A 123632-nucleotide genomic window follows, 5' to 3' on the forward strand; every position below is an offset into this window, starting at 1 on the left:
AGATGCTACATCTGGTCAGTCTTGCTATATGGATGCGAAACGTGGACAATATCAAACAATATGCAGAAAAGACTCCAGGCAACACAAGTGTGGTTCCTATGAAGAATGCTAAAGATATCATGGGTAGAAAGAGTAACCAATGAAGAGGTGATTACGAGAGCAAATGTGAAAAGAACAACGCTGGCGACCATCAAATCAAGAAAAATTTAATTCCGAGGACATGTGATGAGGAGGAATAGTATAGATAATCTTGCAATAACAGGCAAAATAGAAGGGAACAAAGCAAAAGTATGCCAGAGAATGACATATATTGATAACATCAAGAACTGGACAAATAGATCCAAGGCCAACACCGTACAGCATGCAACGTATGACAGAGAAAAGTGGAAAAGCATGGACATCAAGGCGATTACACAAGACACCTAAGAAGAAGAAGGTCTTTGCCTGAATGTGAGGTCCTCAAAAATCCTCTAAGGTGACTTGTGTTGTGGCTTCTTCCTACATAAATACAATTAAACTGATTTCTCAAAGAACGGCCAAGTCAACCTTTACCCTGATCCTCCGTATCCATTAAATGAATAAAATCCGTCTCATAAAGCAGACAGAACATTTTCAGCACTGACAGTGGAAAACCTTGTAAAAAACCTTTTGGCTTCACTGCAGCCAACAAACTTCCTTCTTTTACTCAGGAGCCTTTTAACTTCATCAGGTAATTTAATTGGCGCTCTATAAATGCACTTTGTGAAATTCAAAAAGTCCAACGAGCTGCAGGCGGAGGTCGATCGGCTGCTGATTAATCTCATTATACATGTAAGCCGTCTATTCCCTGTCAGCATGCGGCATGCGAACGTGGAGATGAAGGTCGCCGAGGTCGCAGCCACATCTGGCTCAGGGCTGCGGATATTTGTCTTCATTCGTAAGGACAGATCTTCGCCTCTTGCCACCCTGCTGTCACTGTTATCTGTGGGAGAGACAGTGACGCCCCAGAGCAGCGAGGAGGAAGTCTTTATGCATTCAGACAAGCAGAGGATGGAAGTGTCGGTGCTGGCAGCTAAAACTGGGAAACGCTGCACACATCTCCAGTCCGATTGCACTTTTTTTCCCTTTCATCTCTGGATACGACAAGCCGGACCTCAACTGGCTCCATAATGTCAAGATTAGAGGATGAAGAGAGGAAACGATGGCGGCATGAAGAGTTTCCATGTCAACAATCTCTACTGAGACATATGGAAAGACAAAGATGCACAGTCCCACAACAGCTGTGGAAAAAAGAGGGGAAAAACAGACTTTGTTAAATTTAAAGTACTGGGTGGGAGCTAAAATTGAAAAGTTGGCCTGCTATGTGCCATAAATGAGATTAGATAAAGGTCATTTTATCTCAAGTCATTACATCTTTAGACAATCACTGCTCGACCATCTCTGATATCCCAGAAAACATGGGTATTACGAAGACATCAGTGAAATTTTGGCTTGAAATGCTAAACGTGTTTTTAAAAATTACCCACTGATTCACTTTCAGCAGTTTCTTTTACATACTAAAATCTGAGGCTGTTTCATTGACAATATTTCAGCAACTAATAAAGATAAAAGATTGAAATTTTCAGTGTCGGTTGTCATTATTCCATTAATCCTTAATATTGAACAAGTAGATCAAATAGTCTCTGATTATGGGTGAGCTGAAAGTTGAAATAAAAGGGAAAAACATTGAATTTGTCATGAAAAGCTCCACCTTTGAGCTCAACGTTAACAAAACTCCAAAAGCACTCAGAGAGCACAGAACTCTGCCAAGGCTGCTCAGTCGTTGCATAACTTCCAGCTTTTTGAAAAAAAGTCGTGGCAGAAATCACGGCAACAAAGAACATAGATGTACCCAAAAACAAAATGACCGTACATCAGAAGTTTCACTGTGAAAATAGATTTTTTTTTTCATCCACATTTTCAAACTTTAAAACGGGTCAAACTTATTTTGAGTTTTCTTGTAAAATACAACTCATAACAAGATAATTTCAAGATTGTTAGACTTAACAAGTCCCTCCATCTTGCTGAAATGTCACTTGTTAAGTGAATTTATCTTAAATTGAGTGGGATGAGACATTTTGACTAAAAATGGGACAAATAGACTTGGTAAGATTTTGAGTTTTTGCAGTGTATGCTCTGATTTAACTGGTCCGGCCCACTTGAGATCAAATCGGGCTGAATGTGGGCCCTGAACTAAAATAAGTTGGACACCCCTGCCTTAAGGTGAGGTCAGGTCTCCAGGATCTGAATCTAAATCCGTCAGTTTACTGCAGACGCTCCCACAGACCTTCACCAGCCTTTTAGTTCCAGCGAGGATCACGGATGGTATTTCAGACAACTATGCCAAAATGGTGAATCCAGAAAAGTGAACAAAGACACACACACAGACACCCTGAAACACACACTCTCACACACTCACACACACACACACACACACACACACACACACACACACACACACACACACACACACACACACACACACACACACACACACACACACACACACACACACACACACACACACAGTCAATCCAGCATAAGCCTCTATGGAATTCCACTGTGATAATAGTGGAAACTCCACCAGCGTCCTTCCGGCTCAGAGCGCTGATCACCGGACTCCAAGATGCACAAGTTCGGTCTTGTGTGTGTTCGTTGGTTATGCAAACAGCGAGCGTCGGAGAGCAGGAATGCATCGCGGCCGACGTGGAGGGAACAGATCAGAGGTCGGCTCACACAGGTTTCCCATGAGGCTTCGCTGCAGACCAAACAATAAGCAGCTTTACTGAGTCAACTCAAGGCTTTCTGCATCAGGCCGTGTGGAGGATTTACAGCCAAACTCCGTCCAAAATCGGTCCTTTGAATAAGAAAAACTCTCGGCGGACTTGAGAGGGAGCCGTGAAAACCAAACAGAGACTGCAGACTTAACAGCTGATTCAGTGATGACAAGTTTTCACAGTGGGGGGAAAAAAAAACATCCAGAGGAACTTGTGAGACTGCCTGCAGTGAAGTCTTTTCTCTTCTGTCTGTCTGAAGTCAGTGTGCTGCTACAGAAGAAAACTGCAAATTAACAATTTATGTCTTTAATATGGCTGAACGGTGACCATTAAAATATCTGCTTTACTGGTGATTTTTTTTTTTTTACAAAGCTCAGACCTGAGGAGGTATTTCTGTGTGCATAATTGAATATTCTTGCAGCACGGTGTTGTTTTATCTTTTCATTAATGCTCCAGGACTTACAAGCTCAAAGCACAAGACCTTCTGCTTAAAAGTCCAGTTCTTAAAGGCACTTTCTGGGAAAAACACTCATTTGCCTTCTTGCCAGGAGCTAAAGAAGATCAATAATCTTCTCTTTTCTGTTCGTTAAATACAGTATGAAATTATAGCTTGTAGTTTGTTAGTTTAGCATAAAGACTGGAAACAGGAGGAAGCGACTGTCCAAAGATAAAGCTAAAGTTCAGCAATTAGCACTTTTCAGATCATGTTTTTTAACATTCTGAACCCCTAAAACCCACCAGAAGGTTAGAGAAGGCATGTTTTTTTTTTTAAAAAGGCAAAAATATAATCTTTATCTAAACTAGAAAGAGTAAAAATACAAAAAAAATTCTCAGATTTTCATCTGACATGAAGTTTGAATGGGAAAATTAACAAAATCTCATCTTAAAATATCAAAATGGTTTTATTCTACATATCTACAACATAAAAGTTATTAAAAATCTACAAATTTAATGAACAGATTCCGTTAACTCGCACTAGATTTTCTAAAAGGCTAAAAATTCTGTGCTCCTCGGTACAGCTGTGAAGCCATGAGTGACTCATCTGCAACCAGCAGTCACATGACAAAAATTCAAGCAACCAATTAAAAACTGACATAGTAAAATGTTTGAGAATTTGGTTTATGTTATCAAAGCCATTCCCAAAACATTACTTTGCAGGGGCGCCATCACTACATCCTGGGCTTAACACCACCCCGGACGACTGTTTGGTTTAAAGCAATACAAACAGTCCAGAGTGTTTTTTCTCCTCGATAGCAGAATGATTATGAGGTGCAGTCAGACCATTCTACAGCTGACACAGTGCTGTGAAGATAAGTCTGGATATGCAAGATTAGTTCATTTCTAATTGTTTTCCAAAATGTCAAACTATGTAAACTCAGTATGTTTTAAGTCACATAAGGTCATTTAGGATCCACCTACCAGCACCTCTAAAGGCCTCTACACACTGTGCGAGTTTCGGCCGTCGCAGATGAAAGAAAAAGAGAGAATCGTGGGGATATCTTTGGTCTTGGCTCTTAATCAGTGGTCTTAGGTCACACTGTGAGACAGGTTCAAGGATGAACGTTGTCATGGTCTTGCGACCAAAGACAAGCTGCGATCAAATTCTGACAATGTCAGAAATTTGGGGTGATCGTCTCATAGTGTGGCTGCTGCTGCAACCTATGACAACTAACCAATAGAAATGCAGTATGAATTGACATGCTGATCAGCGCGACACTAGCGCTAAACCCAAATAGGCGGTTTGCAGCGACAAAACGCATCAACGCAAGTATGTGGGATTTAAACAAAGAAGACAACCTATTAGAGTTGTGGTGGCAGCAGAAGCCTTTTTGACGTGTCCTCCACGTCGTACCACAACCGGACAAAAAAGGACGAAGCATGGAAGGACATAGCGGCGGAATTGCAGCTCCCTGGTTGGTAAGCCAACATTAGCGGCTAGCAAACACACACACACACCACTGTAAATAGTGGCCACAGCACTAAGTTTATGTTATTAAATAATTAGAAATTAAATCTGTTCATGTTTCACTATTTTCTCAGTTGTTGAAGGTACTCCATTTATGCTTCGGTTGTTTATTTTTGATGGATGGACGGCACATGCTTATTGCGCATTCACGTGGACTCACGTACACCGTAGGCTGAGACTCAGCATGCATTTTCATCGTACAGTCTGAACACAGCAAACTTCACGTCGTGCCCAGGATTATAAGACTCATGTCGTACAGTGTAGCAAGCTGTGAACTTAAAAGACCGGTAAAATCGCCATGTGTAGAGGCCTTAAAGCTCATTAATGATTAACAGGCTTCTTGCTTGGTTAACCTGTACTAAGGCCAAGTCTTTTCCAATCTTTGTGCTAAGCTAAGGTAACCTTATAATAGAAGAACATAGGACCTCTTGAGGTGGGAATTTGGAGGCCGGGTCAACATCTTAAGCTCTTGGTTCTGTTCCTCGAGCTGCTACTGAGGAGATTTTTTGGTGAAAGAATGTTTAAATTGGTGCTACATGTCAAAATAACATCCACATAAATGCCAGGACCAAAGGATTCATCAGAACTTTGGATTGTAACAAAGTGGTTGATTGGTGTAAGAATGGTATTGATGCTTTTGCCTCAACGTTTTCTCCAAAATATCAAACTTTGACCCTAACAATTCAGATTGAAAGTTTCTTCCTGACTTTGTAACCAATAATTTCACCACAAATTCCTTTTGAACCTTGGAAAATCAATGTAAAATCACAGCTTTGGATGAAGTGTTCTTGAATTGCACAAAAAAAGTCCATCTGCTGAGAAAAACTGAAGTGCAAGTGGATCTGAAGTCTTTCCTTTTGAGTCTCAAGGCGAGAATAGACTCAAGTAAATCAAGTGTTAATGCGGTTGAGTATTAGTCAAGTCTTCATCCCTTAACAACCTCATGACAACTTGGCAAACTCCACCCATTTGTCTGTGTAATACGTGGTTGTATTAAAACCTCTGGAAAAAGCCGGTGAGTCAGTATTATTTTGTCATCCTACACTATCATTCGCTCCACTCCACTAATAGTCCATGTTCAAATTAGTCTTCTTTCATAAACTACAGACATTTTAAAAAGCTTTTCTCATGTTGGATGGTCAGAGAAAAGAATAAGAAAGTCCAACATTTCCTCCCGACTCCTCCGTCCTTGAAGCCTTCCAGCTCCAACAGAAGCTGGTCATTTTTAAGCCATATTTAGGTCAAACTATGACTGCTTGACCCGAGAGACTTAAGAGCTTATGCGATGTTTATTTAGCGTAAAGCAGAAATGCTTTGCCCAATAAAACCCTTCAACACTCACCCGTACGAAAACCAGCCGAGTGAAAGTTCTGCTGCTGTGTTTTGAACTGAATCGATTCAAACAGTGTGAACATTTTAAGACAACAAAACTTGCATTTTCTGCTGTCTGTAGGAGTTAATACTTGGTGAATCACTGCACCGATGAGCCACAAGATTAAACCCACTGAGAGGAGAAGTGAATAATATTGATTATCTCATTAGAATCCAATGTTCTGACTTTCATGTAGATGTTATTTTGACATGTAGCAACCAAACAGTAACCTCCAGAACTGAAACATTAAATCACAAGTAGGCTAACATATCTAGACTTATCTCCACAGCAGTGTGTCAGCTGTAGAATGGTCTGACTGCACCTCATTATTATTCTGCTATAAGGGGAAAACACTCTGGTTTGATTGTATTTCTTTAAACCCGTTGCAATAGTCTTGGGTGGTGCTACGTCCAGGATGCTGCGTCATCGTCTCTGCAATAAAATGATGTAGAAATCTATTACTCCAGCTGTTGTTTGGTAGAAAATTTGCACAAAGGGAGGTAAGCATCATCAATAAAATGGTTCATTTACCAGAAAAAAACAAGCAGATTGTCATGGTCTTGGGTTTTGGTTGCTGGTTTTGTTTTGTTTATTCATGTAGGTTTCATGCCCCTTTTCAGTTTTATCCCGTTTTATTTTGAAATTGCCTTTCTTCTTGTATCACTTGTGTTTTTATTTCTGTTCTCCGTCCCACTTTTCCCTTCCTCATTAGTTTGACCTGTGTCTTGTCTCTCCTTTTAGTTCTCAGTATATAAATAGTCTCGTCTTTCACTCTGTCTTTGCCGGTTCGGCCCGTTTTTCTACTGTTAACCTTCCTGTTCGCTGCCCTCTTGTTTGTCAAGTTTGTGTTTACTTTTGGATTTTTTGGGGATTAGTATTTTGATACATACCTGAACCTTAGTTTGGACTCTCGTCTCCATGTGTTTGCTACCCACTATTTGTTTAGTATTAGTTTGATTTAGTACATAGAGATTTTTTTCTCTCTCTTGCAAACCTGCCTACTGTTTTGTAAAGCGTCTGCACTTGGGTCCTTTCTAGAACACAGATCTGCCTTATAACATCCAAATTTTCAGCAAATCTTGAATTTTTCAGCATGTAAGTTGCAGCTTGATTGTTGTAAAAGGGATTGTCAAAACGGTAACACACAAATAGCAGAAAATGAGGAGAAAGCTGCATCTGAAATGTCCATCATCTACATTCGGTCAATCAGACTGAGGTCAGTGTTTTACTTTTCGTATCCATAAATACAGAAATGTCCCCATGACCAGAACTTTAACGTCTTCCCAAGTCCTTAACAATCAGCACATGAGTCCATGGAGGCTTCATCCATCTTTATATCCTCCTGAGACCTGAGTCTCATTCATTAATGTCTTCTGTATTGGACATTTGTTTTTGATCAATGTATTTTGACCCATTTGACCTACCCTACTAAATCCTGACGTGCTTAATAGAGGAGATCCTGGCCTTTCCAATGATATCTCGAATGATTGGGTGGGATGAGGGGAACTTTATTTTCATGCTGAGATAAAATGGAGACAGCAGCAAAATGCACCTGTCAGGAAAAGAGAAAAGTTAGCTAATAGCTAACTAGCTGGCTAGTTCTTTTTTTACATTCAAATTTCTGCCCAAAAACACATTTCTTTGTCGGGTAATAAACATGCTGAATGTAAAGTAATTAATGTAATAAATAAACAGTTGTTTATTACTATGTTTCATTAACCTCTTCATTTTTTATACTATTATTATTTAATTTAGTTTCTTAAAATTTCATTAGAAAATGAATTGACATTTTTGTTTTCTTGTCGGCCTATCTTGATTTCGAAGTGTTGCTGTTTTGCTTTTTTTTTATCATAAAATTGCTGTTGTCTCTAAAATAAAAATATTTTTTTAAATAGAATTTTAAATTGTGAATTGCCTCCAAAAAGGCAAGAAACCACAAAAAAGTTAGATTGAAAGCTACTTTTTTCCTCAGGTTTCAGGAGTTTAAATATTCTTACAGACTAAGCACACCCCTCTAGCACAATAAGCACTGCCACACCATCAAAACTGCTCAGGAAAAGTTTGAGGAACACGACAAAGAGCCAAAGTGTTAAACGAACCTTCAAACTGCTCCAATCCCAATCTGATCATGCATCAGTGGGATGCACCAGAACAGACTTGCTCCACAGAGGACCCCATCCAGCAACCTACAAGACCTTAAGGCACCACAAGATGCATCCAAAAGCCCCATGTCCAAGACCTGGTGGATCTGAGCTGTTTTGGTAGAATAAGGGGACCTATACAGTGTTAAACAAGTGTTGAGGCTTAGGCTGTATATGGGCTGTGCACTGTTTTCACTGCAAGAGTACAAAAAACTAAATGCCTCCAAGCTTTTTAGAAAAAAGGGGGGGGTGAATATTAGTATGGCAACAATTTCACAATAAGTTGCATGAAATTATTTAGTGCTGGAGCTGCTTTTTGAGGCTACAGGTGATGAAAATTGGCAAAAAATGTCTTTAAAGTATGACTAAATGTTGTGTCTGATTGTTAATTTTAGATTTTTGCTTCTTTAGATTTTGGCACCAACACCCCTGGTGGGTCTCAGCTGATTTTGCTGCTGATGCTGATTAGTGACTGTTGAAGCTGTTTTCTGAGGCTACAAAAGATGAGAACTGGGAAAAGTTGTGGTACAAAACCTTTTGATTTTTGCTTCTTGGGAACGTGGCATTAAAATCCTGTACTTTCTGATATTAAACTGTGACTTTTGGCCAGTTGTCAGCAAGAAAAACAAACATGTATCACCACACCACGCCCAAAAACTGCAGCCGCCTCACTCTGAGCTGGATTCTGTCTGTAAGTCACCAAACCATCCCTAAATAAGTCCACGTGTTTTAATAATCAGTCATTCGGCGGGAGCTGATGCAGCTATTTTCCAAACGGTGACGTGTGGTGGAACAAAGCATCATCTGTGGTTTCACAGCAGACGGGTGGAGCTCCAGGATACGGAGCAGGAAAAGAACACCGACCAGCTGATCAGATGCCCTTTTACTGGGTTACTGGTGCCTTTGTGGTGGATTATTATTTACTAAAGGGGACAATAAGTCCTGCTAGAGGCCGTCCAGCTGGGCAGACTAGGAGCCGCCGAGGTCTGTGGGATTAGGAGCACGCACACCGACTAAACACTCAAATATCATCAAACATCTGGAAAGATAAGATGGAGGGAAAAATAACACAATAATCTCATGACATTTAGAGGAATCGACTCCTCGGGGTGTGATTCAGAGCTCTTACTCTTCAAAGAAAGCGATATTAATATCAACTCTGCCCTGCTGTGGCTTAGCAGGAAGTGTGTGTGTGTGTTTTCGTAGGTGTGTGATTGTGTAAGTCAGCAAAAGGAAAATAAAAACGCTTGAATACAATCCTAAAACTGTGTCCGTCAGTATTGTGTCCTTACCTGAACCACATGCAGTCCTTTAGTGCACACACCATTCTGGCTTTCTGTTTATTTACTTTTACAACTAGAATTAAACTAGAATAATTATTATATTAAAGTAGAATTATATTTTTAAAAGTTAAGTGTCTGATTGAAGTGAGCAGCCAGTTATGAAGACATTAAAGAAACATCACCTTTCAGAGGTACTTCCTTGTGACGGCCATTTTTGTCTTGCAGGTGAAAGGTTGACACGCCTCCAGAGCTGCTCTTTTATTGGTTCACTGAGTAGGTGTGGTCTCCAGTGTCTCCTGATTGGCCAGTTTAAAAAAGACAAGCCCTTCCTTATACATGTGAGTGTATATGAGGGGACAGATGAATCAGAAGGCAGCAATTTCTCTAGTTTTCTTTTAGCTTTTTCATTCTCTTGCTATTTTTGGTCCTTTCTCTTCCTTCTTATAGATTTGCCGTTTGTTTAGAAACTAGAAAATTGTCCTCCACATGCTTCAGATAGTCACCTACCTCCCTCCTTGCCACTCTGGAAGTGTCCACAGCGATGCTACCTGCTCTGTGAGGTTGGACACGGTGGTGGTTTATGCTAAATGCTAACATCAGAGTCCCGGAGAACCTTAAAGTCCACCTTTAGTCATTGATTTAACCCCTAAAAACTCACATCTGTGCATTTAAATCAAAATCAGACAGCTTTGTTTTCACTGTACAAACTGCAAAATGAGATTTGTTGAGGAACATCTTTAAAAAAACATTATTTATACACACACACCAATAGAAGAGCATCAACACTGTATGAAATATTGCACATAATGTCCAGTTATTGCACCAGAATGCACTGTGATTACATTTATGAATATCATAGATAGTGGTTAGACAGAGAAAACCTTTTCACATGGAACTACTTTTATTTCACACAAACATATACATACATACAATGCAGCAAGTTAATGTTTAAAATGTTGGAAGGCTGAAGAACTTCTGGTAGTAATTGTGGTGATAAAATCCTTTCAAATAACGTGGAAAAACGTAATATTTTATGAGTAATCAACTTGCGTTTATGCTACCAATCATTAAATTAAAACCAGTAATCAAAAATACTTGATTAATTTTAGAGGGAAAGCTAATCCAGCTAACTCAGTGTAGTTTGTTGGTTGAATATATTTTCATTTAAAGCAGTTTTTAATGTAAATTGTGTGTTAACTTTTTAACATTGTTGAACGCAAGCATCATGCTTTTTTTTTTTTTTTTTTTTTAGAGTTTTAAGGTCAGCATCAGTAGGATTCATCCTAAAGGGAAACAATAGAATAGAATAGAACAGAATAGAAAATACTTTATTAATCCCAGAGAGGAAATTTGGTCATTACAGCAGAAAGACTACACTTCCCACCACCATAAATACAGATAAACAAGCAAAAATGTGCTATAAACAAAAATAATAAGAAAATTTTAAAAAATGCAAAACGTCCTGTGAAAAGAATGTACAAATGTTTATTTTTCTTATTGTTTATTTTATATGTAGTGCAAATAGTGTGCAAGCGTAAGCAAAACAAGTGTGCAACTTCAAATTACAGAACCAGAACCAGATGCTGGAGGCTTTCCTCTCCTTTATTCTTTGATTGCTTCAAACATTTAAGATGCTCTGTACGGTTATACAAGGTTTTATAGCATACAGTTTTCGTCCAAATAGGAGTTTCAAACCAAGAACTTTTTAAAGTACCATTGTAGGTGTTGTTTTTCTGCCCCCAACAAGGTTCTACAAGGAAGGTTCTTGAGGTCAGAACAGGTCCAAAGAGCCACAAGTTCTTGCAGTGGAAAACAATCTGATGTCTGCATAAAATTTTAATGTCAAACAAAGTGTATGTAGAAATATTTTAGCATGAACCCAACTTTTAGAGTCTTAAAAGAAAGAGTAGTAGTTCCCCAAATAGGAATTAGGCCCCTTGGTTCCAGGTGAGGCCAAGAACTTTTAAAGTACCCTTGTAGGTAGTAGTTCTTCTTCCTCAAAAGAGGTTCTATAGCGAGGGTTCTTGAGGCCAGAACAGGTCCAAAGATCCACAATTTCTTGCAGTAGAAAATAGCCTGATGTCTGCGTGAAATTTTAGTGTTAAACAAAGTGTGTGTAGAAATATTTTAGCGGAAACCAAACTTTTAGAGTCTTAAAAAGAAAGAGTAGTAGTTCCCTAAATAGGAGTTGGGCCCCTTGATTCCAGGTGAGGCCAAGAACTTTTTAAAGGTTCCTTGTAGGTGCTGTTTTTCTCCCCCTAAAGAGGTTCTACAGGGAAGGTTCTTGAGGCCAGAACAACATTCAGTTCATCTTAAAATGGTCCACAAGTTCCTGCAGTGGAAAACAGTCTGATGTCTGCGTAAAATTTTAGTGTCAAACATAAAGTGGTTGTAGAAATATTTTAGTTTTAGAGTCTTAAATCACTCCTCGCATCTCCATCGTTGTCACAGTTGGCTCCATATTTATCCAACATTAAACCCATGAGCTTTTCTTTTTTTTTTCCTTCTCGCTGCCAGCTGTTCAGAACATAAAGCAGAGGTGGGCTGGTCCAAACTGGGCAACTGCTGTTGGAACATCTTTTCCATTTGCACACCAGCGACTATTCCAAGACATGACAGCATCCCGGTACAGTAAGAACAGTTAAAACGAGGACTGCAACAGTTTGGAGCCTGATGAATAATTCAGGGTTTTTCTCTCAGCCTCGTGGACGCTGGTGGCATCATGTCAGAGCTCCATATGCTCCATCGGCCCGACACATTCTGCTGGTTGTGGGTTCTCAGGCTCGGTTCTGTCCCGGTGCCCGGACGTCGGATCCGTTCGGAGCAGAGAGCAGTTGGCAGCCGTGTTGCTGAGCAGTCGGTTGTTGTGATTCTGTTACTCCAGCTGGCTGGGCTCAGTGTAGGAAGTCCATTAGCGGGACGGGGAACAGTGCGGGTATTCTCCACTGCCCCGGGGATAATGGGGCCGATCTGGGAAAGGGCTTCCAGATGAGATGGGGATGTTGGACCGTCGGACAATAGATAAGGAGTGGAGTCACTCTAGTTTACTCGTGGGAACAAGAAGAGGAAAAGCTTTAATGTTTGAAATAGCACCTTAAAAAACACTTAAGATGAAAAGGTAACAGTCCAATGCCATGAATAATAAATCAAACAGGATGAAGAGGCAAATAGTCAGAACTGTTCATAAGTCAAATAAACTATTAGACAAAGTCAAATTCATCAGAAATTACAAGACTTATGTAATGGATGCCTTGTCACATTTTTATTCACTGTAAGTTCATTTTTCACTGCAATATAAAGTCCTGCACCTCTATGAAAACAGAACAACCATGACGAGAAGTAGAGAGAACTTAAAAATCTCTTTTGTGAAGTAAAATAAAGTTATAATGCCACAAATCATACAAAAAACCCAAAAGCAGAATATCTTCGATTACTTATTCTACAATATCATGTATAGCTCAAAAGTGATACCAATACTGGAAAGAAGTGATTTTAAATGCAATAGGTATTTGCTTTTTAATTTGTTTCTGTATTTCTGCACACAGCCAAAACTTTGTCATTAGTGACTCACAACTAAGTCCCCAAAATCTCTGCAAATGGTTTATTTTTAGCTTATTTTTAGATAAGAAATGTAGAATAAAGTGAGGTGGTTAGAAGCAGGGTGGTCTAATCCACAAAAATACAAACTTTTATCTAATTTCAGTCATATTTTATGATCTAGATTTTAGTGGCAAAGTGGCTCTTTGAATGTCAGGCCATTCTTTAAGACATAAAACTTTGAAGCCATTTTTCTTAAAAACTACAGAAAGTGGGTTGGACCACTCTGCTTCCAAACCCTTCAACTGATCTTGATTAAATATCTTAATTTAAAGCTGATAAAATTGCATTTTACAGCTAATAAGTGACTTTCAGGGAGTGATGGGAAGCTAAAACTCTGACAATTCTTTCTGTTTTTCTGGCTGATAATTTTGTCTAATTTTGGTGATAAAAAAAAAAAAAAAAACAAAAAAAAAAAAACATGCCAGTGAGGTTTGAGGTTAAGAAGTTGAGTGAAATGTCTTTGTTTTGGATCCCTGCATGGATTAAATCTAAATACAGGCAAAAATAAGCCCTAACGTCTCCACAGTGGACTCCAGCTGCCAGACAGACACAAATGTGAGTGGAAATGCTTGTTTATTACCGATTACAGCCAGACACACAGATGCTGAGTCGCCCTTCACAGTCACACAAACCTCAGTGATAAATTCATCGCTAACACTCTCAATCTCTGTACAGTAAACACACAAGTGGTACAAATCTGAAACAGTCTTAGCAGAGGACGTGTGCAAAACCTCTAAATGTGGAGGAAGAGGCGATATTTAGAGGAGCAGGAGACGCAGAGGATGCTACAGATGGCAGGAAAAAGGTGAATTTAACGTGTTCTCCAGATGCGTTTAGACAGATTTCACTCAGCAGAACTAAAATCCTTCTCAATTTTTGATAAACTTCAGAGTCCTGCTGCTTTAATTACCTCCCAGATGAACAGTAAACAGACACGTTTCATAACAATATTGCCGTTAAAATGCAGAAATTGATCAAACCTCTCTTAGTCGTTCATATTACTTCCAGTTCTCTCACGCAGATGTGTGATTCGACAATAAATAAACAGGACGATGATCCACTCGTAAAGTGCTGTACTTCTGTGATCTGTCTCAGAGCGAGACTGGGTAACTTTTAAAGATGAAATAACAAAATAATACCTTCTTTTAAATAATAAAAAGTGACATTGTAAGCAACTAAATGCACTTTCGCCTCAATTAGTCAACAGCCAAGTCTGAGTCATCTCCATTTCCACAGAGAGCAAGGGCATCTGATGTTTATTTGTACCTATTAAGTCGACAAAATGTTAAAAAAATAATGTGAAAAAAGCCACTTGCACTTCCTCTGAGCCCACATTTACCTCTTAAATTAGCTTTTTATGGCTAATCAATAGTCCAAATGCCAAAGATATGCAGTTTAGTGGCACAAAAGAAGCTGGATCTGGTGAATTTTGTCAGTTTTAATTGGAAAAAAAAAGTAAAATAGCTGCTAATTATTCAGACTAATTAATCAATCATTAAAAAGCAACACAAGCCACCACGCTGACCTGTTAAATTTGCATTTTTTGACCAATCAATAGTCCAAAAGCCAAAGATATTCAGTCTAGTGGCAAAAAAGAAGCTGGATCTGGTGAAATTTGTCAATTTTAATTGGGGAAAAAAAAGTAAAACAGCTGCTAATTATTCAGACCAATTCATTAATTAATAATTGAAAAGTAACTTTCTATTACTCTGAGACCACACTGACCTTTTAAATTAGCTTTTTATGGCCAATCACTAGTCCAAACACCAAAGATATGCAGTTTAGTGACACAAAAGGAGCTCAATCTGGTGAACTATGTCAGTTTTAATTGAAAAAACAAAGTAAAATAGCTGCTAATTATTCAGACTCATTCATTAATCATTAAAAAGTCACCTGTGATTTCTCTGAGACCACACTGACCTTTAAAATTTGCGTTTTTTTGACCAATCAATAGTCCAAAAGCTGAAGATATTCCATTTAGTGCCATATCTAAGGAGCTGGATCTGGTTTAAATTGATTGTTTTGCTTCAAAAATGACAGATAAAGTTAATTAAATATCAAAACAGCTGTTGATTATCTCCTTAAATGCATTTATCAACAAATCAGGATGATCCGAAATAGAGGAATTTGCAGATTAATCTTCACACGGTGTTGCATTAATTCTGCTTCATAGAGAAAAAAAAAACAGAAAAAAAAACACACAAAAAAAATAGCATTAAAAGAGTGGATGTAGTCTGGTGATGATGTACAAACAATAAATGAGGAAAAAGAACACAGCTGTGACTAATGTTAACTGGAGGAGCTGCATCAAAAACATGCTGTAAGACCCAAAAAAAAGCTTGTTTTCATCAGTACCAGCAACAACAAAAACAAAAAGAGAAACTTCACTGTAAGTACAATCTTCAGAGTCACAGAAGGCATTTAACAGAACTCCTGCAGAGTCTATATGGCGTATCGAGCTTTGTTTGAGGCCTACACAGTGTCACAGGAGGGGAAAAACAGAAAGACGACCGTTGACCGAGACTCGTAATCACCTCCCGCCGGGCGCTAACTCCTGTGGACAGCGCTCGTTTTGTTTTCGGGGCAACGAATCCTCCTCTAGCGTTACAGCGACACATGCTTTCCAAATGTCAGAGCCCCTCTTTTTTTTTTGTCTTCATCCCCTCCCCACCTGTCGAGCGGACATTCCCCCTGTTGCTTCATGCAGAGAAGAGTTTTTTTGCTTTCGGGAGGAGGTTGTAGTTCTTAAAAAAAACATCCTTTTCGAGCTGCTCTGGTTTCTGAGCAAACCTCATGTTTTTCTCCTTCAAAGTCCCAGTCAGGAGGACGTTACTGCTCGGTGGGACACACGTTCCGGTCTTTGCAGCAGAAGTAATGCACCACCACGCCGTTGGGATACCTGGCGAACGCACTGAAAGAAGAAAGAAAAAGATAAAGGGAGCTTCAGGATTACGGCACATAAACAAGCGTTTCATTAAAATTTATGAGTGAGCTAAAAATGAGCAGGGTATGAAATTAACAGCGGTTCGGGGCGTGAAGTCTGGTTGGAATCGATAAAAACGGCAATGAGAAGATAAAAAAGATTAAAAAAAACGGGAGATGCACCTACTCTACCCTAACGGTGTTATAATCGTACATCAGCGAGGATTAATGCGGGTAAAAAAGGTGCATAAAAATCAGCCTGCTGGCGGTAATATGTGCAGTAAAATGCAGCGTCACAAGCCGAGGTGTAGCGGAGCCTCAGGGCTGCAGACGAAGAACAAGATTAATGTGTTCATGAGGTTTGTTGGGCCTAAATTCAGAGTTCTCAGTCATGAACGTGGCTCTGTTTCCACCTGCTTAACACCTGGTGACGGGTGCTGATCTGGAGGAGGCTGTATTTAGAGTTTGGGATTTAACCCTTGTGTCGTCCTGCGGGTCAAAACTGACCCGTTTTAAAGTTTGAAAATGTGGGGAAAAAACATATTTTCACAGTGAAACTTCTGATGTCCACATTTTCAACATTTTTTGGTGGAAAAAAAAGAAATGTGAAAAATATTTCTTAACAACATTCACAAAAAAATCAACCAAAATCCAGCGAATTTCGCTGGATTTTGGTTGATTTTTTTGTGAATGTTGTTAAGAGAATATTATAAGTTTTACTGATATATATGTAATCACTTTAGATATTTTTAGGATTTTTTTGGAAGATTTTTACTAATTTTTTGAAAATATTTACAAGAATTTTCTTGCCACATTTGTTTTTTTTTTTTGTTTGTTTTTTAATAAAGCCTTTAAGGAAAACTTGGAAGGAATTATTGGAATTTTCTTCCTTCCTGAAGGGTTTGCAAATTTTCTGAAATTTGGGGAATTTTTTTGCTGAAATTTTGAATTTTTTTCAGACAAGGAAACAATATTTTTTGGTGGTTGTAAATGAGGACAACAGGAGGGTTAAATGAGCCGTAAAAAGCATGAAAATTTCACCAATTCTCCTGATCGTCTTCTCTATGGGTGACACAGATTCTCAGTTTTTATGTCACATCTGCAAACCTGTGGAGCTGTATGTTCGTAATCCAAATGAACAAAGTGAAGCAGCTACAACAGGAAACTAGAAAACAGATCAAAATGTTTCTATTCTTGGTTCTGAATTGCTGCCAGTTGTTTGTACTCCATCTACCAGAACATATATAAGAAGACTGAGTAGTTTATTGGTATTTATCACCGAGAATATTCAGTCAATGACATTAATTTCACTTTGATTTGGCCAAAAAGTAGTCATTTGCATCATTATGGGACACTGTCAGACCTACATGCATCTATTTAATATACTTAAATGTATGAAGTTTAAAGTTGGAGATCTCCAATGTGCAACTGAGTGGTTAAATAATACATCCAGTCACATGATTAACAGTTTTCTACCAGCATTTCTCTTTTGTAGCGCTTTTTACAGTAAGAACTGTTTATATTTCTCGTACGTCTCCATTTTAACAACCTGTTAATCTTGACTGAAGTAGATGATTGGTCCACTTTGTGCAGAAGAAAAGTTACAGGACACGTTAAATGCCCTTTTTTAAAATTTATTCTCATCATTATTATTTTTATGGTGTAATTGTTTTTAACTTTATTTATTTCATTGCTCATTTTATTCTCTTTTACCTTTTATTTACTTATTTATGTAGTTATCTACTATTACTACTCTTATTGTTTTCAGCCTTAGGTTTGTGGTTTTACTCGCTATTTTTCTTTTTTACCACTTGTTTTTTTCCTTACTTGGATATGGAATTTTATTATTTAGTTTAGTTGTAGAATCTTTCACTGTGTTTGGATGAAGCAGCCTTCTGTTGTTCAATGGTCTGACTTTTTTTTTCTTTTTTCCCTTGTTTAGGGTTACTCTGTTTTAAAAGGAACTATATAAAGCTAATATTATTATATTATTATTATTATTTTTGTTATTATTTATGCGACCAGAAAGTCTAAAGAAGAAAACCTGGTTAACAAAGAAAGTTGATAACCACTGTTGCAAAACTAATTATTTTCTCTATTTACTGTCCTGTTTTAAATTTTGCTGAACTGACTTAAACAAAAAAAAAAGTCAAACTTGCTTCATAGCACAGCTCTCTGGAGATACTCTTACTTTACAGCTCATTTTATTAAAACAGTCCCACACATCCTGGGTTACAAACAGTGATGCGTCCAGCAGTATTTGCAGATCGTCACTTAACTTTAGCTGCTTCTCTTTCAGGACTAAGAAAGATTCTCAGCTGCAGAAGAGCTGCAGTTTTTACCATCAGTACTGGCCAACAGATTATAAAACTATACCATCATTATGCATTTTGAGTGAACTCTTCTTTTCTCCTCAGTGAAATCACTCATGAAAATTTAACAGCCACTCTCCCATCTTGGAGCTCTCTGTTCCACTAGTTTCTTCTGTAAATTGTCTCTTGGAGAAGCTGATCTGCAGCAGAAAACGTCACCAGTTTGTGTCCCTGTTATAAAAGTTATTTGTTTAGGGTCACGTTGTAGTTCATTACTGCTCCTACACAGGGCTAATGCATGAGTAGAAGTTATATTCAAGTTGAAGCAAGCCTGTTTTTGCTTGTTTTTAAGATAAAACTAAAAAATATACGTTTATAAAGCAGCTTTAGGGACGCAAAGACGGTCCAGGTGCTGCTAACAGATTGTTGAGTGAACTTTTAAAAACCCACTCCAGTGAAAATCATGTTTTTTACCTCGTCAACACGTCCATATGGTGTTTTTGAAATGTTTCTAGACAAACCATGACTGAGATAAGCAGTTAAGGCTGAGCTTTATCACCTTGAAATTGCCGTGTACCGAGAACAACATGGACTCAGATTTCTGGGGTTTTCATATTGAACAAATCTAAAGAACTAATCCTGTTAACTTGGGGGGGACTTTCTGCATCGTTATTCTTCTTCAGATTCTGGTTCAAACACGTTTGGCGTAATTATTTCAATGATACAAGCTGTCATTGTGGAACGTAGAGGAGTTTTACAGCTGCGCATTCGAGAGGAAGCAACAAGTTACATCTACGAGATTTTAGGACAAGAAGGGATTATTATCATAGAAAAAATGTCTAGATATGTAACTTTGGTAAGCAGAGATGAGTTTTTAGGGGTTAAATCAAGGACCGGAGAGGAACTTTAAGCCCAGACATGGTTCTTACTCATGTCCAAATGTCAGCAAACCCACCCAATAATGCAAATAAAGCCTTTGTCATCCACAAAAAATAGTTTTGGCTTGCAGGAAACTACTAAATGATCCTCAGAGGGAGCTTAGAAGTGAGTATACGCAATGCAGACTGAAAAATAAGTCGTCTTGGCGCCCAGATAGCTCAACTGGTTGAGCGGGCGACCCATAAACTGGGGCTACAGTCCCCAATGCAGCAGCCTAGGTTCGACTCCAGCTTACGGCTCTTTGCTGCAGGTCATCCCTCTATTCTTCACCCTTACTTTCCTCTCTGCCTCTCAATTTAACCTGTCAAATAAACGGCCAAAAAAAATAACTTAAAAAAGTAGTCTTGCACTATACGCCTGCACTACATCACTGCATATGAGGATGTGAAGAAGAATAAGAGTAAAAACAACATAGAAAACAGCACAAATGAGAAAATGTTGAATACAGAATGTGAAATTGCCTGTTTTTTGAGACAGTGTTACCTGTTTCCTATCTTCTTCTTGCAGACTCTGCAGGTCTTTTCTTCTGTGATGACACATTTCACCTGCTGGTGGAAGATTCGTTCCTCCTGCACCTGAAAACACGACGACACAAACAGATCAGCTTTAACATGTGGATCAGAACAATGCAGAAAAAACTCAGGAAATATGCTGCTATGCTGTCTCAGATTTTGCTCAGTTGCATTTATTTGTTATTTGGGACCAAAAACGAAGTTCTGTAAAACACTTTGTCTGATTGTTCAAGAATTTTAATGATTTCAGACTTAAGAATGTCTGTTTTTCATCCTCAAAAAAGCATCTTCTATCTCATTTTAAGGGTTCAATATCTCCAGAAATGAGCCATGAACAGCCGTGAAATTTGTCAAAGACAGACAGAATTATTTCCATCAGATTCAGACTATTAAATGGCTCCAGCAGAGGCCAAATTTGTAATCGTCAGCCCTTGAAAATGGAGAAAAGTGCAAAACTTTGGAAAGTTCCTGTACATGTATGCTCCTAAATGTATCCGTATTTCCTACTGAATAAATGCAGTCTACTAAATGTAGTCTTTGGTTGACATTTCGCCAACTTTTGAGGCCTCTAACATCAGTAGAATTTAGATTTCTGCAGATACTGAACCGTTAAAATGGCCTCTAAGGCAAGACGTTTTCTTGAAGGTGAAAATTACATAAATTTCACAGATTTAAAAAAGTATGAAATGCTTAAAAATCATCCAAAAATATTTTACAGAGTTTAGCTTTGGCTCTTAATAACAGGTAAGTAAGCTCAGAACACAATTTAATCTGAAATGACATAGATGGGCTAGGACCATTCAATCATCTGGATCTACTGGGGACCATCTTATCTGTGTCTTTCCCAAATTTCATGACTATTTGTGGATAATTTCTGGAGATATTGAACCTTTAAAAGTAGCTTCTCAGCTTTTTGGAGGGTGGAAATGCAAAAATTCCACCAAAATATTTTGCAGAACTTAATTTTGGGTCTCTGAACACAATTTAACCTGAAATGACATCGAGTGATGGAGCCATTCAATCATCTGTATGTGCTGGAAGCTATTTTGTCTGCATCTTCACCAAATTTCATGACTATTTTTGGTTAATTTCTAGAGATACTGAACCTTTAAAAGTGGCTTCTCGGCTTTTTGGAGGGCAGAAAATTCCACCAAAAATGTTTAGCATTTTCTTGAAGGTGAAATTTACACAAATTTCCCAGATCTGAAAAAGTATGAAATGCTCCAAATTCTGACAAAAAATATTTTACAGAACTTAAGTTTTGGGTTTTAAATTGCAAATAAGTAAACACTGAAACTCCATCGACTGAACCCTGTTGTTTCTGAGGCAGACTTATCTTTGCGCTACATCACAAAGTACAAAACCTTCATCCACAAAACTCCGGTCATCCCTCATTGCAACTCGCAGACAGATGAAGGACAAAATATTGTGTAAAGGACTCCGGCTTCATCCTCTGTTCTTTGGAAGAGCATCATGAGTTGTAACAGTATTTCATCACCGGAACCACAACAGTCTCTAAGGAGTCGACAGATGATTGTATGAAACGAAAGCAAGCTATCTTGTTTCTTTTTTCTTTTCTTCTTTCAAAATATGGTCACAAGTTCTCCCAAGTTTCATCATAATACGTTCTTTACACCTAAAAGGAGAGAAAAATGTCCGACCAGAAATAAGAAAGCTGCTGTCGCTGCGTTGAAGCGTGAAGAACTGAACCAGCACTTAACCGCACCAGAGTGACATCTGCAGGTTTGTTTACACGGTGTTTAATGCCATGCAGCAGAGCAGCTAATGAGCTATTTGGGTTGAAAAACGGCTCCAGCGGGACGTCTTTCCCCGGCGAACGTCTGTCTGGAGGTTCGTCCAACAAGTGAAGGCTCAGGACGAGACATGTTCGTGTTTGTCGGTTAGATAAGAAGCGAGAGTTTAGCAGGAAAAGCTTGTGTTGTGTAGCAGCTGCTGTCTGGCTGTTAATCAGACTGACCATCTGCTCGGCCTGCTACACAAACTGCACAAATATGGTTTGAAATTACTTTGATTAGCTCAATGGAAACCAGTTATCCGTCTCTGTAGATGGAGGATTCGCCAGATTGTGTTGAATTAATGCACAAATAAGGGGTGGCATCATGAGAAGATTTAAATTTCTCTGTTTGGGGTTCAGATTTTTCTCTCCAAGGAGAACAGAGGACATTACTGGATGTGAGAGCTCCACTGTCAAACAGCAAAATTATATCATGCTGGGAATTGCAAATTAAATAACAAGGTTAAAATAATTGAACATGCTGCAATTGCTTTCTTTTTAATGTTTATTTCTAATTCATTTTGGTTAATAAGGTCGACTGGGAGAGAAAAATCAGTGCAGTTGGGCCACTTTATCTAGAAATCACATTCAGACAGTTCAGTTTTTTTCAGGTTTTCATTGGTTTATATTGACTGTACCCAGCCTTCAGTCACTTCACTGGCCAAACGTAGAGATGTCACACCCTAATTTTTTTTAATCTAATTTAGGATTTATCACGTGAACGGATTCTCCAGGACTCACCCTGAGGAACTCGGCCTGCAGCAGACTCTTCAGCACCTGGTTGCAGCGTTTCCTCTGAGCCTTCTCCTCCAGGACGCTCTCCAGGAAAACCCGGATCTCTCGGATCTGAGTGTTTGCTGGCAGCAGGTTGATGGCCTGGGAAAAAAACACAGGCTAATTAAACACTTTCTTTAAAAAAACAAAACATTACATATAGCAAACATTATGGCACTTTGATAAGGAGAAGAAACTTTGCAGACTGAATGGAGACAAAAACTTTCTTTCAGAAGCAAATTAGACAAATTTTAGAAGCATAATCATTTAAAATTAGCATCTTCTCCAGCAGCTTGGTCTTCACACAGTTGTTAAGCTGAATTCAGCAGTGATAAAAACATGCAATAGACTCATTTCCACTTCTATTAGACTAATTATTGCAGCTTTATCATAACTTTATCAATTCAAAGTCAGAAAATTATTAAAATTTCTGTTATACGACATCCCCTAAACTTTCAATTCCATCTTCTCTCACCTTATTAGTCCCGCTGTCCTTTTGCTTGATTTAATTTAATTAATTTAGCGCAAATGGCGTTACACTCGAGCTCGGAGTGTTTTGTGCAGATTTCGTTTTCAGAGTAATAACAGCTTATACTGTCAAACAGGGAGGAAAGACACCATTAAAAAATGCTAATGAGTTATTTAAAGGACAAGCAGCAGGCAGTAGAGTGTAAAATGCTAAATAATATACATTGGAATTAGATTTTTGAATACGACACAGCCTTTCTTGTAATTAGCCGTCCCCCTCCTGCCAGCAGCAGTTAAACCCGTCTTGTGTAAGAGGAATAATAATGTCTTTGTAGGGAATTAAAAGTTTGTTCTTCCAAGTTTTCCAGTGTCTCTACAGTTACGGGTTTAAAGGAAAAGGTGCAGAATGGGACAGACAGCAGTAATGAAGTGCAAAAAAACCTAATTTGTAAATCAAAGGCTGCAAATTTATTTATGTGCTGAATATTTCAAATAGAATTTTTAAAGAAGCAGACTAGAGCTGGGTTTTGCATTAATTGTCAACCTTGAAAAAAGCAGCTAACAGAACAATCTCAACACAAAGTCGACTCAGTAGCTGCATTTTATCGACCTCTTGTGTTGTCTTGTTCTTGCCTAATATGGTTTCTAGTATCAAGGAGTTTCAATCTTTACCTTTAAACAACTTTGAAGGACAGTATTCGTGCACAGTATGACACACATTGGCGATGCCTTTCACAGCCACATCCACAGATACAGCACCGTCTGTTACACCTCACAACAGATAAACCTGCTCACTTTGTGTGTTAAACTGTTTACAGTGGAGGCGTTTGTCTGCTGGACTGTTTAGAGATTTTGGCAGTTAGTAGCTAGATTGTACAGAAAAACAGAAAGAATATTCTCTTTACTCGACAGCATTTGGTTAATTATGACATGAAAGCTTGACGAGCAAAATAGGTCAGGAGCCAGTCGTGACTGTAGCAGCTTTTGTTCAATTAACTCTTTGCTATTTTGGCTCTAGGTGCAAGCATTTGAAACAGATATGTGAAAGCAAATTCATGAAAGGTGTTGTGACGAAGACGACTCGAGGGAGATCAGCACCCTGGTGGAAACCTTTTCTTGGTTTCTTTTCTGCAACAAAGGAAGCAGCTTGATTACCCCTGACAGTACCAACCTGTCTAATCTCTGCTCTAAAATCTAAAAACGTCTAAATGAGCTGCGTTCTCTCCAGTCGCTGCTTTATTCTCACGGATGCCAAAGACTTATTTTGTGCGTGTCAGCGTTAATCACGTTATTTAATCTCATTCTAATCCAGCCTAAACAAGCTGAATCTGCCCCGGGTCGAATTAGAAAATAATTCCTCCTTTGACTGAGTGAGCAGTTTGGAGATTTGTGAGTTTACTGCAGAGGAAAGTCGAATTCAAGTGCAAGAATTTTATGTAAATCCCCGACATTCACATTTCTGTTGCTGATTATTTACTTTCACATCGACAGCAAACATTACGCCATACAAGGATATAAAAACAGAATTATTTAGAGAGTTTGCTCTCCAGTCACCCTGGTGAGGAATGGCCTGCAGCTCAATCACTGTTTACCTTGGTGGTGTTGAGTTTGCTGTGGTGCAGCTCCAGGACCTGCAGGGCTGCCTGGAGGTTGGCCTGAGGCTCTGACAGCTCCATCTTGATGGGCCCCAGGCAGTGGACGTCAGGAGGTGACAGGTACATTCGCAGCAGAGACAGATACACCTGCAGAGCAGAAACACAGCTGGTAATAATAATAATATACTGCACTTTGTCCAATTTTTCCTTTCATCTCACAGCAGGAATTAGTCACAGAAGAGTTTCACAGTGAATGCCAACACAGAGAGAAAAGCACAGACACAAAATGACAATAAACAGTAAATACCCATAAAATCCCTCACATCAGGGGTGTCAAAGTCATTTAGTTCAGGGGCCACATTCAGCCCAAGTGGAACGGGCCGCTTTTGGCCCGCGGCCCGCATGTTTGACACCCTTGAGCTAAAATAATAAAAACAAAATGAACAATCTGAACCACAAAACCTTCAAAAAGCATGTTGAAAGATCCAATCAAATAACCAAATCAAAGTCTAAAATGGTGATATTTTATCAAAATCACTCAATTCCACAACACATTCAAAAATTTGCCAGAAATAAATCATTTGCTCTAATTAGAGTCTGTAATAAAACAAAAATTCTGTGCTTCTCATCTTGACTAAGAAGCCATCCAAGACTCTGCAACAACCAACACTCGTGACAAAAATTCAGGGATTTTTTGGCTGAATTGCAGGCTGTAAATACAGAGCAGATAGGAGATAAATATATGAAACTAATTAAAAATGTATGAAGTGAAACATTTATGGTATTTAGAGCTAACATTTTTAATACACCTGTGGGCACTTTCTGTATATTATAATATTGGTTCCAGTTTTTAAATGTTTGCCAAATAAACAATCACAGAAATTCAACTTTTGTTTTTTTTCTTTTTTTACGATTTATGGTATTATAACATTGTTACATTTTTGAGTTCTTTCTCCTTTAATCGATCGTTGCTCTGTTTTCAGGATTTTATACTGCAGTGAACAATGAACCCACAGTGAGTAAAAATCCAACAGGAGTGAATAAAACACCCAAAAACTGCTTGGCGTTCAGAAGGTTCATGAATGAAAACAAGAAAAACACAGTACGTGAGATAAAACAACATGTGATAACTAAAAATTTACAAGACAAAAAATATTAAAAATAAGAAATTAGAGAATAGATTAAAATTCAAAAGGCATTAATAAGCAGAATTAATATAAAATAAGCAAAGGGAACAAGTTTACACAGAAAAATTGATTAACGTTTCAAAAAATATGTAAAAGAAATCGCAGAAAGATTGGACAAAGCCAGCTTGGCTTGAACAAATCCAACTATCAGCATCTTTAAAGCTCACAAATTAACATTATTATATCTCATTTCTTTCATCCAGACAAAACCTGAAGTGCACAAATAACTATTTCTCACACATTTATGAGTGTGTAATGTCGAAAAGTGACATTTTTCTATTTAGTTTTTTGCAGGAATGAAAAAAGAAGGAGCCGCATGTTAATTACTGATCCTCTCTATGCTGGTAGGTGGATCCTGTTTCACTGGAACAGAGCCAGGACAGATGTTCCCACCTGTTTTCAGTCTGTGTTAAACTAACCAACCAGCTGCTCTCTGTAGATACATAAGGAACCTACTCATCTCTCTTTCGGCAAGAAGGCAAATAAACGACGAACCGCTCCCTCAGAACTGCCCATAATAATGGGCTTTATACAAGCAGTAGACTTCACACAGCAGGATTCAATATTCAGGGCTCAGACTGGGATCTTGTTTCTTGTGACCTTTGCAGGAACAGTAATGATTCATTGATTTTCCCCCTCCATTCCTCCCGAGTGCCTATTCATTAGTTTTCAGAGCTCTGGCGCTGCCGTTGCTGCGTCACACAGTCGAGCAACAACCTTATAAAAAACAACAGATGATATGAGCTGTCGTTTCTGCTCAGGTGAAGAAGAAAACAGACCGCAGACTGTTTATAAGCCTGGCAACATGCCTGAACCATAAATAATCCATTATATTTACGTAGCGCTTTCTGCAAACACAAAGGCACTTATCAGAACGCAGCAGAGCGAACAAATGAAGAAAGTGGTCATAAAAAAATCAACGCAACAAAAGGATAATAAAATCCAAGAGGACTCAACAAAATGCAAGCGATGAAACAAGTATTCAGGTCAAAATACTAATACGACAATGAAAAAATACTCTAAAACGAGTAAAAGTGTTACTGATGTGGCTGCTGCAGGTTTGAACTACTAAATATAAAGTTTATAGAAAAGGACAGCAGATAAATCTCATGGCTCCAAGCATGATTTACGGGAGGAAAAATAGACAAAATAATGCTCTGATGGACAAATCCGTTTATAGTTTTGGGACTTTTTCCTCCAATTTTAATTTTTTGAATTGGAACCATGAAATGAAATGATGTCAGATGTTTAGAGGGAAAAATCACTATTTGGTGAAGCCATTCACAACTCTCAGACATCTGAAATGACATCAGATGTCATGTAATTGTAATGTACTATGTATTACTATTTATTGTTGTTAATTTAGCTTGTTATCAATGCACCGTCCAGTGGCAGCTATTTATATTTTTGTCATGGCCCCATGTATGATGACAATAAAGCTAATCTCTTCTATTCATCTGTCAGTGTCTACAAAACATATCAAAAATGAATTTACACTGAAATATACTTACATCTTTATTTCCTTCCACTGAGCTGTTGTAATGCCGGTGACAGTAACTGCAAACAGAGAACACGTGATGTTATTCAGCAACATGTTCACAGGTAATCAAGGCTCAATTAAATCTATTCCATTGTGTTCCTTAAAAATGATTTAGCTATTTGCTAAAAAAGATTGCATTTAAATAAGACTTGAGGGAAGAAATCAACTTAGTCGTTCCACAATAATTGCTTAAAATCAGTGAAATTAGCTTTGAAACCCTCAGCTGGTGGTTGGTTTTGATATCGAACACGGTTCTGTTGGATTTGTTTGCAGCAGAACTCACTCTTCAGCCATGCGGGTGTCTTTCAGGATGTGGACGTAGATGAAGAGCGCCTGTTCGTGTTTGCCCATCCGGCCCAGCAGCAGAGCTCGTTCCTCCAGCAGACCTTAGAGGTGGAAAACAAAGTCAAAGGTGCAAGTTACACCCTGCAGCCTCGATATATAACTTTGGTAAAACTTTCCTCTGTAACCAAGAACATGTGCACATGAAGGGATGGGAAATGTGGGAGGTGTTTTGTTCCTTACACACCTGCTGCATTAATCTAAAATCAGCCATTTTGAATTGAAATTTGTATGAAAAACCATATAAATTCCTTCCATACTTGCTCCATTACCTCTACCTCATCACAGTCTTCAGAAAGGATCCCACAGGGAAACTTTTTCAGGAACAGCATCCTTCTTTGTATTTGTTACACAAACACTAGAGACGGCTTGTTTGTCCACCGTCCACACATTTGTCATCTGAATGTCGGTGAGTAAAGTCGGCTCCTACCATCAAAGGGAAAGTCGCTGATGAGTCTGGAGGGTTCATAGCTGGTAGAAATATCCAGGAAAGACAGGAGCTTGTTCCTGAACTCTCCCAGTTCACCTTTCTCCTGCCCCGCAGCAACAGCTGGAATCCCTGCAGCAACAGCAAGATTTTTAAATTAGGGCTTATCCAAGTAACCGACAGAAATAAACAGAAATTTCAACAGAACTGAAAAAAATGAATATTTGTTGCTCTGTGGGTAGCAAACTGGATTTTCAGGGATTGTAGCCAAAACCAACAATTTGACAACATTTTGAGGGATATTATTCACCATTTTCTGACAAATTATTTATTAATTACCTTATAAAAAAACTAAAAAATCTTCAGATTAATAAAAAAAAAATTTTTTGCAGCCCAAATAACACAAAGGTTTGACCGTCTGATCCCCAAAACAAACTGGTGGGTTTGAAAGGCATGTTATGTTTAAAGAAAAGAAATTAAATCAAAATTCTACTATTAATCAAAGGCAAAAACTGTAAAAACAGAAAGAATAATCAGATTTTCAACTTTCTGATGGTCCTTGAACTAATTCCATTGGCAAACGTGACCAAATCTCAGTTTAAATTTGTGATATTTCATTAAAATTACTATATTTAGTTAAAATTGTACTAAAAACAAACCATTTGCATCAGGTTCTGCAAATAAAGAAAAAAAAATGTGTGCTTCTCAGTGCAGCTGTGGGGCCATTACTGACAAATTCAGGGTGAGGCAAGTACAGAAAAAGAATTCAAACCGAATATATTGTATGTAAACACACCATTTTTTTCCCAGTACTGGTAACACGTGGGCACTTGGAAAAATGTTGCACATGTTGACTGATTTGTAAAATGCTTAATCAAAGTAATTTTACTTTCATATTTTTTTCTTTAGAATTATGGTATCATAACATTGTCATACTGCACAGAAGACATTTTTGAGTTCTTTTACGTCTAGCCATGGTTGTTCTGTTTCCATAGCGGTGCAGGACTTTATATTACAGTGAAAAATGATCAGTGAGTAAAAATGCCCAGAAACTGCTTGAGGCTCAGAGGGCTAATAAATTACTGCAGCTCAAATAAAATAACTGTTGCACATGGCGCTTCACAAATATCAGAAATGTTAAAAAATGAAAATAATCCAAAACAAACTGGTAAATAGCTATCAATTTTGTCACTGAAAACTAAAAGCTGAGCCCCAAAAATAGTAAATATCAGGGTGTATTATCACGTTTTCTCTGTAAAAATATATTTAACTCCATAAAGTTCCACCTCGTTATTGAGAAACACAATAACATCAGAGAAACAATATCTTACTGTGCAATGAAACACGCTTCATAACACGACACGAAGCAATAACCTGCCCAAGGACAGATTTATTTATTTTATGAGCCGCTTTTATGAGCTTATTTCACAAACATGTGCACATTAATAAGCATCCATGAAAACATTCCCGCGTTGGCCAAGAGACCCGTTCAGATTCAGTGTGCCTGGGAGAGCATTAAACAGCACAAAGAGTGAGAGATGGATGGTTTCTATAATAACTTCTGATGCAGGTTTTATATGCAAAGCAATGAGACACGAAGAAACCCTGATAGTCAGTACATGAAAAAGTTGATTTGCCAATATGGTGGGAGGATAAAATTAAAGCTGCAGGGTCACAATGGCTCTCAACTACAGCTATACGCTGCCATTTATTTCCTCACAGCTTCAGGTAGACTTTGCTGAACATTAAATGTCTCAAAGTTATATCAGGATGAAAATGGAAAAGAAAAACATCATTTCTTGTTGAAACGCCTCAAAACGTATTTTCAAAGTTTTTAAAGCGGCAAAAATGACTTAATGTAAAACTTTTTATGACTTCAAGCACCTAAAATTGCTGTGAGGTGAAGTTTTGTCGTACCTTCTGGCAGTGAGTTGAGATACTGTTTCATGAGGCCTTGAACTCTCCCCAGGTACAGCTGGATGAGCACGTTGTGAAACTCGGGGCCCTTCTCGTCCCAGATGTAAATGATGTGCTCCAAATACGGGATGGCGAGTTCCTCAAAGCCCTCCTTCAGGAATTGCAACACCTTGTCTCTGGGCAAAGTCTCCACCTCTGTTAAGTCTTCAGTAAAGATCTGGACAGGAAAAGAGGTTTTTATACCAACAGAGAAGCTTTTTTCCACAGAAAGTGGGTTTTAAATACAGTAAGACTCCAGCTTATGGCATTAAAGAAGCAGGAAAAAAAACTATAAATATAAAAACATTAATCAATTTACTACATTCATATGGAAAAACCGCTCTTCTGAGACAATTTGTGTGACTGTTTGCTCACCTTCAGGCCATCTTCAGGACAGATCTTCAGCACCCAGGGAGAAAACTCAAAGATTATACCCAGATTCTCCACTCCTGTGTATATGGAAATTAGACCGACAAGTAAGTTTAATTCTGCCAAGAAAGTAATGAGGACAAAAATGAAGATATAATACATGCTTAAGTCCATATTAAGTTATTAAATTTTCTTCAAACGGGGCTGCACAGTGGTGTAGTGGTTAGCACTTTCGCCTTGCAGCTAGAAGATCCCTGGTTCACGTCCCGGCTTTCCCGGGATCTTTCTGCATGGAGTTTGCATGTTCTCCCTGTGCATGCGTGGGTTTTCTCCGGGTACTCCGGCTTCCTCCCACAGTCCAAAAATATGCTGAGGTTAATTGATCATTCTAAATTGCCCGTAGGTGTGAATGTGTGAGTGATTGTTTGTCTATATATGTAGCCCTGTGACAGACTGGCGACCTGTCTAGGGTGTCCCCTGCCTTCACCTGAGTCAGCTGGGATAGGCTCCAGCCCCCCCCATGACCCTAGTGAGGAATAAGCGGTGTATAGATAATGGATGGATGGATTTTCTTCAAACTCCCTTTAAAAGCAGGTATAGCAACACTTTACCTTAAAAAAACAACAACAAATAAACAACAAAGACTGTACCCCGCTATCACCATTTTCCTCCTCTAGAACTTTATATGCAACTTCTAGTAAATTATTAGCTTGCTAACATAAAAAAGACTTAAATGCACTGATATGATCCTACAAAAACTTTTTACAATTAAAGAAAAGAAATATGTATCCTTGCACATTTAAATGATCTAATTTTGTTGTCTTTGACTCATATTCGACAACTTTATTTTTTGCTAAAAACAAGTTAAATTGGCATTTTTGGACTAGAGAGCAGAAAATATTTATGAAAAAGACATAAAAAGCACTTCATTTTGTTGCGAAAGAGAAAAGACATTTTCTTTGTCATTGTTTCAACATCAACCATTAAAAGCTAGCTAGACACCTCCATGCAGCATTTAATGTTTTTGATAATTCATCGGAATATTTTCAAGTTTAAAGGTGGACAATGTGAGATTTTTAACATAATTATAGCATCAAACAACAATCTACTAGGTAAAGATATTGTGCCGTAATGGAGTCTGCAGTAGCAAATGATGTCTTACTAACGCAATTCAAGTTGATGCATGTGAGGCCCTCCAGCTGAAATAGCTGACTGCTATGTTTAGTCTGTTTGTTTTGTATTTTACATGCTAACATGGACTAATGGTTGTGGTTTGTTTACTTTTGTTGGGTCTTGCTTAATACTAACTTTCTGGTTTTAAATGAAAGTGAGGGAAGGAGGGAATGAGGCCGACGAGTCCGTTGGTTTTGGGCCAAGATCCTGTGCAACATTCAGAAACACTGGATGTTGCATGTAGAAACTTTAAGCACAATTAGAAAGTTTATGGGAATAAAGAAAACAAAATCACTCATCATTATTCTGAAGCCAATGGAAAATATTTGACTAAGGATATCCAATATTGGCAATCAATATTTTTGCCAGTAACCGATGTCAAAAAAACCATAATGATATTGACCGATATTACATTTTTATGCCAATATCAGGCCGATAATATTGGACATCCCTACCTTTGACCTTTAGTAGTCATTATGCCACAGTATCAGAATTACATTTAGAAAAATAAAATGCATACAACAAAAACACAACTTTAACCGCTGAACACCAGGAATTTATCTTGGCATCACTGGCGCACAGAAGTAAAGATTAACCCTTTGAACTCCAAGCAGTTTCTGGACGTTTTTGGCTCTTGTCACATTTTTATTCACTGTGGGCTCATTTTAAACAGCAACATAAATTCATGAAAGTAAGACGATTCTCTCTGTTTTTACAGTTTCTGGCTCTGATAAATGAGACAATCTTGGCGATTTTTAAAAAGATAACAAGCCTTTCAAACCCGCTGGCAGGCTCTTGGGGTTTAGAAGGTTAACAGAGATGCACAGCGAATACAAAACCGTCACATTTAATCAGAGCCAGACATACCAGAGTCTACAGACAATGGCACGTGACTGAATGCAAACTACATGTTCATCCAACTTCCATAATCAATCAGAGAGAAAGATTCCTCAGAGGCTTTTCCCAAACCGACACCGACCACTTTAACATATCTATAGAGATGACAACTTTGACACTCTGAGTTACAACAGTTGATTCTTACCCAGTCTTTGGAGGTACTGCACAGTTCGCTCGTGGCCCTTCAGAGGAGAGTTGGCCTTGGTGGACTGATCGAGCAGCACCTGCAGAGCTGTAAGAGGTCAAGCGGGTTGAGGAGAGGCGAAAGGGAGGAAGAACAAATGAGAGATTAGTCTGAGTGGTGGATGTCATCTGTTCTGTGGTGCACTGCGTTACGTAACTCTGCCAAAGTCTGGCCCAGGGACACGCCGAGTGTTAATTGGTGGCTGGGAACAGCTGGTTTGAGTTGGCAGGGTGAGGTGGACTTCAGCAGCATGACATCACAGGCACAAATTTCAGCAAAGCCAATTAAATCCAGCCGTGATCGCTGCGAGAGCGGCCCAGAATCTGCCGCAGAACACCGCCAGGAATAAAAAGCATTACGACGGCTCTGATTTACGACGACGATGAGTCAACCACATGCAGGAAAAACCTCCTCGGAGACGCAGCCTTGCAGAGCTGCCCCAGAATACGGCTTTGATGAAGCACTAAACTGGAGTCTATTAAACAGAACGAAACAACTCAGCTCTTGTGTTTGACGTAATGAAGCGACAACTGACTAAAGCGGCTCTCAAGTGGTGTGACATCTAACACACTGAAGCCCAAATTCAGCATCCAGTCGGGAGCAGATGTGTCACAGTGTTTCATTGGTATTCATGCAGTTATCAAGCTGAGGCTGAATCACGCTCTGACAAATAACTTGAACTGGGATATCAGTCATTATACAGCTGGGTGACACATCTGTCGTCTGCTGCTCGATGATTAAATCCCCTTCAAAAAAAAAGGACTCATCTCAGAGGAACTTTCAAAGCCTAACAACTCTTGCTCTCCTTTCAAAACTTCAATTAAAAACATTACACCTTCTTTTCATAGGTAATTAATGGCTTTTGTTTCACATTAATTTTACACGGTACGGAGATGTGACCTTTCTTAATGAAAGAGAGAAAAATTATACAGGATTTTCTTGCTTGTACTGATATATGTACTGAACGTTGGCAGTAATTTGTCTCTTATTTAATACTCAGGTGACAAAAACTGTGCGTTCTGCTTTCATTCAACTTCGGTTCATCATAAAGGTCAGATCTTTTCTTGTTTTTTCAGATTTAATAAAGGTTTTTCATGCATTTATCATCTCCAAACTTGAGTACTGTAACATGCTTTACTCCAGTTTCACTGAGGGAAACATTCACGAGTTTAGTTTAATTTTAAACACTGCTGCTCACCTTTAAATTGGTCCCAGTAGAAGTGATCACATTGTTGGTTACCACTGGTTTCAGAATAGATTTTTTTAGATGTTACTGCTTATTTTTAAAGCCAAATGCAAACTTAAATTTGTGATTTAGTACTCATTAAGATCCTGATAACTATTCCTGAATTTCAGCTCATGATTAGCTGATTTGACCATCGTTGTTTGTGCTGATAATTTAAGTAAATGTAAGTGTCTTCTTAAAAAAACATTACTAAGAGACCTTTTAGTGCTAGGACATCGCCTAGTTGATATTATTTTGGTTATTTTATCTTGTTCTTTTACATTTTACCAAGTCCTTTAAATACTTTACAATGTCGGACGGCTTTGTTTTCTATATTTTGCATTGTAGTTATTATATTTTACCCTTTATTATATGGTGTCCACTTGGTTTGATCCCCCTGTATTGTAGTTTTTACTTTGTGCTAAACTTGAAAGTTTGTACTCAATGTTTTTATTTTATTATTTTATTATTATTTTTATCACAGACGGACTTCAACCAGCTGAAGGCAAGTCAGGGGCAAAGCTTTAAAAAATTCTAAGAATTTGTTTAAAAATCTAAGAATAAACAAGTCTTTCTACTCCTCATATTTTAGGTAGAAAGTGTCAGCTAATGAGTTAAAATATTATGGAAAAATCCTGATATCATTTCAGCTTTTTCTTACAGAAAAATTTACTCCAACTTGGGTAACACAGTGGTAGTTACTAACCAGACTGAAGCTGCTGCTGATTTTTATTTCCTCCTTCCCTTCTTCCTGAAACACCTTAAGGAGTACGTACAAGTGTCTGGATGGGTTTTCACACATTTATATTAGATTCTAGAAATCCTGCATATACATAATATATTTTCCATTTGACTAATTTCTGTACAGTTGTAGTTGGAAGCTTAAATTCACTTGAAATGTTCTTCTTTCAGGGCAGCATTTCTGCACAAAATCCATCTTTAATAAGCCAGAAAGTGGAATATTTTGTGCAAGTTTTAATGTATTTTGGGCTTTCAGGAATGAACACAGGGTCAAATTTATACTTACAGGGTCAAAATTATACATACGCCCACTTAGTTTATTAATTCAGTGGTGCTCAAAGCTCCAAAATGTCGATTAACTTCCCGAAGCCTCTTAACATGCTGTGAGTGGTCATGTTGGACTACAGCTGGTAGCTTCTCTGTGCGAACACACACACAAAAAAGGGTTTGTTTGGCAGCGCTTTTTGGACTGACCAACAGTGCAATGGGAAAGTTGAAGGAGTTCAGGGCAGATCTGAGAAAGATTAATAGATTTAAACTGCTAGATCATTAGTTTGAATAAACCATTTTATATAAATATGAAGTTATTGGAAGGTGTCGCCACTTTAACAAGGCCTGGAAGAGGATTCAAATTGTCATTACCACATTCTTTTACAATAAAGATGTATGTTGTGCAATTATTCTGCCCCAGAAAAACAACAGTTGAAACAAGACACTAAAAGAGCAGTATTGCCTCAACATTTCTGTGTGTAAACTACAGGGGAGCTGGAAGGAAACTTTGCTCCTCCTAAGAAGATGTGAGCTCCCCTGAAAATGTGTAAAACTTTGGAAAGTGTCTAGAATTTTGACAGTTGCTATTTTTCCACAGTTTCCCATTTTTCCGGATGTTCTTCAACTTTGGTAAATCAGGCTATTATTGATGTATGATTCATGAATGAGGGCGATTCATCACTAATTCACTAAAGATACTGGATCCATACTGCTCTCGCCATCACCATCGCAGCGTGGCACCGCAACATCACAAAGTTCACTCATTTTGAGTCAAAGATCAGACGAAAGGAAACCTCTTTTAACACCAGCCGCCATAAAAGTAAACTTAGGAGCACTTTTGAAATCATATTCTCATTAAAAGGAATAATGATACATAAAAGCTCAGTCAAGGGCTTTGTGAATGTTGTGTTGGTTGTTTCTGATCACAAAAAAGTGAAGAAAGTGAGCTCCCCCTAAAGTTATGGTGTGGTACGTACACTGCTTCCAAACACAACTGCAACTACGCTCGTGTTTGTTTAATGTATGCTCTACTCTCTTATGTAACAACAACCATCAGTCATTCATGCATAAGAAAAAGCACATGAACTTGCACTTGAACTTGAGACAGAGATTCCTGCCAGTTTTCCAGAAGAACAGCTGAAGGAAGTGTATAAATCCTGGCCGTTCCAAATGAATTATTACGCCCCAAATCACACATAATCAAATGGAATTCAATCTGTTCACTTCAGAGCAAACACACAGCTAAGAATCTGGCATTTACGTTATATTTTTGAGACACTTTTTAAATAAATTTTTGTTTGAAAAATGTCTAAATCACTTTCTTAGATTGTGTAAAAGATATTGCTTGAAAGATTTCAATAACAACGAATGGAGAAATCTCGCCCTGATGACAAAAAATGCGACAATGCAACAGTGAAATTACTTTGGACATTTCCAAAAACCTGCCTTACACTTTCCATTACTATGAGATGAAAACAATAAAGTCACATAATTAGATAAAGCTCCTCTCTGCAGATGAGATGGAAGATTTGTGAGGCATAAAATCTCGTGATGTGATAATCAGGTTTATGAGGTTAGATCCACCAGCAGCCTGACTCCTACCTTTCTGGTGCAGGCCCTTCTTTTCATAGAGAATAATGAGCTCGCTGTATTTGTGAGCCTTCTTCAGGACGTACTCGCTCTCCTCGATGTGGCAGTGGTTGTTTTCCAGACGAAGGAGGGGGGACACGAGGGCCACGTTGGTCTGAACAAGTAGACAACAAAAGCAAATTACAAAACACAACACGTTCCCAAACAATAATCATTTGTAGTTGTATTTTGTACAAAATCACAGTTATGTGGCTTTTAATTAGCCTGTCCTCTCTGCTGCAGTGTGTTTACTATTTAAATGATGTAGTGCAGACTCTTGGCATTTCAAACCACACACTATGTTAAAGGATCTGAAAATATTCAGAAACTCGGTTTGCAGTGTTGACATGTAAACAGATAGAACTGAGTTTTGGACTTGTGGTTTCAGAGTCTATCCATGGATCGATTTTCTTCTGCTTATCCAGAGTCGAGTTGCGCTACTAAAGCGAATTAAAGACGTCCCTCTCACCAGCAACGTTTTCCAGCTCCTCCTATGGGATCCTGAGGTGTTCCCAGGCCAGATGAGACATATAATCCTACTGTAGGTATCACAGGGTCTCCTTTAAGTTCAATGTACCTGGGAAACTTTCAACGGAAGACACCCAAGAAGCATTCTAATTAGACGCCTGAACCTCTTCAGCCAACTACTTTTGATACAAAGGAGCAGTGACTCTACTCTTAAGCTATCTCTAAGGCTGAGCCCAGACATTCCACACAGAATACCCTTTTTGGCCACTTGTGTTGGAACTTGGGTCTTCTTAGTATCAGAATTGTGGTCAATTGAACCAATTTCTAACTGATTAGTACTGGCACAAACCAAAGTCGGATCCTTGAAGATTTTTCTTATTAAATTCTGCTCTCATGTTACTGCCTTAACCCACGGAAATATGATATGGGCTACAAAGGCAACTGTTACATATGGCACAGACATATAGAAATACCCTTCTAGTTTATCCAGGGTGGATTTAACATGTGCTGGGTGGAAGTCATTAAGCGTCACAGTTGGTTTTGTCATGGTGCCCCTTTACTAGCTAAACCCCCAACAATGCTCTCAGCTCGCAAACACAGAATTTCCCTCTTTCTTTGGTCGCTACAGTATAAAGCAGTAAGAGGCAAGCTCCTGGAGGCCCAACCAGATACTATAGCTAATCTATAAATACTTAAAGTGTTTATTATCTGGGAAAATTGTATCAGGTATTGGCAGGTACTAAATGCAAAATGGATTGCAAAGAAACTTGATCAGGGCATCCCTAAATATAATCAGAACCAAATGGTAAATCGAGAGCTTCATCTTCCAGCTCAACTCCCTCTTTACTCCCATGGTCCAGTACAATGCCCACATTAGTGCTGATGCTGAACCCATCCACCTGGTCATCTCACTCTACATTATTCCTGTCACTCTATAACAAGATCCTGAGATACTTAAATCCTTCACTTGGAGCAGCAACTCACCCAAAGAGCATATGTCATTATCTCCTCTGTTTACATGAGCCAAATGCCAATTAGCCATGGCCAAAATTCTGCCGATGCTAACCTTGCTAACAGAACTTTTCACATCTCATACATAAGGTCCAGTTGCTCTTCCACTATGTTGAGTAACAGAGGCATCAGAATTAGTCCATACACACAATTCGCCCTTTAATCGATGTGCCATTGTTGGCAGCCTACTGGAGCCATTCATACTGCTTTTTAAGTCTTCTGATTGGCTAAGGGTTATGGTTATATCACTGCCTGTTGTTTTGGCACAGTCTTGCCATGGCTTCAGTTGTGTTTTTGCATTGTCATGGCTGACTGAGATGCTTTTGTGGGAACAAAGGAGAAAAAAACCCTGTTTTATAAAACACCCGTGTATATGTGGACCGGTTCTGGGGTGCATCCAGACTCCTTTGCTCTTCATGCAGAGCTGAACCAATCTGTGGAGAAACTTACTTTGGCTGCTTGTATCTGTGATCTCACTCATTCGTCCACAGATGAGGGCCGACACACAGATTGCCTGGCAAATCAAAAGTTTTGCTTCGTTGCCCAGGTATTGACCTGAATCAACACCAGACCCACAGTACTGCTTGAAGGACGGTCAGACTAACACTGCGTTTAACTGTGACTCAGTTTTTGATACGTCCAAGTAAATCTGCCAACGAGCTGCTTAACACAAGACCCTTTTGGCTATATGTGGGGCTCTGTTAGCTGCTTAATGTTGCTGCCAGTATTTATGTGTGTTCAGAACCACTGGCTTATGAAATCACTTTGCTATAAGTGGATAGTGAAGGCTGCCAAGTTTGTAAGAACTGATATAACTTGTGTCATGAAATATAAACATCTGGATTGGATTTGCTGATAATAACAGGCTGGTTGTGAATCAAAAAGTATGACATGTAAGTGGCCAGCCCTGTGCATCATTTGCCTGTGCTTAATCTAAACTTTCTGTGCACATCCTTTTCAGTACAGTGTGACGAGATGAGGAAAGTATAAAAAAGAAAGAGCTTAGGATAAAAACAGAAAAGGCATTTTAACTATGCATTTCATTCCAAAATTAAAAAGTACACTAGGAATGAATACAGCTAGAGTAAAAGCATGAAAAATAAGATTGCGGCCATACGTGCAGGTAACATTTCAGCAAGGTGGTATCAATGATCTGCAGCAGTTTTTTGCGGCTTTTGATGGTTGGTGTTCCCTCCATGAGTGGAGATGTTGTAGAAGGATCAGAGTCATTCAGCTGTTTCACAAGGTGGCTTCGTTTCTGTGAGGAAATCAAAGAAAACATTTAATTCGTTTTGTACTGCTTTTTTGATCCTAAAGCTCAGTATGTTTTTACTGTTATATTACAACTTTTAAGCTTTTGATAGTTTAAGAAGTGCGATAAAGAAGTTCTGAACGCTGCGCCTCTAAAAATTCATTTCAAATTGACATCTCATAGGTGACACACAGCTCCCAGTGCTACTGCCACATATGAAAACCTCTCCAAAAGTCTTGTTTTTACAGTTTGTAGGTGCACTTTGTGGTATCACCATGGAGCTTGCACAAAAAGCAAACACCAAATTCTGTGTCAAACTGGCCCAACCCTCATGTCAAGGATCATTAGTAGTAACAGGGTGTTTGGTCTATAGTTAAAACTAAGGCACCAAACAGCAGTCTTCATCGAGAGAGCCCACAGTCTCCAAGGCTAAAAAAAAGTCAACAGCACAACCAAGAGCATGCTCAGTGTTGTGTTTGGAAACCATAAATTTGTCTGCCAGTTTCACACTGTCAACATAGAGTCTTACTGTAACATCCTGTGGCATCTGAGGGAGAATATTCAGATCTGAACCGTGGAGTGTGCCATCATGCAAACTCACTAGTTTTTTGGCTGTACCAACACAATCATAGCTCTCTCCTCGTCATACTTGACAGATTTGGCTCCCTGCCACTTTCTCCTTTTCCCAAAAGTGAAATTCAACTTGAAGGACTTCCATGGATGGGACAGAACTTCCAGGAAGTAAACCAAATGTGGCAGGAGCCCTGGAAACAGGGTATCACTGCACAGGGTGGCAGCAAAATGTAAACCAGTTATGGTTTTTGCTTTTTAAAGCAAGACTCAGAAATTCTCCAAAGAACTTCAAGAATCTATTTCTTTTTTACTTTTTCCAAAGTATTTTACAGCACCAATTACAATTCTAAGGCGACAGTGGCAAGAAAAAACTCCCTTTTAATGGGAAGAAACCTTGAGCAGAACCTGGCACATATGGGGGGACCCATGTGCCATTGGCCGGCGGGTTGAGAGGAACAGAAGGGCCAAAAGGCCAAAAAAGTAACTTTTAAAAAAAAAATTAATTAATTAAAAAGAAAAAAAAAAAAAAAATCCTGATGTCAGGTAAATTATATTAATATAAATCAGTCAGAATATCTGACTTACTGTCCATCATGTCTGCTTGGCCTTCTGAACAGGAGCAGGAACATCAGCGACATTATGCAGAAACTTAAACAGCAACTTAGCATTATTAGAATTCCCACGTATGTCTGCTAGCCTGTTCTGGCTGAGTTTGTCTAGGTCCACAAGACTGGAGAAAACCCGGAGAAAACCCACACATGCACAGGGAGAACATGCAAACTCCATGCAGAAAGATCCCGGGAAGGCCAGGACACAAACCGGGGATCTACTAGCTGCAAGGCGACAGTGCTAACCACCATGCCACTGTGCAGCCCAAAGTTTTAATCGTGATGGTATTTTACATTTCCAAAATCACCAAACATTGTGACACACACGACTATAATGAAGAGCGCCAAATATGAGCCATCCTTTTGGGCTTATTAAGCATCCTCAATAAAGAAAAACGCACCCTGTTGCTATTTTAGCCACAGTCACATTCAGTCTACATATGACTCTGGTAATTAGATAACGTCTGGAGACACTGTCCTCCCCCTTAGTGTCACTACTTGATTCCATCACCCTTCTCAGCCATTCTTTATCATCACCCTTTCAAACACTCGACTGCAGCAAAAGCACGATTATGACTGGGAGAATTTCTTCAACAACTATCACTGAACACGACTACTTTGAAGGGAATTGTGGTTTATAAGCAGAACATCTCGATTGCACCTCATATGTAGAGCCTTACTTTCAGCTCTACTAAAATGTACCACCTATGTAGAGTTTCCTGTTTTTTCTCTGTGTTGTAAAGAAACCGTACACAAACACACCTGGGTGAGGTAATCAATAAGAGCAAGATGAGCCTTTTCCAGCTCTGCCCCAGACAGAGTAGGCAGAGGGTTTGGGTAGTGCAGCTGTTTGCGATAGTCTGATGGGAGCAGGTCTGGGTAGAGTCCAATCACATGTGTGGGATCTGCAGAACACAGGATGGGAAAGATGTTAATATCGCATTCCATGTCTGACGATTGAGTTTGATCAAAGGAAAATGTGCAACTGAGGACAGAGTTTTCAATGCAGACACAACAAATTACCATAAGTTCCAAAACCTAAAGTCAAAAGCTCATTAGAAGAAGGAAAGTCTGCCATCACAGAGGAGATGTGACATCATTCTATGTGGATGCAAGTTTTCCATCAATACAAACAATAAGCAACAGATGTGTAATGAGCCTGAGAAAAGAAACAAAGAGCATCACTAATCCAAAGGGATTGGTAGAAAACATTTTTAAGATGACTACGGTATAAGAACTTATTTGGTCCTATGTCCAGGTGCAATCTGATTGGTTTATATTACAAATTTGCCCTGAACAGCAGAAATCCTGCATCCTACCTGTGCCAAGTTTGGCAAACACCTGCATGGAGTCATCAAATCTCTTCTGGCAAAACAGGTTGAAGGCATAGAGATTCTGGATGTGATGTATCTGCTGCTTCTTATCGCCATCTGAATCATCCTTCATCTTCTGGCAGGAAGAAAAAAAAGAAACAAAACCCACAAAGATTCATCACACAATGGCAACATGTCTCTAGTCTGCTCATGAAAAAGCTGGATTCCAAAGATAAAACATGAATGGATTTGTTCATTCTCGGAAATGCCCCTGGACAGCTAGAATGCTGGGTAGAGTGACCATAAAGCACAAAGCTGAGGCTTTTACTGTCTCAACATGCTGCTTCTAATCAAGATAAGTGATTTTAACGATCCACCCTCAGAGCTCAAGCGCAAATTTAATCCTGGAGAATTTAATAACAAGGTCTGACAGTGAGGCGAGCGGTCGTGCAGCTCACCGCCAGCTGAAGAGCCAGTTCAAACTGCTTGTCCTGAAGAAGCTGTCGGATCTGGCTGGCTATCGACACAGGAACCAGGCGCCACACGAAGTGGTTGCTGGCAACATACACAATATTTGGCCTGTGAAAGACAAGAGGACAGAACACGATTAGAGAAAATAGGTTGGAACAAAAGAGTTTTCTTACTAAGGATGGACCCACATTATCAGTGTCCTGGGAAATGGAAACGGATGAAAGCAACAAATGAAGCGTGATTTTCTTTGAAGGAACCAGAGCAGCAGCAGCAAAGAAGGTCTAGAAGTCATTATGGAACCTGCCAACACTGCAGCCTTTTTCATCTCAAATACTGCAGCATCAGATAGGTGGAGCTGCCACCACTCAGTCTCTCATTACATGAAAGTTTTCTCATTTTAACATGATCCTTTGAACATTATCAGGATATCTTTCATGTTACTATGGCATATTTAGTTCAGATTATTACAGAACAAAATATCAAATACTTTTTAGAATAGAATAAACATTTCTTGTCTCATATCATAAAAAATCTAATACAACAGAAAATCTACATCTTATTGAAACAAATTAAACAAGCATATAGTGTTAAGTTGATATAGGGTGATATACAGTTAAAACATTACATATGCTAACTCACAACTCATCATAAATCGTTGTTTATTACATTATTTGCAAAACTGCATTGGAAAACAACATTTGAATTTTACTCACAAATCTTCCCAGAGGTGAAACAATGCAACAAATGATGATGTAAAACTTTGGACAGTCAAATCTGTGGCTGTTCTTGAGCTGCAATTCACAGTTCTTTTCATTGTCAATTAATATGGTGATTATTTTCCTGGTTAATTAATTAGCTGTCTGACATAAAAAAGGTCAGAAAATGGTTCATTTTGACCAGTGTTTCCCAAAACCCTAGATGCCATATTCAAATATCTAGTTTGGTCCCCATTTATTAGATACTAAGTTTACTGTGATATAGGAGTAAATAAATCAGATTTAAGAAGCTGGAATCAGGGAATTTCAATTTTTTTTTATTAAAAATTACTCAAACCGAAGAATCAATCATCAAAATAGTTGCATATTAATTTAACAGTTGACAACTAATTGCTTCCAGCTGACGACATTTGATCAGAACAGATATCCTAACTGCAATTTGCCAAAACTGAGCGTAGAAAACACCCAGATATCCTACACAGATGACAGTTTGTTGAAGAGATAACTAAACTTGACAGAGGGCTGCCTGCCTCACCCTGCTGAGGTGATGAATCGTGGTCTCTGCAGCTCCACGCTCTGCACCAGCAGCCTCGGCTCGAACGTCCGGATCTCCACGTAGCGAGGCAGAACCGCTATGATGTAGGGAGGCTGGTGCTCTGAAAACAATTCAGAAAGAGCGACACAGATTAGAGTTACCTTCACGTGCAAATCAAACGACTGCTGGCATGTGCTGCTTTTCAGGACTTCAGCATGCCATCAAGCAAAAATCAGTGAAATGCAACCATAGATTTATACTGCTCACACCAGTGCACCTAAAAAATTTGTAGGTTTGTCTGCATGTGTCTGAGCGGCCCAGTCAGGTAAAAGTAAATCTAATATCAGAACATCTTATTTCACTCTTTTAAAATACATCTTTGGCCACATATGTGTCTTAGTTGCTGCATGGTAGTAACTGAGTGGTGACTAGAGGCTTCTCTGTGCACAGCCACCTAGGATCATCTACTGATGCATATGAGGCATTTACAGACCCTTGCTAGCATCCCCTATGCATGGGAGACTTTTAGAGAACATCAGTAAATTGTTGTGTCTACCAATAGCCTGCATGCGATGTGTTTAAGATAAGATAAGATAAGATAAAGATAAAGTTCTTTATTTCTCCCCACTCCAGGGGAAATTTACATTGTTACAGCAGCTTTATTTACAATATATACAAGGGTGGCAAAATTTTTTAACAGAAAAAATAAAAATAAAAATAAAGTTTAAAAGTGCAGAGATGTGCAGTGCAAGAATGTCAGTGCAAATTTTATGGTTTGGGGTGGTAATGATGTAGTCCAGTTTATGTTAACATCAGCCAGTGATGCTGATGTTGTAAAGTCTTATAGCAGATGGGATGAAGGACCTGCGATAGCGCTCTTTCTTGCAGGGTGGATGTCTCAGTCTGCTGCTGAAGGAGCTGCTTAAAGACCCCACAGTGTCATGCAGTGGGTGAGAGGGATTGTCCATGATGGATGTGAGCTTTGACAACATCCTCCTCTCACCCACCTCCTCTATGGAGTCCAGGGAACAGTCCAGGACAGAACCTCCTCCTGACCAGTCTGTTTAGTCTCTTTCTGTCCCTTTCAGTGCTCCCTGCTCCCCAGCAGACCACTGCATAGAAAATAGCAGACGCTACCACAGAGTCATAAAATGTCCTGAGCAGAGTCCTGCACACTCCAAAGGACCTCAGTCTCCTCAGCAGGTGGAGACGACTTTGGCCCTTCTTGTACAGAACCTCTGTATTGTGTGTCCAGTCCAGTTTATTGTTGAGGTGAACACCCAGGTATTTGTATGTGTCCACCATGTCAATGTCCAAACCCTGGATGTTCACCGGGACATCTGTAAATTGCAGCTTCAGAAAACAACCAGGGTTACATTCCCCAACTCAAAAATGCTTGAGCCTCTGCAGGTACATCATTCATGTTGTTCCACTTGTCACCAAAAGTAAATTCTCAACATGTTGAAACACTGACGTATGATAAAATAACAATTTAAAGCAAAGTCTGCAGACAAAGCTTGAAGAAAACTGACTTTTTTGTTCCGAATTGAGCCTTTCAGCAGCAGGAGTCAGAAATAATAACATTTACCACTGCTTATAACGTAGGTAAGGACAAGCTTTCTTTGACCGAATTTCATTTTCATTTTGAGGCTATGGAGCAGGAAATCCAGTCAGAAACAGCGATCTAGCTAAGCTATCGGTTAGCAATGGGAAAGATGACGTCCACTGAGTTAGAAAGACTCTAAACTGAACAGTCCTCATCCTCCATTCCATCCTGGTGCAGGCCAAAGCCACGACATCGACTAAATCAAAATGAGGAAATTGCAAACTGCATGAAACCAACTGCTCGGAGGCTTCATTTCCCCTTCATATTGCTCCTTTCTGAATTCCAATGAGCCTTCAGAACAACGCAAAAGCTCATCTGCATCACTTGTTCCAAAGTTCTTTAGTAAAACAGACCGGAGGTGTCTTAGTCAGGGGATGAAAAAAGCTGCTCTAAAACCGACTTTTGTCTCCTGACATGTGGAAAACAGCATCACAGCTCAGACGGAGGGGAAAGAAAGATTTTGCACAAGGGAAGGGAAGATTAGGAAAGAAAAAAAAGAAGAGACAGCAGCTGGATGATGGAACAATGGCAGTGTTTAGGCCAAATGCTTCATCTGGTGTTTGGTTAATATACAATTACGGTTATGTGAGCAAACCTCCCCCAATCAGTACAAGAACAGAATAAACTGTACTGTTCCTGGCAAGCACTTCTGAACCTCCCTGAGTTAAATAAAAGCAGACATTCAGAAAACTTTTTAGAGCCAAAACTAAAAGCAGATTATCATCAAGACAGGTGTAGAAACCTGCATCTAAAAGTGCATTGAAAAAGAAAGAATTTCAGATTATGCACAAATTTGAGCTGAAACAATTCCAGATATGATACTTTAGAGAGCAGTTCTGCTTTAAAATGTGGCTGCAAAACAAAAACCTGTATGCAACCTAGAAGAAGGTAAAGTTTATGCTAACTGTCACATCCGTCTTCATCCCTGATGTGCCAAACTGCTGAAAACCTGTTTCCTCTTGTGGTGTTTCCCTCTTTGGTCTGCTGAGGTTTCTTTTCCCCTGGCAGTGCAGAGCAGTAATTACGACGGGCGAGTTTGTTAATGTTAGGCGGTCAGATTTATAGCAAACAACATCAAAAACTAACAAAATACAGTGTGTGTTACTGAAATATGACCAAAGCAGCTGCCTTCAGTTTCTGTAAATTTGTGAAGATTTTGTTGTTTATTGTTTACAAAGTGTGAAATTTATGCCCAACAAAGAAACGGAGCAGATTCTGTTTTTTCCCTGGGCAGAAGCAACAGTCGAGGGTGACACATTTTGACAAAACACCTTCTGTTTTCTGGAGCTGAGGGAGGATTTTTGTCTCTTGTTGCTCAGCATCTCTGTGTCCTTTTGACTTTGCTGTCAGTTCCTATTGATACCGACTTAACTGTAGCGTCATAAGACGAAACAGCGACTTGGAAAGTGCTTGAAGTGGGCTTTTTTTATATGAGCGAACACATAACAGCAGCTAAGATTTAGCTAAAAATACACACAGAGCTAAAGATACCATAGCGTAGAAGCAGAGCAAAGTCTTTGTGTGTTTTCTTACCCATGGCGATGGGGATATCTGTCCAGTTCAGGGCACACTTCTGGGTGCAGACGCCCTCTTCGTTGAGCACCACAGTTAGGTCATCCTGCCCAACAGCCACCTTCCCATCAGCCAGTGGGGCAACCAGAGGCTCCAACTGTTTCCCAGTAGGGAAGAGCTCCTTGATGGAGCCACGACCATCCATCTAGACGACAAGAGAGACCATGTGAGTCATGACGTTCAGAATTTTATAACCCTAGAAAGGCATGTTCTCTTCATTAGAAACTGTAAAAACAGAAATAATCCTAACATATCATGCGTTGTCTGCAGTTCTATCTGAAAAACAACCAAATCTAAGCTTAAAATTGTGAGATTTCATGAAAATCACTTCTACATTCTCCATTCTTAAGTAAAAAGATTTGCTAAAAATAAACCATTTGCACCAGATTCTATATAAATCTAAAAATTCTGCACTCTTTCGTACAACTGAAAAGTCTTAAATGACTCAGCTGTGACCAACAGTCTTGTGTCAAAAAAATTGCGACTTTTGGATTGCAGAGAACAGATGATAAGAGAAATTGAGAGAAAAATTGTAACAAATTTTATGCATAAAATACATGCAAAAAAAGGCTCCAAAACTGTGCAATAGAGTAAGTTGCCAAAAAGTGGCTAGAAGATACATTCTGCATGGTGAAATATCTTTCTACATTTGATGCGGAGAGTACTGTGAAAAACACCTAATTAGTACAGATACTAAAAATGTAAAAAGGCCTCGCTTAATACACTATCGAGACCATGTGAAGCAATCCTTTTTTTCCCAGTGTTGGTAACACCTGTGGGCATTTGAAAATATTGAGAAAAGCTATATTTATCAAAGAAACTCAACCCTTACTTCTTCGTTTTTATGATTCATGGTGTTATAACTTTGTTATACAGCACAAAAACATGAATAAGTTCTCTTTACTTCTAGCCATGGTTGTGTTGTTTCCACAGAGGTGCACAACTTTTTTGGACATATAAGACATAAATCGTAGTGAAAATGGGGCCAACAGTGAGTAAAAATGTGGCACAAGCTAAAAAAAAAAAAATAACACCCCGAAACTGCTTGGGGTTCAGAGGGTTAAAAATATCCAAGCGGGGTTAACATTATCTGTCAGGTCAGTTATAAAATGTTTTACACAGACAAAAAAATACATCATTAACCCTTAGATAGTCCAGTGATTTGACCCTACACTCTTCCATAAGTGGGTCAAAAATGACCTGTATGAGAATCAATGTGTTTTGATGCCGTTTTTGTCATTTTGGATAAGAATAATAATTTGTATTATTGTTTGTATTATATTGTGGTCCACACAAGAATTATTTAATGTTTGAAATATGTTTACATTTTCACTTTATAACAGATTTTGAACATTCTGATAATTGAAAAAGAAGAATATAACACAGAACAGCAATAGAAGAATGTCAACAACCATTTTGTTGACATTTTTTCACCTCCAAGTGTGTACACTACATCACCTCTTGTATGATATTATCAGTGATAAAGAGCTTGGGGTTGTAATACAAATATTATAATTTCTTTAAAAGTATAAGAGGTAACTTAAAATTTAAAATGGAATGATATCAAAAACATGATTTTGAGGAACAGCTGGAAAACGAAACACTAAAAACTTTTCATTATAAAGATATTGCAAGAAAACGACCTCACCGGGTCATTTTTGACCCACTCATGCATCTACGGGTTAAGGAAAAGCCAACTGCATTAGCAATGGCTACCACACATTAGCTGATAATGCTCTAGGAGTACCAGGAAGAAGTGCAAAGGAAAAAGCCCAAAATAAACACAAACTCAAGGACAACAACGTAGACAGGAAGTCATTACATAACAGTCTGCCTCTACAGATCATTTTCAGGTGATTGTCCTTCCAACTTCTGCCATAAAACACTCGCTCCCGACTCGAAAAGCACCTGAGAAATGTTTGTTGTGCCAAGAACAAAAGATTCAAGCCGGTTTAGGAACAACAGAGTCGAGCTTGACAAGGTTCTCGAGGAAATGCAGGAGACTTATGCTGCATTTTTTAGCAGAAAACATGACAGTTTAGAAGAAACCGAGCATACAGATGAACAATAGACACATGAATAATGCAGCAGCGGTGACTTCTACCGATGTTTCAATACATCCCTGAAAGCCTGTCATTGTTGAAATACACTTTAACTGCCGTGAATCCAAGTTATGTCTTTCTTCCCCACTAAGGAATACGCTGCAAAACTTTTAGAGCCTTATTGCAAGTCTACAAGGGAGGAGTTTCTCTAAAAAAGTTAAAATGTAGGAAAAAGGTTAGTGTAGTGCTGGTCTGTAATGCATACCCGGATGAGGTAATAGTCTCGTTTGAAACCGACACATATGGAGTTCTCACACCAGGCCATGGACTTTGGAATATCTGGTGCGCCAAAGTCTCCCTGACAGACAAAAAGAAAACATTAATATGACTAAATGTGTCAAGGGATTTGAAATTATTTTTGATCGTGAATCACACTGCAGTGAGTCACACCTCATGTACGGTTTAATTTTACCTGCAGTTCATGGAACTCTCTGTCCTTCCAATAATACAGCTGGAGTTTCTTCTTCACTGCGACACACATTCTCAGAGGGACATCTGTAAATTGCAGCTTCAGAAAACAACCAGGGTTACATTCCCCAACTCAAAAATGCTTGAGCCTCTGCAGGTACATCATTCATGTTGTTCCACTTGTCACCAAAAGTAAATTCTCAACATGTTGAAACACTGACGTATAATAAAATAACAATTTAAAGCAAAGTCTGCAGACAAAGCTTGAAGAAAACTGACTTTTTTGTTCCGAATTGAGCCTTTCAGCAGCAGGAGTCAGAAATAATAACATTTACCACTGCTTATAACGTAGGTAGGGACAAGCTTTCTTTGACCGAATTTCATTTTCATTTTGAGGCTATGGAGCAGGAAATCCAGTCAGAAACAGCGATCTAGCTAAGCTATCGGTTAGCAATGGGAAAGATGACGTCCACTGAGTTAGAAAGACTCTAAACTGAACAGTCCTCATCCTCCATTCCATCCTGGTGCAGGCCAAAGCCACGACATTGACTAAATCAAAATGAGGAAATTGCAAACTGCATGAAACCAACTGCTTGGAGGCTTCATTTCCCCTTCATATTGCTCCTTTCTGAATTCCAATGAGCCTTCAGAACAACGCAAAAGCTCATCTGCATCACTTGTTCCAAAGTTCTTTAGTAAAACAGACCGGAGGTGTCTTAGTCAGGGGATGAAAAAAGCTGCTCTAAAACCGACTTTTGTCTCCTGACATGTGGAAAACAGCATCACAGCTCAGACGGAGGGGAAAGAAAGATTTTGCACAAGGGAAGGGAAGATTAGGAAAGAAAAAAAAGAAGAGACAGCAGCTGGATGATGGAACAATGGCAGTGTTTAGGCCAAATGCTTCATCTGGTGTTTGGTTAATATACAATTACGGTTATGTGAGCAAACCTCCCCCAATCAGTACAAGAACAGAATAAACTGTACTGTTCCTGGCAAGCACTTCTGAACCTCCCTGAGTTAAATAAAAGCAGACATTCAGAAAACTTTTTAGAGCCAAAACTAAAAGCAGATTATCATCAAGACAGGTGTAGAAACCTGCATCTAAAAGTGCATTGAAAAAGAAAGAATTTCAGATTATGCACAAATTTGAGCTGAAACAATTCCAGATATGATACTTTAGAGAGCAGTTCTGCTTTAAAATGTTGCTGCAAAACAAAAACCTGTATGCAACCTAGAAGAAGGTAAAGTTTATGCTAACTGTCACATCCGTCTTCATCCCTGATGTGCCAAACTGCTGAAAACCCGTTTCCTCTTGTGGTGTTTCCCTCTTTGGTCTGCTGAGGTTTCTTTTCCCCTGGCAGTGCAGAGCAGTAATTACGACGGGCGAGTTTGTTAATGTTAGGCGGTCAGATTTATAGCAAACAACATCAAAAACTAACAAAATACAGTGTGTGTTACTGAAATATGACCAAAGCAGCTGCCTTCAGTTTCTGTAAATTTGTGAAGATTTTGTTGTTTATTGTTTACAAAGTGTGAAATTTATGCCCAACAAAGAAACGGAGCAGATTCTGTTTTTTCCCTGGGCAGAAGCAACAGTCGAGGGTGACACATTTTGACAAAACACCTTCTGTTTTCTGGAGCTGAGGGAGGATTTTTGTCTCTTGTTGCTCAGCATCTCTGTGTCCTTTTGACTTTGCTGTCAGTTCCTATTGATACCGACTTAACTGTAGCGTCATAAGAAGAAACAGCGACTTGGAAAGTGCTTGAAGTGGGCTTTTTTTATCTGAGCGAACACATAACAGCAGCTAAGATTTAGCTAAAAATACACACAGAGCTAAAGATACCATAGCGTAGAAGCAGAGCGAAGTCTTTGTGTGTTTTCTTACCCATGGCGATGGGGATATCTGTCCAGTTCAGGGCACACTTCTGGGTGCAGACGCCCTCTTCGTTGAGCACCACAGTTAGGTCATCCTGCCCAACAGCCACCTTCCCATCAGCCAGTGGAGCAACCAGAGGCTCCAACTGTTTCCCAGTAGGGAAGAGCTCCTTGATGGAGCCACGACCATCCATCTAGACGACAAGAGAGACCATGTGAGTCAAGACGTTCAGAATTTTATAACCCTAGAAAGGCATGTTCTCTTCATTAGAAACTGTAAAAACAGAAATAATCCTAACATATCATGCGTTGTCTGCAGTTCTATCTGAAAAACAACCAAATCTAAGCTTAAAATTGTGAGATTTCATGAAAATCACTTCTACATTCTCCATTCTTAAGTAAAAAGATTTGCTAAAAATAAACCATTTGCACCAGATTCTATATAAATCTAAAAATTCTGCACTCTTTCGTACAACTGAAAAGTCTTAAATGACTCAGCTGTGACCAACAGTCTTGTGTCAAAAAAATTGCGACTTTTGGATTGCAGAGAACAGATGATAAGAGAAATTGAGAGAAAAATTGTAACAAATTTTATGCATAAAATACATGCAAAAAAAGGCTCCAAAACTGTGCAATAGAGTAAGTTGCCAAAAAGTGGCTAGAAGATACATTCTGCATGGTGAAATATCTTTCTACATTTGATGCGGAGAGTACTGTGAAAAACACCTAATTAGTACAGATACTAAAAATGTAAAAAGGCCTCGCTTAATACACTATCGAGACCATGTGAAGCAATCCTTTTTTTCCCAGTGTTGGTAACACCTGTGGGCATTTGAAAATATTGAGAAAAGCTATATTTATCAAAGAAACTCAACCCTTACTTCTTCGTTTTTATGATTCATGGTGTTATAACTTTGTTATACAGCACAAAAACATGAATAAGTTCTCTTTACTTCTAGCCATGGTTGTGTTGTTTCCACAGAGGTGCACAACTTTTTTGGACATATAAGACATAAATCGTAGTGAAAATGGGGCCAACAGTGAGTAAAAATGTGGCACAAGCTAAAAAAAAAAAATAACACCCCGAAACTGCTTGGGGTTCAGAGGGTTAAAAATATCCAAGCGGGGTTAACATTATCTGTCAGGTCAGTTATAAAATGTTTTACACAGACAAAAAAATACATCATTAACCCTTAGATAGTCCAGTGATTTGACCCTACACTCTTCCATAAGTGGGTCAAAAATGACCTGTATGAGAATCAATGTGTTTTGATGCCGTTTTTGTCATTTTGGATAAGAATAATAATTTGTATTATTGTTTGTATTATATTGTGGTCCACACAAGAATTATTTAATGTTTGAAATATGTTTACATTTTCACTTTATAACAGATTTTGAACATTCTGATAATTGAAAAAGAAGAATATAACACAGAACAGCAATAGAAGAATGTCAACAACCATTTTGTTGACATTTTTTCACCTCCAAGTGTGTACACTACATCACCTCTTGTATGATATTATCAGTGATAAAGAGCTTGGGGTTGTAATACAAATATTATAATTTCTTTAAAAGTATAAGAGGTAACTTAAAATTTAAAATGGAATGATATCAAAAACATGATTTTGAGGAACAGCTGGAAAACGAAACACTAAAAACTTTTCATTATAAAGATATTGCAAGAAAACGACCTCACCGGGTCATTTTTGACCCACTCATGCATCTACGGGTTAAGGAAAAGCCAACTGCATTAGCAATGGCTACCACACATTAGCTGATAATGCTCTAGGAGTACCAGGAAGAAGTGCAAAGGAAAAAGCCCAAAATAAACACAAACTCAAGGACAACAACGTAGACAGGAAGTCATTACATAACAGTCTGCCTCTACAGATCATTTTCAGGTGATTGTCCTTCCAACTTCTGCCATAAAACACTCGCTCCCGACTCGAAAAGCACCTGAGAAATGTTTGTTGTGCCAAGAACAAAAGATTCAAGCCGGTTTAGGAACAACAGAGTCGAGCTTGACAAGGTTCTCGAGGAAATGCAGGAGACTTATGCTGCATTTTTTAGCAGAAAACATGACAGTTTAGAAGAAACCGAGCATACAGATGAACAATAGACACATGAATAATGCAGCAGCGGTGACTTCTACCGATGTTTCAATACATCCCTGAAAGCCTGTCATTGTTGAAATACACTTTAACTGCCGTGAATCCAAGTTATGTCTTTCTTCCCCACTAAGGAATACGCTGCAAAACTTTTAGAGCCTTATTGCAAGTCTACAAGGGAGGAGTTTCTCTAAAAAAGTTAAAATGTAGGAAAAAGGTTAGTGTAGTGCTGGTCTGTAACGCATACCCGGATGAGGTAATAGTCTCGTTTGAAACCGACACATATGGAGTTCTCACACCAGGCCATGGACTTTGGAATATCTGGTGCGCCAAAGTCTCCCTGACAGACAAAAAGAAAACATTAATATGACTAAATGTGTCAAGGGATTTGAAATTATTTTTGATCGTGAATCACACTGCAGTGAGTCACACCTCATGTACGGTTTAATTTTACCTGCAGTTCATGGAACTCTCTGTCCTTCCAATAATACAGCTGGAGTTTCTTCTTCACTGCGACACACATTCTCAGCCTCTCCTCCCCCGAGCTGGTTTGCTGAAGACGAAAGAGACAAAATATACAATTCATGACTGTAAATTAGGGAAAATGTGAGTGCCGCACAGAAACGTGGGAAAGAAATGAAAAACTATTGTTATGACTGTCTTTTTTTCCTCTTGGATACAATAACTAGGACATAAAACTTTAGGAACTCATAACAGTTGTACTTCTCATCGTGTTTATCTTGTATCTGGGCGTATTGTATATGGGGCGGCATGGGTCAGAGGGTAGAGTGGCCGTCTTGTAACTGGAGGGTTGCCGGTTCGATCCTCGTCTGGAGAGCTCATGTCGAGGCATCCCTGCGCAAGACACCGAACCCCTAACTGCTGAACCTGATGGGTTGTGGTTAGCGCCTTGCATGGCAGCTTCCGCCATCAGGGTGTGAATGTGTGTGTGAATGGGTGAATGTGATGTATAATGTAAAGTGCTTTGGGTATCGTTACAGGTATAGTAAAGCATTATATAAATACAGACCATTTACCTGTATATTTCTGTCTTTGCCTACAAAACATTTACTGGCTCTGTTCATTTCAGAAGAAGAAAACAAAATAACAACTAACTTGAGCAAATCACCCAAATCCTACTGCTATATTTATGTTTGCCAGAGACATGTGCAAATGCTGAAGTAGGAGTGTAAATTAAAAAGTGTTTAAGTCTTAATGGGAAAAAGAAACATGTTAGATCAGTGTATTTATTCCAGTTTTTATACTGTCTGAGGAAGTGTAATAAAACCAGGATGTGAAATTCTAACAACATTATGTTTCCAGATGTCCATTTGTTCTCTAAGGTTTAATATCATGATCTACCAGCCACAAACCTTCAGGTATCTATTAATTATGTCCCGATCTGATACCAAAATCTCAGTGAGGGTCAAAATAGGCATTTTTTAAACCAAGTGGTACTGGCACAAACCTAAATCCTACCCTTCATTTATGTCTGCTGTCACACTGATGTTGTAAAGGGAGAGCAGAATGTGTGGCTGAAAACTAGGGATGCAAAGTTTAGTCATTTTCTCAATCATTTGGCAGAATTATCAAATCAATAATCAAATAATTCAAAACATAAACTGAGCACAGCAGACATCTGTCGGTTACTAATATTGTCATTTTAGTCAATAGACACGATTTAAATCTGCCACTGAGATATAGAAACTCAGCTGGTTCCCACTTGTTTTAAACAAATACGCTCTGTCCTGACACCATTAAGCATCTCAGAAGTCTTTGTCATGGTGCCCACTGCTAGCTAAACACCCACAATGCTCTCTATAACATGGAATTGCCCATAGCCAAAGTGACCTTCTCCTCTGGTTGCTATAATATTAAACAGTAAAAGTCTCCACCTGGTGGCACAACTGGGTACCACAGCTCATCAACAAAATATTCTGTGACATAAATGTACAAAAATACAGGTTTTCATTTTCTTTAGGAGCTTGTGGAGCCACAATACACCCTACCCTCTTCAAATTATATTTCAGATAGTGTCCTACTAGAGCTTTACAACAAGGTTTGTGACCACCTACACTACCGTTCTCAAGTTTGGGATCACTTAGAAATGTCCTTATTTTTGAAAGAAAACCTTTTTTTTTTCTTAATGAAGATGACACTAAATGAATCAGAAAATCCAGTCCAGACATTGTTAATGTGGTAATTGACTATTCTAGCTGGAAACGGCTGATTTTTAATGGAATATCTCCATAGAGGTACAGAGGAACATTTCCAGCAACCATCACTCCTGTGTTCTAATGCTACATTGTGTTAGCTAATGGTGTTGAAAGGCTCATTGATGATTAGAAAACTATTGTGCAATTATGACTGCACATGAGTAAAAGTGTGAGTTTTTCATGGAAAACATGAAACTGTCTGGGTGGGTCCAAACTTTTGAACGGTCGTGTTCGTATTCAGGAACAGTTTGGATGCAGAAATGCAGTGTTTTCCTTCATGTACTGCAAAGCTGTTCAGTTGTCAAGCATGTACAGTACACTGGATTGAATATAATAACGTTAAAGCACTTGATGTGTGCATTTTTTAGGAAAATGGTATCAGATTGGGACTCGGTATCAGCAGATACTAAATATTAAATGTCTTGAACTGGGTTGAGAACAAAAAAAAAACTTGACGAGGACATCCCTAGTCTCCATATTTTCTAACTGTACTGTATTGTTGGGAAAAACTGTCAGTAATAATATTAGTTGTGACTGTAAAAAAACTCCCCATTAAGATAGTGTGGTAACTTACAGGTGCGTCATACTGTAAAAGCAATAAAACTGTTCTGAGTAGAAAGATTTAGAACAGAAGGCAAAACCAGCACAAATGTGACTGTAGTACTCTACAGTAACAATACAAATGGCACCATGGATGTACTAATAAAATCCATTTTTTTTTAGATAGTAGAGAGATTTAATAGACATAAAACCTTCAAAGATTACCAATTTATTTTACTAATTTATTTTATTACTTGCTATGCCGCAGGAGATTTTTTTATTTGCAATATTCTGAGTGACCACTGGGAAAATTTGGCAGCAGGAATGAGAGGTAGCACTGAACTGAGCTCTCTTATTATGTATATTCATGACTGGTGATATTTGGGTTAAAGTTAGAAGAGAACAGTAACTGACCTGCAGGTCACATGCAAACAGTGTGGCCCCTTTGGCTTTGGACACCACTGTGATCTGCTGGAAGGTGAGGAGGTCATGGACGTGGATGTTGTTCTCTGCAGGAGACAATCAAAGAGACTACTGTACAGCTTTCATGATAATGATGAAAATAATAAGCAGATTTTACACTCAAAGGTATTTACAAAGCATGAGCTCTTAGCCTCTTCATGTCTGAATTTATTTACAATTTAAAAAAAAAACATTTTTTGTGTTTTTTTGCTTTCCAGCTGATGCTAAAATAAGTGGAGATAGTTAATTTATCTATTACACATAGAACATAGATACATAGATACATAGATATATAATAATAATAATAATAATAGATATCTAATAATAATAATGACAGATACATAATAATTAGATCCCACTCCGACTGGTGGTACGAGAAACCAGTGCTTGCAAAAGGTTCCGAGGTATATATTGAATGTGCACAAGCCAGGATTGGGGGAATGGATACGCTATCTTGGCTGCAGTCTGAATGAATGTGGTATGTTGCGAATTTGTGACAATAGGTGTCAAGGGGTTAAAATCAATGTCTCAAAAGAGAAGTGAAAGGCAACACTTATTATGTTTAATTGCATAAAAATGCATGAGAGGGAAACTTACCCAGAAGACTGACCAGAATTTTGTACTGTGAGACGACATAAAGCTGGAGACGGAACAAAAAACACAATTAAAGGAGGGCCAGTAAAGAGGAATTCAAGATCAAGCAGAGATTAATGTGGACATTAACACTAGAACACACCTAGGCTGAGAATATACAAGAATTTAGTTTCATTCCAATAAAGGGAATTTACAATTTGCAGTTAAGATCCAAATTTAGAGTGAAGAGAAGCACGAATTCACATCAGAGACTCTATTGTTAGGAACAATGAGCCAAAAACAGGAAGTAGGTCTACGAATCTGAAGGCTTTTGAGTTGTAACTTCCCCCAGCAGAATTCAAATGCTTCTTCCCCTTTCTGAGTGTTTGATTTGTGCAGTCATTAGTCCACAGTCTCCTCCTGCAAAGCCACCTACCTGCTGAATCTTCTTTGAGAAGTTCTTGTTGGATTTTTCCAGAGTCACTTCAAACCGGTTGGAGCCTAGAAGCAAAAGATAATCGAAAATTACTTCAACTTTCTGGCTTGAACCTCTGCAAATGCCCGTCCCCTTGGTTCTTCCTACCTGGGTCCTTCTTTATTCGGTAGAGGAGGAGATGCCCTGGCTTTGTTCCAACAAGCAGCCAGTCCTCTGTGGGAAGAGAAACTCAGAGTCAAACGCAGCTCAAGCCATGCAATCAGTCCATTCAAACATATTATATTATCAAACATGCGATTCCAGCCGGCGTCTGAGCTGTGACCTGCCTGCAGGAAGATAATTCATGTCAGTGAGATCACTTCTAGATGAGCTGGACATCTGAGACTGCAGTTCGATGAATGCCCAGAGGGACCACTTCAATGTCACAGAATGAAAGAGAAGCTGTGGGATCCTTAAAGGTTCCATTTTGTGCTTCTTTCAGCAAATTAATGACAACATGTACCCAGAATGTGTCCTTCAGTTTTTCAGCTCAGAATACTGATAAGATGGTTCATTTTAACATTAACTGTATGACTCCTGGCTTTTGCTCTGTTTTTAATAGGCTGTTCCGGTGTCTGTAGCTTCCTTTCAGGAAGAAGACTCTCTCTGTATATTTGATTGACAGCATGGAGCGTTTTCCAGACAATGTTGCAGTTAGAAAATTAGGATTTTAGTGGTGTAGAGCAGTAGCTCCAAAGTGACTGTTGGTTATCATGTATTCTTAATGGGCCACCTTTCAGTGTCTACTTAATATTTAGTTTAAAAATGATAACATTAACTGGATTTACTGAGGAGAGTAGGGCTGCCACTAACAATTGTTTTTCTATGAATTTTCTATCAACTATTTTACCAATTAGTTGTTCAACATAAACACCATATTTTCCACCAAAATGGCCAATTTATTTTAGTTCTGTAACTGTATAATGATGCCCGGCATGAAATGTAAATAAAAATGTATACATTAAGGTGCAAAACTGTGGAGCAAAACCAGAAATTACGACATAAATATTAAGAAAGAAAGAGGTCTTATTATTTAAGTCAAAAGGGCAACTCCAAAATAAAAATCCAACTTTCTACTAAAACTATAAGCAAACTTCTGTATATTACCCAAAGTCCAACATGGACATGGTGCATATTTTACAAATACAGAACAGATAAAGCAACTAATTTTTTTCATGTAATTGTTCTCTAGCTTTGGAAGCAGCACAGAATTCTATGAAAATATTAACAAATCAAAGCACAGTCATTGTTTTAAACTCTAACACTGCACAGTTAATTTGTCAGAAGTGATAAAAATCAGGATTTTAGTGGTCCAGAGCAATAGTTAGCAGAAGCAGCTCTAGAAAGTAAACAAACCTGACTGGCTGGGAGGCAGCTGCTCATTCTTACTGACTCACCTGGAAACAGCTGGAAGTTATATAAATGTTTATCTGGACGACTACTGAGTTTAGTTTCTATGGAGGGGGATTAGGGGAATGGTAGTGTTGTCACATTCTCCACCAAGCTTTAACACATACAAAACACAATAAACATTAATTTTCACCACAAGGGACCTATAAAGTGTCAACAACTCACCCCAGGCCGCAAGACAGTCGATCTGGAGAGGAAGCTTTTCCAAAATAGGCACCGGCTCATAGGCGTCATGCATCTTGAAGCAGTAACGGTTGATTGAATTATACACCTCTCTGCTGGATCAATCCCGCACGGAGTTGACGCCTGTCGGACAAACAGCTGACTGACTGACTGACCGCTGGCGAGTCTGTCAGGGCGGAACACCTTTATCTGTCGCCATCAAACAACTGAGCTGCTCGGTGTTCCGACCGGCGATGCGGAAATCTGCTGCCGTTGGAGCCCGGTACCTGCGACTGCTGCTCAGCTATGCAGTTCGGCTCGTTAGCCCGCTATGTGTCCGACCACAACAGCTGATCATTAGCATGCTAGCTCAGAAGTTAGCCAAACAACGGCTACTCCCTCTGTAACATTGTTCCCACTCAGTCCACGTCAACCGAAAACCGACCTAACGTTCAGTTACTTAGCTAACAAGGACCAGCGCAGCGCTAGTTAACTCGGTAGCTTTGGTTAGCAAACACCGTTTTAGCACTTAGTTAGTCGTTAGCCTCGTTAGCTTCTCGGTACTTCCTCAGTTGTGTTGACGACAGCTGCGCGAGGCTTAAGAGTTTGACAGGCACGTGACTGGAGTCTGTGCGCTCACGAGGAACGCATTAAAGCTGCAGCGACTATTTGTAACCAGCTAAACGGAATTCTCGCGATATTTTATTCATGGTCAGTAAAAGCAGCACATTTTCAATACAATACTTTTTATTTGTTTTCAGACAGTGATGCTGACATAATGAATTACAGAGAATTTATTCTTCACCACATGTCTGAATCTAATAAAATAAATAAACATAATGATAAAAACAAATTTAAATAAAATGTGAACTAACATAAATGAATATATAAAAACATAGTTCAAAAAAATATATAGAATTTATTCAGTAAAATTAACAGCAACAGACACATAAATATAAAAATAGCTTAAAATTCATCAAAAATGAACAGAAGGATAGAAATAAAAAATGGCATAACTTATTCAGCAAATTAATGGCAATACACATATAATTAAATATAAAATTATAAATATGTCTAGATCTGTATACACACACACACACACACACATATATATATATATATATATATACACACACACAATGAAATATATATTTAAATATGCAAAATATAAATATAGCAATGTAAATAAAAAATAAATGTATAAATGTATATATGTATAATAACTTACACATACAATAAATTGAAAATTTCTATATTAAATATTTGTATCAATAAAAATAAAACATAGAACAATAATTATACAAATACAAAATGTATTATATATATAAACAATATAAACAAGAACAAAATTTGTTTTAATTTTTAAATGTCTTTTAAAAATATTTTTTAATATATTGTACTGTATATGTTGTTTTATTTCAATTTTAATTAAAATTTATGTATTGTGTGGTATATTTACGGTCATTCAATGTGCTGAATGAATTGTATATTTAATTATTTGCTTTAGAGGAGGTCAGGACATAAAGCTAAAATGACTGGTTTTAATTCCTGATAAGAAAACTATAATTTCGTTATTAACTTTACTTACCTTCATAAGATATATTGTGTTTCGTTTTTGGATCATGCTATGTTGCATTTGTTAAAATCGTATTATTGTTGCAGCTGATGTGTGTGTAATGCTGCTTCAAATTGTCAAATTATATAACTCATTTTGAAGGGTTTAAATATTTAAGAAGTCACACACAATAAACACGTTTACCACAAATTCACACAAAACTGGCATTTCAACCGTAGTTCAATATAAATTTTTATTTGCCGGACATACGCAAAAAGCCATACAATATCATCAGCTTCACAATACAATGCAGATTCAAATCCAGAAATAGGGCTTCAGTGTCTCTCTGAAATAAAATATTGTCAAGACCTGGACGAATGCAAAAAAACAAACCAAAACAAATGAACAAAAAAACATAAATTAAGGATTTTAGAATATCCACACATACTGCAGTAGATTGCACAAGGATGAGGATACAATTCTGCCACGTAAGGCAAGACAACTTTGCAGTGTGATCGGGAAAGGTTCAAAGGAATCTGTAATTATGGTGCAGTGATTTATCATTTACAGTACTTTTTGAAAACTACCCTGTGCTTCTCAATAGAGCTCTGATCCAGTTAGTGGAGGGGGAGTGAAGAGGGATTACATACATGCAGTAAATCACATGTATAATTAAATCTAAATTACTGCAGCTTATCGATAGATTCTGTTATCCAGTGGCTAAAAAAGCTTATATTTTGGTGAAGTGGACCTTTTTGTGAATAGCTACCAAGTGTCACGGCTTCTAAATGTGAAAATAAACAGCCTAAACTTTAGACAATTATGCTTGGAAATGGGTCTAGAATTAGCTTTAACAAAGATCACACATTTCCCCCTTTAACTGAGGACCATAAAGTCTTATTTTTCCAGTAAATCACCAATTCTGGAGTCACATTTTTAGCTTCTGTGAAAAGATGGTATCCCAGAGGAGTGATCTGGCTCGTGTCGACAAAACGGACACTACTGATCCACTGTTATGACTGTATATATATACTTGGCTTTAAGAGCTCCATAACCAAGAGCATCATTACATTCTCCCAAAAAAATTACAGTTTCCCCCCAAAATACAGAGATGTAGCACGATTTCCCAACAAATGCTTCAAGTATCGATATTCACTGAAGACGTGCTGTATAGTAACAGCAGCTTATTTATTTCTATACTCAGGATTACTCAGTTAGCCAGACAACAAAGTGGTAATTATGTGTTAAAAATAAAACACACGAACACTATTTGTTGGTTTAGCTACAAGAAACAAACGCCGAAAATGGCTACGCATAAGCATTACAACATTTTCCTTCGTCTATCTGGCTAAATGGTTAATCATATGACACAGCTGCTCATTTAAATATGAAATCATTAGATGACCAATTTATGCAACACAATAAAACACATGTTGAAAACAACACTTTTCACACACAGTATGTGACAGGAAGTGAGTCACTTAGTAGTGAAATGATTCCAGAGTTGTATCGTCTCTTAGTAATTGCACTATTTTTAAGCTGACAAGTATTTTTCTCTTATGGACGATCGAAAATAAAAAAAAACTATACTGAAAATACTGGATCCAAAGTAGGACACACGAGTTAGAAAACTTCATGTGTGATTTCCAGTTAGTGTAACTTGGTTGTTAAACGACCTGTCACCAGAACTTTCTCAGCTTTGTTCCTTCATGCTGTGTCTATCTGCATGAGGACATCATGGCTCCACATGGGAAAAAAAAAAATTCTAGATGAACTGAAGAACCTGAATGCTAGATTTCTTAAAGATAGAAAGGGCTACAGAAACCCAACTTAGAAAGAATGCAATTACTGTAGAGTGACACAATTTTCAGTCATTTGACATTTAAGCGATATTGCACAAGCGTGTACTCACTTCTGCTGTATACTGTACATGGAACAGCACATTTCAGGAGATAATCCAGTGTCCCACACTACTGAAAATCAAGTTTTCAACCTAGGTAACATGTCCACATGAGGTTTTTTATATGTTAGAAGACACATGATGAGCGAAAATCAGCAGTCAACATCAAGGCTGAGCTTTTCTTCCTTCCAACTGCAGCATAAACACAGATTCAGACTTTTAGAGTTTCATACTTAACAAACCTAAAGATCTAAAGAACCAATTCTGTCAGCTTCTAGGGTGGGACTATCATTATCTTCAGAATTGGTTGCAGGTTCGAACATATGTGGCTAAATTGCTCCAGTTTTACAACTTGCCATTTTGTAGTGTAGAGTAGTTTTACAGTGTTTGAGCAGAATCAAAGGTGAGCTGGTGTGCTCGAGCAGCAGCAACAACTGGAAAAACTTCTAAATATGTAACTTTAATACACAGAGGTCAGTTTTTAGGGGTTTAATAAACAACCAGAGAGGGCTTTGCTGTGTTGGCTTAAAAATAAATCCAATAATGCACAATATATTGGTGTTTTCAGCACGTGTTCCTTTCTTAATTTGTACTATCAGCGGATATCTGGGCTGCCAAGCATCATTTAGTACTTGACTCAAGTTTAAATCTGACCTTACATTCCTACAAATTCGACCCATCAGGTGTCACTTCTGTAGAATCTACCACAAATGTTTTTTTAAAGTCTAACCAGTGGTCAACAAACCACGTTAAATATTGTATTAGTACAGGAATTAGATAAGCGATCTATTTTCCACGTGGGCAAATGAATGTAACAGGCCCTGCTTCCGTTTGATTTTGGTGAGAGTGGATAAAGTTCATTTAAACAAATAAAATATTTATAAAAATGCTCTTCTGTGTAATCGCTTCAGTTTCACCTCAGTCCCAGAACACTGACCTCGACATCAACAGTCAACCCGTCCAATAGAACACACTAGTCTTGCTTCTTTCAGCTTATTATAGTGTTACACAATACGTGTGAAATAAAATTTTAAAAAATATTAATTAAAAAAAAAGAAAAAAACATAAAGTGTCTGGAGATAACTGTTGGCTTTTCCCACATTTTTTTGGTAATCAGATCACTCAGAACGCATTCGTTGCTGCCTCAGTGAAATTACTTTCTGTTCGGTCTCACGTCACCTTCTCGCATTCACTCCATTTTGGATCGCTCCATCTTGGTTTTCAGGATTTCCTAGAAAGCAGAAGAAGCACAGATTAGTGCACGTGCAGCAGCGTGACCGTGGAATGGCAGCACAGTAGGAGTTTGTATCGTAAACAGACTGAAATGTGACTGGAATCATGGGACGAGCGTGAGGGGAGTAAAAGGGCTCTTTACCTCTTCCTCGTCGAGCATGACAGGGAGAGCTCTGTGTGAAGGGAGGAAAAAAATCAAAGATGAAGGCAGTGAAGGCATCACAAGGTCCAGGCATAAATCAAACTACATTTCCAGAAACTCCCTGTAGGTTTGCTTGCGCTTCCCGAGTGTTGCTATTTGAATATTAATAATAAACTGTTCTAATCTGACCTGCCCTTGACTGTAAGCTGCATTAATACACTTACAGACAGTATATTAAAGAGGATCAATGTCTTTAAGCAGATACGACATTCTCACACATTCCTGGTAGTTGTAACTATTTTTACTGCTTTTTACCTTCTGAACCCCAAGCAGATTCAGGGCATTTTTTTCCACTGTTATATTTTTAATCATTGTGGACTCATTTTTCACTGCAATATAAAGTTCTGCACCTTTAGGGAAACAGAACAACCATAACTAGAAGTAGAGAAAACTCAAAAATTTCTTCAATGCAGTAAAACAAAGCTATAATGCATTAAAAATGAAAGTTGAATCTTATTATTTATTTTTACAGAAATTCAAAAAACCTCAAATCACCACATACAACACTGTGTATACCAACATGTGCTAATAATACTAGAAATACAATGATGGCTCCACAAACTATCGATATTTTACAACTCATATTCTTAATTTGTTTAAATATTTTTCTTGTATCTGTATTGTTTAAGCACAGCCTGCAGTTCAGCAGAAAAGTTTTGTCACGACTTTATTTGTTTATCATTAGTTGCATTGAAGAGAGCAGGATGTTTGGTTTTTCACAGGATTAGATCAGATTTTTTGGAACATTTGTTAATGATAAATGTAAAATAAAGTGATCTGGATAAACTACAGTGATTTCAAGTTTTGGTTAATTTTCCTGAGGGAACAGCACATCATAGATGACTATTTGAAAGAACGTCTGCAACCTGATAAATCCAGGATTTTCTCTCTGTTTTGACAGTTTTGTTAGCATTGATTGGTTCAGTTTTGACAATTTCAGCACATCTCTCAAACCCACCAGCAGGTTTTTTGGTTCAGAAGGACAAAAAAAAGTTTTTATTTTTCCCAACACTGTGTTGGCTTTTATACAATGAATAGTTTTTTTTAACCTTTATTATTCCGCTAAAGAACGCAGCAGAGTTATGTGACAATTGGAGTACGTTTGTCTGTCCGTCTGTTATTCCGTCTGTTAACAACATTACTCAAAAATGGACAAAAGGATTTGGATGAAATTTTCAGGAAAAGTCAGAAATGACACAAGGACCAACTGATTAGATTCTGGCAGCTTATAGTCTGGATCCATGGATTTGTTAAAGATTTCTGTATCATTGCCAGATAGCGGCACAACATCAATGTAACTATGACAACAAGTGAACGCTACGTTAGCTGCCTGCTGACGATCACATGATTGCGATCCTACTAAAAATCGACCACTGCGGACTTATTGGGACTTATCCTTCAGAAATGATACAAGGAACAATTGATTAAATTGTGGGGGTGTTTCCCATCAATTCCGTCCACCCGCTATATATTTAGGTCACGTGATTCGGCATCCGTACGTAACGTACACAAGCATAACACACGCCTGTGCTCAGCGCAAGGTGATTTTGTTTGTGGGTACGTCTATATTAAATGACCACATTCTATGGTGCTGTGATTTCTGATCAGCAGTAACTAATAAACAAATGCTGCATTTATGAAAAATAAAAATAAAAAATTCCTGCATTTCTGTCAATGTCATATGGGGGAACGAGCAGCCTTGGTGGAGTCTGCTCTCTCTGAGTCCTTTTCTTGTTTGAAATAAAGATGTTATTAATCAGTCAAACCTTATTGATACTGTATTGTTCAATCATGAAAAATCCAGTTTAAAGTGCTTTAAAAATAAGAAAACTTTGACTAGACTAGACTAGACTAGACTAGACTAGAATAGAATAGAATAGAATAGAATGAGCAACCAATGCACACCAAGACATGATGCGTTGGTAAAAGATAATACACTTAATAAAAATAACAATAAAACACAACTATAATAAACTAATAAACTAAACTGATTGCATTAAAATAGTAAAATGCTAATACAATAGAATAAATCCATAATAATTAAAAAAACAAAATAGTAACAATAAAGTAGAAGATACATTATTTTTGTCCAGCTTTGTGTCTTTTCTGTTCTATCGTGCTGCTTTAATATCATTATTTTAAGTTTGAAGGCAGTCTTGCGTACATGAAGAACTTTGAGTCTAAAAGTAAAAACTGCTTTACTTACACATCAGCAACGGTTGTAGGAATGTTCTCCTCGACCCATTTAAGGTCTTCATCCTGACAGAGGCAGAGTTTTGAAGATTAAGTACGAAAAACAGTTAAAGGACAAGAAAAGATGGCAAAAGTTCGTCAACTCACCTCTTTAGACAATAATTTCTGGGAGCCGTTCGTGTCAGGTTTCGAGCCTCTCATCTTCATTCCTTCTAATAAAACAACATAAAACGGCAGCTGAGATCACATAAAAGCCTCTTTGTGTGATCCAAAAATATGACTTCACTATAACACACTTACTGAATTTTATCTTTGTACTGTTACATGGTTATAAGATGAACATTTCTCAGTTGGTCTTAATGTCAAAGTGAACAGACTGTGATCACAGCCTCATTAAAAACTGCATTAAACCACACAACACCCCAAATAATAAGGTGATCTTTAGAGGATCAGATGGAAACTGTGAGAAAATAATTTGCAGATGTCATTGAGCACAGATTTGAATAAAGGCTTTGCAGTTGCAACAGAAATCTACAGGAAAACACTGCTGACACTATCAGAGATACAGAAGAACAGGTGAGAGAAAATGAGACTTTTTTACAATTAACATTGATTTGAAAGGCATGTTTTCTTTCAAAAATTGCCAAAGGTACACAATTTATTAGAGCCAGAAACTGTTAAAACAGAAATAATCATCCGGTTTTCAACTATCCCACTGTCTTTGAACTAATCGTGTCTGATTTAATTTTGATAACCAGATTCAGGCTGAAAATTGTGACATTTCAGCAAAATCACATTATTCTACATGTCTCTGAAACTTTCACTAAAAATCCAGCATTAACAACAAAAAAAGAACCAAAACAAAGAAGCCATTTGTTACTCAACACTCACATGACAAAAATTCAGGGTGTTTTCAGCTGAACTGCGGGTTGTGTTTACACAGAACAGAGAGGAGGCGAGTATGAAAACAAATAAAACTGTAAAATATCTAGCATTAGTTTATCAGTATTTGTAACACCTGCAGTCACTAGATTGTACACTCTGTATTGCAGTGGAAAATGAACTCAAAGTGAGTACAAATACGACAAGAGCAAAAAGTGTAAATGTGTTTTTGTAACATACATGAGGAAAACATGGGAGCTACATTAAAACGCTAAGTTTTAGCTCAGCAAACATCCAGTCAGTCGACCTTAGACAAGTCTGATCTACTGGGCTTCAGTCAAATTTAAACAAGAAGATGATACCCAGTATATTTATGATAACAATATAAATCAGCTGACTGGATAATGTTATACTATTATTACTATCTGATGGATAATATTAACTCTAAATGACAACAAACAAATGCTAAATCATCTGGACTAACGAGAAGCTAAATGATCTGTCCTCACAACCCACAGGAGGTTTTTCTTGTTGCTCCTGCCACATTTTTACTCACTGTGTGCTCATTTTTCACTGTAATACAAAGTCCTGCACCTCTATAGAAACAACACAATCATTACTAGAAGTAGAGAGAACTCAGAAATCTCTTTTGTGCAGCATAACAAAGTTGCATTGCCTAAAATCACAAAAAAGAAAAAAATCTAAGGTAAATTCCTTTGATAATTTATGTTGCTAAAATTTAAAAAAACCTGAAACTAACTAGAAGAACATTTTTCCAGATTTCCACACGTGTTACCATCATTGGAAAAATGGTGGTTCTACATGCTAAAGATATTTGACAACTTACATTTTTTTCCTATTTATAATAATAACTTTACTTATATAGCACCCTTAAGAACAGCGTTCACAAGGTGCTTTGACAGTCAAAACATGCAACACAAACAATCAAGCAATCAATTAAAATAAATAGCAAACATTATAATAAATTAAATGAATAATTAGCCAGATTAGCACTCATGTTAAACAAGGAAACCAGGCAGTTTGAAAATTATAGAATAAGATTGAGGGTTAAAGTTGCGAATTTAAAAAAGAAGACGAAGAGTGAATTAAAGAGTTAGAGAGATGGCATCACACCAAAGAACCAGGCAGCTAAAAGTAAAATGAAACAAGAGAGAACATCTAACTTAAGCAGACATAATACAGAATAGAACACTAAAAGTAATCAAAGCTAAAAGTAAACTTCACAGAAAAGCAAGTCTATAAAAGTGGGTTTTATTTGCTGTATAAACACAACCTGCAGTTTAGTCGAATAATCACTGAATTTTCATGACTGTTGGTTGCAGATAAGTTACTCCTGGCTTTTTTGTTGCACTGAAGACTGTAGGATTTTTTGTTTGGATTTCTGTGTTATAGAATCTGGTGGTAAATTCAATATAAAACATGATAAATAAATAGATTTTCATGTATTATTAAGATTTTAAGCTTAGACTTGGTTAATTTTTCAGACAGAACAGCATAGAAGACATGATTATTACAATGACCGCCTGCGGAAAATGGGAAATTCAGTGGTTATTTCTGTGGATACAGTTTCTGGCTCTGATAAATAAGCGCTTTTGATGACGTTTCAAAAAATAACATGCCTTTTTGGGCTCCAGAGGGTGAGGAGTATTGATATAATCCTCTTAGTCTGTAATAATCTGTTTAGTTTTTACTGTTGTGTTGTTCTGGGAAAACATTTCAATATTTCTCTGGATTATAGGATTTCTGAACTATGCAACACAACAGGTCATCCATTAACCCTCATGTCGTCCTGCAGGTCAAAATTGACCCGTTGTAAAGTTTGAAAATGTGGGAAAAAACATATTTTCATAGTGAAACTTCTGATGTCCACATTTTCAACATTTTTGGGAAATCTTTGAACATTTTTTGGTGGAAAAAAAGAAATGTTAAAAATATTTCTTAAGATAATTCACAAAAAAATCAACCAAAATCCAGTGAAATTCGCTGGATTTTGGTAGATTTTTTTGTGAATGTTCCTAAAGGAAACATTAGAAGTTTTACTGATATACGTGTAATCACTTTCAATATTTTTAGGATTTTTTTTTAGATTTTTACTCATTTTTTGAAAATATTTTCAAGAATTTTCTTGCCACATTTGGGGGATTATTTATTTATTTATTTTTTTTAAATAAAACTTTTAAGGGAAACTTTTAAGGAATTATTGGAATTTTCTTCTTGAAGGTTTTACAAATTTTCTGAAATTTGGGGAATTTTTCTGCTGAATTTTTGGATTTTTTTCAGACAAAGAAACAATATTTTTTGGTGCCCGTAAATGAAGACAACAGGAGGGCTAAAAACAATGTTTGACATGACAAACCCTTGATCTGATATGTCTTACCAAAAGCTTCATTCAACATGGGCTCCTTGGCTTCATCTTCTTCATCATCTTCATCGATCAGAGGCGAGTGGGAGAACCTGAGAGGAAACAGAACGCATGTTAAATCCACTCTCAAGCTTTCTAACTGACTATAGACGTTTTTGGCTTCCAGAACTCTGGCCGTTTCTCAAATTGCGTTCTTGTCTTTTTTTGTGTGTGGCAGAAATCTTTATTTAAAAAAACAATGCAGTACAGTGCAACACAATATAATTTGAAGATAATCACCAGGGGGCTATAAACGTTCAGGGGCAGCACCTCAGAACATTACACCACACAAATATATTAAAAAGAGCACAGACCAAGAGTCTTAATAGCTTTCATATTAGTGGAATGTCTAATAGTTTTAATATATTGTTTGATCTCATCATCAAAGACAGAAAGAAGTGGCTTCTGATTAGTGCATTGACATTTGTGGATATGTTATTTGGCTAAATATATAATAAGATTAATGATATAAAATTCCTTTTTTTGGCAGATGGATAATCAGTGAAGCCAAACAATATATGTTCAAAGCACAAGGAAAAATGTGGTTCAATACAAGTAGAAATCAAGTTGCTAATATCTTCCCATAATTTGGTGGAGAAGGGGCACAGGGTGTCCTTCACAGAAAGAGCAAACTAGAAAAGCACTCAGAGAGCGCAGTACTCCACCAAGGATGCTCAGTTGGGGTATCATTTCCGCCGGATGAAATCTTTAATAAAAAATGACCTTGCACTGAGCACAAGCATGTGTTATGCATGTGCACGTTACGTATGGATACCAAATTGAGTGTAAATTACTCTTATAAAAGTCTGTTGATCAGTTCATCACTTTTGGCAAACCTTTGTTACTGTTAAAATAACCGTTCCTTCCATGCTTTTATTTTGTAGACGTATTTTTAATGTCACGGGCTTTTATTTTGTCACCACTCCAGCAGCACAGGAAGTGTTTATCTAAGAAGCGGTTTATTGACATGACGAAGACGCTGCCGAAAAGTCAGAAAATTCAAATAAAGATGAAACACAACGGTTCCACGCTGTTGCTGTCTAGCAAAGGATGTGTCTAAACTTAGAGCCTTCTGCAATTAAATATTATTCAACTGTGTTCAAAAAATGAATTGAATTGTTGAAGCCAGAAGTAAATGTTCCTGTAACATCAGACCTGTTTGACCAGATGCTGCTGATGTTTGAAAAGGTTTCTGTTTTATTACCTGACAGGCAGAGGAAGAGCTCACCTGTAGGAGCTCACCTGTAGGAGCTCACCTGTAGGAGCTCACCTGTGTTCAGGTTCTGAGTAAAGTAGTTGACAGGAAATATTCCCTCATTAATCAGTGATGATGTTCAGTGCATACAGAAGTCCTGGTGATCACATTAAAGTGTAGTGATGTTTGTGAATCTGTCAGACTATAAACCTCTGGATGTTGGAGGACAAACAGTAGCTCTGTATGTAGAATGTAGACTAATGTATTTTAGTCATGTTAATAATAAAACTGTAAACCATCCATCCTGTTTATGAGGTGTCCTCATGAAGGTTTAATATTTTTTCAGTGATCAGTTTCTGAAAAGTTTTTGTGGATCCACTGATAGAACTGAGAATGAGACGGTTCAGTTCATCACAAACTACAGCTGTCAATAAATCAGTGGCTCTCAAACATTTTAAAAAAAAGATTTATGACGATCTTACAAACCTGAACATTAACTGTTTTTATATTAAAACGTGAACATGCAAGGCTGTGTTATTATATCTGTTTAATTTCGCTGTTTTTCACGGTAAAAATAATCGTAGCAGATGAACTGAGGCGGTGACGTCATCAAGCACGCTGGTGTTCCAATTGCATTTCAGCCTTGATGCGTTCTCGTGTTCTCGCCAAATACGCGAGTACGGACTTGCATACTTGGAATTGAGAAACGGCCTCTGACTCTGACCTCTGGCTGTTGGCAGAAGGCCTCAGCAGCACCATGATGACCAGCAGAATGGTGGAAAACAGGAGACGCCAGAAGGCATCGTCTACCCACAAGTCCCGCCAACCCTGCAGAGGGGATGAAAACAGAAAGCAGACGAGGATGGATCACTTTTCAGCTCCGCATAAACCTAAGTGCGGAAAAGCAACAAAACACAATAAAACAATCACTCAATCAAATCAGCAACTAAACAGACCCTCTGGCAGTCGACCAGCTTGAAGACTTTGGTGGTCCAGATGATGAAGATGATGGAAGCTGCGGACACAAAGTAAACATCGGTTGTATTTTGATGTCCGTAAACAACATGCCAACGCTTAGAAACAGCCCCATGAAACCTCCCACCATTAGAAACTGAATTAAAGGTTTTTCTCTAAAGGCAACGTAACAAGCGCATCTACATTTTAGTTGCATGAGTACTTTAGAATAAAAAAGGATGAATGCATTAAAATAATATGATGCCATGTTGAAAAATTCACCTTTTTTTCCTTTCTTGTATGGAGTTAAATGTAAAGATCAGCCACTCCAACATCTGTACAGTAAATATATGGCCAGTTCAAGCAGCTGTTTAACTTAGTCTAGCATAAAGAAGAGAGACATAAGGAAAGAGCTAGCCTTGCTACGCACAAAGTTAATAATAAAAGGCAAAAAATTCAGTATAATAGCATTCCAGCAACACTAAAACTCATCAAAATGTGAAATATTATTTGTTTAATCAGTACAAAAGATGCAGTTTAAATTTCTGGGTGCCAAAATCTACAGAAGTATTTAAAAGGAATGTTACCTTTAAAACAAAACTGACAAAATTACGCTATTTTTCAGGGCCAGAAATTGCAAAAGCGGTTTGTAATCTAGTAATCTGTGACATATTGTTCCATCTGGATCATATAAAATGTGCCTTATATCTTGAAAAGCACAATTTGCACCACTTGTTATCAAAAGTTAGTTGCAGATTTACAGTTTTTCGTTACTGATGCAGCTTCATCTGGTTCATTTTCTTTATCTTATACGATTACAGTACGTAATTTTGCACTAATAAAGTGGAAAATGGAGGCAGTTGCTTGACTATATTTACTTCCAGGGAGGTTTCACTGTAAGAAAAGCCCCATTTAAACAGCTATGTGGCCACCTTATTAGGTATCAACCAAATGTATGCTTGAAATTGTGATATTTCAACAAATTCACTTTATTCTACGTGTCTCATTTTAAAATATATCAAAAAGACTGTTTTCTCCAACGAGATTTGCTAAAAAACTAGAAATTTTGTGCTTCTCTGTGCAACCAAGAAGCCACAATTGATGCAGCTGTGACCAACAGTCACATGACAAAAATTCTATCAAAAAAATTAAATATTCAGGGACTTTTGGGCTGAACTACAAGCTGATTTTTACACAAAACAGTGAAGAGACAACAGAAAGGAGCAGAGTTTGTCCCAATACCCATTGTGTAAAACGCAGGAGGTTAAAAGCATCAGTATGTCCTACTACATCTGGTCTCATTTGACAGTTTGCAGGCTTTTCTGATGCAAAATCCACATTTATAGTTGGCTCATTCTGCACTAAAGACTGCAACAGATACATGAGCAAGAAGGCCAAAGCTGAAGCGGCAATATTTTAATGAAATAGTACTTCCAAGGAAAATGAAAAAACTATGCCAGAACTCACCGACAACAGAGAAGATGAGCGTGTTGGTGAAGTGCTGATATAACGAGAGCTTCACCACATTTCTGCGGAGCTTCAGGAGACGAGTGGTTTGAGACAAGCTGATGAAAATGTAGGTGTAAATTAAGGAGAAAAATGTGCATATAAAGCACATTCATATAAACAAGGGTGTATATGTGCAAGAAAGGCTTCCAAAAACCCCTTTAGGGTCGTCAAATAAAGGATATCCACCACATGACGCAGGAGTCGATGAGGGAGAGGCTGAGATTCGCCACCAGAGCAACCGTCCCATAGAAACCCTGTGGAAAAAAAAAACAAGAGTCCGGTTTTAGAAACAAGATAAACTCAAAGCTTGGAGGACAGCAGAGAGCAAAGAGTTCGTGTAAACATGGCAGCGAGGGAGAAGAAGCGTTTAATCATAAAGAAAGCCAGGCCCCTTTTTTAAACATGAGATAAGCTTTGAGCTGGGGAAGATTTAGGTCTCCCCTCCTGAAAAAGCACATCAACTCCATTCTTCTTTCCGTCTTTCTTATCTTACATCTGTGTCACTTTTTGCTGCAGCGTCTTTTGAAAAATCGCCCTTTAGATCATCATTCTCTGTTATCATGACCGGTCTGCCTCCCAGAGACTGAATCCCAGAGTAACCTTCCCTCTCGCTATGGTTTCCTGCACTCAAATCTAATTGATTTGTACAGAGTGCCTTGAATGCTGCGCCAAGCAAGATTTTTCTGTAAAAATACATCACAACCATCAGCTTCAATCACCCTGCGGGGGCTGCGATAGATAGTGTGCCATCTGCACTAAGAGAAACGCAGTGGCTTCATTATATTTGCCAGGATGAAATTCATCTGTGGCCGCTGCAACTTCATTTGTAATTTGAAAGTGAAGTAGTGGAGGTTTCCTAAACAGCAGAAAGTGCACCTTCAAGGTATTTTATTGAGGGTTTCTACCCCGACTTGTTCATCTTCTGGTAATTTTTGCTCTTTCACTGAATTATGTATTCAAATTTCTATTATTGTGTGTTTTGTTTGTACCTTCTGAAGCACTTCGTAGCCTTGATTTTGAAAGGTGCATTTTAAATTAATGTTTACTTTCTCTTCCATAATAAAAGCATTTAACCGGCTTTTGCTGGGGAGCAGGCAAAAGACTGCAAATAGTGAGGGTAGGAACTGTTCATTGTTTGTCGCTAGTCAACAATTGCTCATCAAAAATGGATTTAAAAAACAAAGCAGCTTCATTTTGGGCATTTCTTCGACAGTGGATTTTTTTTTTTTTTTTTTTTTTTTTAACCAAATTTTTATTTTAATCCTCGTGTTGTCCTGCGGGTCAAAATTTACCTGTTTTAAAGTTTGAAAATGTGGAAAAAAATAATAATTTTCACAGTGAAACTTCTGATGTCCACATTTTCAACATTTTTGGGAAATCTTTGAACATTTTTGGTGGAAAAAAAGAAATGATAAAAATGTTCCTCAAGAACATTAACAAAAAGATTTTTATGTGAATGTTCTTAAGAGAATATTATAAGTTTTACTGATATATATGTCATCACTTTAAATATTTTTAGGATTTTTTTGGGAAGATTTTTACTCATTTTTTGAAAATATTTACAAGAATTTTCTTGCCAAATTTGGGGATTTTTTTAAAAATAAAATTTTAAGGGAAAATTTTTAAGGATTTATTGGAATTTTCTTCCTGAAGGTTTTCAAATTTTCAGAAATTTGGGGAATTTTTTTGCAGAATTTTTGGATTTTTTTCAGACAAGGAAACAATATTTTTTGGTGCCCGTAAATGAAGACAACAGGAGGGTTAAACTACATGTTTTTATACATATTTATATGGAGCTCAAAAATGGACAAACAAAAACACACACATGATAAACAAAAGCAAATATACAATTCGGCTCATGGCATCATCTAAACCCACACAAAGAGGACAATTTCAAATTAGGTGTAAAGATAAATTAAAGAGCAGCAAGGGGTTATGAAACATGTAAAAATACACAACCCAGACACAAATATCCTTACATCTCCACTTGCAGTTCAAATAAAAACATCTCACTCAGCCTGTCAAATATGTAAATCTAATCAAGTTAAAGTAAGCAGTGACCAAGCAACAGTTGAGACTTACGCCTGTGACTCTCAGGACTCCTTCCACTGAGGAGAAAAGAAGGTAAAGGAGCCCAACAGCTACCAGCCGATGAACTGTGGTACCCAACCTGGGCCTGAACAAGAGGGAGGAAATAAACATAGTTATATTATTAAATGATTTAATTGAGTATTAGTCAGCTAGCTTGTAAAGAGTAATGACTTCTCATCTGAGAAATGCTGAGTCAACTCACTTGACTATTCCGTAGCCGAGGCTGACGATGAGGACGAGGATTCGAGCTAAAGATCTTTTGAGTGCAGAGAGCAGCTCAGCGAAAATCACAGCACCCAGAACTGCAACGACAAATAGACATAATGATGATTACAACAGACTACAGGTGGATTTGTACCAATATGCTCATCTTTTCCAACTTATTTTGGCTGATATTTGCACATAGTTTTTCCACTTAACCCTCCCGTTGTCTTCATTTACAGGCACCAAAAAAATACAGTTTCTTTGTCTGAAAAAAATCCACAAATTCAGCAAAAATATACACACACACACACACACACACACACACACACACATATATATATATATAAAAAGAAAAACAAACAAATTTGGCAGGAAAATTCTTGTAAATATTATCAAAAAATTTAGTAAAAATCTTCCAAAAACTAGAAAAAATATCCAAAGTGATAACATATATGTCAGTAAAACTTCTAATATTTTTTCTTTAAGAACATTCACAAAAAGAACCAACCAAATTCCAGCAAAATTCGCTGGATTTTGGTTGATTTTTTGTGAATGTTCTTAAAGAAATTTTTTTTACATTTCTTTTTTTCCACCAAAAAAATGTTCAAAAATTTCCCAGAAATTTTGAAACGTGGACATCAGAAGTTTCACTGTGAAAATATATTTTTTTCCACATTTTCAAACTTTAAAACGGGTCAATTTCACCCGCAGGACGACACGAGGGTTAACTGCAGAGAAAATCGACATCAATAATTGTGAATCCCTACAACAGATGCAATAAAACATACACTAGAAACAAGAAACTATGTCAAAGTGGCCGACCGTAGTCTCCTTTGTAGCGGATGCTCTGGTATTCAGAGTAGAAAACCGCTTTCTCCAGCATGCCGAGGATGATGACGGCTCCGATCCAGAACTGGATCCGAAGCAGGTCCCTCCAGTAACAGGCGCACCAGAAGAGCCAGAGAGCCCCGAACAGAACGTACACGATACACATGACCATGAAGAACTGTGAGGGTCAGAAGAGACAAAAAAAACAGGCTCTGCTTCATCTTCAGCTTCACGGACTTCTGAAGACTAAGATCCTCTTCTCCTCCAGCAACTAAATATGTCTACAGTTGACAAATATTATGGCCATATTATGGTCCCTTTGCTCCAGATCTATTACAATTAAAATATTTCAACCATGAAGGGACACTAGTACAAGTGTTTTTTTGCACGTTAAAAGCCTCAGATAGTTTACAGAGGACAAAAAAAAACAAACAAACAAAAAAAAAAACTGTATTATTTCATCTCAAATCACCAGTGGCATTCTGCTCCACCAGCTCTGATTTGCTTCAAACATTTTATGATAAACTACAGATATTTAAAATGGTATCAGTGAAATTTTAGAGTGATATGTAAAGTACTGTCCGAGATAATTCTACTTTGAAAATTGCCCTTTGACTACTTTCAGCGTGTTTTTTCCACACATTCAAATTGTGACCATTTGGAAACTCCAAAACTCTTTTCTGCTCACATTGGACCATCTACCAATACCTCAAAATTACACAAAAATAATTTTCTTTTTTCATTTTTGTGACCAATTATTTCATATTATAAAGTATTCTACATGTTCTACTTCATAATATTGTGACATGCAGTTATATATGGTTCAGAAAATATCACTAGTTGACTTCAGCATGATCATTTGTTTTTTGTTATTGTGTGCTTAAAGATGGATTTTTTCATGCTGGCCTCAATTTTTGTTCATATCCATAATCAGAGACTATTTAATCAACTTGTCCAAAAATGCAGGTTCTGAATTAATGTCAAGATGAGAAATAACTGTTAAAGTTTCAAACTGTTTTTTAAATAGTTCACTAAGATATTGTCATTCAAACAGGCTCAAATTTAAATGTGACAAAAATATGATGAAAATGAGTTGATAGGAAATAATTGTAATTAATATATTAAGTTAAAATTTAACAAATATCTTTATAAATATCCATATCTTATGCATTTAACAATTCATGCAACTCAAACATGGTTGAGCAGAAATTGTTCTATAAATCAGATGATTTAACTGAAGCAGCTAATTCCTGCTAAAGGCTAATTTTTCTTACATAAGTTGAGTTACATACCATCATCTGGGGCCAGTCTGCTGGAGACGAGTAGTCATGTGGGCCTTTCATCTCCACTTTCACTGGTGAAAGAAAAGAAGAAAATAAATCTCGTGCTCAGGCTTCTTTTAAAAACTAAGTATCTAAGCATACATGATTTTAAAGCTCTTAATGCAAAATGGTTGTTTTCTCACTTGTAAAAGCAAAGTTGAGCTGCTCTGCTCCGATGTCTTCATCCTCAGGGCTACGAAACAAACACTGAACCTTCACGATGAACAGATATGGACTGTCCTCCCAGGCTTTGGCCACTGCACTCTGATCCTAAAATATGATGATTTAGCGCTTTGAATCTGGTGAATGGAACTATTTTTGTTAAAAATGTCCACATTTTAGGCATGCAGAGAACTCTGAGTATCTGAAAAAACATCAGACAGAACTGAAAGTTTCTAAGAAAACCAAAATGTTATGAGATTATTTACTTCTAAACGATAAAGCTAATAACATAAGAGCAAAAACATGTCTTACTGGCTTGTCGGGCCACGTGAGGCTCTGATTCGATGGGTCACTCTAAGAACAAATGTAAAAATCGGTGCTTCGTGACGTTTGTTGCTTTGGAAATTGATATCAGGGTTAGATAATGATGTCAATAAGATCATTCACCCACCTTTGGGCTGGAAAGCGGCTGATAAGGGTTGAAGTCTGTATAATAAGCCTACAAAAAAAGTAAAAGTAAATACATACATTTACAAAGTGATATCAAGAAGTTCAGATATAAGAAGCCTATGGAAAGCAAAAAAACGTAACTGATTTAATTTTCACCTTGTGCAGCGATACTCTGCTCCTAGAGCTCCTGCCACATTTAGAAAGTTCTCAGGTACAATTTTTGCTTTTTTATAGGCTCAGTCTCATGCATTATATAAATAATTATGTGTATAAACACTGCGTTTATTTGTTGTTCTGTAAGATGATGTCTTTGCCACTGACCTTCGGTGCAAAAAGGGAGGAGCAGTTTTCAAAGAACATGTATCCTTGACTGTAGAAGCCGCTCCAGCCGTCTTTCAACATGTGGTCCATACCAAACATGTTCCTCGCCTTGTTGTCCTTCAGAGAAACATGAAGTGAAAAGTAAATTACAACATGCAGTCAGCTGATTGTTGAAAGTTATGATTCTCTAAACAGGCAGGATAGTACTTAAAAGATGACAAAGTGGCATTCAACATAGAAAAAGAAGTCTTTTACTGAATATAACAGCAGCAAAAACAAACTGTGTTTATTAACGCTTACATGGAGGAACAGGAGATAAACCTAATTTTACTGTAGATTAGTGGTGGACTGATTATCAGCCTGGTTGAATATAAGATCCAATATTCAGTATTTTCTGAATTAGCAGTTATCAATTATCATTATCTTTTTAAACAGATGGTCAAGCAAAGACAGAACTTTAAACATGCACTACTTCAGCTCTGGTATAGCCGCCTTTTTACTCCACCAAGGTGGAGTAAAAAGGCACGTGATTTGCTATCCGTACATAACGTACACATGCATAACACATGCCTGTGCTCAGTGTAAGGTCATTTTGTTTGTGGGTACATCTATATTAAATGGTCACATTCTATGGTGCTGTGATTTCTGCCACGACTTTGGTCAAGATTTCATCTGTCGGAAACGATATGACTGAGCAGCCTTGGCAGAATACTGCGGTCTCTGAGTGCTTTTCTTGTTTTATATGTAGTCAATACTTAGTGGTCTCAAGCAACGTGGTGCCACAACACTAAATTATTGATGACCGGTCGTGATTAATAGCCAAAAAGAATTGAAGCATAGATGTTTTAAAAAGAGATTTCGATTATCGTATGTAAAGCACAAAATAAACAATGACATTTCAGCAATTTGATGCGTGAAAGTTTGGAAAACTCTAAATTTTGACGGCAATATTTTCATTTTTATTGCAAATCTATATCGGTTTCAAATATATGGGCCTACTTGATTACTAATAGATATCACATATCAGCATAAAGCCATGTTTTGGTATGATGTTCTACAAAAAACATATTTAAATTTCACATTGCCTCTTTATTTCAAAATTACACGACAGCAGATCATGGAGTAAATATTAGATTGCATATCGTGCTGATTTCTATACTTGTTGTAAAGCCTGTACCTAACATTGACAAAAAACTATATGTGATATATCCACAAGGTTACAAACAACAAAATGTGTGGAAAAGAAACAAAAGCAGTCAGTAAAAATCAACAGTGTAGACTGGATATGATTTTAATTATTTGGCTTAAAGAAAATGTCTCAAAAACTATCACTGTAAAAGAAGGGAAAACAACCTTTTTGTTTGTCTTCAAACTCTTTCAGTTCACCCCACCACACATTATTGGTAGATTCATTTACTAATGTACACCCATATGAATAATAACATAACATTTACAGCCTTTACAATCAAATTTTAATAATATTTCTGCCAGTTAGTGCTGAATGAGTAGTTGCACATAATCCCACATAATCCCACATACAGGGTTCATTTTTGTGTTCATAATAAATAGAATAAATAGAATAATTACAGTAGTTGTAGTTTACTGTTCTAATTGGGATGATTTTGGATTAACTTTAGTTGCTTCATTACATTCAGATGTCAGATTAAGTGTAGGTAAATCTTATCTTTTCTTTGAGTACAGAAATTGTTCAGGGCATCATAAAATAAAAAAAACTGCTCTTATCTTGCTTATATTCATCTTTCTACCTGTCTAAGAGGAGAGTTTTGAGCTTCACAGAAGTTGACAGGAACCTTTTAAAAAAACATCTGAATAAAAAAAGTCCTCACTGGGCTACAGGTGACCTCGACATATTCTTATTATTTCACACTCACTTTAAGACTTCAAGTGAAGTGCAGCCGAGTTTGGACGTTGGCACAAGGATGGAAGGAAGTGAAGGCCAAGGCCAAGAAATCACTTCAGGACGGACAGACGGCTGAGGCTGACAGTGAAGCCAAAATCCTCAAAGGAGTGAAAAGTTTTTAGGGGTGAAAAGTGCCAAAAGTAACTGTAGATAATCTGTGCATCATATTTACATTAAAGAGCCCAATTATTCACATTTACTGGAGTCTACTAGAGCATGTTTATATGTTTTAACGTTAAAAAAAGACATTATTTATCTCATACTGTACATAACTGTAGCACCTTTTTTTATTCTCCGTCTCAAATGGTCTATTTAAAATCCAAGAGAAGGACCTATAATAAATGAGCTAAAATCATAAATCTATTATGGAAAAATACATACAACTATCCAGATATACTTTCAAACAAAAATCAGATGAAGTGGCATTACCTGATCAAAAACATTACAAAAATACCAACGAAAAAATATCACAATGGACTGAGTTGGAGAACAGACCCAGAAATATTAGTATCAGCTTACAGCACCAGAACCAAAGATAACGAGCATTTTAATACAAAATAAAGCATAAAGCAAAAATAATATAACCGAGGAAATACTGCTAGTAAAAATAACATTTATAAAATTTTAAAAACAAGCATGAGAATGTAATAAAACCCTCACTTAGCCTTTCATAGTTTTATACTTTAGATAAATCCACTACATTCAAGCTATAATTTTGAAAGTTCATTTTACATTGGGTGTTTTATGATGTTTTTCCATCAGAGAGGCTGAAAACATTCAGATTACACATCATAAACTGCACAAACCAGCTAATTTTAGTCTATTGTGTACTAACACTGGGCTGATTTAATTCTGTAAATATTTTTACAACACCAAAACTTCCGGTGAAGGATGTGAGGATTGTTAAAAATCTCATCTGTATGGATATTTCAGCCCTGACAGTCTAAATATCTGATGCCTCACTTATAAAAGCTGTAGTCCTGTGTTTACTTCTACTGTATTTGACTATTTATCAGTATTACGTAGTTTAACACTGCAAGTCTGGTCATCTGATTTAAATACAAAACGATGTGATGCTTATCAATACAATAATTCATGTATCATCTCATGTATACGTTGGAGAATATTTTAAGAAATCTGTTTCTGTTATTTCCTGAACAGACTGAAGGTTGCTGGAAACTGTGGACTGTGAGGAAGCTGCTTTATCTTTGTTTTAGGTCCAAACTAGCTTTGAGGAAGGCGTTATGCAAATGAAGATGTAGATAAGTAACTGAAGAAAAGCCTTCAAATGAGGCGTGTGAGGCAGGAACAAAGTAAGTAGGAAGTTGTGGACTTTGTAAGTTAGCACAACTTTTACAAGCTAAAAAAATCAGCTTTATAACGCTCCCAAAAAGGCAAATGGTAAAAGTCGATACTCACTGGTGTGTTAAAGACTTCATTATAGCAAACGGATGATCGCAGGTACCAGCTGATGTTGAAGGCCAAGGTTCTGTCGCATGACGTTGGGTCACCCTGGACTGCAGAGATGGAACAGAAAAGTAGATTATTAATCAGTTCTCTCCAGCTGCTACAGATGTTCAAAGCCTTCCTGCTGCTGCTTTTTACTTTTTTGTGAGCACACTTTTCCCCCTGACCTTCCTCGACTTCAAAAGTTTGAATTTCCAAACATCATGCTGCTGCATCTTGGTCGTTTTTCTGCACAAATCCCTCCCTCCTCTACAGTAATATGGATTTCTCCCTCTATGACTGGAAGATGCTGATGCAAACTGGCATTTCTAAAGAGAAGAGGTAGTCTTTCATTCTGCGAAACTGGCAACAAAACCTGACATTTTCCTTTGAACAGTTGTAGATTTCATTCTGTCCACAGCAGCTGTGCTAAAAATAACACAATCTGGGTTATGTCTAGTGTCTTATCAGCAGGAATAAAGACTTCTACTGACTACTAAATACAACTGCCACTCAGAGAAGAGCTATAGTATGATTTTAGGGTCATGTTTGGGCTGTAACTTGTAATAATATTGACAATTGATACATTTGATAATTATTTTCTGTTAATAATTCAATTTTAATTGTGATATCTTGATTTTTTCTTGTTTTTTTCCAAAGCAAAACCAAAAAAACATCTAATTTAATATCATATATGGCAAAGAAAAGAAAGTCATCACAATTAAGAACAATTTTTGCATTTTTCAGCATAGTTGCTCATTAATTTTCCGTATCGATCTGTTACAGCTCTACTTTCAAAAAAATTAAAGGTGCTTTTCACAAAATCCTCCACAAAAATCAGCAAACTGAGAGCAGGTAAAGCCCACCAAACACACACAGTCCGATGAAGAGCATTTTTCACCACAGTACAATCTGTACAGTGTAGATAAGACACTTTCCCACAGTATTTGTCATTTCTAACACTGGCATTTTGTTTCGCAGTGTCAAGAGGTTCCCCGTGCAGCTTTTCCAGGAAAATCTAACCTGCAGGTTGCAGGACATCTGGCTTATCCGTAATGTTTGGAGTTTAGCCACAAACACACGGTGGGAGGTGAATTTCAGCACAACAAAGCCACTCCAGCCGACATTTAAATGTTAAACCCAGCAGTCTTGGTGCCTCTGTGACGATTTTTCAACAAGATAATCACCAGTGATTTGGAGAGTAAGAGCTTTGGATCCTTGTGATAGCAGAGCTGCGGTTTCTTTTAATTTAGTTTGTAAATTAAAACCAACTTGAGGTGTTTTGAACCTGAATCAAACTGAAAGAAGCCAAATCTCTCATTCCTCTGGCACTGAATAAAACCTCAAAACACAGAGAGCTTTTCTGCACTTAACTGATTTGAACTGTTGTGATGACCTGGATCAAATACAACTGGCAATTGTGGTTTGTCGTTGCTTTTTTAACTTAGTCACCAACTAGTGCCAGAATACACATCACCAACATCATCAAGTGTTAATTTAGGCATTAAGTATCTGAGCATCACAACTCACCTGGCAGTAAGTCAGTGTTTTCATAGTAACAATTTGGGAAATGTTAGGGGATTCTGCGATGTCGAGAGACGAACGAGGAGGAAGATTCAGAGACACTCTGGAGACTCAGATGGCTGAGGTTGAGAATAAGGTTGCCTGATATCAGGAGAAGTGACACAACGAGCAAAACGGTGATGTGAGCACTGGCAGCATCAGTTCTGAGGATTCTCTTCAACCTTGGGTATGTACTGAGTTGGGAGGAATGCCATATTTAGATTACAGCCCAATATGGAGACAACTTGTCGACTCTGTAACGTCAGACTAAACAGTATCTAATCTTAACCAAGTCATGTTTTTGTTACGGCATTTGTTTCTATCTCATGCACCTTCTGTTGCAGCATGTGCCTTTCTCAGGATCATTTAGGGAGAGAGAGTTTGGAAGAAGCAAATAGGAACAGAGATCAAAGGTGATAACCTGCAGGATAATTTGAGGTGATCTATAGGTTCTACAACTTGATTTAAGGTGACTGTAGTTGACAAATGCAACCTGCATGACATTCTGGGATGTCTTCAGCTAACAGCTGTGAGGAAATACCGCAATTAGAAGAAAGAGAGTCATTTTTCCTTCACAGGAAAAATATTTAATTTTTCTGACAGATACAGCATTTTGATTTGTGGTTTAAGTTTTCAATATTTCAATATTGACTGTGTAATAGATTTAAAACATGTTATTGAGCAATACCACACAAGATACCATCAAAAATGTGACTGTCACACACAGAGAACACCATAAATTCATCAAACCACTGACATAACAGTTTAGATTTTGGGTGAAAAGTGCACTGCAGGACATATATCTAAGATTGCAGCTTTGGTGATTTGCTAAATGCAAACTTTTGAAATCGTAATATGAAAGTGCAATGTAAAGTAAGGCAAATTAACTCAAACACATTACTGATACAAAAAAATATGTATTCTTCTCATTTTCCATGACTAGTCTGTCTGATAGAATAATTTATAATTTTTAGATTTTTATATACAAGACACAGACTTTGCTGACATGAAGTCTTCATATGTGCACAGAAAAATTAACAAGGAACAGGACAGAAACACTGAAAAGCGAGATTTGATTGCAAAAAGAAATGCAACATCAGTCAGATGGAAATGCTTCATCTACAAAAAGGATGTTGTTGAACAAAAACAGCATCTCTGTCTTCAAGAAAACAACTCTGGATGCCTTTGCCAGTGTTACACCATATTAAAACGCTTCCAAACAGTGTTTCTCTGCTTTTATAAAATGATTTTTTAATTTCGATGCAGAGACACTTACAAACAAAATCACCTTAATCATTCTAAAATTCTTGATTTCTCTTAAAGTTCTCTGAGGAAAATACATAAAAGGTAAAACATAATCACATTTTTATGCTATAAGGCATCATTTCAGAGAGTGGGGGGTTAAAAAACCTCAATAATCAATACTGGAAAGTTCAGACTACTCACAGTTCATGTAGATGGTGGTGTTGGCGTACAGCGTCTTTCGAAACACTGCATCTTGTGTCTGAAACCACAACAGACACAAGTCAGTCAGCTGCTGTTTGGACTCTGATCTTAAAACTCACAGAGATAAACGTAAATATCAGTCCATACAGCAGCTCATCAAATATCAGGACACATTTTCAGCTTTACATATTATTGTAGCTGTAAATTATAACAAATAAGACTAATTGTAAGTTTGAGAACAACTGGTCTGGCTGTCCTGCACTCACTGTGATATGAATGTAGAACATAGAACAAGCATAGAAAACAAGTGGGATGACCTTACTTTACAGAGAGCACAGTGTCTAACATGCTATATTCATTTTACTCTGAAATAACTTGACTCTGGTGCTCTACAAACAGCAAAAATCTAAAGAGTTATGGACTGAGCCCCAAACATCTTCAAATCTCTTTAAATTTTACTCTGATATATATTAACTTCAAAATTATGCAGTTGGCAGTTTAAAATTTAAAGATTTCAACATATCAGTAACTACCTGATCCAATAACACACAACATAAATTTACTTTCTCACACCCAACTCAGACAAATGAGCTGCAACTAAAGAATAGCGTCATCTCTTCATTATTTTCCTGTTTAGTTGATCAGTTTCTTGGTTTATAAACGGTCAGAAAATTAGGAAAAATGTTGTTCGGTCTTTAATTTGTTCAGTTTTTTTTTGTCTACAAATGTTTGCATTTCTTCTCTCAGGAGAAAGTGACTATTTATATTTTTGCACTGTGTGCTGCTCTTTTCTTTGTACTGTCTTATTATCTATCTGCTGCTGTAACACTGAAAATTTCCCCCATTGCAGGATCAATAAAGGATCTATCTATCCATCTATCTATCTATCTATCAAAGCCCAAGACGACAAATGTGTTGTTCTGTCTACAATCCAAACATACAGTGCTTAGTTTACTTTCATAAAGGAAAAAAGAAACCAGAAAATATTCAAATATCAGAAGCTGGAATCTGAGAATTTTGACATTTTGTTCTTTAAAAATCACACTGATTAATCGATTGTCAAAATAGATGGTGATTAATTTAACACAATTCACTAATTTCTGCAGACATAGGTATTGTTGTTTTGTGTTTTTGCCTTAATGCCTCTGTTTCATAGAAAAAAGAATTCTGAATTGTTACAAGAAAAGACACTTGTCTCGAATAAATGAGTGTTTGCAGCTAAATTAGTCTGAATAAATTGCTATAAAACACCAATTGCAATGCTTTAAATCTGAACTGCAGCATAGCAGTGTCTCTGTATTTTCACTAGTAGCTCCTTCAGCTCCTGATATATATATATATATATATATATATATATATTTTTTTTTTTTTTTAAAACCATATCAGACAGCAATTATTAGGTTACTCTGAGGCATGTTTCTCTTTCTGGAGGGACAAACAATAATATTTTAAACAGCAGAGTCTCTGTCATGCACTAATATGACAAGAGGTCAAACTAACTTCATCTTAACCACAACATAAACCCTTATTAAAGGTTATTTTTTGTTGTCAGTGTGTTATACTCTTCCTTTCAGGACAAGACACCTGCACATACTGTTATGTCCTGACATCACTTGGCTTCACTAAACATGCAGACTTGTGATGATAAATTGTGGTAAAATATAAATGAGAAGTTAACCTTGTCAGACTCATGAACACACAGCTTTCAGACCCACAGTTGTGCCTCTGACAGCTGGAGCAGACACCGGACAGGAGCGTTGCTAGGAGCTAGTTAGCTTACCGGCTAGCGGCTGCTATGTCACATTTAGCTCGGCAGACTGTTTTATAGCCGGTAAAAGGCGCCTGTCGACGGCGGAACACTCACCGAGTTGATGTCCACGCTCCATACGGAGACCTCTGCCGCTGTCCCGGGACGGAGAACTAGAGAGAAAAGCAGCGAACATAATAACGGATGCGCCGGAGCATCTGTCATCTTCATCTGTGCGTCTACTCCGGTCACAGCAGGATCCGCCTCCAGTTCCGGGAGCCGCACTTCCGGTTCTGACCGCCGGGGGGCAACGCCGTTACCGTTAGCAACCATGTTAGCAACCGGTGTTAGCTTCTGATGCTAAAGGGACACAGGTAGCACGTTGATCATACTCAAATACAAGATAAATAAAACAAATAACATCTATTATAAATTTAAAATCAATCATAATAATAAAACTAATACTAGTGTGGAGTAGTACAGTAACGTTCCCACTATTAAATAATATCACCTACAAGTTCTAATATTTTTTAAAGAAAATATATTCATTAAATTCTAAAATCAAATTGCATTAAGAAAACTTTAATTTTCGATAATATTTCTATAAAGTTAATTAATTAAATGTATTGATGTCAATATTCAGAGGATGTTTTCAGGAACAGATTTTTTTTATGATGACAAAGAAGGGGAGGGAAGAATCTTCTGAAATGTTCCTGTAAGAATATATTAACAAAGGTGGAACATTTTGTTTTCAACGTTCTGAGGTTGTTTTGGAGATGCTGAGGGAACCTATTATAGAACGTTCTTCTATAAAATATTCTGTGTTCCATGATAATAAACTGAAACCAACATTGAAGATGTGCTTTCCAGATGTTATTGATTGCGGCCTTGGATGATTTTTTTTAAAAATTTTCCTGTAATGTGTCATATTAACAAAATTCTCCTATGAAGACATTCTCATAATGTTCCATAAAGCCAAAGAAAGAACATTCTTAAATTAAAGCTGCAAGCAGCGTTGGACGGGTCCTCGCATCCGTGCTAAACTTTTGTAGATGTGTCTATGCTATTGTTTGTTTGTGAAGGTTAGCAAGATTAAATAAAAAATTAAACGCCAAAATATTAAAACAGCTGTTTTAAGAAAATTCCAGTTTGATAAATCAGTATTGCTTTGGTGTAATTCAGTCACTGGAATTATGAACCATAAAGGAGTTTGTGTTAAAACATGTTAAATCCCATTAAACACAAATACATTATTAGGGAATACAGAATTGTTTGGTTCAGACTGTTGACTCTTTTCCTACCAGTGTCTTAACAGACAAAATGAGAAGTTATGATGCAATCACATAAGTCACAAAATAGTTTATGAGTCAGCAGCAAAATCAAAACTATTTACAATGTGCAAAGTACAAACTGTGGTGGGCCTCTCCTACAGTGGAGGGCTAAAAGTAAAACTATATACAACTACAGGTGCTGGTCATATAATTCGAATATCATGAAAAAAGTTGTTCAATCTTCTGTTTGAGCTTTATCATGTTTAGAAAGCAGATCAGATAATGACAGTTTGTTAGTGCTGAATACATTTATAAACCACAGTAAAAATCCGTTTTATTGTTTAGAAACAACAAGACTGTTGGCACAAAAGAAAAACGAACGGGTGTGTCTTTGGCTTCGGCGCAGCTCGTTTTGGATCAACTCCATGAGTATTAGTGTGTTTTTTTTTTTCTTCTTCTGGTGTTTCAGGTATACCGCAGAGTAGTAATAAAACTGGGCCTGGATTGGAGCCATCAGCTGGTGCCATGCTGGTGAGAGAAACGCTTTCATCAATGTTGGGGCTCTTCACACTGATTTGGAGCCCATCAGTCAGGGTGACTACAGCTGTCAGCCAGTAGACTTATGGTGCACAACATGGGGGCAGATAATAATGACTGATTGCATTAGGAGGAGTGTGTGTGAGTGTGTGTGTTCTTGTGCACTGCCATAAAATCTTCCCCTTAGCGTGCCAGCCATGGGAAACCAAATGAGTGGCTGTTATTCAAGAAGAACATCGCCCTGCCTTTACGGTTTTTCAGATGTCAGTATGAAGTGTGTATATGATGCCTTTCTATAATTTGAAACAGCAGAGGGTGCTGTGTGCAGAGGTGTGTTGCTCTGCAGTTCTCAGTTGTCTTTGACTGAAAATTAAGTAAATATAGAAAATGATTGACTGTGTGAGGCCAAGAAGGATTCAATAAATTTCCTCCATCCCCTGGGCACAACAGATTTTATGAACATGTTAAATATTAGGTTTTTATATGTGTGTGAGTTGTCATCATAGTTTTAGCATAGTTTTTTTCTATGTGCTTGTTTAGTTTTGTCACCTGTGTCAAAGGTGCTAAACAAATAAGTTGAATGGATAAAGTGAATAATTGACTAAGTTGTGATTGTTACAATAGAAGTTTTTTCATTGTAATGTAAGGCTTTATAACATTGTTAAGGTTGGTGTTAAAATCTAGAAAGAAGAAGAAGAAGATTAAAGAAAGAAAGTACCTAAAAAAGAAGCAATTAAATAAAAGGGAAAAAGTTAAGACAATCAAACTTTTATAAATTATGGGGAAAAAAAGATGTAAGAAATTCAAGAAGTTTATTTAATAAATAAACATGAAATTTGTAAATAAGTGTTGTAGTCTTTTTCAGTTAAATGATGGATAGGTGTAGTGAGAGACAGTCAGACAATGGGGTAGAAATAAGAATGAAAGCAACTCATATAGCACAGGGTTGCAAATGGGAATCGAACCCGGGCCTTAGTTTTGGAGATTTAGTACATGCGTCAGTGGCTTAACCCGTAGAGCTATATGAGTACGCATGTTATGTGCTTGAAAACGTGTATCAATCCAATAGAAAGTCTAGGGGTAGGGTTAGGGTTGGAGAGGAAGGTCCTGACAGTTGTAATGTACCAAAAACATGGATATTAAATTTTACATATTTTCATAATTTAATATTAACCCGAACTAGCCAAAAAATTTTTAGAATAAAGTTGCAGTTTTTCCTTCTGGCTTTTGGCCGTGCTATACTGTTAGGGATATAGACCGGCCAAAAGCCAGAAGGAAAAACTGGGGATTAATTCCGCTTAATATTCGGCTGCTTCGTATTAACATTAAAAATATTTATGTGTAATATTAATTACCCTATTTTTTGCATTACAGCTGTACGGACCTGCCTTTCTAACCCTAACCCTACCCCTAGACTTTCTATTGGATTAATACACCTTTAATGACCAACAACACGTATGCCCATATAGCTCAACGTGTTAAGCCAATGACGTATGTACTACGCCTCCAACGCTGAGGTCCGGGTTCGATTCTCGTTGGCAACCCCGTGCTATGTGAGTTTCCCTCATTCTTATTTCTACCCCATTTTCTGGCTGTCTCTCACTACGCCTACCCATCAATTAACTGCACCACAATACAACACTTATTTAAATAGTTAAATGTTTATTTACATAAAAAGATCTTAAAGACAATAACACTTTTACTAGGAATTAAACACAAATTACTATGAAAACTTTCTATATACAATTACACATTAAAATCGACTACAAGTTTTTCAAATTACAATCTACAAGACTCTATCTAAATATTTAATATTGACAATTAATTTTAAACTCATAACAGCCAATATTACTTTTCACTCAACAATTACACATTAAAAAGAAAAAACATTTGGACATCTATATCTAATATTATACAATAATAAAAAATGAGCAAAGACCGAATAACACTTATAAGATTAATCAAACTATAGACACTAATTTTGAAAAAACACCTATTACACTTTTGAATATCTAATTACACAGAAAACACAATAACTAAATCAAAACAAAAAAATAATAAATACATCACTTCTAACGTTTTCTATTCTGAAACAAATACTTCTAGTTGTTTCTTCATACATTTCCTCTCTCAATGTTCTGGATTGCACTATGTACTGATTTACTAATAACTCTTTTCTCTAAACTGCTTCCCTCATAAAGTCTACTAATAGTTGAAATCAGTGATCAAACTAATGTTACCTTCTCATCACCACAAACTAGACTTTTCAGTGAATACAATCAAAGTTTCTTCACCATTTCTAAAAAGCACACAGGTGAACGTCTGACGAAAACTCAAATGGATACTCTAAATGTGAAATCAAGACTCATGGTCACAACTTTGAAGACTTCCATTAAACAAATTTTTCTAACTAACACAAAAGTACTAAGAAACTTTGCACATTTCTGCCCTCAGACTGTGTGAAATCTCAGGTCCTGAGGACTCAAGAGGTCTGTACACTTTGAAAATCTTAGAAATCAGGATTCAACCCTCCAGCACAAAGCCTAAAGTCCAACCTCCTGACAAAAACATTCGAATCAAAACTGAAGTTTAAAAAAACTCACAAATGGCAACAATACAAATGATACATGCACAACAATCAAGAAGATTTAGTATCTGAGCAAGTAGCTCACGGGATAACAACATAGACTACTAAGTGGAAGGTTGCAAGTTCAAGACCCACTAATTCCATTTTTCTTTGTTTGTCTTTGTCAAGACATGGACAAAATTTATGAAGGATCCGGTCTTGAACCAGCGACATGCAGCTCCACAAGAAAATGCTTAACTCACTGAGCTACAGATCGCAAAGACACTTGTGCAAACACTAATGCCAAAGCATAAACACACAGAGATACTGGCACGTACTTCTCAGGCCTCCTCCATCAGGTCCTGATCCCTGAGGCCTAAAGGGGCATTTGGGTCAAACCAATGGAAGGAGAATGTGAGAAACAGAATATAGATGAAGTAGTCACAAATAAAAGACGACGTATGAATTAAAGTGCATAAAACAACTATTACACACATACAAGTAGAGGGTACAAATATCATGGGTCATGAACAAAAAAAGTGGGGAACGTTAAAATTATGTTAGGCATAGAATAGAAGAATTAAATTGTAAAAAATAAAGGTTTTAAATAGTATGTAACTGGGATTTTTTTAACAGTTTATTGCTATTCTACATATTTGTCCAGTTTTGTTAAATTACAAATAATAACTAGTAAAATCACACAAAAATAAGTATTAATTTACGTGTAAATTGTTAAAAAAAAAACATTTATTTATGAATGATTATTCATTCTTTTCTGTTTGATGATAAAATTACCCTATTTTTGCCAGCCAAAATAATGGCAAATTAAAGATATTTGTTCTTATTTGGAAAAAAAAATATACAAAGGACTAGGACTAAAAATAAATCCATTTTTAAAAAAATGATAAATAATTTTTAAAAAAGTTTTGCAGTGTTTGTTAAATTGCACGTAATATCATGTAAAAATCACAGAAAATATTAGTAATTTGTTAATGAGCCATAAATAAGCAAGCTAAAACTGTAAATAATGTCCACATCAAAAGTCATTTATGCTTTTACAGTGTAAAGTGACCATAAAATTACAGTTAAATTTTATTCCAATCAGCTAAAAATGTCATTATTTTAGAGATATTTGATGTTAATCCCACAATTCGTTACAGTTTTTGAACGTGACAGTATTCAAGATTTTTTGTATGTTTTGTTGCACACTTGCTGCCAGATTTTCACAGTTTTTTATGGAATATTTTTTACAGTGTACACACACTAAAAACATGTTAAAGTGTTTGTTAGGAGGCCCAAATCATGATGACATACAAAGGCACTATATATTTAGTGCCTTTTATGAGTTGAGAAAATATTCTGCTGAAAAATGTATTTTCAAAGAGCTGTAAACAGGCCTGTGTTTCATCACTCATTTACACTTTTTTCATTTCCTTCAATAACAAAGTTTTTCCATCTATTTGTGTTTTTTAAAATCCAATAAATTCTCACCGCCTGACATCATCTGCTGCTGATTTTATGCAACATCTCGAACCTGGTTGAGCATGTTTTGGGAATGTTTCGGGCTTTTCTTCATGCTCAGTGTGTAACATATGTGCGCACCATGTTTCCCTGCATGTTTGTGCTTTTGACTCACACGTTGAAAGTTCCAGAGAGAGTGTAAAGTGAGTGCGCTCGGCATATCTTCCAGGGTTAATTGTATCATAAATTCACAAGCTGTTAAAAGACAGCCATGGCTGGAATTCACACTTCGGCCCTCACTTTCTCACAGCCGCAGCTCATGCATGTGTTCAAGATGCGACACTATTAATACAGCAGCAGTGTTATCTGTTAGGAGAAACGGAGAGATACATGAAAATACAGCTGGGAAAAGAGCGAAGGTGTCGTGATAAATATTTACCCTACAGTGCATTACATTGGGAAATTAATCTGAGACTTTTACAGTAATTCTTGACATACATTTCAGTTTTGCAGAGGTGTGTTTTTGACCTGGAATTGACTCATGGCTCATCTCGCGTGACATACATTTTACTTTGGTGAATATTGTTTGTTCCTCCTCTTTCTCACTTTCTCACATCTCTCTCTTCCCACTCTATATCCTGTTTTTGTTCTTGGCGTATTTTTTTTATATGCCTAAAGGGCAATTTTCAGCATGAGATGTGGGTAAACATGTAGCAGTGGGATGGAGGATAATTTACTACATTGATTTTATTACTGAGTTGAAGGTGTGTTTTTTTTTTTTTTTTTTTATAGACATGCAGTGTTATGACAGGAAGGTATGAGGGGTCATCATTTCCCTGTGATGAGGTGATAAAGCATATAAGAAGTGCAGACCAGGTCCAGGCCTGTGCAAAAACCCTCCATGCTAACCCCCCCTGTGAGAAGCTCCCGGTTCCCAGGCCCCGGTGTGTACGTTTGTGGGGCAATAACTCACCAGGTCCCTTGACTTCCTCTTTCGGCCCTCTGCGCTTTATGACCCTGTCCTCTGCCGTACAGCTGCCGTCTCCGCAGCTTCCCTCGGCTCTGATTGGATCAGACGGGAGTTTGAGGAGAAGAGGATGAAGGGGAAGAGACTGGGGAAGCAGCTGGGATGAGGTGGGAAGCCATCGTTTTTATTGTGGCCATTACAGAAGACCTGATGGACGCATCCACAGGTTCACATCAGCTGCATCTTCCCACCACACTACGGATTTTCGGTGGGAAACCAGCAGCCACGTCATAAGACAGAATTTCCATTTTGTTCTCACTGTATGACACATTTTGTATTTGACTGGACTATAAAAAATTAGATTCAAGCACCAATTCAGCTTTCGTTTAACGTTCCTCTTGAGGTAATGATTAAACCCAGGAAAACCCATCTGTACTTATCAAAGTTAGACGATTTGCATTAAAATATTCCCTTCCTACACCATTGCTTTCCACGCACCTGCTACAGCTCCAGCACACCAGCTGACCAGGACTTCAAACACTATTGCAAACATCAAAAAGCTTTTAAAAAAAAAAAAAAAAAAAAAGGATTATATAGGAGAACATTTGATTAAAAATGGATCAAGTCCTTGGTTCTCCCATGATACCATCTATTTTGTTCAAAGAAAGAGATAATGCCTAGACTCTAGCAAGGCGTACAGGTGAAGCAGCCCACTGGGAAGCTTCTAGGCGGCCGAGAAATTAATGCATCCTCCTTAAGAAATGCAAAAAACAGCTATCACATTAAACTTAGAATTAGAATTAGAATGGCCTTATTGTCATCGTACATGGCATGACCAAAATATAAATAGCTTCCGCTGGACGGTGCACAACAACAAGCAATAAGAAATAAAATCAACATTAATAGAATCAAATGTACATATATAGCAAAACAGTATTAAAATTGACAACATCTGCAAAGGAGGCCAATATATACAATATGGGAGGTAAATGAAATGGAATAATAACCAGTAGAATATGATAAATATGTTAGAAAATTGCACAAAGGCAGCAAAAACTGATCTCAAGCTTCCACACAAACCCTGTCAAAACGCCAGAAAGCAGCAAACTAAAGTAAAAACAAATCACACATTGCATGTGCATGTGTTGATTGCTGAATAAATAACATGGCAGACAGCTGTTATGTTTTTAATTCGCACTTCACTGCTGCTGGGAATCAGTTCAATGTGAGGAATTCAGGTTTCTTTCTTGGTAGTTAGCATAAGTTAGAATTTTTAAAATGACAATAACCCCTCCCCAACACCATTAATTCCTCTATAATATGCACATCTACGAAGTGTCCACCCACCTGCTATAACTCAAGCACACCAGCTCACCTATGAATATGCTGAAACACTGTAAAACTACTCTATCTCTTACTTAATGGCAAATTACATTACTGGAGTAATGTAGCCACGAATGTTCGAACCCGAAATCAACCCTAAACAGAACAATGATATGGAAAACCCCACAATCTAAGCTGACATTTGTTACGTATGAAACCGTAGCTGTCTGAATCCATGTTTCTGTCATCTGTAAGCTACAGCTTCGAGGCAGAAATGCACAGCTATGGCGTGAACTGATGCTTTTGCTCATAATATATGTCATCTAGCACATATAAAAACCCAAATGGACATGTCAACAAAATAAAAAACTTGATTTTCACATAACCATCAGGTCAACTAAAGGTCCTCTGACAGACATGAGCGGAGTTTTGTGCAAATAATTTTATTCATAGAAAGCAGACAGAACAGAAAATAAAGAGGTGGTGTCCTTTTCCAGCTGAAAGCAGACAGCGGCTACCGATCAAAACCTAAGCTCTGAGCCTAAATCAACTTAATCCAGTCTGCACTTGTGTAAACTTCAGAGTAAAAGGACCCAACCAGACATCAATTTTTTAAAAAAAAAATAAATGCCTGTTTGCAGAAAGGTGCTGTCACGGTGCATAACGTTTCCAGAGAGTGTGGATGCAGGGCAGATTAAGGACTGTACAACGGTTTGTTAGGGTTAAATTCTATATTTCTGTTCACCTCTAATGGCTCATTACCAACTAAAAAGAGGCTTTAAGAATTTAAGATCTTGTAAATGAAAATAAACTTTGATATTAGTGGATTATTTTCACCAAAATTCTCTCCAGAGGTCATTTTGGAATTTCCATTAATGGCAAATTCCAGCCACTCTCACTGAAACCAGCTATTTAAACTTGAATTATCACAGTCCAGCTCTACATGTCCAGGATTAACGTGGAGAACTGATAAGAGAAATAACATTTTCTAACTATTATTACACCTTATAATTATCCAGATGTGTTTTTCAGAATTGAGATTATTAAACCTCTTCCTTAGTTGCCTATGATGTGAGAAATACAGGAAAAAAGTGACCGTTTGCTGTCCTTTGTTGATGACAAGCACCTTCGGGACCAACTTGTGCACACTAAACTGACATGCAACTACAGGTTATTCTTCTAGAAAATGATTAACCTGCAAGGAAAGGCGGATATATGAGTGTGGGATGCTGTCACTGCTGTCCCTCTCAATAGTTATAGTCATTTTTAGGGTCACTGACATCCCATAATGGCAAAGAAATCTGCAGGTGGAATAACATTTGCAAGGCTTCCATACAGTGTTAAAAAAGTCCACTTCAATTACTTCCTGTTACTAAGCCTATTTGAAGTCCTTACTGAAGCTTAATGCCGTGTTTTGCAAATATGTGTAGTCGATACTGAATGTTGTCCATCACTATTATGATTAACATGTTAAATGACTAGTATTTCCCATGTAATGTGGTCAGGATAAATAAAATGTTTAGATTTTTTTCTCTTTTCTGTATTATTAGACGGTATACAAGATTGAATCAGCCACTCGACACTCGCACACAAATCAACTTCAGGAAAAAAAAACAATCAGCTCATAAACACTCCCACACATTCACTCATTCCCTCTCCGATCCAGGGCAACTACGAGAGCATTAACGGTTAATAATAAAACTATGTATGTGACATCATTTATATTCAGATCACACATCCATGGACAGGCGAGAACAGAAGCGGGCGGGTTTGTCTGTAAAAGTCTTATTGAGAGCAGGGAACCTGTTTTTATCTTTTTTTTTTTCTTCGAGGTCTGCAGACTCCTTGCAGGTCATTTTCCACTTCAACACCCCCTTCTTCCTCCTTCTCTTTCGTCTCTCAGAGCCACCAGAAGCGTACATAGACAATGAGCATGATGAAAAAGACGCCGCCGGCTGCCAGTTTGGCATAGGTGGAGCGGGTGTTCAGATACTTGGCGTCGCTCCTGTACTTCTTCGACAGGCTGGACAAGTTGCTGGCCTTGGAGTCGAGTGCTGTGTGGAGGAGAAAGAAGGGGAGAGGGAGTAGAAGACAAAAGAGGTAAGAGGAGAGTGGAGAAAGGACACAGAAGTGGACAGAATCAAACACAGAAAAACTCATAACATGATGTCAAACTGTTCTATTTATTCTGTGAGAAAATGACATGAGTTCTACCCAACTGCACTGTGAAACAAGACTGACATATCCGGGCTTTCTTTGTGTAAGTCGGCTTGACAGAACTCAGATTTTCTGCTTCAAACTCTGCGCATTCACATAGAAGGAAGCGTTTAACTCGTATGCAGCTGCTTCTGTCAACAGGTTGTTATAATGGAGAACAGTGAGAAATACAAAAATTTATAATGGTAAAAGGACTGCTACTGCAAAACTGAAAACTGGCAATTGTGTGTTAATATATTTATTTCACTGATTTTACTGAATGGAGCTGCTTATTTGTAACTGACAGCTGTAGATTAAACTTCACCTATTCAAACATTTTGTATTGAAGAGCATTTAAGTTTCACACTGTCCCATAATGCAGGATATCACTTTAAATTTCGGCCAAATCAAAGTGAAACAAATGTTTTTCATTGAATAATCTGTCATAAATAACAGTAGAATCATTGGATATTCTCATGTGTGTTCTGTTAGCTGCAGTTCCAGCAGTGTAAACTAGACATAAAATCATATTAGTAGGATTTCTGCATCACCAGCTAAAAACATGTCAGGTTCCCATGGCAACACGGTGACATACAGTGTGTAATACTGTAACCGCTTCATTCAGTGGTTTTAGTAACATACAGCTCAACAAGTTTGCAGATTCCCTCCGCTGAGAATCTATATCATTGTAAAAATCAACAGGAAATGTTCTGGTTAAAGGAAGATGCTTCTTCCAACCAGTTTGAACTAAAATATAACCTGCTCCACAGCATCAGTTACCATGGTGATCTAGCAGGTTAAAAGAGTCACCTTAGTGACAATGAAAACTCTCACTTCAAGCCTCGCTAACCCACTAATCTCTCCCCGTTGTACAACCATCAGAACAGGTCAGAGACACCAGAGACTCACCAGAGAGAGCTTCTCCTCTCTGCAGCACCTCCTCGATGTTCGCCACCATGATCCTCTGAACATCCTGCAGCTCTGTGTTGATGCTGCCCAGGTTCCTTCTCGCTCGGCTGTCAATGTACGACTTCTTGGTTTTCTGAATGTATGTGTCTAAGGAGAGAGACACAAATATTGTTCCCTTAAAATATGTCAAAACTACATTAGCTGTGAAGATGACTGTCAGCCCTCACTGTAGCTCAACAACCCCTGCAGGTTTTATATCTGCACGTTCAGGGATTTTACATCAAAAACAGAGACGTAAGAGTCTGACAGGAAAGATCCGCTTAATCCAGTGTAGTGGAACTTTCTTTATCAGTTTTCTAAGAGTGAACCGCTTTTCCCTTTGACCAAGATTGCATGCAGTGGTGCAAAATGAGCAGTGGAGGCTCTGCAAGCTTTAACCAAAAACCAACTAAAAGAGACAATGCAGTGGTTGGCTGAGAGGTTGCATTAGATTTTTACCTTCCACATTTCACTGTAACAAACTCGGTTCCAGTTTTCAAGAATTTTGAGCCTGAAAACTTTAAAACAGATTGAATTATGTTACTTTTGCCACTCAGGAATGTAGTTATAGTTGATACTGACCTTAACAAAGAGATCAGGGTTTTTTTTTTTTTTTCAATTCCCTGATAAAACTCAGCGTTTCAGCTTAACTAGGTTGCTCAATTTTATGTTATATTAAATTAAAATACATTCCACATACTAAAGTATACAGATTTTAATTTGGACTGGACAAGATATCGAGTTTATCTGGAGAGTAAAATCAGAGTGGATCACTTCCATTAATAATAAGTCTCCACTACTACAATGTATGTATTCTAGGGCTGGCCCGAATAGCAGTTTCTGGGCTCCGGATATTCGGCCCCAATTAAGGACGAATATCCGAGAATTTGGTTCGGTTCCCAAAGTCTGACAGGAGGCCGGGGGGGACGAATTAACAGTTCTAATACTGATCACGCCACATCGTCCGGGTGGGGGGCATATCCGGATATTCAGATCTCAAAATAAATATTTGCATACCACCGTCACAACTGAATATTCACATATCCAAATATTCGGGTTCAGCCCTAATGCATTCTAAAATATATTGCACTGGCCACCAATGCATTTAAAACAAACACATTTTACTGAACACACTGCACAGTAGAACAACTAGCGATGGTAAAACAGATACAGATTTAAACATCCACTATGTAGAATGTAGTCGGATCTATGAAAATAAATGCAATAATTAGGTTTTTATTTGTGCAACTACAAATTACTGTGTTCCAATAATCTTAGAATGAGCTGTTTATATCGAAATAAGGAGCTGATTATCTTCCACAGTATGTGATTCTACTGCAGCCCTGAAAAGACAAATGACAACTTGCTTTGGAGAAGTTTTTTTTGTTGTTGTTGAAATGGCAGTTGTTTTAGGCATCCCTACACACTGAAAAAGGTATTCATTTGGTTGCAATTTGTAACCTCACCACCAGATCAAACTAAATCCAACGTGCTGGTCCTTTAATGTCAGCGTTGTGATCAGAGGTGCTTTACAAAGTTTCTCCTGGTTCCGTCTTTTTCTTACCAAATTCGATGAAGGAGTAGGGGCGGGACACCGTGGAAACCTTCTTTCCGTGCTGCTCGTGAAACTCTGCCTGCAGGTCTTCTAGGTAAGCAAAGGCTAGCTTCTTGGGGAAGCTGGCTTCACACAGCACGAGGTAGCACACGCCTTTCTCTATAAAATAACTGGAAGGAGAAGCAAAAGTGTGATCAGAAATTAAACATCATAGTCAGGATGAACAGGCAATCAATTTTCAAATTAAGATTGCAATTTAAAACAATGGTATCAGCAATTTTGTTCATTCTACCTATTGATACAAACACACACACACACACACACACACACACACACACACACACACACACACACACACACACACACACACACACACACACACACACACACACACACACACACACACACACACACACACACACACACACACACACAAATAATATGGCTGCATGCTGTGGTAAATTTTAAGCCAAGTCTCAATATTTTATAACCAAAATTTGCAGCATGTCTGACCAGTGGTTTAATAAATTCAGGCCATCCTCATTTAATAGTATCTCATGTGGTCATACTTCATCACATGCTATCAATCTATTATACAGTTAGTATTAAACTGACGCTCAGCTTTAAATGAAACTACGACGCAAAATGAAATCACAGTGGAAATCACAGTCAGGTTTCCGCTAAATCGTTCAGCCCTACTGGGTAGAAACACAGAAAAATTAATCTTTTAGGTGATTTTTGTAAAGTCTCTGTTGCATAATTTCTTCAGAACTGTTAAGAAACCATTATTGACAATGACAATTATGGACAATTATGACAAATGCAGTGTAATGGTCTTTAAATTGTGCTTCATACTCACTGAAATGCCATTGAACCGGCTTCTAAAGTGCAGCGTGTGGGACTCTGGTCATTGAGTTTCCTGAAGAGTTGCTTAGCCTGACTCTGATACTGCTGAAGATCTCGACCCAACTAAAGAGATGAAAAACCCACACAGGTCATGACACAGTTCACTGACATTTCACACACACAACACAGTATTTAATCAGGGCAAGAAACTGACTTTTGTATGCACTGCGGCAGGTGGAATCCACAAGCAAATCGCACTATTTTACCATCAACAGAGAGACAGAAACATAAATTTAAGTGTGTACTTGCTTGAGTGACAAGACAGACTAAAACAAAAACCACCTACAGTTCAGATTTTACACTATTTTACTTGATAGTGTTAATTTCTTGTCCTGTAAATTGTGCTCAAAATAAATCATGTGCATGAAAGAGTATAGGCAGACAGACGGAGCAGTGTGATGCTACATCTGAGACTGAAGGAAGCGAAACAAAAAGGCAACAAATAGCCACTTTGGCTGTTGTGATATATCACTTCTGGTTTTCCTTTTGTTGGTTCTAACGAATGACATTAACCTTTACAGCGACACTGTAGCATCACAGGAACACGCATGATGTTGAAGCACAGAGCAGAGACACAACAAACCTTTTCACTTCCCTTTTTGAAAGCAAACAAGAGAGCGAGGGAAAGATGTTAGAGTCCCGTTAAGTCATGCACAGACAGTAAAACAGCTCAGCATGTTACAGATGCAATTCATTTCAACATTTTTCATTACATCAGAGTTTAGAAAAGCTTTCTAAAGTCTGAGAAAATAAACTGTACAGAGGTCATCAGTTTTATCTTATTGTTTCCTCTGAGACTACAGTTTATAAAAGTGCAATAATAATACACTGGGAAAAACCTTCAGTCAACGACGAAATACAGTCGGCACTCCAGTTCCTTTACCTGAAAAAAAACTAAACAAAACTTCCTATAAAATAGAGAAGTTCATGCTTTAGCTCAAATATTTTTTTATGAAAGTCGATTCAATCTGCGTATTATTAAATCGTAATCAAGATGAGCAGTTTAACATTTTAAAAACAAACCCATCAGTGCTCTCTGGTGGACAAATCGTCAGTGGCAACACTCTTTCCTATTTACCTCAAACAGGTCTTTCTCTCTTCTGCTCTGGCACTCCATGTGATAAATCACTTATGGTCAGGTATCAGTTAGCATATAAACTCTACTGATATCACTGTGATAAGCTCAGAATGACTGATAAGTAACTGATTCATTCAGCTTTACTTGCATTCCTGTGGGAAAAAAAAACAGCCTTTCATCCGGTTATTGACTTTATTCTGCACTCACATGAAATAAAAAGCATTCTTTGTAATAGGGGTTAACAACCTGGCCAGATTATCAGATCTGACGTGCTACATTTTTCTGATTATCTACATTTCTTTTCTTTTAAATTGATTCCCGATAAAATTAATGAATTTAAAAATGTGCCACAGTCATAGAGCAATGTCCCACCGACAGCACTATGCAGTTAGAATCCTTGGATTTGCTGGGTTTTTGTGTATATTTTTTGTGGGGATAAGACTTTAAATCTAAATTAATTCAGTTAATCTCCATAATAAATAATACTAATGGGTTAATACTAAACCTTGATATTTATTACTGTCAGATGAAGTTGTATAGAATTTTTGTTGGGTTTTAATCGTTGATATTGAAATTATTTCAGGAAACTGACACTATAATTCAAGAGATCGCTCCCAGATATTACAGACTGATAGCATTAAGTCTTTATATGGGAATTTAACTGAACAAGTATCTTCCTACAAGTATGTGGGTAGATAATAATCTCCCTTTTATAGTGTATATTAAGTACCTGGTGAAAAAAACTGAGGGTTAGCCTGCTGGGTTTTATTATAGAAACAGGTAAAAGTAGGACAGCCTGGTACAGCCCAGGTTCTTAAGTGTCTATAAAGACATTATTTACTACCACTCTTCACTGCCTAGACGTTGTGTATTCGAGCTTTCTACATTTTCAATCTCACTGTCCAGACACATCACCGTCTACCGTAAGATCTGGTTTCTTGGCCTTAACTAAGCCTAAGGACAGAGTGGCACTGCTATATTTTATTTACAGACCAACACTGGCTAAACTCTCTTCTCACTGGTGGAATTTTCTATCACTTACCAACAGCTCTTGAATAAGTCTCGCTCATCTAAATGGCTGCTATACAGGGACCTCAGGATATTCAGAGAATTCAGCAGATCAGCCTTCTCCTATTTCACTCCCTGGTCATAGAATAACCTTCAGAACATTCTACAGCTTAAAGATTTTTGTCTCCTTGGAGAGTTGAAAGCTCTGATCAAATGATGTGTAACTGAAGAGTGCAAATGCAACTAAAAAGCTGGATTTTGTTTCGTTTATTTTAACCGCTTGGTTGTTTTAAAAGTCCTCTTTTCAGCAAATTATTCCCCACAGTTTCAGTTTGTCAGCTCAAAATGCTGCAAAGACGGTTCATTTCTCCATGACTGTAAAATTTCTGCTTTTAAGGTTGTTCTAAATGTTTTTAATAAGCTGCTTCTGTCCCCACCCCCTTCAGGAAGAACACGCTGTCTGCCAGCTGTCAATCACAGTCTGAGTTGCCTGCTTATTGGTTAGTTAGGTGTGAGGTGGCCCTTTGGTTGAAATCTGATTGGCTTGTAAAGCTGGATGACTCTCTACTATATACTTCCTTTTATACAAGCTTTTTGCACACCTCCAAGATTATAAAAACCAGAAAACACAATGAAAATAGATTTTCACCTTTGCTGTGCTGAACTTTGCTCCTGTGTTTACTTATAATCTATATATAAAATTTATAATCTTACATAACTTTATAATGATGTGCCTTCTGGGTCCCGTCTCCCTCAAAAATGAGGTTCTAATCTCAAGGGACTCTGTGGTTACTTAAAGGTTAAGTAAAAATAGAAAGAAATTTAGGGACTGAAAGTTTCACAAAACTTACTGTTGAAGTTGTGCAAGGACAAACGATTTGAAACAGCATCTGAATAAGGTCAGGGTTGAAACAAAACAAGCCTGCTCTGTTAGCAGCTTAGTGAGTGAGTCAGTTGACTAAAGTAAATAAAAGGCTGCTTCTCTGTGTGTTTACAGGTAGAAAGGCCGGCAGCAGGAACCTCCTCAAAGTAGACAGGTTCATCTCCCTGATTAAAAACACTGGAGGATCTCAGCCTTGATATTTATCATAGTTAGGTGAAGTTGCATTTTTGATCATTTTTGTAGGGTTTTAATCTTTATTAATTAAACTACTCAGGTAAATATACACCAATGATACTACTGTAGTGTCTCAGCCTAATATTTATTCCAGTCAGGTAAAGATAAAGTTGCTTTTTAGATCATTTTTGTAGGGTTTTAATCTTTATTAATTAAATTACTCAGGTAAATATACACCAATGATACTACTGTAGTGTCTCAGCCTAATATTCTATCCTAATATCCTAATATATAATATGGGGCCAGGTCGGACAACACGTCGTACAAACTGGTTCTGTTCTAGAATAAGTGACTCTGTCAGTTCCAGCTTACATCTGATCAGCAGATGGACGGACGTCTTAAAAGTTCATTAATTCATCTTTCGACTAGTCGCTCTTGAAGGACAGACAGCTGGGTTCAGGACAGTCTGGTCTCTGCTGCTGGATCCTCTAACAAAACCACAACAGAAAAAAAATGATGAAAAACATCTTCAAGCTGTTAATAAACCCAACAAAAACTTTGAGTCTGAAATGTCTTTCTGTCAGTTTTACTGTCTCACCTTCCACCTGCAGATCGTCTGAAATGAAGGGGATGCTCCTTTGACCAGTCACTCTTCATGGACACACAGCTGGATCCAGGTAGGTCCAGGTCCAAGCCCAGGTCCAGGTTGAGCAGTGTGTGTTTTCTGCTGCTCTGGGCTTCAACACACAGAGCTGTGAGAGTGAATAATGACAGCAGTGATGTGATGCGGAGCTCTGACAGTTAGAGATGCTCATCTCACCTCTGAGCTTTGCTCTGGTTCTCCTGTTCCCCACACAGAGATCTTCCCTCCTCTCTGTCCTCACACTGATGCATAGCAGACAAACACAACAACCTGCTGGGAGAGTCACACATTAGTTCTCCTCCTTCTTCTCAGTCACATGACAAATGCACTCAGCTCTGATTGGAGGAAACCTGTCCAGCTTTGGGACAGCTGCTTCACCTCAACACTCCATCTAAAAACTGAAAAGCTCTTCAACATCTGACATGTTTCTCTTTATCCAAGTCCACTATATCCAGTCAGAGGCTGCAGTGGCAGCTGCTCCAATCATCCAGAGTCAATCATGTTACCTTGATGCTGCTGAATTCACATCAGCTCCAGAGACGTTCTACCTTCATCTGTGGAGGAAACAGCCAGAGCAGAGCTGAAACATGACAACTTCTCCCCACAGGAACAGTAAAGTCTGATCTGACCTTTAATGTTCACACGTTGCTGTGATTCTTCCTCATGTTCACATCAACCACATCTACATCCTTTATAAAAGCTGCTTTCTGTTCACATCAGCCTCTGAAACACAACGACTGTGGAGAGTGTGAAGAAGAAACGCCAGAAATGAGAAATGAATGACTGTGGATGTAGAAACTGGTCAGTCTGAACTTCTGATAGAAATGTTTCATTGACAGGTAGAAACGGTGAGTCAGACAGATCCTTCAGGCTCAGCAGGAGTCAGAGAGACAGTCAGAATCTGTTGAAGGAAAAACCTGCTGATGTTCACACAGTCTGTTCCCATTCTGCTGCCTGTCTGTCCTCAGTTCTACTGCTGATACCAAATGAGAAATGAAACAAGAAATCTGCACAATCCAAGATCAGACATTAGATGGAGTTTCTTTTGTTGTTTTTTTTTTTTAAATCTTGAAACTAGAAAAAAGTTGGTTTTAACTTGAAACAAAACACAAAAGAACAAAGACCACACGCAGTTAAGTTTGTGTCGTCATGTCACAGTCAGAAACGAGGAAACAGGAAATGATGTCGTATTTACTAGTTTCTGCCACTTTGGATTGAATCCACAAATAAACTATCAGACGTCTGATCAGCTGAACTGGTTGGATTTAGTTCAGACACAAACACCAGCATTATTCTTTCTGCTGGTTGTCAGGTTTGTTTAATCCTTCAGCTTCACACATGAATAAAGTTACAGACATCTGAAACAAGAGTTCATCGTGTAGGGAGGAGTTTTACTGCTTTTATCTCCTTTTCTTCTACATTTTGACTTTACTGCTCTTGGCATGAACACGTGATGTTGTTCTCTGCAGCCCTGCCTCAGTCTAAAGCTCACTGTTTGCTCTGTAATATTCACATCAAGCGCTCCTCATAGCTGCTGTTATGCTGATATCTGCTGGACAAACACAACAATTACACTGTACATAAAGAGAAGCAGTTGGCTTCAGAAACAGGATTTTAAATTAGTTACTGAGTCAACCTGCTGCACATTCATTACCAAAGACGTGTTTGTTACTGGATTTGTTTCACTGCTGAATCTGGTTGAAAAGCATTTAGGTTCATATTAAGGCTCCTTAACCCTCATGTTGTCCTGCAGGTCAAAATTGACCCGTTTTAAAGTTTGAAAATGTGGAGAAAAATAAGTATTTTCACAGTGAAACTTCTGATGTCCACATTTTCAACATTTTTGGGAAATCTTTGAACATTTTTTGGTGGAAAAAAAGAAATGTCAAAAATGTTTCTTTAAGAACAGTCACATAAAAATCAACCAAAATCCAGCGAATTTCGCTGGATTTTGGTTGATTTTTATGTGAATGTTCTTAAAGAAAATATTAGAAGTTTTACTGATATATATGTAATCACTTTAGATATTTTTCAGATTTTTTTGGAAGATTTTTAGTCATTTTTTGAAAATATTTACAAGAATTTTCTCGCCAAATTTGGGGGATTTATTTATTTATTTTTTTTAAATAAAATTTTTAAGGGAAATTTTTAAGGAATTATTGGAATTTTCTTCCTAAAGGTTTTGCATGTTTTCAGAAATTTGGGGATTTTTTTTGCTGAGTTTTTTGATTTTTTTCAGACAAAGAAACAATATTTTTTGGTGCCCATAAATGAGGACAACAGGAGGGTTAATGAAACTGACTGAAAGAGAACACAGAAATTAGCCACCTTGGAACAACATTTAGCTAAAAGGCAGCACATATGTGGTATCATTACACAAGTATTAGATGCATGTTAATAATAAAATCAGCATTTCTGTGAGCTTTTCTTTGATATGAGGTTATTTTATCATCCTTCCTGCATATTCACACCGTCAGGTTAAAGTGATTCTTTAAACAGCTCAGCAGGAAAGATGCAGCTGAACACTTGTGCAGGGATTCACCATGAAGCCAACATGAGAAGGAAGAGAATCCAAACAGTCTTCATCTACTCCTTTAAAGTCTCATGTCCCACACTGGCGGCTCTGTCTCCACACTACATACAGGTGCTGGTCATATAATTAGAATATCATGAAAAAGTTTATTTATTTCAGTAATTCCATTCAAAAAGTTAAAGTTGTATATTATATTCATTCATTACACACACACTGATATATTTCAAATGCTTATTTATCTTAATTTTGATGATTATACCTGAATACTAATGAAAATCCCAAATTCAGTATCTCAGAAAATTAGTATATTGTGGCAGGGTTCAATATTGAAGACATCTGGTGCCACACTCTAATCAGCTAATTAACTCAAAACACCTGCAAAAGCCTTTCAATGGTCTCTCAGTCTAGTTCTGTAGGCTACACAATCATGGGGAAGACTGCTGACCTGACAGTCATCCAAAAGACGACCATTGACGCCTTGCACAAGGAGGGCAAGAGACAAAAGGTCATTGCTAAAGAGGCTGGCTGTTCACAGAGCTCTGTGTCCAAGCACATCAATAGAGAGGTGAAGGGAAGGAAAAGATGTGGCAGAAAAAAGTGGACAAGCAATAGGGATAACCGCACCCTGGAGAGAACTGTGAAACAAAACCCATTCAAAAATGTGGGGGAGATTCACAAAGAGTGGACTGCAGCTGGAGTCAGTGCTTCAAGAACCACCACCACAGACGTGTGCAAAACATGGCTTTCAGCTGTCGCATTCCTTGTGTCAAGCCACTCGAACAAGAGACAGTGTCAGAAGCGTCTCGCCTGGACTAAAGACAAAAAGGACTGGACTGCTGCTGAGTGGTCCACAGTTATGTTCTCTGATGAAAGTGAATTTTGCATGTCCTTTGGAAATCAAGGTCCCAGAGTCTGGAGGAAGAGAGAAGAGGCACAGAATCCACGTTGCTGGAGGTGGAGTGTAAAGTTTCCACAGTCAGTGATGGTTTGGGCTGCCATGTCATCTGCTGGTGTTGGTGCACTGTGTTTTCTTAGGTTCAAGGTCAACACAGCCATCTACCAGGAAGTTTTAGAGTACTTCATGCTTCCTGCTGCTGACCAACTTTATGGAGATGCAGATTTCATTTTCCAACAGGACTTGGCACCTGCACACAGTGCCAAAGCTACCAGTACCTGGTTTAAGGACCATGGTATCCCTGTTCTTAATTGGCCAGCAAACTTGCCTGACCTTAACCCCACAGAAAATCTATGGGGTACTGTGAAGAGGAAGATGCGATACGCCAGACCCAACAATGTAGAAGAGCTGAAGGCCACTATCAGAGCAACCTGGGCTCTCATGACACCTGAGCAGTGCCACAGACTGATCGAGTCCATGCCACGCTGCATTGCTGCAGTAATTCAGGCAAAAGGAGCCCCAACTAAGTATTGAATGCTGTACATGCTCATACTTGTCATGTTCATACTTTTCAGTTGGCCAACATTTCTAGAAATCGTTTTTTGTATCGGTCTTAAGTAATATCCAAGTCGGACTAATAAACTGTAGCGTGCATCAACATATTAACATCTATCTGAGAATGTGCACAACTCTAAGAGTAAACTGAACACACATCATGTACTTCTGGATGCAACGTGTTCTGTACATATGCTGCATTCCAAATCACTTCCTTCTTCTTTTTACTTCCAGTCTGAACTCCAGCTGCCCTCATAAAGTCCTGATTGTTTCATGCAGCACGGATACAACTAATAATCACTTCAACTTTCACCATCTGTGGAGTGAAATGGGCTGTCATCTGTTTGCTCTTGAAGCTTGTTGATACTCGTGTAATGTTGGTGACGTAACTGTGCAGAGAATTGTGGCTCAGAATGGACGGAAAAGCATTTGGGTGCACACTTCAGAATCCCTCCACATGTAGTAGAAATCCTGGTTTTAGTAAACTACATTTAACATGCTATGTATCAGGACAGAATAAATCTGTTTCTGGTGTCATACATACATGGAAATATTGGAACGCAGACATAGTTTCAACATTTTCTTCAAACTCAATAACAGTTTAAAGGACAAAAAATGAAAACTGCTTTAACAAGGAAGACAGAAACAGTAAAGTAAAAGTTTTTCACACCCACTCCATGGTACACAGATACATGCAGACTGTACAGTAGATCAGAGAGACACTTACATCCACTTCAACGTCTCCATTGAGGAGCAACTCCATCAGCACCTCTGGGAAGTCCTTCAAGGCTGTTGGAAAACCATCCAGGAGACCTCATGAAGCTGATGGAGAGAATGCCAAGAGTGTGCAAAGCTGTCATCAAAGCACAAAGGGGGCTACTTTAAAGAATCTAAAATATAAAACATAATCTGGTTTAACATTTTTTCAGTACACTACATAATTCCATATGTGTTCTTTCACAGTTTTGTTGTCTCCAGTATTCATTTACAAAGTGGACAGTAATTAAAATCAATAAAAACCACTGAATGAGAATGTGTGTCCTAACTGTTGACTGATATCTAGCAATTGTGTTCACTTGCACTTGACAAAGGCCACTAAAATGAACCGTAACAGTTAAAAAATGAGGAAACCAAAAATGCTAGTGCAGTTGGATTTAATATGCTGCCACAGGCTAAGCTAGCAAAACTCTGTCCAACTTTGTACTGCAGTGTGAGCCGCTGTGGAGCTCAGAAAACACCTTCTGTTCCACATGTCCCGCTGGTTTAAAGTCTTACCTGTTGGCCGACCAACAAAATATACAGAACAGGGCTAGCTAAATGGCTAACAAAATATACAGAACAAGGCTAGCAAACCGGCTAACAAAATATACAGAACGGGGCTAACTAACGGCTAACAAAATATACAGAACAGGGCTAGCTAACCGGCTAACAAAACATACAGAACAGGGCTAGCTAAATGGCTAACAAAATATACAGAACAGGGCTAGCTAACCGGCTAACAAAATATACAGAACAGGGCTAGCTAAATGGCTAACAAAATATACAGAACAGGGCAAGCTAACCGGCTAACAAAATATACTGAACAGGGTCAGCTAACTAGGAAATACAATTTACCAAACGGTGCTAGCTAGCAAATCCGAGCAGTGGCGCCAAGGTGGTGACGTCATCGATCACGCTGCCTGCTCTGGACCAATCAGCAGCCGTAGCTCCGCTGCTCTCTAGAAGTTTCTGCTCAGCCTGCAGATGCAGCTTCGTCGTCGCCACATCTGGATACATCTGGAAACTTCTGGAAACATCAGGAAACATCAGGAACCATCAGGACACGTCGTCGGCAGGAGAGGACACGTCCACGTCCGCGTCCGCGGAGAAGTTGCTGCTGGCAGTGCTTTTGGCGTTACATACGGTAAGAAGATAAATTCTTTTAACCAGTAGCGTTGTGTTGTTGTACATTAAGTTAGCGACATGTCAAGAGTTGTGTTTTGTCATGTTTGAGCGCTAAGAGGCTAATTGAGCTAGCGGGCTAATTTAGCTAGCGGGCTAATTTAGCTAGCGGGCTAAAGCAGCACTGATGTTCAACGGCTAGCGAGTTAACTTGGCTTCTGAATACTTGTGTTAATTACTGCTGCAGTTGTCTGTCATTATTAGCGTGAGCTTCTCAGCTTATATCTCTCAAAAAGGTTATTTCACTTTAAAGTTAACTGAAACCCATTCAGCTGCACCAAAGTTCAACATCCACTGGTTTGAATTAAACTGCTCTTCACTTAATCAGGGATGAGAATTTTCCGCGGCTTCGGCGGACATTTTCCGAGTTTTTTTCCATTTGTCATTCTCATCCCTGCTTAATATTACACTTTATGTGTCTCGGTTGTGTGTGTGTGTGTGTATGTGTGTGTGTATGTGTGTGTATGTGTGTGTGTGTGTGTGTGTGTGTGTGTGTGTGTGTGTGTGTGTGTGTGTGTTGTGTTTCTGTCGTGTCTGTCATGTCTCTGTGTCCGTTGCATCTCTGCTGTGTCTGTTGTGTCTCTATTGTGTGCGTGTGTTGTGTTGACCTCCTTGTGTAGTCGGCTGAACAGGTACTGTTGTGTCACCTCCTTGAACCAGTTGGTTTGAATTAAACTGCTCTTCACTTAATATTGCACATTACCTCTGATTTTTCATAATTTCATTACATCCCCTCTCTCTTCAACTGCTGAAGTTTAGTATAGTGTGTTAAGTGAGATTAATAGTGTATAAACTAACAACCAGCCATTGTTTACTATTTATAATTTACTGTATTTGTAGTACAACACAAGATGGCGCATCCTACTTGTAGAGCCCTATTGAAGAGCCTACAATAAATCATCTCAAATAAAACAAATGTTAAAATCCTACATTTATAAAGAAGAAAAATATTTAACTGTACACATTTTTTAAATTTGCAGTTGATATAACAGCTTTCAGCATTTTCACGTGTATGTAATGTTGTGTGTGCGTTTTGGGGTGTCTTTGGTTGTTTTATTTATCATTCCTAACAGTATTTGCTATATATAGTATATTCTTTTAACAAGCCTTGTTTTAGTGTATTAATCACTTGGCATGTTGGTCCTATTGGTTTTGAGTCTATTATCCAACTTTAATTTTTATTTTTGCATTTGTTTTGTAATATTTTTGAACAATTAAAGTTGTGGGATTTTGTAGCTTGTGCAGTTTTACATCCACTTGAAGAACTGGTGCTAGTAATAAAGAATAAATAATAACATCTTTATTCACCTTCCATAGGTTTTCACTTGAGTTAAGTCCTCGGGTTCACATTGTGAATGGCTGTTTTTATGTAATAAGCTCCTTTGTTGTGATCGTTACCATGACTAGCTAAGGCAGTGAAGCTAATTCTACCTTGGCGCACACAATAAATGCTAAAAGCTGAATGAAAATGTATATATATATGCTTTCAGGGAAAGGTGAGTTTCAGTGCTGCCACAGTTAACTTACAGAAATTAGACACCAAAAAGCAACCCCGAAAAAAATGACCGACAAAAAACAACCTGATTTGTATTTGTTGAGGCTTTGGCCGTAATGTACTACATTTTCACTTTGGGTTCTTTTTATAAGAGAGCTGTAGGACAAGACTCGTCCACTCACTTGTGAAGTTTTCTTTTCATGGACTTAAAACTTTTACATCTCAAATAATACAGGTGAATTGTGTAAAAGTTAGTGCTCCAGTTGTTTACCTACGAGAGGATGATTTTATTTGTGTAGAAACATTTTCAACCTGCAAATGAGGACTCTATTTTAAAATGTCCTCATTTGTGTAAAAATTAGAAGGTTTTGTTTGAGAGAGAGAGGTTTTTAGAGATGTCGATTTATCACATTATGAATCCAAAATAGTGTGAATAGCTCTTTTGTTGCAGGATAGGGTTTGACAGCTGACAACTGTTTAAGAGAATATGCTCTTAAAAAACAGTGTCTATGTAATTTACTGCTGCTATTATACTACAGCTAATATGCCACATCTAGTGTATTGCAGTTAATTTATTGCAGCAGATGTGTTACAGCTAATGAACAACAGCTAATATACTATAGCGAATGTCTGAGAGCTAATGTACTGCATCTTCTGTGTTACAGCCAGTGGAGTGCAGCCAGTGGGTCTGGATCTGTTGGTGTGCGGTACATCTGTTGTACCGCAGCTAATGTTTAAGAGCTCATTTTTTGCATATATTGTACCGCAGCTAATGTATACGAGCTCATTTCTTTGCATGTATTGTACCGCAGCTAATGTATAAGAGCTCATTTCTTTGCATGTATTGTACCGCAGCTAATGTATAAGAGCTCATTTTTTTGCATCTATTGTACCGCAGCTAATGTTTAAGAGCTAATGTTTTGTTACAGCTAATGTACTACTAATGTGCAGGTGTTCCAGCCCAAGTGTTCCAGCAACAGTGTTCCAGCCCAAGTGTTCCAGCAACAGTGTTCCAGCAAAAGTGTTCCAGCAAAAGTGTTCCAGCCAAGTTGAAAGCTGTGCAGGGAGAGGATCCAGCTCGAGCTATTTGATCACAGGTGTCCGTTCGCTCGCTCGCTCCCTCCGCCGCCCTTCGCTTGCTCGTTTGCTCGCTCTGCCCTTCGCTCGCTCGCTCGCTCCGCCCTTCGCTCGCTCGGTCCGCCGCCCTTTGCTCGCTCGCTCGCTCGGTCCGCCGCCCTTTGCTCGCTCGCTCGCTCCGCCTGTGATCAGATAGCTTGAGTTGGATCCTCTCGCTACACAGCTTTCAACTTGGCTGGAACACTTTTGCTGAAACACTTTGGCTGGAACACTTTGGCTGGAACACTTGCGCTGGAACACTTAGGCTGGAACACCTTTGCATTGTGTATTGTACCGCAGCAAATGTATAAGAGCTCATTTTTTTGCATCTATTGTACCGCAGCTAATGTACACGAGCTCATTTTGTGCATGTATTGTACCGCAGCTAATATTTAAGAGCTCGATTTTTTTCCACCTATTGTACCGCAGCTAATGTATAAGAGCTCTTTTTTTGTACCCATTGTACCACAGCTAATGTATAGAAGCTCTTTTTGTGCATGTATCATACCGCAGCTAATGTTAAAGAGCTCATTTTTTGCATGTATCGTACCGCAGCTAATGTATACGAGCTAATTTTTTTGCATGTATCGTACCGCAGCTAATGTGTAAGAGCTCATTTTTTTTGCATCTATTGTACCGCAGCTAATGTATACGAGCTCTTTTTGTGCATGTATCGTACCGCAGCTAATGTTAAAGAGCTCATTTTTTGCATGTATCGTACCGCAGCTAATGTATAAGAGTTTATTTTTTGCATGTATTTTACCGCAGCTAATGTATATGAGCTCATTTTTTTCATGTATTGTACCGCAGCTAATGTCTAAGAGGTAATGTTTTGCATCTATTGTACCGCAGGTAATGTATTCGAGCTCATTTTTTTGCACCTATTGTACCGCAGCTAATGTATAAGAGCTCATATTTTGTATCCATTGTACCACAGCTAATGTATACGAGCTCTTTTTGTGCATGTATTGTACCGCAGCTAATGTATCAGAGCTCATTATTTGCATCTGTAATACCGCAGCTAATGTTAAAGATCTCATTTTTTGCATGTATAGTACCGCAGCTAATGTATACGAGCTCATTTTTTTGCATGTATTGTACCGCAGCTAATGTGTACGAGCTCATTTTTTTAGCATGTATTGTACCGCAGCTAATGTGTAAGAGCTCATTTTTTTTTTGCATCTATTGTAACGCAGCTAATGTACACGAGCTCATTATTTGCATCTATTGTACCACAGCTAATATTTACGAGCTCAATTTTTGTATCTATTGCACCACAGGTAATGTGTAAGAGCTAATGTTTTGCATATATTGTACCGCAGCTAATGTATACGAGCTGATATTTTTTCCACCTATTGTACCGCAGCTAATGTTAGAGCTCATTTTTTGCACGTATTGTACCGCAGCTAATGTGTAAGAGCTCATTATTTGCATCTATCTTACCGCAGCAAATGTTAGAGCTCATTTTTTGCATGTATTGTACCGCAGCTAATGTGTCCGAGCTCATTTTTTTGCATGTATTGTACCGCAGCTAATGTGTACGAGCTCATTTTTTTGCATGTATTGTACCGCAGCTAATGTGTAAGAGCTCATTTTTTTTTTTGCATCTATTGTAACGCAGCTAATGTACACGAGCTCATTTTGTGCATGTATTGTACCGCAGCTAATATTTAAGAGCTCGATTTTTTTTCCACCTATTGTACCGCAGCTAATGTATGAGCTCTTTTTTTGTATCCATTGTACCGCAGCTAACGTATACGACCTCTGTTTATGCATGTATTGTATTGCAGCTAATGTTTAAGAGCTAATGTTTTGTTACAGATAATGTACTACTAATATGCAGGTGTTCCAGCCAGAGTGTTCCAGCCCAAGTGTTCCAGCCAAAGTGGTCCAGCCAAAGTGTTCCAGCCAAAGTGGTCCAGCCAAGTTGAAAGCTGTGCAGGGAGAGGATCCAGCTCAAGCTATTTGATCACAGGTGTCCGTTCTCTCGCTCCGCCGCCCTTCGCTCGCTCGTTCGCTCGCTCTGCTAATATTTAAGAGCTCGATTTTTGCATCTATTGTATCGCAGCTAATGTCTAAGAGCTAATGTTTTGCATCTATTGTACCGCAGCTAATGTGTAAGAGCTAATGTTTTGCATCTATTGTACCGCAGCTAATGTCTAAGAGCTAATGTTTTGCATCTATTGTACCGCAGCTAATATTTACGAGCTCGATTTTTGCATGTATTGTACCGCAGCTAATGTCTAAGAGCTAATGTTTTGCATCTATTGTACCGCAGCTAATATTTACGAGCTCGATTTTTGCATCTATTGCACCGCAGCTAATGTCTAAGAGCTAATGTTTTGCATCTATTGCACCGCAGCTAATGTCTAAGAGCTAATGTTTTGCATGTATAGTACCGCAGCTAATGTATACGAGCTCATTTTTTGTATCCATTGTACCACAGCTAATGTATACGAGCTCTTTTTGTGCATGTATTGTACCGCAGCTAATGTTAAAGAGCTCATTTTTTGCATGTATTGTACCGCAGCTAATGTATATGAGCTCGTTTTTTGCATGTATTGTACCGCAGCTAATGTCTAAGAGCTAATGTTTTGCATCTATTGTACCGCAGCTAATATTTACGAGCTCGATTTTTGCATCTATTGCACCGCAGCTAATGTCTAAGAGCTAATGTTTTGCATCTGTTGCACCGCAGCTAATGTCTAAGAGCTAATGTTTTGCATGTATAGTACCGCAGCTAATGTATACGAGCTCTTTTTGTGCATGTATTGTACCGCAGCTAATGTTAAAGAGCTCATTTTTTGCATGTATTGTACCGCAGCTAATGTCTAAGAGCTAATGTTTTGCATCTATTGTACCGCAGCTAATGTCTAAGAGCTAATGTTTTGCATCTATTGTACCGCAGCTAACATTTACAAGCTCGATTTTTGCATCTGTTGCACCGCAGCTAATGTCTAAGAGCTAATGTTTTGCATGTATAGTACCGCAGCTAATGTATACGAGCTCATTTTTTGTATCCATTGTACCACAGCTAATGTATACGAGCTCTTTTTGTGCATGTATTGTACCGCAGCTAATGTTAAAGAACTCATTTTTTGCATGTATTGTACCGCAGCTAATGTATATGAGCTCATTTTGTGCATGTATTTTACCGCAGCTAATATTTAAGAGCTCAATTTTTTTCCACCTATTGTACCGCAGCTAATGTACACGAGCTCATATTTTGCATGTATTGTACCGCAGCTAATGTACACGAGCTCATTTTTTGCATGTATTGTACCGCAGCTAATGTATAGGAGCCCTTTTTTTCATGTATTGTACCGCAGCTAATGTGTAAGAGCTAATTTTTTTTGCATCTATTATACCGCAGCTAATGTACACGAGCTCATTTTGTGCATGTGTTGTACCGCAGCTAATATTTAAGAGCTCGAGTTTTTTTCCACCTATTTTACCGCAGCTAATGTATAAGAGCTCTTTTTTTGTATCCATTGTACCGCAGCTAATATATACGAGCTCTTTTTGTGCATTTATTGTACCGCAGCTAATGTCTAAGAGGTAATGTTTTGCATCTCTTGTACCGCAGCTAATGTATTCGAGCTCATTTTTTTGCACCTATTGTACCGCAGCTAATGTATAAGAGCTCATTATTTGCATCTATTGTACCGCAGCTAATATTTAAGACCTCGATTTTTGCATGTATTGTACCACAGCTAATGTCTAAGAGCTAATGTTATGCATCTATTGTACCGCAGCTAATGTATAAGAGCTCATTATTTGCATCTATTGTACCGCAGCTAATATTTAAGAGCTCCTTTTTTGCATCTATTGCACCGCAGCTAATGTCTAAGAGCTAATGTTTTGCATCTATTGTACCGCAGCTAATGTCTAAGAGCTAATGTTTTGCATGTATAGTACCGCAGCTAATGTATAAGAGCTCTTTTTGTGCATGTATTGTACCGCAGCTAATGTATAAGAGCTCATTATTTGCATCTATTGTACCGCAGCTAATATTTCAGAGCTCGATTTTTGCATCTATTGCACCGCAGCTAATGTCTAAGAGCTAATGTTTTACATCTATTGTACCGCAGCTAATGTCTAAGAGCTAATGTTTTGCATGTATAGTACCGCAGCTAATGTATACGAGCTCTTTTTGTGCATGTATCGTACCGCAGCTAATGTTAAAGAGCTCATTTTTTGCATGTATTGTACCGCAGCTAATGTTAAAGAGCTCATTTTTTGCATGTATTGTACCGCAGCTAATGTTAAAGAGCTTATTTTTTGCATGTATTTTACCGCAGCTAATGTATTCGAGCTCATTTTTTTGCACCTATTGTACCACAGCTAATGTATAAGAGCTCTTTTTTTTACCCATTGTACCACAGCTAATGTATACGAGCTCTTTTTGTGCATGTATCGTACCGCAGCTAATATTTAAGAGCTCGATTTTTTTTCACCTATTGTACCGCAGCTAATGTATACGAGCTCTTTTTTTGTACCCATTGTACCACAGCTAATGTATACGAGCTCTTTTTGTGCATGTATCGTACCGCAGCTAATGTTAAAGAGCTCATTTTTTGCATGTATCGTACCGCAGCTGATGTATAAGAGCTTATTTTTTTTGCATGTATTGTACCGCAGCTAATGTCTAAGAGGTAATGTTTTGCATCTATTGTACTGCAGCTAATGTATTCAAGCTCATTTTTTTGCACCTATTGTACCGCAGCTAATGTATAAGAGCTCATTTTTTATATCCATTGTACCCCAGCTAATGTATACGAGCTCTTTTTGTGCATGTATTGTACCGCAGCTAATGTCTAAGAGCTAATGTTGTGCATCTATTGTACTGCAGCTAATGTGTAAGAGCTCATTATTTGCATCTGTTGTACCGCAGCTAATGTTTTAGAGCTCGATTTTTGCATCTATTGCACCGCAGCTAATGTCTAAGAGCTAATTTTTTGCATCTATTGTACCGCAGCTAATGTCTAAGAGCTAATGTTTTGCATGTATAGTACCGCAGCTAATGTATACGAGCTCTTTTTGTGCATGTATTGTACCGCAGCTAATGTATACGAGCTCTTTTTGTGCATGTATGGTACCGCAGCTAATGTATACGAGCTCCTTTTGTGCATGTATTGTACCGCAGCTAATGTTAAAGAGCTCATTATTTGGATCTATTGTACCGCAGTTAATGTATACAAGCTCATTTTGTGCATGTATTGTACCGCAGCTAATATTTAAGAGCTCGATTTTTTTCCACCTATTGTACCGCAGCTAATGTATAAGAGCTCTTTATTTTTACCCATTGTGACACAGCTAATGTATACGAGCTGTTTTTGTGCATGTATCGTACCGCAGCTAATGTAAAAGAGCTCATTTTTTGCATGTATCGTACCGCAGCTAATGCTAAAGAGCTCATTTTTTGCATCTATTGTACCGCAGCTAATATTTAAGACCTCGATTTTTGCATGTATTGTACCACAGCTAATGTCTAAGAGCTAATGTTGTGCATCTATTGTACCGCAGCTAATGTATAAGAGCTCATTATTTGCATCTATTGTACCGCAGCTAATATTTAAGAGCTCGTTTTTTGCATCTATTGCACCGCAGCTAATGTCTAAGAGCTAATGTTTTGCATCTATTGTACCGCAGCTAATGTCTAAGAGCTAAGGTTTTGCATGTATAGTACCGCAGCTAATGTATACGAGCTCTTTTTGTGCATGTATTGTACCGCAGCTAATGTATAAGAGCTCATTATTTGCATCTATTGTACCGCAGCTAATATTTAAGAGCTCGATTTTTGCATCTATTGCACCGCAGCTAATGTCTAAGAGCTAATGTTTTACATCTATGTTACCGCAGCTAATGTCTAAGAGCTAATGTTTTGCATGTATAGTACCGCAGCTAATGTATACGAGCTCTTTTTGTGCATGTATCGTACCGCAGCTAATGTTAAAGAGCTCATTTTTTGCATGTATTGTACCGCAGCTAATGTTAAAGAGCTCATTTTTTTGCATGTATTGTACCGCAGCTAATGTTAAAGAGCTTATTTTTTGCATGTATTTTACCGCAGCTAATGTATTCGTGCTCATTTTTTTGCACCTATTGTACCACAGCTAATGTATAAGAGCTCTTTTTTTTACCCATTGTACCACAGCTAATGTATACGAGCTCTTTTTGTGCATGTATCGTACCGCAGCTAATATTTAAGAGCTCGATTTTTTCCACCTATTGTACCGCAGCTAATGTATAAGAGCTCTTTTTTTGTACCCATTGTACCACAGCTAATGTATACGAGCTCTTTTTGTGCATGTATCGTACCGCAGCTAATGTTAAAGAGCTCATTTTTTGCATGTATCGTACCGCAGCTGATGTATAAGAGCTTATTTTTTGCATGTATTTTACCGTAGCTAATGTATATGAGCTCATTTTTTTTGCATGTATTGTACCGCAGCTAATGTCTAAGAGGTAATGTTTTGCATCTATTGTACTGCAGCTAATGTATTCAAGGTCATTTTTTTGCACCTATTGTACCGCAGCTAATGTATAAGAGCTCATTCTTTGTATCCATTGTACCACAGCTAATGTGTAAGAGCTAATTTTGTGCATCTATTGTACTGCAGCTAATGTGTAAGAGCTCATTATTTGCATCTATTGTACCGCAGCTAATATTTTAGAGCTCGATTTTTGCATCTATTGCACCGCAGCTAATGTCTAAGAGCTAATGTTTTGCATCTATTGTACCGCAGCTAATGTCTAAGAGCTAATGTTTTGCATGTATAGTACCGCAGCTAATGTATACGAGCTCTTTTTGTGCATGTATTGTACCGCAGCTAATGTATACGAGCTCTTTTTGTGCATGTATGGTACCGCAGCTAATGTATACGAGCTCCTTTTGTGCATGTATTGTACCGCAGCTAATGTTAAAGAGCTCATTATTTGGATCCATTGTACCGCAGTTAATGTATACAAGCTCATTTTGTGCATGTATTGTACCGCAGCTAATATTTAAGAGCTCGATTTTTTTCCACCTATTGTACCGCAGCTAATGTATAAGAGCTCTTTATTTGTACCCATTGTAACACAGCTAATGTATACGAGCTGTTTTTGTGCATGTATCGTACCGCAGCTAATGTAAAAGAGCTCATTTTTTGCATGTATCGTACCGCAGCTAATGCTAAAGAGCTCATTTTTTGCATGTATCGTACCGCAGCTAATGTTAGAGCTCATTTTTTGCATGTATTGTACCGCAGCTAATGTTAAAGAGCTTATTTTTGCATGTATTTTACCGCAGCTAATATATTCAAGCTCATTTTTTTGCACCTATTGTACCCCAGCTAATGTATAAGAGCTCTTTTTTTTACCCATTGTACCACAGCTAATGTATACGAGCTCTTTTTGTGCATGTATTGTACCGCAGCTAATATTTAAGAGCTCGATTTTTTTCCACCTATTGCACCGCAGCTATTGTATAAGAGCTCTTTTTTTGTACCCATTGTACCACAGCTAATGTCTAAGAGCTAATGTTGTGCATCTATTGTACCGCAGCTAATGTATAAGAGCTCATTATTTGCATCTATTGTACCGCAGCTAATATTTAAGAGCTCGTTTTTTGCATCTATTGCACCGCAGCTAATGTCTAAGAGCTAATGTTTTGCATCTATTGTACCGCAGCTAATGTCTAAGAGCTAAGGTTTTGCATGTATAGTACCGCAGCTAATGTATACGAGCTCTTTTTGTGCATGTATTGTACCGCAGCTAATGTATAAGAGCTCATTATTTGCATCTATTGTACCGCAGCTAATATTTAAGAGCTCGATTTTTGCATCTATTGCACCGCAGCTAATGTCTAAGAGCTAATGTTTTACATCTATGTTACCGCAGCTAATGTCTAAGAGCTAATGTTTTGCATGTATAGTACCGCAGCTAATGTATACGAGCTCTTTTTGTGCATGTATCGTACCGCAGCTAATGTTAAAGAGCTCATTTTTTGCATGTATTGTACCGCAGCTAATGTTAAAGAGCTCATTTTTTGCATGTATTGTACCGCAGCTAATGTTAAAGAGCTTATTTTTTGCATGTATTTTACCGCAGCTAATGTATTCGTGCTCATTTTTTTGCACCTATTGTACCACAGCTAATGTATAAGAGCTCTTTTTTTTACCCATTGTACCACAGCTAATGTATACGAGCTCTTTTTGTGCATGTATCGTACCGCAGCTAATATTTAAGAGCTCGATTTTTTCCACCTATTGTACCGCAGCTAATGTATAAGAGCTCTTTTTTTGTACCCATTGTACCACAGCTAATGTATACGAGCTCTTTTTGTGCATGTATCGTACCGCAGCTAATGTTAAAGAGCTCATTTTTTGCATGTATCGTACCGCAGCTGATGTATAAGAGCTTATTTTTTGCATGTATTTTACCGTAGCTAATGTATATGAGCTCATTTTTTTTGCATGTATTGTACCGCAGCTAATGTCTAAGAGGTAATGTTTTGCATCTATTGTACTGCAGCTAATGTATTCAAGCTCATTTTTTTGCACCTATTGTACCGCAGCTAATGTATAAGAGCTCATTCTTTGTATCCATTGTACCACAGCTAATGTGTAAGAGCTAATTTTGTGCATCTATTGTACTGCAGCTAATGTGTAAGAGCTCATTATTTGCATCTATTGTACCGCAGCTAATATTTTAGAGCTCGATTTTTGCATCTATTGCACCGCAGCTAATGTCTAAGAGCTAATGTTTTGCATCTATTGTACCGCAGCTAATGTCTAAGAGCTAATGTTTTGCATGTATAGTACCGCAGCTAATGTATACGAGCTCTTTTTGTGCATGTATTGTACCGCAGCTAATGTATACGAGCTCTTTTTGTGCATGTATGGTACCGCAGCTAATGTATACGAGCTCCTTTTGTGCATGTATTGTACCGCAGCTAATGTTAAAGAGCTCATTATTTGGATCCATTGTACCGCAGTTAATGTATACAAGCTCATTTTGTGCATGTATTGTACCGCAGCTAATATTTAAGAGCTCGATTTTTTTCCACCTATTGTACCGCAGCTAATGTATAAGAGCTCTTTATTTGTACCCATTGTAACACAGCTAATGTATACGAGCTGTTTTTGTGCATGTATCGTACCGCAGCTAATGTAAAAGAGCTCATTTTTTGCATGTATCGTACCGCAGCTAATGCTAAAGAGCTCATTTTTTGCATGTATCGTACCGCAGCTAATGTTAGAGCTCATTTTTTGCATGTATTGTACCGCAGCTAATGTTAAAGAGCTTATTTTTGCATGTATTTTACCGCAGCTAATATATTCAAGCTCATTTTTTTGCACCTATTGTACCCCAGCTAATGTATAAGAGCTCTTTTTTTTACCCATTGTACCACAGCTAATGTATACGAGCTCTTTTTGTGCATGTATTGTACCGCAGCTAATATTTAAGAGCTCGATTTTTTTCCACCTATTGCACCGCAGCTATTGTATAAGAGCTCTTTTTTTGTACCCATTGTACCACAGCTAATGTATATGAGCTCTTTTTGTGCATGTATCATACCGCAGCTTATGTTAAAGAGCTCATTATTTGCATCTATTGTACCGCAGCTAATATTTAAGACCTCGATTTTTGCATCTATTGCACCGCAGCTAATGTCTAAGAGCTAATGTTTTGCATCTACTGTACCGCAGCTAATGTGTAAGAGCTCATTATTTGCATCTATTGTACCGCAGCTAATGTTTTAGAGCTCGATTTTTGCATCTATTGAACCGCAGCTAATGTCTAAGAGCTAATGTTTTGCATCTATTATACCGCAGCTAATGTCTAAGAGCCAAAGTTTTGCATGTATAGTACCGCAGCTAATGTATACGAGCTCCTTTTGTGCATGTATTGTACCGCAGCTAATGTTAAAGAGCTCATTATTTGCATCTATTGTACCCCAGTTAATGTATACGAGCTCATTTTGTGCATGTATTGTACCGCAGCTAATATTTAAGAGCTCGATTTTTTTCCACCTATTGTACCGCAGCTAATGTATAAGAGCTCTTTATTTGTACCCATTGTCACACAGCTAATGTATAAGAGCTGTTTTTGTGCATGTATCGTACCGCAGCTAATGTTAAAGAGCTCATTTTTTGCATGTATCGTACCGCAGCTAATGTTAAAGAGCTCATTTTTTTGCATGTATCGTACCGCAGCTAATGTTAGAGCTCATTTTTTGCATGTATTGTACCGCAGCTAATGTTAAAGAGCTTATTTTTTACATGTATTTTACTGCAGCTAATGTATTCGAGCTCATTTTTTTGCACCTATTGTACCACAGCTAATGTATAAGAGCTCTTTTTTTTACCCATTGTACCACAGCTAATGTATACGAGCTCTTTTTGTGCATGTATCGTACCGCAGCTAATATTTAAGAGCTCGATTTTTTCCACCTATTGTACCGCAGCTAATGTATAAGAGCTCTTTTTTTGTACCCATTGTACCACAGCTAATGTATACGAGCTCTTTTTGTGCATGTATCGTACCGCAGCTAATGTATAAGAGCTTATTTTTTACATGTATTTTACCGCAGCTAATGTATATGAGCTCATTTTTTTGCATGTATTGTACCACAGCTACTGTCTAAGAGGTAATGTTTTGCATCTATTGCACCGCAGCTAATGTATTCGAGCTCATTTTTTTGCACCTATTGTACCGCAGCTAATGTATAAGAGCTCATTTTTTGTATCCATTGTACCACAGCTAATGTATACGAGCTCTGTTTATGCATGTATTGTACCGCAGCTAATGTCTAAGAGCTAATGTTGTGCATCTATTGTACCGCAGCTAATGTGTAAGAGCTCATTATTTGCATCTATTGTACCGCAGCTAATATTTAAGAGCTCGATTTTTGCATCTATTGCACCGCAGCTAATGTCTAAGAGCTAATGTTTTGCATCTATTGTACCGCAGCTAATGTCAAAGAGCTAATGTTTTGCATGTATAGTACCGCAGCTAATGTTAAAGAGCTAATTTTTTGCATGTATCGTACCGCAGCTCATGTTCGAGCTCATTTTTTGCATGTATTGTACCGCAGCTAATGTTAAAGAGCTTATTTTTTGCATGTATTTTACCGCAGCTAATGTATACAAGCTCATTTTTTTGCATGTATTGTACC

General features: G+C 37.9%; 3 protein-coding genes across 7 annotated transcripts; all 3 read right to left on the reverse strand.

Annotated features, from left to right (window-relative positions):
* Positions 1-13713: 13713 nt before the first annotated feature.
* On the reverse strand, positions 13714-59487 carry vps39 (VPS39 subunit of HOPS complex). Of its 3 annotated transcripts, XM_023277760.3 has the most exons (24): positions 58875-59487; positions 57408-57473; positions 57261-57325; positions 56849-56891; positions 56204-56298; positions 53488-53586; positions 53281-53373; positions 50936-51119; positions 43362-43482; positions 42098-42218; positions 41646-41775; positions 41089-41231; positions 39011-39151; positions 36388-36529; positions 32511-32597; positions 30302-30375; positions 29888-30104; positions 27974-28102; positions 27485-27587; positions 27173-27218; positions 24472-24621; positions 22379-22513; positions 19814-19905; positions 13714-16068 (listed from the first exon to the last, which is right to left on the reverse strand). In XM_023277760.3, the coding sequence occupies exons 1-24, from the start codon at positions 58945-58947 to the stop codon at positions 15987-15989; spliced, it is 2631 nt and encodes an 876-aa protein (XP_023133528.2). In that variant the 5' UTR covers positions 58948-59487; the 3' UTR covers positions 13714-15986. The 3 variants fall into 3 exon arrangements, with proteins under 3 accessions (XP_023133528.2, XP_023133529.2, XP_054862047.1); XM_023277761.3 differs by lacking the exons at positions 50936-51119; positions 53281-53373; positions 53488-53586; ... (3 more) ...; positions 57408-57473; positions 58875-59487 and adding exons at positions 46501-46684; positions 48847-48939; positions 49054-49122 and having other exon boundaries at positions 41646-41772; XM_055006072.1 differs by lacking the exons at positions 50936-51119; positions 53281-53373; positions 53488-53586; ... (3 more) ...; positions 57408-57473; positions 58875-59487 and adding exons at positions 46501-46684; positions 48847-48939; positions 49054-49122.
* A 1173-nt stretch (positions 59488-60660) lies between these two features.
* On the reverse strand, positions 60661-86680 carry LOC111573547 (transmembrane protein 87A-like). Its single transcript, XM_055006207.1, has 20 exons — positions 86535-86680; positions 84671-84728; positions 81635-81732; positions 78295-78411; positions 77975-78022; positions 77836-77877; positions 77505-77631; positions 77332-77393; positions 76034-76217; positions 75210-75309; positions 74999-75092; positions 73097-73170; positions 72875-72981; positions 71410-71468; positions 71178-71281; positions 69235-69311; positions 66102-66166; positions 65968-66020; positions 63702-63732; positions 60661-63557 (listed from the first exon to the last, which is right to left on the reverse strand). The coding sequence occupies exons 1-20, from the start codon at positions 86646-86648 to the stop codon at positions 63516-63518; spliced, it is 1656 nt and encodes a 551-aa protein (XP_054862182.1). The 5' UTR covers positions 86649-86680; the 3' UTR covers positions 60661-63515.
* An 8289-nt stretch (positions 86681-94969) lies between these two features.
* On the reverse strand, positions 94970-104221 carry LOC111573541 (vesicle-trafficking protein SEC22b-B). 3 transcript variants are annotated; one of them, XM_055005548.1, is made up of 7 exons: positions 104111-104221; positions 103889-104027; positions 103663-103778; positions 100101-100210; positions 99251-99411; positions 97648-97794; positions 94970-96596 (listed from the first exon to the last, which is right to left on the reverse strand). In XM_055005548.1, exons 4-7 carry the CDS (start codon positions 100109-100111, stop codon positions 96442-96444), a joined length of 474 nt encoding a protein of 157 aa, XP_054861523.1. In that variant the 5' UTR covers positions 100112-100210; positions 103663-103778; positions 103889-104027; positions 104111-104221; the 3' UTR covers positions 94970-96441. The 3 variants fall into 3 exon arrangements, with proteins under 3 accessions (XP_054861523.1, XP_054861524.1, XP_054861525.1); XM_055005549.1 differs by lacking the exon at positions 104111-104221 and having other exon boundaries at positions 103889-104069; XM_055005550.1 differs by lacking the exons at positions 103663-103778; positions 103889-104027; positions 104111-104221 and adding an exon at positions 100731-100907.
* Positions 104222-123632: the final 19411 nt, after the last annotated feature.

This window comes from Amphiprion ocellaris, chromosome 20 (genome assembly GCF_022539595.1).
Source record: "Amphiprion ocellaris isolate individual 3 ecotype Okinawa chromosome 20, ASM2253959v1, whole genome shotgun sequence".
NCBI lineage: Eukaryota > Metazoa > Chordata > Actinopteri > Pomacentridae > Amphiprion > Amphiprion ocellaris.

Coding starts and splice junctions, on each gene's coding strand:
- vps39 (XM_023277760.3), bottom strand. CDS start 58,947: ATGCATGACGCCTATGAGCCGGTGCCTATTTTGGAAAAGCTTCCTCTC. Junction 56,299..56,848: donor AATTCTGGTCAGTCTTCTGG/GTAAGTTTCCCT, acceptor TGTCTCCTGCAG/AGAACAACATCCACGTCCAT. Junction 53,587..56,203: donor TGTTTGCATGTGACCTGCAG/GTCAGTTACTGT, acceptor TTTCGTCTTCAG/CAAACCAGCTCGGGGGAGGA.
- LOC111573547 (XM_055006207.1), bottom strand. CDS start 86,648: ATGAAGATGACAGATGCTCCGGCGCATCCGTTATTATGTTCGCTGCTT. Junction 84,729..86,534: donor GGAGCGTGGACATCAACTCG/GTGAGTGTTCCG, acceptor TTGTGGTTTCAG/ACACAAGATGCAGTGTTTCG. Junction 81,733..84,670: donor CACCACCATCTACATGAACT/GTGAGTAGTCTG, acceptor CCATCTCTGCAG/TCCAGGGTGACCCAACGTCA.
- LOC111573541 (XM_055005548.1), bottom strand. Junction 97,795..99,250: donor CTACTCCTTCATCGAATTTG/GTAAGAAAAAGA, acceptor CTCTCTCCTTAG/ACACATACATTCAGAAAACC. Junction 96,597..97,647: donor GAGAGGAGAAGCTCTCTCTG/GTGAGTCTCTGG, acceptor TCCTCCACACAG/CACTCGACTCCAAGGCCAGC.